We start from the raw sequence: 143,419 nt of genomic DNA, 5'->3' as shown, positions 1-143,419 counted from the left end.
CCGGCCCTGACAGGCACAGCGGCCGGTGGTAATACAAGTGTCACCTGCACCCAGTGCAGATAGACGGAAGCCTGGCTGCTAAGGAGACAGGCGGGGATGAGTATGGCACGGCGCGTGCTCCACTCTTAGGAAGGAGTCAGGGTAGCAAGCATGCCTGTCGTGAGCCTGTGGGAAAAGGAGACAGCAGCTCTTTGGCCACCTGTCCCTGGGGCAGACATGCTCTAGCAACCAGGGGCCTACGCAGAACTCGCAGAAACAGCTCCCTGAAATAACGGGGAGTCAGATGCCGACTTCCTCCAGGATGTGGAAGCTTGGAGAAGGCACGGGGTTTAAGGGGCAGGAGTGGGGACAGTCCCCCAAAGCTCCCTATTTAGTGCACGGGCCGTGTGCAGGGATCCTGTCACCTCTCCTTTCCTCTGGGGAAAGCACTGGCCTAGTCCGCGAGTCCGCCTGAGCGCCAGAGTAAAAGGCCAAGCGATGCCTACACTGGGAGATGGTAGTGTGCCTAGAGTGCCATACTAGGCTACGCACGCTCCAACAGGGTTGTGGCTGCGTCTGCTTAGTTCGGCCTGGCATGGTGAACCAAGGACGCGAACATGGAGCCCGGGAAAGCAAGGCCCAAGAGGCACAAGCTCTCCCGCAGCTCTTCTTCCCTGACGCGACTGAAGCCTTGCTGAGGAAGCAGCAGCGAAGTGCTGTTCACGACAAGCCAAAGCCTCTGCGAAAGCACAGCATTCGCTGAGAAATGTTCTGCGGGCTGCTGCAGTTTGCATGAGCCCAGTCTCGCGGTGGGAGAAACCCGCATACAGCGAAAGCCTCTTTGCCTGGGCATCTCCCCTGGGAAAGCACAGCGTTCCTTGGGAAATCAGAAATCAGATGCTGCTGCTGCTTGCCTGAGCTAGTCACCGCAGCTCAGTGGAAGATACCCGCATGGAGCTAAATACACTTTGCCCTAGCATCACCACTGCCTGAGAGAGAAGCCAAGTGTGGAGATCCAGCAGCATGCCGGCCCTGGAGAACAGAAGGAAAGGTTGGCCTTGGGGTCGGGAAACGCTCGCGTCGCAGGATAGCCTGCGGTGGCACGAAGAGCAGCCCGGTGGCAAGAAAAGTGTCACCCGCTTCCTGTGCCGAGAGAGGGTAGCCTGGCTGCTAAGGAGACATGAGGGGACTACTAGGGCAGAGGCGCTTGCTCCACTCTGAGGAAGGAGTCTGGGCAGAAGGCAGGCCTGTCCTGTGCCTCTGGTCCCAAGGGGACAGCATCTCCTTGGCGACCTGTCCCAAGGGCAGACTTGGCTTGCCACCAGGTGCCATAGCCGTAACTCGGAGAACAACCCCATGTAGAAACGGGCAGTCAGATGCCGTCTATCACCAAGATGTGGCAGCGATGTGGGTGCAGGGGGTGTGCCGGGGAAGGAATGGAGACAGTCCCCCACAGTTACCCATCCCTGTGCACGGGCCGTGTACAGGGATCTTGTCGCCTACCCTCTCCTGTGGTGAAGGCACTGGCCTAGACCCCGAGACTGCCTGAGCACCGGAGCAAAAGGCAAAGCCTTACCTACACCAGGAGATGGCAATAGGCATAGAGTGCCATGCTAAGACACACACGCTCCTGCAGGGTTGTGACTGTCTGCTGAATTCGGCATAGCAAGGTGAACGCCGGGCGTGAACTTGGAGCCCGGGAAAGCAAGTCCCAAGAGACACCAACTCTCCCGCGGCTCTTCTTCCCAGCCGCGACTGAGTGAACCCCCAAAGCCTTTCTGAGGAAGCAGCAGCGAATTGCGGTTCGTGCCAAGCTGAATACCTCTGCGAAAGCATAGCAGTCGCTGGGAAATCAGAGTCGGTTCTCTGGGCTGTTTTTGTTGCTTGCCTTACCCTAGTATGCGCAGCACTATGGGAGAATGCCGCATAGAGCGAAAGCCTCTTTGCCCTGGCATCCCCTCTGGGAAAGCACAGCATTCTTTGGGAAATCAGAGTCGGGTCTGAGGGATTCTCTGTTTCCTGTGCTGGTCTCCTAAGCACGGTGTAATAAACCCGCATGGAGCGAAATCCTCTATGCCTGGGCAACCCCTCTGCCTGAGTGAGAAGCGCGCTTGCGCCTGTGGAATTAGCCTTCAGGAATGGGAAAGGTATTTCACTGCGGGCCCCAGGATCATGTCTGTGGGAGAGCGTGCTGCGCGTTGGGAAGAGCAGGAGCCGTTGGCCTTCTGGTCTGGAAACTGTTGCGAAGCAGGGGAGCCGGCCCTGACAGGCACAGCGGCCGGTGATAATACAAGTGTCACCTGCCCCCAGTGCAGATAGACGGAAGCCTGGCTGCTAAGGAGACAGGCGGGGATGAGTATGGCAGGGCGCGTGCTCCACTCTTAGGAAGGAGTCAGGGTAGCAAGCATGCCTGTCCTGAGCCTGTGGGAAAAGGAGACAGCAGCTCTTTGGCCACCTGTCCCTGGGGCAGACATGCTCTAGCAACCAGGGGCCTACGCAGAACTCGCAGAAACAGCTCCCTGAAATAACAGGGAGTCAGATGCCGACTTCCTCCAGGATGTGGAAGTTTGGAGAAGGCACTGGGTTTAAGGGGCAGGAGTGGGGACAGTCCCCCAAAGCTCCCTATTCAGTGCACGGGCCGTGTGCAGGGATCCTGTCACCTCTCCTTTCCTCTGGGGAAAGCACTGGCCTAGTCCGCGAGTCCGCCTGAGCGCCAGAGTAAAAGGCCAAGCGATGCCTACAACGGGAGATGGTAGTGTGCCTAGAGTGCCATACTAGGCTACGCACGCTCCAACAGGGTTGTGGCTGCGTCTGCTTAGTTCGGCCTGGCAGGGTGAACCAAGGACGCGAACATGGAGCCCGGGAAAGCAAGGCCCAAGAGGCACAAGCTCTCCCGCAGCTCTTCTTCCCTGACGCGACTGAAGCCTTGCTGAGGAAGCAGCCGCGAAGTGCTGTTCACGCCAAGCCAAAGCCTCTGAGAAAGCAAAGCATTTGCTGAGAAATGTTCTGCGGGCTGCTGCAGTTTGCATGAGCCCAGTCTCGCGGTGGGAGAAACCCGCATACAGCGAAAGCCTCTTTGCCTGGGCATCTCCCCTGGGAAAGCACAGCGTTCCTTGGGAAATCAGAGTTGGGTTTGGGGATGCTGCTGCCGCTTGCCTGAGCTAGTCACCTCAGCTCAGTGGAAGATACCCGCATGGAGCTAAATACCCTTTGCCCTAGCATCCCCTCTGCCTGAGAGAGAAGCCAAGTTTGGGGATCCAGCAGCACGCCGCCCCAGGAGAAGAGAAGGAGAGGTTGACCTTGGGTTCGGGAAACGCTCGCGTCGCAGGATAGCCTGCCGTGGCACGAAGAGCAGCCCGGTGGCAAGAAAAGTGTCACCCGCTTCCTGTGCGGAGAGAGGGTAGCCTGGCTGCTAAGGAGACATGAGGGGACTACTAGGGCAGAGGCGCTTGCTCCACTCTGAGGAAGGAGTCTGGGCAGAAGGCAGGCCTGTCCTGTGCCTCTGGTCCCAAGGGGACAGCATCTCCTTGGCGACCTGTCCCAAGGGCAGACTTGGCTTGCCACCAGGTGCCATAGCAGTAACTCGGAGAACAACCCCATGTAGAAACGGGCAGTCAGATGCCGTCTATCACCAAGATGTGGCAGCGATGTGGGTGGCAGGGGGTGTGCCGGGGAAGGAATGGAGACAGTCCCCCACAGTTCCCCATCCCTGTGCACGGGCCGTGTACAGGGATCTTGTCGCCTACCCTCTCCTGTGGTGAAGGCACCGGCCTAGACCCCGAGACTGCCTGAGCACCGGAGCAAAAGGCAAAGCCTTACGTACACCAGGAGATGGCAATAGGCATAGAGTGCCATGCTAAGACACACACGCTCCTGCAGGGTTGTGACTGTGTTTGCTGAATTCGGCATAGCAAGGTGAACGCCGGTCGTGAACTTGGAGCCCGGGAAACCAAGTCCCAAGAGACAACAACTCTCCCGCGGCTCTTCTTCCCAGCCGCGACAGAGTGAACACCCAAAGCCTTTCTGAGGAAGCAGCAGCGAATTGCGGTTCGTGCCAAGCTGAATACCTCTGCGAAAGCATAGCAGTCGCTGGGAAATCAGAGTCGGTTCTCTGGGCTGTTTTTGTTGCTTGCCTTACCCTAGTATGCGCAGCACTATGGGAGAATCCCGCATAGAGCGAAAGCCTCTTTGCCCTGGCATCCCCTCTGGGAAAGCACAGCATTCTTTGGGAAATCAGAGTCGGGTCTGAGGGATTCTCTGTTTCCTGAGCTTGTCTCCTCAGCACGGTGTAATAAACCCCCATGGAGCGAAATCCTCTATGCCTGGGCATCCCCTCTGCCTGAGTGAGAAGCGCGCTTGCGCCTGTGGAATTAGCCTTAAGGAATGGGACAGGTGTTTCACTGCGGGCCCCAGGAGCATGTCCGTGGGAGAGCGTGCTGCCCGTTGGGAAGAGCAGGAGCCGTTGGCCTTCTGGTCTGGAAACTGTTGCGAAGCAGGAGAGCCGGCCCTGACAGGCACAGCGGCCGGTGGTAATACAAGTGTCACCTGCACCCAGTGCAGATAGATGGAAGCCTGGCTGCTAAGGAGACAGGCGGGGATGAGTATGGCAGGGCGCGTGCTCCACTCTTAGGAAGGAGTCAGGGTAGCAAGCATGCCTGTCGTGAGCCTGTGGGAAAAGGAGACAGCAGCTCTTTGGCCACCTGTCCCTGGGGCAGACATGCTCTAGCAACCAGGGGCCTACGCAGAACTCGCAGAAACAGCTCCCTGAAATAACGGGGAGTCAGATGCCGACTTCCTCCAGGATGTGGAAGCTTGGAGAAGGCACGGGGTTTAAGGGGCAGGAGTGGGGACAGTCCCCCAAAGCTCCCTATTTAGTGCACGGGCCGTGTGCAGGGATCCTGTCACCTCTCCTTTCCTCTGGGGAAAGCACTGGCCTAGTCCGCGAGTCCGCCTGAGCGCCAGAGTAAAAGGCCAAGCGATGCCTACACTGGGAGATGGTAGTGTGCCTAGAGTGCCATACTAGGCTACGCACGCTCCAACAGGGTTGTGGCTGCGTCTGCTTAGTTCGGCCTGGCAGGGTGAACCAAGGACGCGAACATGGAGCCCGGGAAAGCAAGGCCCAAGAGGCACAAGCTCTCCCGCAGCTCTTCTTCCCTGACGCGACTGAAGCCTTGCTGAGGAAGCAGCAGCGAAGTGCTGTTCACGACAAGCCAAAGCCTCTGCGAAAGCACAGCATTCGCTGAGAAATGTTCTGCGGGCTGCTGCAGTTTGCATGAGCCCAGTCTCGCGGTGGGAGAAACCCGCATACAGCGAAAGCCTCTTTGCCTGGGCATCTCCCCTGGGAAAGCACAGCGTTCCTTGGGAAATCAGAAATCAGATGCTGCTGCTGCTTGCCTGAGCTAGTCACCGCAGCTCAGTGGAAGATACCCGCATGGAGCTAAATACACTTTGCCCTAGCATCACCACTGCCTGAGAGAGAAGCCAAGTGTGGAGATCCAGCAGCACGCCGCCCCTGGAGAACAGAAGGAAAGGTTGGCCTTGGGGTCGGGAAACGCTCGCGTCGCAGGATAGCCTGCGGTGGCACGAAGAGCAGCCCGGTGGCAAGAAAAGTGTCACCCGCTTCCTGTGCGGAGAGAGGGTAGCCTGGCTGCTAAGGAGACATGAGGGGACTACTAGGGCAGAGGCGCTTGCTCCACTCTGAGGAAGGAGTCTGGGCAGAAGGCAGGCCTGTCCTGTGCCTCTGGTCCCAAGGGGACAGCATCTCCTTGGCGACCTGTCCCAAGGGCAGACTTGGCTTGCCACCAGGTGCCATAGCCGTAACTCGGAGAACAACCCCATGTAGAAACGGGCAGTCAGATGCCGTCTATCACCAAGATGTGGCAGCGATGTGGGTGGGAGGCGGTGTGCCGGGGAAGGAATGGAGACAGTCCTCCACAGATCCCCATCCCTTTGCACGGGTCGTGTACAGGGATCTTGTTGCCTCCTCTCTCCTGTGGTGAAGGCACTGGCCTAGACCCCGAGACTGCCTGAGCACCGGAGCAAAAGGCAAAGCCTTACCTACCCCAGGAGATGGCAATAGGCATAGAGTGCCATGCTATGACACACACGCTCCTGCAGGGTTGTGACTGTGTCTGCTGAATTCGGCATAGCAAGTTGAACGCCGGGCGTGAACTTGGAGCCCGGGAAAGCAAGTCCCAAGAGACACCAGCTCTCCCGCGGCTCTTCTTCCCAGCCGCGACAGAGTGAACACCAAAAGCCTTTCTGAGGAAGCAGCAGCGAATTGCGGTTCGTGCCAAGCTGAATACCTCTGCGAAAGCATAGCAGTCGCTGGGAAATCAGAGTCGGTTCTCTGGGCTGTTTTTGTTGCTTGCCTTACCCTAGTATGCGCAGCACTATGGGAGAATCCCGCATAGAGCGAAAGCCTCTTTGCCCTGGCATCCCCTCTGGGAAAGCACAGCATTCTTTGGGAAATCAGAGTCGGGTCTGAGGGATTCTCTGTTTCCTGAGCTTGTCTCCTCAGCACGGTGTAATAAACCCGCATGGAGCGAAATCCTCTATGCCTGGGCATCCCCTCTGCCTGAGTGAGAAGCGTGCTTGCGCCTGTGGAATTAGCCTTAAGGAATGGGACAGGTGTTTCACTGCGGGCCCCAGGAGCATGTCCGTGGGAGAGCGTGCTGCGCGTTGGGAAGAGCAGGAGCCGGTGGCCTTCTGGTCTGGAAACTGTTGCGAAGCAGGAGAGCCGGCCCTGACAGGCACAGCGGCCGGTGGTAATACAAGTGTCACCTGCACCCAGTGCAGATAGACGGAAGCCTGGCTGCTAAGGAGACAGGCGGGGATGAGTATGGCACGGCGCGTGCTCCACTCTTAGGAAGGAGTCAGGGTAGCAAGCATGCCTGTCGTGAGCCTGTGGGAAAAGGAGACAGCAGCTCTTTGGCCACCTGTCCCTGGGGCAGACATGCTCTAGCAACCAGGGGCCTACGCAGAACTCGCAGAAACAGCTCCCTGAAATAACGGGGAGTCAGATGCCGACTTCCTCCAGGATGTGGAAGCTTGGAGAAGGCACGGGGTTTAAGGGGCAGGAGTGGGGACAGTCCCCCAAAGCTCCCTATTTAGTGCACGGGCCGTGTGCAGGGATCCTGTCACCTCTCCTTTCCTCTGGGGAAAGCACTGGCCTAGTCCGCGAGTCCGCCTGAGCGCCAGAGTAAAAGGCCAAGCGATGCCTACACTGGGAGATGGTAGTGTGCCTAGAGTGCCATACTAGGCTACGCACGCTCCAACAGGGTTGTGGCTGCGTCTGCTTAGTTCGGCCTGGCATGGTGAACCAAGGACGCGAACATGGAGCCCGGGAAAGCAAGGCCCAAGAGGCACAAGCTCTCCCGCAGCTCTTCTTCCCTGACGCGACTGAAGCCTTGCTGAGGAAGCAGCAGCGAAGTGCTGTTCACGACAAGCCAAAGCCTCTGCGAAAGCACAGCATTCGCTGAGAAATGTTCTGCGGGCTGCTGCAGTTTGCATGAGCCCAGTCTCGCGGTGGGAGAAACCCGCATACAGCGAAAGCCTCTTTGCCTGGGCATCTCCCCTGGGAAAGCACAGCGTTCCTTGGGAAATCAGAAATCAGATGCTGCTGCTGCTTGCCTGAGCTAGTCACCGCAGCTCAGTGGAAGATACCCGCATGGAGCTAAATACACTTTGCCCTAGCATCACCACTGCCTGAGAGAGAAGCCAAGTGTGGAGATCCAGCAGCATGCCGGCCCTGGAGAACAGAAGGAAAGGTTGGCCTTGGGGTCGGGAAACGCTCGCGTCGCAGGATAGCCTGCGGTGGCACGAAGAGCAGCCCGGTGGCAAGAAAAGTGTCACCCGCTTCCTGTGCCGAGAGAGGGTAGCCTGGCTGCTAAGGAGACATGAGGGGACTACTAGGGCAGAGGCGCTTGCTCCACTCTGAGGAAGGAGTCTGGGCAGAAGGCAGGCCTGTCCTGTGCCTCTGGTCCCAAGGGGACAGCATCTCCTTGGCGACCTGTCCCAAGGGCAGACTTGGCTTGCCACCAGGTGCCATAGCCGTAACTCGGAGAACAACCCCATGTAGAAACGGGCAGTCAGATGCCGTCTATCACCAAGATGTGGCAGCGATGTGGGTGGCAGGGGGTGTGCCGGGGAAGGAATGGAGACAGTCCCCCACAGTTACCCATCCCTGTGCACGGGCCGTGTACAGGGATCTTGTCGCCTACCCTCTCCTGTGGTGAAGGCACTGGCCTAGACCCCGAGACTGCCTGAGCACCGGAGCAAAAGGCAAAGCCTTACCTACACCAGGAGATGGCAATAGGCATAGAGTGCCATGCTAAGACACACACGCTCCTGCAGGGTTGTGACTGTCTGCTGAATTCGGCATAGCAAGGTGAACGCCGGGCGTGAACTTGTAGCCCGGGAAAGCAAGTCCCAAGAGACACCAACTCTCCCGCGGCTCTTCTTCCCAGCCGCGACTGAGTGAACCCCCAAAGCCTTTCTGAGGAAGCAGCAGCGAATTGCGGTTCGTGCCAAGCTGAATACCTCTGCGAAAGCATAGCAGTCGCTGGGAAATCAGAGTCGGTTCTCTGGGCTGTTTTTGTTGCTTGCCTTACCCTAGTATGCGCAGCACTATGGGAGAATGCCGCATAGAGCGAAAGCCTCTTTGCCCTGGCATCCCCTCTGGGAAAGCACAGCATTCTTTGGGAAATCAGAGTCGGGTCTGAGGGATTCTCTGTTTCCTGTGCTGGTCTCCTAAGCACGGTGTAATAAACCCGCATGGAGCGAAATCCTCTATGCCTGGGCAACCCCTCTGCCTGAGTGAGAAGCGCGCTTGCGCCTGTGGAATTAGCCTTCAGGAATGGGAAAGGTATTTCACTGCGGGCCCCAGGATCATGTCTGTGGGAGAGCGTGCTGCGCGTTGGGAAGAGCAGGAGCCGTTGGCCTTCTGGTCTGGAAACTGTTGCGAAGCAGGGGAGCCGGCCCTGACAGGCACAGCGGCCGGTGATAATACAAGTGTCACCTGCCCCCAGTGCAGATAGACGGAAGCCTGGCTGCTAAGGAGACAGGCGGGGATGAGTATGGCAGGGCGCGTGCTCCACTCTTAGGAAGGAGTCAGGGTAGCAAGCATGCCTGTCCTGAGCCTGTGGGAAAAGGAGACAGCAGCTCTTTGGCCACCTGTCCCTGGGGCAGACATGCTCTAGCAACCAGGGGCCTACGCAGAACTCGCAGAAACAGCTCCCTGAAATAACAGGGAGTCAGATGCCGACTTCCTCCAGGATGTGGAAGTTTGGAGAAGGCACTGGGTTTAAGGGGCAGGAGTGGGGACAGTCCCCCAAAGCTCCCTATTCAGTGCACGGGCCGTGTGCAGGGATCCTGTCACCTCTCCTTTCCTCTGGGGAAAGCACTGGCCTAGTCCGCGAGTCCGCCTGAGCGCCAGAGTAAAAGGCCAAGCGATGCCTACAACGGGAGATGGTAGTGTGCCTAGAGTGCCATACTAGGCTACGCACGCTCCAACAGGGTTGTGGCTGCGTCTGCTTAGTTCGGCCTGGCAGGGTGAACCAAGGACGCGAACATGGAGCCCGGGAAAGCAAGGCCCAAGAGGCACAAGCTCTCCCGCAGCTCTTCTTCCCTGACGCGACTGAAGCCTTGCTGAGGAAGCAGCCGCGAAGTGCTGTTCACGCCAAGCCAAAGCCTCTGAGAAAGCAAAGCATTTGCTGAGAAATGTTCTGCGGGCTGCTGCAGTTTGCATGAGCCCAGTCTCGCGGTGGGAGAAACCCGCATACAGCGAAAGCCTCTTTGCCTGGGCATCTCCCCTGGGAAAGCACAGCGTTCCTTGGGAAATCAGAGTTGGGTTTGGGGATGCTGCTGCCGCTTGCCTGAGCTAGTCACCTCAGCTCAGTGGAAGATACCCGCATGGAGCTAAATACCCTTTGCCCTAGCATCCCCTCTGCCTGAGAGAGAAGCTAAGATTGGGGATCCAGCAGCACGCCGCCCCAGGAGAAGAGAAGGAGAGGTTGACCTTGGGTTCGGGAAACGCTCGCGTCGCAGGATAGCCTGCCGTGGCACGAAGAGCAGCCCGGTGGCAAGAAAAGTGTCACCCGCTTCCTGTGCGGAGAGAGGGTAGCCTGGCTGCTAAGGAGACATGAGGGGACTACTAGGGCAGAGGCGCTTGCTCCACTCTGAGGAAGGAGTCTGGGCAGAAGGCAGGCCTGTCCTGTGCCTCTGGTCCCAAGGGGACAGCATCTCCTTGGCGACCTGTCCCAAGGGCAGACTTGGCTTGCCACCAGGTGCCATAGCAGTAACTCGGAGAACAACCCCATGTAGAAACGGGCAGTCAGATGCCGTCTATCACCAAGATGTGGCAGCGATGTGGGTGGCAGGGGGTGTGCCGGGGAAGGAATGGAGACAGTCCCCCACAGTTCCCCATCCCTGTGCACGGGCCGTGTACAGGGATCTTGTCGCCTACCCTCTCCTGTGGTGAAGGCACCGGCCTAGACCCCGAGACTGCCTGAGCACCGGAGCAAAAGGCAAAGCCTTACGTACACCAGGAGATGGCAATAGGCATAGAGTGCCATGCTAAGACACACACGCTCCTGCAGGGTTGTGACTGTGTTTGCTGAATTCGGCATAGCAAGGTGAACGCCGGTCGTGAACTTGGAGCCCGGGAAACCAAGTCCCAAGAGACAACAACTCTCCCGCGGCTCTTCTTCCCAGCCGCGACAGAGTGAACACCCAAAGCCTTTCTGAGGAAGCAGCAGCGAATTGCGGTTCGTGCCAAGCTGAATACCTCTGCGAAAGCATAGCAGTCGCTGGGAAATCAGAGTCGGTTCTCTGGGCTGTTTTTGTTGCTTGCCTTACCCTAGTATGCGCAGCACTATGGGAGAATCCCGCATAGAGCGAAAGCCTCTTTGCCCTGGCATCCCCTCTGGGAAAGCACAGCATTCTTTGGGAAATCAGAGTCGGGTCTGAGGGATTCTCTGTTTCCTGAGCTTGTCTCCTCAGCACGGTGTAATAAACCCCCATGGAGCGAAATCCTCTATGCCTGGGCATCCCCTCTGCCTGAGTGAGAAGCGCGCTTGCGCCTGTGGAATTAGCCTTAAGGAATGGGACAGGTGTTTCACTGCGGGCCCCAGGAGCATGTCCGTGGGAGAGCGTGCTGCCCGTTGGGAAGAGCAGGAGCCGTTGGCCTTCTGGTCTGGAAACTGTTGCGAAGCAGGAGAGCCGGCCCTGACAGGCACAGCGGCCGGTGGTAATACAAGTGTCACCTGCACCCAGTGCAGATAGATGGAAGCCTGGCTGCTAAGGAGACAGGCGGGGATGAGTATGGCAGGGCGCGTGCTCCACTCTTAGGAAGGAGTCAGGGTAGCAAGCATGCCTGTTGTGAGCCTGTGGGAAAAGGAGACAGCAGCTCTTTGGCCACCTGTCCCTGGGGCAGACATGCTCTAGCAACCAGGGGCCTACGCAGAACTCGCAGAAACAGCTCCCTGAAATAACGGGGAGTCAGATGCCGACTTCCTCCAGGATGTGGAAGCTTGGAGAAGGCACGGGGTTTAAGGGGCAGGAGTGGGGACAGTCCCCCAAAGCTCCCTATTTAGTGCACGGGCCGTGTGCAGGGATCCTGTCACCTCTCCTTTCCTCTGGGGAAAGCACTGGCCTAGTCCGCGAGTCCGCCTGAGCGCCAGAGTAAAAGGCCAAGCGATGCCTACACTGGGAGATGGTAGTGTGCCTAGAGTGCCATACTAGGCTACGCACGCTCCAACAGGGTTGTGGCTGCGTCTGCTTAGTTCGGCCTGGCAGGGTGAACCAAGGACGCGAACATGGAGCCCGGGAAAGCAAGGCCCAAGAGGCACAAGCTCTCCCGCAGCTCTTCTTCCCTGACGCGACTGAAGCCTTGCTGAGGAAGCAGCAGCGAAGTGCTGTTCACGACAAGCCAAAGCCTCTGCGAAAGCACAGCATTCGCTGAGAAATGTTCTGCGGGCTGCTGCAGTTTGCATGAGCCCAGTCTCGCGGTGGGAGAAACCCGCATACAGCGAAAGCCTCTTTGCCTGGGCATCTCCCCTGGGAAAGCACAGCGTTCCTTGGGAAATCAGAAATCAGATGCTGCTGCTGCTTGCCTGAGCTAGTCACCGCAGCTCAGTGGAAGATACCCGCATGGAGCTAAATACACTTTGCCCTAGCATCACCACTGCCTGAGAGAGAAGCCAAGTGTGGAGATCCAGCAGCACGCCGCCCCTGGAGAACAGAAGGAAAGGTTGGCCTTGGGGTCGGGAAACGCTCGCGTCGCAGGATAGCCTGCGGTGGCACGAAGAGCAGCCCGGTGGCAAGAAAAGTGTCACCCGCTTCCTGTGCGGAGAGAGGGTAGCCTGGCTGCTAAGGAGACATGAGGGGACTACTAGGGCAGAGGCGCTTGCTCCACTCTGAGGAAGGAGTCTGGGCAGAAGGCAGGCCTGTCCTGTGCCTCTGGTCCCAAGGGGACAGCATCTCCTTGGCGACCTGTCCCAAGGGCAGACTTGGCTTGCCACCAGGTGCCATAGCCGTAACTCGGAGAACAACCCCATGTAGAAACGGGCAGTCAGATGCCGTCTATCACCAAGATGTGGCAGCGATGTGGGTGGGAGGCGGTGTGCCGGGGAAGGAATGGAGACAGTCCTCCACAGATCCCCATCCCTTTGCACGGGTCGTGTACAGGGATCTTGTTGCCTCCTCTCTCCTGTGGTGAAGGCACTGGCCTAGACCCCGAGACTGCCTGAGCACCGGAGCAAAAGGCAAAGCCTTACCTACCCCAGGAGATGGCAATAGGCATAGAGTGCCATGCTATGACACACACGCTCCTGCAGGGTTGTGACTGTGTCTGCTGAATTCGGCATAGCAAGTTGAACGCCGGGCGTGAACTTGGAGCCCGGGAAAGCAAGTCCCAAGAGACACCAGCTCTCCCGCGGCTCTTCTTCCCAGCCGCGACAGAGTGAACACCAAAAGCCTTTCTGAGGAAGCAGCAGCGAATTGCGGTTCGTGCCAAGCTGAATACCTCTGCGAAAACATAGCAGTCGCTGGGAAATCAGAGTCGGTTCTCTGGGCTGTTTTTGTTGCTTGCCTTACCCTAGTATGCGCAGCACTATGGGAGAATCCCGCATAGAGCGAAAGCCTCTTTGCCCTGGCATCCCCTCTGGGAAAGCACAGCATTCTTTGGGAAATCAGAGTCGGGTCTGAGGGATTCTCTGTTTCCTGAGCTTGTCTCCTCAGCACGGTGTAATAAACCCGCATGGAGCGAAATCCTCTATGCCTGGGCATCCCCTCTGCCTGAGTGAGAAGCGTGCTTGCGCCTGTGGAATTAGCCTTAAGGAATGGGACAGGTGTTTCACTGCGGGCCCCAGGAGCATGTCCGTGGGAGAGCGTGCTGCGCGTTGGGAAGAGCAGGAGCCGGTGGCCTTCTGGTCTGGAAACTGTTGCGAAGCAGGAGAGCCGGCCCTGACAGGCACAGCGGCCGGTGGTAATACAAGTGTCACCTGCACCCAGTGCAGATAGACGGAAGCCTGGCTGCTAAGGAGACAGGCGGGGATGAGTATGGCACGGCGCGTGCTCCACTCTTAGGAAGGAGTCAGGGTAGCAAGCATGCCTGTCGTGAGCCTGTGGGAAAAGGAGACAGCAGCTCTTTGGCCACCTGTCCCTGGGGCAGACATGCTCTAGCAACCAGGGGCCTACGCAGAACTCGCAGAAACAGCTCCCTGAAATAACGGGGAGTCAGATGCCGACTTCCTCCAGGATGTGGAAGCTTGGAGAAGGCACGGGGTTTAAGGGGCAGGAGTGGGGACAGTCCCCCAAAGCTCCCTATTTAGTGCACGGGCCGTGTGCAGGGATCCTGTCACCTCTCCTTTCCTCTGGGGAAAGCACTGGCCTAGTCCGCGAGTCCGCCTGAGCGCCAGAGTAAAAGGCCAAGCGATGCCTACACTGGGAGATGGTAGTGTGCCTAGAGTGCCATACTAGGCTACGCACGCTCCAACAGGGTTGTGGCTGCGTCTGCTTAGTTCGGCCTGGCATGGTGAACCAAGGACGCGAACATGGAGCCCGGGAAAGCAAGGCCCAAGAGGCACAAGCTCTCCCGCAGCTCTTCTTCCCTGACGCGACTGAAGCCTTGCTGAGGAAGCAGCAGCGAAGTGCTGTTCACGACAAGCCAAAGCCTCTGCGAAAGCACAGCATTCGCTGAGAAATGTTCTGCGGGCTGCTGCAGTTTGCATGAGCCCAGTCTCGCGGTGGGAGAAACCCGCATACAGCGAAAGCCTCTTTGCCTGGGCATCTCCCCTGGGAAAGCACAGCGTTCCTTGGGAAATCAGAAATCAGATGCTGCTGCTGCTTGCCTGAGCTAGTCACCGCAGCTCAGTGGAAGATACCCGCATGGAGCTAAATACACTTTGCCCTAGCATCACCACTGCCTGAGAGAGAAGCCAAGTGTGGAGATCCAGCAGCATGCCGGCCCTGGAGAACAGAAGGAAAGGTTGGCCTTGGGGTCGGGAAACGCTCGCGTCGCAGGATAGCCTGCGGTGGCACGAAGAGCAGCCCGGTGGCAAGAAAAGTGTCACCCGCTTCCTGTGCCGAGAGAGGGTAGCCTGGCTGCTAAGGAGACATGAGGGGACTACTAGGGCAGAGGCGCTTGCTCCACTCTGAGGAAGGAGTCTGGGCAGAAGGCAGGCCTGTCCTGTGCCTCTGGTCCCAAGGGGACAGCATCTCCTTGGCGACCTGTCCCAAGGGCAGACTTGGCTTGCCACCAGGTGCCATAGCCGTAACTCGGAGAACAACCCCATGTAGAAACGGGCAGTCAGATGCCGTCTATCACCAAGATGTGGCAGCGATGTGGGTGGCAGGGGGTGTGCCGGGGAAGGAATGGAGACAGTCCCCCACAGTTACCCATCCCTGTGCACGGGCCGTGTACAGGGATCTTGTCGCCTACCCTCTCCTGTGGTGAAGGCACTGGCCTAGACCCCGAGACTGCCTGAGCACCGGAGCAAAAGGCAAAGCCTTACCTACACCAGGAGATGGCAATAGGCATAGAGTGCCATGCTAAGACACACACGCTCCTGCAGGGTTGTGACTGTCTGCTGAATTCGGCATAGCAAGGTGAACGCCGGGCGTGAACTTGTAGCCCGGGAAAGCAAGTCCCAAGAGACACCAACTCTCCCGCGGCTCTTCTTCCCAGCCGCGACTGAGTGAACCCCCAAAGCCTTTCTGAGGAAGCAGCAGCGAATTGCGGTTCGTGCCAAGCTGAATACCTCTGCGAAAGCATAGCAGTCGCTGGGAAATCAGAGTCGGTTCTCTGGGCTGTTTTTGTTGCTTGCCTTACCCTAGTATGCGCAGCACTATGGGAGAATGCCGCATAGAGCGAAAGCCTCTTTGCCCTGGCATCCCCTCTGGGAAAGCACAGCATTCTTTGGGAAATCAGAGTCGGGTCTGAGGGATTCTCTGTTTCCTGTGCTGGTCTCCTAAGCACGGTGTAATAAACCCGCATGGAGCGAAATCCTCTATGCCTGGGCAACCCCTCTGCCTGAGTGAGAAGCGCGCTTGCGCCTGTGGAATTAGCCTTCAGGAATGGGAAAGGTATTTCACTGCGGGCCCCAGGATCATGTCTGTGGGAGAGCGTGCTGCGCGTTGGGAAGAGCAGGAGCCGTTGGCCTTCTGGTCTGGAAACTGTTGCGAAGCAGGGGAGCCGGCCCTGACAGGCACAGCGGCCGGTGATAATACAAGTGTCACCTGCCCCCAGTGCAGATAGACGGAAGCCTGGCTGCTAAGGAGACAGGCGGGGATGAGTATGGCAGGGCGCGTGCTCCACTCTTAGGAAGGAGTCAGGGTAGCAAGCATGCCTGTCCTGAGCCTGTGGGAAAAGGAGACAGCAGCTCTTTGGCCACCTGTCCCTGGGGCAGACATGCTCTAGCAACCAGGGGCCTACGCAGAACTCGCAGAAACAGCTCCCTGAAATAACAGGGAGTCAGATGCCGACTTCCTCCAGGATGTGGAAGTTTGGAGAAGGCACTGGGTTTAAGGGGCAGGAGTGGGGACAGTCCCCCAAAGCTCCCTATTCAGTGCACGGGCCGTGTGCAGGGATCCTGTCACCTCTCCTTTCCTCTGGGGAAAGCACTGGCCTAGTCCGCGAGTCCGCCTGAGCGCCAGAGTAAAAGGCCAAGCGATGCCTACAACGGGAGATGGTAGTGTGCCTAGAGTGCCATACTAGGCTACGCACGCTCCAACAGGGTTGTGGCTGCGTCTGCTTAGTTCGGCCTGGCAGGGTGAACCAAGGACGCGAACATGGAGCCCGGGAAAGCAAGGCCCAAGAGGCACAAGCTCTCCCGCAGCTCTTCTTCCCTGACGCGACTGAAGCCTTGCTGAGGAAGCAGCCGCGAAGTGCTGTTCACGCCAAGCCAAAGCCTCTGAGAAAGCAAAGCATTTGCTGAGAAATGTTCTGCGGGCTGCTGCAGTTTGCATGAGCCCAGTCTCGCGGTGGGAGAAACCCGCATACAGCGAAAGCCTCTTTGCCTGGGCATCTCCCCTGGGAAAGCACAGCGTTCCTTGGGAAATCAGAGTTGGGTTTGGGGATGCTGCTGCCGCTTGCCTGAGCTAGTCACCTCAGCTCAGTGGAAGATACCCGCATGGAGCTAAATACCCTTTGCCCTAGCATCCCCTCTGCCTGAGAGAGAAGCCAAGATTGGGGGATCCAGCAGACGCCGCCCCAGGAGAAGAGAGGAGAGGTAGACTGGGTTGGGACCGTGAGAGCTGGTCGGGACACGCTGCGTAGTCGCCAGAAGAATGTCCCTTGCCTTGGTGGCGAAGAAGAGGCAGCCCGGCTGGCAAGAAAGTGTCACCCGCTTCCTGTGCGGAGAGAGGGTAGCCTGGCTGCTAAGGAGACATGAGGGGACTACTAGGGCAGAGGCGCTTGCTCCACTCTGAGGAAGGAGTCTGGGCAGAAGGCAGGCCTGTCCTGTGCCTCTGGTCCCAAGGGGACAGCATCTCCTTGGCGACCTGTCCCAAGGGCAGACTTGGCTTGCCACCAGGTGCCATAGCAGTAACTCGGAGAACAACCCCATGTAGAAACGGGCAGTCAGATGCCGTCTATCACCAAGATGTGGCAGCGATGTGGGTGGCAGGGGGTGTGCCGGGGAAGGAATGGAGACAGTCCCCCACAGTTCCCCATCCCTGTGCACGGGCCGTGTACAGGGATCTTGTCGCCTACCCTCTCCTGTGGTGAAGGCACCGGCCTAGACCCCGAGACTGCCTGAGCACCGGAGCAAAAGGCAACGCCTTACCTACACCAGGAGATGGCAATAGGCATAGAGTGCCATGCTAAGACACACACGCTCCTGCAGGGTTGTGACTGTGTTTGCTGAATTCGGCATAGCAAGGTGAACGCCGGTCGTGAACTTGGAGCCCGGGAAACCAAGTCCCAAGAGACAACAACTCTCCCGCGGCTCTTCTTCCCAGCCGCGACAGAGTGAACACCCAAAGCCTTTCTGAGGAAGCAGCAGCGAATTGCGGTTCGTGCCAAGCTGAATACCTCTGCGAAAGCATAGCAGTCGCTGGGAAATCAGAGTCGGTTCTCTGGGCTGTTTTTGTTGCTTGCCTTACCCTAGTATGCGCAGCACTATGGGAGAATCCCGCATAGAGCGAAAGCCTCTTTGCCCTGGCATCCCCTCTGGGAAAGCACAGCATTCTTTGGGAAATCAGAGTCGGGTCTGAGGGATTCTCTGTTTCCTGAGCTTGTCTCCTCAGCACGGTGTAATAAACCCGCATGGAGCGAAATCCTCTATGCCTGGGCATCCCCTCTGCCTGAGTGAGAAGCGCGCTTGCGCCTGTGGAATTAGCCTTAAGGAATGGGACAGGTGTTTCACTGCGGGCCCCAGGAGCATGTCCGTGGGAGAGCGTGCTGCCCGTTGGGAAGAGCAGGAGCCGTTGGCCTTCTGGTCTGGAAACTGTTGCGAAGCAGGGGAGCCGGCCCTGACAGGCACAGCGGCCGGTGATAATACAAGTGTCACCTGCCCCCAGTGCAGATAGACGGAAGCCTGGCTGCTAAGGAGACAGGCGGGGATGAGTATGGCAGGGCGCGTGCTCCACTCTTAGGATGGAGTCAGGGTAGCAAGCATGCCTGTCCTGAGCCTGTGGGAAAAGGAGACAGCAGCTCTTTGGCCACCTGTCCCTGGGGCAGACATGCTCTAGCAACCAGGGGCCTACGCAGAACTCGCAGAAACAGCTCCCTGAAATAACAGGGAGTCAGATGCCAACTTCCTCCAGGATGTGGAAGCTTGGAGAAGGCACGGGGTTTAAGGGGCAGGAGTGGGGACAGTCCCCCAAAGCTCCCTATTCAGTGCACGGGCCGTGTGCAAGTATCCTGTCACCTCTCCTTTCCTCTGGGGAAAGCACTGGCCTAGTCCGCGAGTCCGCCTGAGCGCCAGAGTAAAAGGCCAAGCGATGCCTACAACGGGAGATGGTAGTGTGCCTAGAGTGCCATACTAGGCTACGCACGCTCCAACAGGGTTGTGGCTGCGTCTGCTTAGTTCGGCCTGGCAGGGTGAACCAAGGACGCGAACATGGAGCCCGGGAAAGCAAGGCCCAAGAGGCACAAGCTCTCCCGCAGCTCTTCTTCCCTGACGCGACTGAAGCCTTGCTGAGGAAGCAGCCGCGAAGTGCTGTTCACGACAAGCCAAAGCCTCTGAGAAAGCAAAGCATTTGCTGAGAAATGTTCTGCGGGCTGCTGCAGTTTGCATGAGCCCAGTATCGCGGTGGGAGAAACCCGCATACAGCGAAAGCCTCTTTGCCTGGGCATCTCCCCTGGGAAAGCACAGTGTTCCTTGGGAAATCAGAGTTGGGTTTGGGGATGCTGCTGCCGCTTGCCTTAGCTAGTCACCTCAGCTCAGTGGAAGATACCCGCATGGAGCTAAATACCCTTTGCCCTAGCATCCCCTCTGCCTGAGAGAGAAGCCAAGTTTGGGGATCCAGCAGCACGCCGCCCCAGGAGAAGAGAAGGAGAGGTTGGCCTTGGGTTCGGGAAACGCTCGCGTTGCAGGATAGCCTGCCGTGGCACGAAGAGCAGCCCGGTGGCAAGAAAAGTGTCACCCGCTTCCTGTGCGGAGAGAGGGTAGCCTGGCTGCTAAGGAGACATGAGGGGACTACTAGGGCAGAGGCGCTTGCTCCACTCTGAGGAAGGAGTCTGGGCAGAAGGCAGGCCTGTCCTGTGCCTCTGGTCCCAAGGGGACAGCATCTCCTTAGCGACCTGTCCCAAGGGCAGACTTGGCTTGCCACCAGGTGCCATAGCCGTAACTCGGAGAACAACCCCATGTAGAAACGGGCAGTCAGATGCCGTCTATCACCAAGATGTGGCAGCGATGTGGGTGGCAGGGGGTGTGCCGGGGAAGGAATGGAGACAGTCCCCCACAGTTACCCATCCCTGTGCACGGGCCGTGTACAGGGATCTTGTCGCCTACCCTCTCCTGTGGTGAAGGCACCGGCCTAGACCCCGAGACTGCCTGAGCACCGGAGCAAAAGGCAAAGCCTTACCTACACCAGGAGATGGCAATAGGCATAGAGTGCCATGCTAAGACACACACGCTCCTGCAGGGTTGTGACTGTGTTTGCTGAATTCGGCATAGCAAGGTGAACGCCGGGCGTGAACTTGGAGCCCGGGAAAGCAAGTCCCAAGAGACACCAACTCTCCCGCGTCTCTTCTTCCCAGCCGCGACAGAGTGAACACCCAAAGCCTTTCTGAGGAAGCAGCAGCGAATTGCGGTTCGTGCCAAGCTGAATACCTCTGCGAAAGCATAGCAGTCGCTGGGAAATCAGAGTCGGTTCTCTGGGCTGTTTTTGTTGCTTGCCTTACCCTAGTATGCGCAGCACTATGGGAGAATCCCGCATAGAGCGAAAGCCTCTTTGCCCTGGCATCCCCTCTGAGAAAGCACAGCATTCTTTGGGAAATCAGAGTCGGGTCTGAGGGATTCTCTGTTTCCTGAGCTTGTCTCCTCAGCACGGTGTAATAAACCCGCATGGAGCGAAATCCTCTATGCCTGGGCATCCCCTCTGCCTGAGTGAGAAGCGCGCTTGCGCCTGTGGAATGAGCCTTAAGGAATGGGACAGGTGTTTCACTGCGGGCCCCAGGAGCATGTCCGTGGGAGAGCGTGCTGCCCGTTGGGAAGAGCAGGAGCCGTTGGCCTTCTGGTCTGGAAACTGTTGCGAAGCAGGAGAGCCGGCCCTGACAGGCACAGCGGCCGGTGGTAATACAAGTGTCACCTGCACCCAGTGCAGATAGACGGAAGCCTGGCTGCTAAGGAGACAGGCGGGGATGAATATGGCACGGCGCGTGCTCCACTCTTAGGAAGGAGTCAGGGTAGCAAGCATGCCTGTCGTTAGCCTGTGGGAAAAGGAGACAGGAGCTCTTTGGCCACCTGTCCCTGGGGCAGACATGCTCTAGCAACCAGGGGCCTACGCAGAACTCGCAGAAACAGCTCCCTGAAATAACGGGGAGTCAGATGCCACTTCCTCCAGGATGTGGAAGCTTGGAGAAGGCACGGGGTTTAAGGGGCAGGAGTGGGGACAGTCCCCCAAAGCTCCCTATTTAGTGCACGGGCCGTGTGCAGGGATCCTGTCACTTCTCCTTTCCTCTGGGGAAAGCACTGGCCTAGTCCGCGAGTCCGCCTGAGCGCCAGAGTAAAAGGCCAAGCGATGCCTACACTGGGAGATGGTAGTGTGCCTAGAGTGCCATACTAGGCTACGCACGCTCCAACAGGGTTGTGGCTGCGTCTGCTTAGTTCGGCCTGGCAGGGTGAACCAAGGACGCGAACATGGAGCCCGGGAAAGCAAGGCCCAAGAGGCACAAGCTCTCCCGCAGCTCTTCTTCCCTGACGCGACTGAAGCCTTGCTGAGGAAGCAGCAGCGAAGTGCTGTTCACGACAAGCCAAAGCCTCTGCGAAAGCACAGCATTCGCTGAGAAATGTTCTGCGGGCTGCTGCAGTTTGCATGAGCCCAGTCTCGCGGTGGGAGAAACCCGCATACAGCGAAAGCCTCTTTGCCTGGGCATCTCCCCTGGGAATGCACAGCGTTCCTTGGGAAATCAGAAATCAGATGCTGCTGCTGCTTGCCTGAGCTAGTCACCGCAGCTCAGTGGAAGATACCCGCATGGAGCTAAATACACTTTGCCCTAGCATCACCACTGCTTGAGAGAGAAGCCAAGTGTGGAGATCCAGCAGCACGCCGCCCCTGGAGAACAGAAGGAAAGGTTGGCCTTGGGGTCGGGAAACGCTCGCGTCGCAGGATAGCCTGCGGTGGCACGAAGAGCAGCCCGGTGGCAAGAAAAGTGTCACCCGCTTCCTGTGCGGAGAGAGGGTAGCCTGGCTGCTAAGGAGACATGAGGGGACTACTAGGGCAGAGGCGCTTGCTCCACTCTGAGGAAGGAGTCTGGGCAGAAGGCAGGCCTGTCCTGTGCCTCTGGTCCCAAGGGGACAGCATCTCCTTGGCGACCTGTCCCAAGGGCAGACTTGGCTTGCCACCAGGTGCCATAGCCGTAACTCGGAGAACAACCCCATGTAGAAACGGGCAGTCAGATGCCGTCTATCACCAAGATGTGGCAGCGATGTGGGTGGCAGGGGGTGTGCCGGGGAAGGAATGGAGACAGTCCCCCACAGTTACCCATCCCTGTGCACGGGCCGTGTACAGGGATCTTGTCGCCTACCCTCTCCTGTGGTGAAGGCACTGGCCTAGACCCCGAGACTGCCTGAGCACCGGAGCAAAAGGCAAAGCCTTACCTAACCAGGAGATGGCAATAGGCATAGAGTGCCATGCTAAGACACACACGCTCCTGCAGGGTTGTGACTGTCTGCTGAATTCGGCATAGCAAGGTGAACGCCGGGCGTGAACTTGGAGCCCGGGAAAGCAAGTCCCAAGAGACACCAACTCTCCCGCGGCTCTTCTTCCCAGCCGCGACTGAGTGAACACCCAAAGCCTTTCTGAGGAAGCAGCAGCGAATTGCGGTTCGTGCCAAGCTGAATACCTCTGCGAAAGCATAGCAGTCGCTGGGAAATCAGAGTCGGTTCTCTGGGCTGTTTTTGTTGCTTGCCTTACCCTAGTATGCGCAGCACTTTGGGAGAATCCCGCATAGAGCGAAAGCCTCTTTGCCCTGGCATCCCCTCTGGGAAAGCACAGCATTCATTGGGAAATCAGAGTCGGGTCTGAGGGTTTCTCTGTTTCCTGCGCTGGTCTCCTCAGCACGATGTAATAAACCCGCATGGAGCGAAATCCTCTATGCCTGGGCATCCCCTCTGCCTGAGAGAGAAGCGCGCTTGCGCCTGTGGAATGAGCCTTAAGGAATGGGACAGGTGTTTCACTGCGGTCCCCAGGAGCATGTCCGTGGAAGGGGCAGCACGCTGCCCGTTGGGAGGAGCAAGAGCCGTTGGCCTTCTGGTCTGGAAACTGTTGCGAAGCAGGGGAGCCAGCCCTGACAGGCACAGCGGCCGGTGGTAATACAAGTGTCACCTGCACCCAGTGCAGATAGACGGAAGCCTGGCTGCTAAGGAGACAGGCGGGGATGAATATGGCAGGGCGCGTGCTCCACTCTTAGGATGGAGTCAGGGTAGCAAGCATGCCTGTCCTGAGCCTGTGGGAAAAGGAGACAGCAGCTCTTTGGCCACCTGTCCCTGGGGCAGACATGCTCTAGCAACCAGGGGCCTACGCAGAACTCGCAGAAACAGCTCCCTGAAATAACGGGGAGTCAGATGCCGACTTCCTCCAGGATGTGGAAGCCTGGAGAAGGCACGGGGTTTAAGGGGCAGGAGTAGGGACAATCCCCCAAAGCTCCCTATTCAGTGCACGGGCCGTGTGCAGGGATCCTGTCACCTCTCCTTTCCTCTGGGGAAAGCACTGGCCTAGTCCGCGAGTCCTCCTGAGCGCCAGAGTAAAAGGCCAAGCGATGCCTACACTAGGAGATGGTAGTGTGCCTAGAGTGCCATACTAGGCTACGCACGCTCCAGCAGGGTTGTGGCTGCGTCTGCTTAGTTCGGCCTGGCATGGTGAACCAAGGACGCGAACATGGAGCCCGGGAAAGCAAGGCCCAAGAGGCACCAGCTCTGCAGCAGCTCTTCTTCCCTGACGCGACTGAAGCCTTGCTGAGGAAGCAGCAGCGAAGTGCTGTTCGCTCCAAGCCAAAGCCTATGCGAAAGCACAGCATTCGCTGAGAAATGTTCTGCGGGCTGCTGCAGTTTGCATGAGCCCAGTCTCGCGGTGGGAGAAACCCGCATACAGCGAAAGCCTCTTTGCCTGGGCATCTCCCCTGGGAAAGCACAGCGTTCCTTGGGAAATCAGAGTTGGGTTTGGGGATGCTGCTGCTGCTTGCCTGAGCTAGTCACCTCAGCTCAGTGGAAGATACCCGCATGGAGCTAAATACTCTTTGCCCTAGCATCCCCTCTGCCTGAGATAGAAGCCAATTGTGGGGATCCCGCAGCACGCCGCACCTGGAGAAGAGAAGGAGAGGTTGGCCTTGGGGTCGGGAAACGCTCGCGTCACAGGATAGCCTGCCGTGGCACGAATAGCAGCCCGGTGGCAAGAAAAGTGTCACCCGCTTCCTGTGCGGAGAGAGGGTAGCCTGGCTGCTAAGGAGAGATGAGAGGACTACTAGAGCAGAGGCGCTTGCTCCACTCTGAGGAAGGAGTCTGGGCAGAAGGCAGGCTTGTCCTGTGCCTCTGGTCCCAAGGGGACAGCATCTCCTTGGCCACCTGTCCCAAGGGCAGACTTGGCTTGCCACCAGGTGCCATAGCCGTAACTCGGAGAACAACCCCATGTAGAAACGGGCAGTCAGATGCCGTCTATCACCAAGATGTGGCAGCGATGTGGGTGGCAGGGGGTGTGCCGGGGAAGGAATGGAGACAGTCCCCCACAGTTACCCATCCCTGTGCACGGGCCGTGTACAGGGATCTTGTCGCCTACCCTCTCCTGTGGTGAAGGCACTGGCCTAGACCCCGAGACTGCCTGAGCACCGGAGCAAAAGGCAAAGCCTTACCTACACCAGGAGATGGCAATAGGCATAGAGTGCCATGCTAAGGCACACACGCTCCTGCAGGGTTGTGACTGTGTCTGCTGAATTCGGCATAGCAAGGTGAACGCCGGGCGTGAACTTGGAGCCGGGAAAGCAAGTCCCAAGAGACACCAGCTCTCCCGCGGCTCTTCTTCCCAGCCGCGACAGAGTGAACACCCAAAGCCTTTCTGAGGGAGCAGCAGCGAATTGCGGTTCGTGCCAAGCTGAATACCTCTGCGAAAGCATAGCAGTCGCTGGGAAATCAGAGTCGGTTCTCTGGGCTGTTTTTGTTGCTTGCCTTACCCTAGTATGCGCAGCACTATGGGAGAATCCCGCATAGAGCGAAAGCCTCTTTGCCCTGGCATCCCCTCTGGGAAAGCACAGCATTCATTGGGAAATCAGAGTCGGGTCTGAGGGATTCTCTGTTTCCTGCGCTGGTCTCCTCAGCACGGTGTAATAAACCAGCATGGAGCGAAATCCTCTATGCCTGGGCATCCCCTCTGCCTGAGTGAGAAGCGCGCTTGCGCCTGTGGAATTAGCCTTAAGAAATGGACAGGAGTTTCACTGCGGCCCCCAGGATCATGTCCGTGGGAGAGCGTGCTGCCCGTTGGGAAGAGCAGGAGCCGTTGGCCTTCTGGTCTGGAAACTGTTGCGAAGCAGGAGAGCCGGCCCTGACAGGCACAGCGGCCGGTGGTAATACAAGTGTCACCTGCCCCCAGTGCAGATAGACGGAAGCCTGGCTGCTAAGGAGACAGGCGGGAATGAGTATGGCAGGGCGCGTGCTCCACTCTTAGGAAGGAGTCAGGGTGGCAAGCATGCCTGTCCTGAGCCTGTGGAAAAGGAGACAGCAGCTCTTTGGCCACCTGTCCCTGGGGCAGACATGCTCTAGCAACCAGGGGCCTACGCAGAACTCGCAGAAACAGCTCCCTGAAATAACGGGGAGTCAGATGCCGACTTCCTCCAGGATGTGGAAGCTTGGAGAAGGCACGGGGTTTAAGGGGCAGGAGTGGGGACAGTCCCCCAAAGCTCCCTATTCAGTGCACGGGCCGTGTGCAGGGATCCTGTCACCTCTCCTTTCCTCTGGGGAAAGCACTGGCCTAGTCCGCGAGTCCGCCTGAGCGCCAGAGTAACAGGCCAAGCGATGCCTACACTGGGAGATGGTAGTGTGCCTAGAGTGCCATACTAGGCTACGCACGCTCCAACAGGGTTGTGGCTGCGTCTGCTTAGTTCGGCCTGGCAGGGTGAACCAAGGACGCGAACATGGAGCCCGGGAAAGCAAGGCCCAAGAGGCACAAGCTCTCCCGCAGCTCTTCTTCCCTGACGCGACTGAAGCCTTGCTGAGGAAGCAGTCGCGAAGTGCTGTTCACGCCAAGCCAAAGCCTCTGCGAAAGCACAGCATTTGCTGAGAAATGTTCTGCGGGCTGCTGCAGTTTGCATGAGCCCAGTCTCGCGGTGGGAGAAACCCGCATACAGCGAAAGCCTCTTTGCCTGGTCATCTCCCCTGGGAAAGCACAGCGTTTCTTGGGAAATCAGAGTTGGGTTTGGGGATGCTGCTGCTGCTTGCCTGAGCTAGTCACCTCAGCTCAGTGGAAGATACCCGCATGGAGCTAAATACCCTTTGCCCTAGCATCCCCTCTGCCTGAGAGAGAAGCGCGCTTGCGCCTGTGGAATGAGCCTTAAGGAATGGGACAGGTGTTTCACTGCGGTCCCCAGGAGCATGTCCGTGGAAGGGGCAGCACGCTGCCCGTTGGGAGGAGCAAGAGCCGTTGGCCTTCTGGTCTGGAAACTGTTGCGAAGCAGGGGAGCCGGCCCTGACAGGCACAGCGGCCGGTGGTAATACAAGTGTCACCTGCACCCAGTGCAGATAGACGGAAGCCTGGCTGCTAAGGAGACAGGCGGGGATGAATATGGCAGGGCGCGTGCTCCACTCTTAGGATGGAGTCAGGGTAGCAAGCATGCCTGTCCTGAGCCTGTGGGAAAAGGAGACAGCAGCTCTTTGGCCACCTGTCCCTGTGGCAGACATGCTCTAGCAACCAAGGGCCTACGCAGAACTCGCAGAAACAGCTCCCTGAAATAACAGGGAGTCAGATGCCGACTTCCTCCAGGATGTGGAAGCTTGGAGAAGGCACGGGGTTTAAGGGGCAGGAGTGGGGACAATCACCCAAAGCTCCCTATTCAGTGCACGGGCCGTGTGCAGGGATCCTGTCACCTCTCCTTTCCTCTGGGGAAAGCACTGGCCTAGTCTGCGAGTCCGCCTGAGCGCCAGAGTAAAAGGCCAAGCGATGCCTACACTAGGAGATGGTAGTGTGCCTAGAGTGCCATACTAGGCTACGCACGCTCCAACAGGGTTGTGGCTGCGTCTGCTTAGTTCGGCTTGGCATGGTGAACCAAGGACGCGAACATGGAGCCCGGGAAAGCAAGGCCCAAGAGGCACCAGCTCTGCAGCAGCTCTTCTTCCCTGACGCGACTGAAGCCTTGCTGAGGAAGCAGCAGCGAAGTGCTGTTCGCTCCAAGCCAAAGCCTATGCGAAAGCACAGCATTCGCTGAGAAATGTTCTGCGGGCTGCTGCAGTTTGCATGAGCCCAGTCTCGCGGTGGGAGAAACCCGCATACAGCGAAAGCCTCTTTGCCTGGGCATCTCCCCTGGGAAAGCACAGCGTTTCTTGGGAAATCAGAGTTGGGTTTGGGGATGCTGCTGCTGCTTGCCTGAGCTAGTCACCTCAGCTCAGTGGAAGATACCCGCATGGAGCTAAATACCCTTTGCCCTAGCATCCCCTCTGCCTGAGAGAGAAGCCAAGTGTGGGGATCCCGCAGCACGCCGCCCCTGGAGAAGAGAAGGAGAGGTTGGCCTTGGGGTCGGGAAACGCTCGCGTCACAGGATAGCCTGCCGTGGCACGAAGAGCAGCCCGGTGGCAAGAAAAGTGTCACCCGCTTCCTGTGCGGAGAGAGGGTAGCCTGGCTGCTAAGGAGACATGAGGGGACTCCTAGGGCAGAGGCACTTGCTCCACTCTGAGGAAGGAGTCTGGGCAGAAGGCAGGCCTGTCCTGTGCCTCTGGTCCCAAGGGGACAGCATCTCCTTGTCCACCTGTCCCAAGGGCAGACTTGGCTTGCCACCAGGTGCCATAGCCGTAACTCGGAGAACAACCCTATGTAGAAACGGGCAGTCAGATGCCGTCTATCACCAAGATGTGGCAGCGATGTGGGTGGCAGGGGGTGTGCCGGGGAAGGAATGGAGACAGTCCTCCACAGTTCCCCATCCCTGTGCACGGGCCGTGTACAGGGATCTTGTCGCCTCCTCTCTCCTGAGGTGAAGGCACTGGCCTAGACCCCGTGTCTGCCTGAGCACCGGAGCAAAAGGCAAAGCCTTACCTACCCCAGGAGATGGCAATAGGCATAGAGTGCCATGCTAAGGCACACACGCTCCTGCAGGGTTGTGACTGTGTCTGCTGAATTCGGCATAGCAAGGTGAACGCCGGGCGTGAACTTGGAGCCGGGAAAGCAAGTCCCAAGAGACACCAGCTCTCCCGCGGCTCTTCTTCCCAGCCGCGACAGAGTGAACACCCAAAGCCTTTCTGAGGGAGCAGCAGCGAATTGCGGTTCGTGCCAAGCTGAATACCTCTGCGAAAGCATAGCAGTCGCTGGGAAATCAGAGTCGGTTCTCTGGGCTGTTTTTGTTGCTTGCCTTACCCTAGTATGCGCAGCACTATGGGAGAATCCCGCATAGAGCGAAAGCCTCTTTGCCCTGGCATCCCCTCTGGGAAAGCACAGCATTCTTTGGGAAATCAGAGTCGGGTCTGAGGGATTCTCTGTTTCCTGAGCTGGTCTCCTCAGCACGGTGTAATAAACCCGCATGGAGCGAAATCCTCTATGCCTGGGCATCCCCTCTGCCTGAGTGAGAAGCGCGCTTGCGCCTGTGGAATTAGCCTTAAGAAATGGACAGGAGTTTCACTGCGGCCCCCAGGATCATGTCCGTGGGAGAGCGTGCTGCCCGTTGGGAAGAGCAGGAGCCGTTGGCCTTCTGGTCTGGAAACTGTTGCGAAGTAGGGGAGCCGGCCCTGACAGGCACAGCGGCCGGTGGTAATACAAGTGTCACCTGCCCCCAGTGCAGATAGACGGAAGCCTGGCTGCTAAGGAGACAGGCGGGGATGAATATGGCAGGGCGCGTGCTCCACTCTTAGGAAGGAGTCAGGGTAGCAAGCGTGTCTGTCGTGAGCCTGTGGGAAAAGGAGACAGCAGCTCTTTGGCCACCTGTCCCTGGGGCAGACATGCTCTAGCAACCAGGGGCCTACGCAGAACTCGCAGAAACAGCTCCCTGAAATAACAGGGAGTCAGATGCCAACTTCCTCCAGGATGTGGAAGCTTGGAGAAGGCACGGGGTTTAAGGGGCAGGAGTGGGGACAGTCCCCCAAAGCTCCCTATTCAGTGCACGGGCCGTGTGCAGGTATCCTGTCACCTCTCCTTTCCTCTGGGGAAAGCACTGGCCTAGTCCGCGAGTCCGCCTGAGCGCCAGAGTAAAAGGCCAAGCGATGCCTACAACGGGAGATGGTAGTGTGCCTAGAGTGCCATACTAGGCTACGCACGCTCCAACAGGGTTGTGGCTGCGTCTGCTTAGTTCGGCCTGGCAGGGTGAACCAAGGACGCGAACATGGAGCCCGGGAAAGCAAGGCCCAAGAGGCACAAGCTCTCCCGCAGCTCTTCTTCCCTGACGCGACTGAAGCCTTGCTGAGGAAGCAGCCGCGAAGTGCTGTTCACGCCAAGCCAAAGCCTCTGAGAAAGCAAAGCATTTGCTGAGAAATGTTCTGCGGGCTGCTGCAGTTTGCATGAGCCCAGTCTCGCGGTGGGAGAAACCCGCATACAGCGAAAGCCTCTTTGCCTGGGCATCTCCCCTGGGAAAGCACAGCGTTCCTTGGGAAATCAGAGTTGGGTTTGGGGATGCTGCTGCCGCTTGCCTGAGCTAGTCACCTCAGCTCAGTGGAAGATACCCGCATGGAGCTAAATACCCTTTGCCCTAGCATCCCCTCTGCCTGAGAGAGAAGCCAAGATTGGGGATCCAGCAGCACGCCGCCCCAGGAGAAGAGAAGGAGAGGTTGACCTTGGGTTCGGGACACGCTCGCGTCGCAGGATAGCCTGCCGTGGCACGAAGAGCAGCCCGGTGGCAAGAAAAGTGTCACCCGCTTCCTGTGCGGAGAGAGGGTAGCCTGGCTGCTAAGGAGACATGAGGGGACTACTAGGGCAGAGGCGCTTGCTCCACTCTGAGGAAGGAGTCTGGGCAGAAGGCAGGCCTGTCCTGTGCCTCTGGTCCCAAGGGGACAGCATCTCCTTGGCGACCTGTCCCAAGGGCAGACTTGGCTTGCCACCAGGTGCCATAGCAGTAACTCGGAGAACAACCCCATGTAGAAACGGGCAGTCAGATGCCGTCTATCACCAAGATGTGGCAGCGATGTGGGTGGCAGGGGGTGTGCCGGGGAAGGAATGGAGACAGTCCCCCACAGTTCCCCATCCCTGTGCACGGGCCGTGTACAGGGATCTTGTCGCCTACCCTCTCCTGTGGTGAAGGCACCGGCCTAGACCCCGAGACTGCCTGAGCACCGGAGCAAAAGGCAACGCCTTACCTACACCAGGAGATGGCAATAGGCATAGAGTGCCATGCTAAGACACACACGCTCCTGCAGGGTTGTGACTGTGTTTGCTGAATTCGGCATAGCAAGGTGAACGCCGGTCGTGAACTTGGAGCCCGGGAAACCAAGTCCCAAGAGACAACAACTCTCCCGCGGCTCTTCTTCCCAGCCGCGACAGAGTGAACACCCAAAGCCTTTCTGAGGAAGCAGCAGCGAATTGCGGTTCGTGCCAAGCTGAATACCTCTGCGAAAGCATAGCAGTCGCTGGGAAATCAGAGTCGGTTCTCTGGGCTGTTTTTGTTGCTTGCCTTACCCTAGTATGCGCAGCACTATGGGAGAATCCCGCATAGAGCGAAAGCCTCTTTGCCCTGGCATCCCCTCTGGGAAAGCACAGCATTCTTTGGGAAATCAGAGTCGGGTCTGAGGGATTCTCTGTTTCCTGAGCTTGTCTCCTCAGCACGGTGTAATAAACCCGCATGGAGCGAAATCCTCTATGCCTGGGCATCCCCTCTGCCTGAGTGAGAAGCGCGCTTGCGCCTGTGGAATTAGCCTTAAGGAATGGGACAGGTGTTTCACTGCGGGCCCCAGGAGCATGTCCGTGGGAGAGCGTGCTGCCCGTTGGGAAGAGCAGGAGCCGTTGGCCTTCTGGTCTGGAAACTGTTGCGAAGCAGAGGAGCCGGCCCTGACAGGCACAGCGGCCGGTGATAATACAAGTGTCACCTGCCCCCAGTGCAGATAGACGGAAGCCTGGCTGCTAAGGAGACAGGCGGGGATGAGTATGGCAGGGCGCGTGCTCCACTCTTAGGATGGAGTCAGGGTAGCAAGCATGCCTGTCCTGAGCCTGTGGGAAAAGGAGACAGCAGCTCTTTGGCCACCTGTCCCTGGGGCAGACATGCTCTAGCAACCAGGGGCCTACGCAGAACTCGCAGAAACAGCTCCCTGAAATAACAGGGAGTCAGATGCCAACTTCCTCCAGGATGTGGAAGCTTGGAGAAGGCACGGGGTTTAAGGGGCAGGAGTGGGGACAGTCCCCCAAAGCTCCCTATTCAGTGCACGGGCCGTGTGCAGGTATCCTGTCACCTCTCCTTTCCTCTGGGGAAAGCACTGGCCTAGTCCGCGAGTCCGCCTGAGCGCCAGAGTAAAAGGCCAAGCGATGCCTACAACGGGAGATGGTAGTGTGCCTAGAGTGCCATACTAGGCTACGCACGCTCCAACAGGGTTGTGGCTGCGTCTGCTTAGTTCGGCCTGGCAGGGTGAACCAAGGACGCGAACATGGAGCCCGGGAAAGCAAGGCCCAAGAGGCACAAGCTCTCCCGCAGCTCTTCTTCCCTGACGCGACTGAAGCCTTGCTGAGGAAGCAGCCGCGAAGTGCTGTTCACGACAAGCCAAAGCCTCTGAGAAAGCAAAGCATTTGCTGAGAAATGTTCTGCGGGCTGCTGCAGTTTGCATGAGCCCAGTATCGCGGTGGGAGAAACCCGCATACAGCGAAAGCCTCTTTGCCTGGGCATCTCCCCTGGGAAAGCACAGTGTTCCTTGGGAAATCAGAGTTGGGTTTGGGGATGCTGCTGCCGCTTGCCTTAGCTAGTCACCTCAGCTCAGTGGAAGATACCCGCATGGAGCTAAATACCCTTTGCCCTAGCATCCCCTCTGCCTGAGAGAGAAGCCAAGTTTGGGGATCCAGCAGCACGCCGCCCCAGGAGAAGAGAAGGAGAGGTTGGCCTTGGGTTCGGGAAACGCTCGCGTTGCAGGATAGCCTGCCGTGGCACGAAGAGCAGCCCGGTGGCAAGAAAAGTGTCACCCGCTTCCTGTGCGGAGAGAGGGTAGCCTGGCTGCTAAGGAGACATGAGGGGACTACTAGGGCAGAGGCGCTTGCTCCACTCTGAGGAAGGAGTCTGGGCAGAAGGCAGGCCTGTCCTGTGCCTCTGGTCCCAAGGGGACAGCATCTCCTTAGCGACCTGTCCCAAGGGCAGACTTGGCTTGCCACCAGGTGCCATAGCCGTAACTCGGAGAACAACCCCATGTAGAAACGGGCAGTCAGATGCCGTCTATCACCAAGATGTGGCAGCGATGTGGGTGGCAGGGGGTGTGCCGGGGAAGGAATGGAGACAGTCCCCCACAGTTACCCATCCCTGTGCACGGGCCGTGTACAGGGATCTTGTCGCCTACCCTCTCCTGTGGTGAAGGCACCGGCCTAGACCCCGAGACTGCCTGAGCACCGGAGCAAAAGGCAAAGCCTTACCTACACCAGGAGATGGCAATAGGCATAGAGTGCCATGCTAAGACACACACGCTCCTGCAGGGTTGTGACTGTGTTTGCTGAATTCGGCATAGCAAGGTGAACGCCGGGCGTGAACTTGGAGCCCGGGAAAGCAAGTCCCAAGAGACACCAACTCTCCCGCGTCTCTTCTTCCCAGCCGCGACAGAGTGAACACCCAAAGCCTTTCTGAGGAAGCAGCAGCGAATTGCGGTTCGTGCCAAGCTGAATACCTCTGCGAAAGCATAGCAGTCGCTGGGAAATCAGAGTCGGTTCTCTGGGCTGTTTTTGTTGCTTGCCTTACCCTAGTATGCGCAGCACTATGGGAGAATCCCGCATAGAGCGAAAGCCTCTTTGCCCTGGCATCCCCTCTGAGAAAGCACAGCATTCTTTGGGAAATCAGAGTCGGGTCTGAGGGATTCTCTGTTTCCTGAGCTTGTCTCCTCAGCACGGTGTAATAAACCCGCATGGAGCGAAATCCTCTATGCCTGGGCATCCCCTCTGCCTGAGTGAGAAGCGCGCTTGCGCCTGTGGAATTAGCCTTAAGGAATGGGACAGGTGTTTCACTGCGGGCCCCAGGAGCATGTCCGTGGGAGAGCGTGCTGCCCGTTGGGAAGAGCAGGAGCCGTTGGCCTTCTGGTCTGGAAACTGTTGCGAAGCAGGAGAGCCGGCCCTGACAGGCACAGCGGCCGGTGGTAATACAAGTGTCACCTGCACCCAGTGCAGATAGACGGAAGCCTGGCTGCTAAGGAGACAGGCGGGGATGAATATGGCACGGCGCGTGCTCCACTCTTAGGAAGGAGTCAGGGTAGCAAGCATGCCTGTCGTTAGCCTGTGGGAAAAGGAGACAGGAGCTCTTTGGCCACCTGTCCCTGGGGCAGACATGCTCTAGCAACCAGGGGCCTACGCAGAACTCGCAGAAACAGCTCCCTGAAATAACGGGGAGTCAGATGCCACTTCCTCCAGGATGTGGAAGCTTGGAGAAGGCACGGGGTTTAAGGGGCAGGAGTGGGGACAGTCCCCCAAAGCTCCCTATTTAGTGCACGGGCCGTGTGCAGGGATCCTGTCACTTCTCCTTTCCTCTGGGGAAAGCACTGGCCTAGTCCGCGAGTCCGCCTGAGCGCCAGAGTAAAAGGCCAAGCGATGCCTACACTGGGAGATGGTAGTGTGCCTAGAGTGCCATACTAGGCTACGCACGCTCCAACAGGGTTGTGGCTGCGTCTGCTTAGTTCGGCCTGGCAGGGTGAACCAAGGACGCGAACATGGAGCCCGGGAAAGCAAGGCCCAAGAGGCACAAGCTCTCCCGCAGCTCTTCTTCCCTGACGCGACTGAAGCCTTGCTGAGGAAGCAGCAGCGAAGTGCTGTTCACGACAAGCCAAAGCCTCTGCGAAAGCACAGCATTCGCTGAGAAATGTTCTGCGGGCTGCTGCAGTTTGCATGAGCCCAGTCTCGCGGTGGGAGAAACCCGCATACAGCGAAAGCCTCTTTGCCTGGGCATCTCCCCTGGGAATGCACAGCGTTCCTTGGGAAATCAGAAATCAGATGCTGCTGCTGCTTGCCTGAGCTAGTCACCGCAGCTCAGTGGAAGATACCCGCATGGAGCTAAATACACTTTGCCCTAGCATCACCACTGCTTGAGAGAGAAGCCAAGTGTGGAGATCCAGCAGCACGCCGCCCCTGGAGAACAGAAGGAAAGGTTGGCCTTGGGGTCGGGAAACGCTCGCGTCGCAGGATAGCCTGCGGTGGCACGAAGAGCAGCCCGGTGGCAAGAAAAGTGTCACCCGCTTCCTGTGCGGAGAGAGGGTAGCCTGGCTGCTAAGGAGACATGAGGGGACTACTAGGGCAGAGGCGCTTGCTCCACTCTGAGGAAGGAGTCTGGGCAGAAGGCAGGCCTGTCCTGTGCCTCTGGTCCCAAGGGGACAGCATCTCCTTGGCGACCTGTCCCAAGGGCAGACTTGGCTTGCCACCAGGTGCCATAGCCGTAACTCGGAGAACAACCCCATGTAGAAACGGGCAGTCAGATGCCGTCTATCACCAAGATGTGGCAGCGATGTGGGTGGCAGGGGGTGTGCCGGGGAAGGAATGGAGACAGTCCCCCACAGTTACCCATCCCTGTGCACGGGCCGTGTACAGGGATCTTGTCGCCTACCCTCTCCTGTGGTGAAGGCACTGGCCTAGACCCCGAGACTGCCTGAGCACCGGAGCAAAAGGCAAAGCCTTACCTAACCAGGAGATGGCAATAGGCATAGAGTGCCATGCTAAGACACACACGCTCCTGCAGGGTTGTGACTGTCTGCTGAATTCGGCATAGCAAGGTGAACGCCGGGCGTGAACTTGGAGCCCGGGAAAGCAAGTCCCAAGAGACACCAACTCTCCCGCGGCTCTTCTTCCCAGCCGCGACTGAGTGAACACCCAAAGCCTTTCTGAGGAAGCAGCAGCGAATTGCGGTTCGTGCCAAGCTGAATACCTCTGCGAAAGCATAGCAGTCGCTGGGAAATCAGAGTCGGTTCTCTGGGCTGTTTTTGTTGCTTGCCTTACCCTAGTATGCGCAGCACTTTGGGAGAATCCCGCATAGAGCGAAAGCCTCTTTGCCCTGGCATCCCCTCTGGGAAAGCACAGCATTCATTGGGAAATCAGAGTCGGGTCTGAGGGATTCTCTGTTTCCTGCGCTGGTCTCCTCAGCACGATGTAATAAACCCGCATGGAGCGAAATCCTCTATGCCTGGGCATCCCCTCTGCCTGAGAGAGAAGCGCGCTTGCGCCTGTGGAATGAGCCTTAAGGAATGGGACAGGTGTTTCACTGCGGTCCCCAGGAGCATGTCCGTGGAAGGGGCAGCACGCTGCCCGTTGGGAGGAGCAAGAGCCGTTGGCCTTCTGGTCTGGAAACTGTTGCGAAGCAGGGGAGCCAGCCCTGACAGGCACAGCGGCCGGTGGTAATACAAGTGTCACCTGCACCCAGTGCAGATAGACGGAAGCCTGGCTGCTAAGGAGACAGGCGGGGATGAATATGGCAGGGCGCGTGCTCCACTCTTAGGATGGAGTCAGGGTAGCAAGCATGCCTGTCCTGAGCCTGTGGGAAAAGGAGACAGCAGCTCTTTGGCCACCTGTCCCTGGGGCAGACATGCTCTAGCAACCAGGGGCCTACGCAGAACTCGCAGAAACAGCTCCCTGAAATAACGGGGAGTCAGATGCCGACTTCCTCCAGGATGTGGAAGCCTGGAGAAGGCACGGGGTTTAAGGGGCAGGAGTAGGGACAATCCCCCAAAGCTCCCTATTCAGTGCACGGGCCGTGTGCAGGGATCCTGTCACCTCTCCTTTCCTCTGGGGAAAGCACTGGCCTAGTCCGCGAGTCCTCCTGAGCGCCAGAGTAAAAGGCCAAGCGATGCCTACACTAGGAGATGGTAGTGTGCCTAGAGTGCCATACTAGGCTACGCACGCTCCAGCAGGGTTGTGGCTGCGTCTGCTTAGTTCGGCCTGGCATGGTGAACCAAGGACGCGAACATGGAGCCCGGGAAAGCAAGGCCCAAGAGGCACCAGCTCTGCAGCAGCTCTTCTTCCCTGACGCGACTGAAGCCTTGCTGAGGAAGCAGCAGCGAAGTGCTGTTCGCTCCAAGCCAAAGCCTATGCGAAAGCACAGCATTCGCTGAGAAATGTTCTGCGGGCTGCTGCAGTTTGCATGAGCCCAGTCTCGCGGTGGGAGAAACCCGCATACAGCGAAAGCCTCTTTGCCTGGGCATCTCCCCTGGGAAAGCACAGCGTTCCTTGGGAAATCAGAGTTGGGTTTGGGGATGCTGCTGCTGCTTGCCTGAGCTAGTCACCTCAGCTCAGTGGAAGATACCCGCATGGAGCTAAATACTCTTTGCCCTAGCATCCCCTCTGCCTGAGATAGAAGCCAATTGTGGGGATCCCGCAGCACGCCGCACCTGGAGAAGAGAAGGAGAGGTTGGCCTTGGGGTCGGGAAACGCTCGCGTCACAGGATAGCCTGCCGTGGCACGAATAGCAGCCCGGTGGCAAGAAAAGTGTCACCCGCTTCCTGTGCGGAGAGAGGGTAGCCTGGCTGCTAAGGAGAGATGAGAGGACTACTAGAGCAGAGGCGCTTGCTCCACTCTGAGGAAGGAGTCTGGGCAGAAGGCAGGCTTGTCCTGTGCCTCTGGTCCCAAGGGGACAGCATCTCCTTGGCCACCTGTCCCAAGGGCAGACTTGGCTTGCCACCAGGTGCCATAGCCGTAACTCGGAGAACAACCCCATGTAGAAACGGGCAGTCAGATGCCGTCTATCACCAAGATGTGGCAGCGATGTGGGTGGCAGGGGGTGTGCCGGGGAAGGAATGGAGACAGTCCCCCACAGTTACCCATCCCTGTGCACGGGCCGTGTACAGGGATCTTGTCGCCTACCCTCTCCTGTGGTGAAGGCACTGGCCTAGACCCCGAGACTGCCTGAGCACCGGAGCAAAAGGCAAAGCCTTACCTACACCAGGAGATGGCAATAGGCATAGAGTGCCATGCTAAGGCACACACGCTCCTGCAGGGTTGTGACTGTGTCTGCTGAATTCGGCATAGCAAGGTGAACGCCGGGCGTGAACTTGGAGCCGGGAAAGCAAGTCCCAAGAGACACCAGCTCTCCCGCGGCTCTTCTTCCCAGCCGCGACAGAGTGAACACCCAAAGCCTTTCTGAGGGAGCAGCAGCGAATTGCGGTTCGTGCCAAGCTGAATACCTCTGCGAAAGCATAGCAGTCGCTGGGAAATCAGAGTCGGTTCTCTGGGCTGTTTTTGTTGCTTGCCTTACCCTAGTATGCGCAGCACTATGGGAGAATCCCGCATAGAGCGAAAGCCTCTTTGCCCTGGCATCCCCTCTGGGAAAGCACAGCATTCATTGGGAAATCAGAGTCGGGTCTGAGGGATTCTCTGTTTCCTGCGCTGGTCTCCTCAGCACGGTGTAATAAACCAGCATGGAGCGAAATCCTCTATGCCTGGGCATCCCCTCTGCCTGAGTGAGAAGCGCGCTTGCGCCTGTGGAATTAGCCTTAAGAAATGGACAGGAGTTTCACTGCGGCCCCCAGGATCATGTCCGTGGGAGAGCGTGCTGCCCGTTGGGAAGAGCAGGAGCCGTTGGCCTTCTGGTCTGGAAACTGTTGCGAAGCAGGAGAGCCGGCCCTGACAGGCACAGCGGCCGGTGGTAATACAAGTGTCACCTGCCCCCAGTGCAGATAGACGGAAGCCTGGCTGCTAAGGAGACAGGCGGGAATGAGTATGGCAGGGCGCGTGCTCCACTCTTAGGAAGGAGTCAGGGTGGCAAGCATGCCTGTCCTGAGCCTGTGGAAAAGGAGACAGCAGCTCTTTGGCCACCTGTCCCTGGGGCAGACATGCTCTAGCAACCAGGGGCCTACGCAGAACTCGCAGAAACAGCTCCCTGAAATAACGGGGAGTCAGATGCCGACTTCCTCCAGGATGTGGAAGCTTGGAGAAGGCACGGGGTTTAAGGGGCAGGAGTGGGGACAGTCCCCCAAAGCTCCCTATTCAGTGCACGGGCCGTGTGCAGGGATCCTGTCACCTCTCCTTTCCTCTGGGGAAAGCACTGGCCTAGTCCGCGAGTCCGCCTGAGCGCCAGAGTAACAGGCCAAGCGATGCCTACACTGGGAGATGGTAGTGTGCCTAGAGTGCCATACTAGGCTACGCACGCTCCAACAGGTTTGTGGCTGCGTCTGCTTAGTTCGGCCTGGCAGGGTGAACCAAGGACGCGAACATGGAGCCCGGGAAAGCAAGGCCCAAGAGGCACAAGCTCTCCCGCAGCTCTTCTTCCCTGACGCGACTGAAGCCTTGCTGAGGAAGCAGTCGCGAAGTGCTGTTCACGCCAAGCCAAAGCCTCTGCGAAAGCACAGCATTTGCTGAGAAATGTTCTGCGGGCTGCTGCAGTTTGCATGAGCCCAGTCTCGCGGTGGGAGAAACCCGCATACAGCGAAAGCCTCTTTGCCTGGTCATCTCCCCTGGGAAAGCACAGCGTTTCTTGGGAAATCAGAGTTGGGTTTGGGGATGCTGCTGCTGCTTGCCTGAGCTAGTCACCTCAGCTCAGTGGAAGATACCCGCATGGAGCTAAATACCCTTTGCCCTAGCATCCCCTCTGCCTGAGAGAGAAGCGCGCTTGCGCCTGTGGAATGAGCCTTAAGGAATGGGACAGGTGTTTCACTGCGGTCCCCAGGAGCATGTCCGTGGAAGGGGCAGCACGCTGCCCGTTGGGAGGAGCAAGAGCCGTTGGCCTTCTGGTCTGGAAACTGTTGCGAAGCAGGGGAGCCGGCCCTGACAGGCACAGCGGCCGGTGGTAATACAAGTGTCACCTGCACCCAGTGCAGATAGACGGAAGCCTGGCTGCTAAGGAGACAGGCGGGGATGAATATGGCAGGGCGCGTGCTCCACTCTTAGGATGGAGTCAGGGTAGCAAGCATGCCTGTCCTGAGCCTGTGGGAAAAGGAGACAGCAGCTCTTTGGCCACCTGTCCCTGTGGCAGACATGCTCTAGCAACCAAGGGCCTACGCAGAACTCGCAGAAACAGCTCCCTGAAATAACAGGGAGTCAGATGCCGACTTCCTCCAGGATGTGGAAGCTTGGAGAAGGCACGGGGTTTAAGGGGCAGGAGTGGGGACAATCACCCAAAGCTCCCTATTCAGTGCACGGGCCGTGTGCAGGGATCCTGTCACCTCTCCTTTCCTCTGGGGAAAGCACTGGCCTAGTCTGCGAGTCCGCCTGAGCGCCAGAGTAAAAGGCCAAGCGATGCCTACACTAGGAGATGGTAGTGTGCCTAGAGTGCCATACTAGGCTACGCACGCTCCAACAGGGTTGTGGCTGCGTCTGCTTAGTTCGGCTTGGCATGGTGAACCAAGGACGCGAACATGGAGCCCGGGAAAGCAAGGCCCAAGAGGCACCAGCTCTGCAGCAGCTCTTCTTCCCTGACGCGACTGAAGCCTTGCTGAGGAAGCAGCAGCGAAGTGCTGTTCGCTCCAAGCCAAAGCCTATGCGAAAGCACAGCATTCGCTGAGAAATGTTCTGCGGGCTGCTGCAGTTTGCATGAGCCCAGTCTCGCGGTGGGAGAAACCCGCATACAGCGAAAGCCTCTTTGCCTGGGCATCTCCCCTGGGAAAGCACAGCGTTTCTTGGGAAATCAGAGTTGGGTTTGGGGATGCTGCTGCTGCTTGCCTGAGCTAGTCACCTCAGCTCAGTGGAAGATACCCGCATGGAGCTAAATACCCTTTGCCCTAGCATCCCCTCTGCCTGAGAGAGAAGCCAAGTGTGGGGATCCCGCAGCACGCCGCCCCTGGAGAAGAGAAGGAGAGGTTGGCCTTGGGGTCGGGAAACGCTCGCGTCACAGGATAGCCTGCCGTGGCACGAAGAGCAGCCCGGTGGCAAGAAAAGTGTCACCCGCTTCCTGTGCGGAGAGAGGGTAGCCTGGCTGCTAAGGAGACATGAGGGGACTCCTAGGGCAGAGGCACTTGCTCCACTCTGAGGAAGGAGTCTGGGCAGAAGGCAGGCCTGTCCTGTGCCTCTGGTCCCAAGGGGACAGCATCTCCTTGTCCACCTGTCCCAAGGGCAGACTTGGCTTGCCACCAGGTGCCATAGCCGTAACTCGGAGAACAACCCTATGTAGAAACGGGCAGTCAGATGCCGTCTATCACCAAGATGTGGCAGCGATGTGGGTGGCAGGGGGTGTGCCGGGGAAGGAATGGAGACAGTCCTCCACAGTTCCCCATCCCTGTGCACGGGCCGTGTACAGGGATCTTGTCGCCTCCTCTCTCCTGAGGTGAAGGCACTGGCCTAGACCCCGTGTCTGCCTGAGCACCGGAGCAAAAGGCAAAGCCTTACCTACCCCAGGAGATGGCAATAGGCATAGAGTGCCATGCTAAGGCACACACGCTCCTGCAGGGTTGTGACTGTGTCTGCTGAATTCGGCATAGCAAGGTGAACGCCGGGCGTGAACTTGGAGCCGGGAAAGCAAGTCCCAAGAGACACCAGCTCTCCCGCGGCTCTTCTTCCCAGCCGCGACAGAGTGAACACCCAAAGCCTTTCTGAGGGAGCAGCAGCGAATTGCGGTTCGTGCCAAGCTGAATACCTCTGCGAAAGCATAGCAGTCGCTGGGAAATCAGAGTCGGTTCTCTGGGCTGTTTTTGTTGCTTGCCTTACCCTAGTATGCGCAGCACTATGGGAGAATCCCGCATAGAGCGAAAGCCTCTTTGCCCTGGCATCCCCTCTGGGAAAGCACAGCATTCTTTGGGAAATCAGAGTCGGGTCTGAGGGATTCTCTGTTTCCTGAGCTGGTCTCCTCAGCACGGTGTAATAAACCCGCATGGAGCGAAATCCTCTATGCCTGGGCATCCCCTCTGCCTGAGTGAGAAGCGCGCTTGCGCCTGTGGAATTAGCCTTAAGAAATGGACAGGAGTTTCACTGCGGCCCCCAGGATCATGTCCGTGGGAGAGCGTGCTGCCCGTTGGGAAGAGCAGGAGCCGTTGGCCTTCTGGTCTGGAAACTGTTGCGAAGTAGGGGAGCCGGCCCTGACAGGCACAGCGGCCGGTGGTAATACAAGTGTCACCTGCCCCCAGTGCAGATAGACGGAAGCCTGGCTGCTAAGGAGACAGGCGGGGATGAATATGGCAGGGCGCGTGCTCCACTCTTAGGAAGGAGTCAGGGTAGCAAGCGTGTCTGTCGTGAGCCTGTGGGAAAAGGAGACAGCAGCTCTTTGGCCACCTGTCCCTGGGGCAGACATGCTCTAGCAACCAGGGGCCTACGCAGAACTCGCAGAAACAGCTCCCTGAAATAACGGGGAGTCAGATGCCGACTTCCTCCAGGATGTGGAAGCCTGGAGAAGGCACGGGGTTTAAGGGGCAGGAGTGGGGACAGTCCCCCAAAGCTCCCTATTCAGTGCACGGGCCGTGTGCAGGGATCCTGTCACCTCTCCTTTCCTCTGGGGAAAGCACTGGCCTAGTCCGCGAGTCCGCCTGAGCGCCAGAGTAAAAGGCCAAGCGATGCGTACACTGGGAGATGGTAGTGTGCCTAGAGTGCCATCCTAGGCTACGCACGCTACTGCAGGGTTGTGGCTGTGTCTGCTTAGTTCGGCCTGGCAGGGTGAACCAAGGACGCGAACATGGAGCCCGGGAAAGCAAGGCCCAAGAGACACCAGCTCTCCCGCAGCTCTTCTTCCCTGACGCGACTGAAGCCTTGCTGAGGAGGCAGCAGCGAAGTGCTGTTCGCTCCAAACCAAAGCCTCTGCGAAAGCACAGCATTCACTGAGAAATGTTCTGCGGGCTGCTGCAGTTTGCATGAGCCCAGTCTCGCGGTGGGAGAAACCCGCATACATTGAAAGCCTCTTTTCCTGGGCATCTCCCCTGGGAAAGCACAGCGTTCCTTGGGAAATCAGAGTTGGGTTTGGGGATGCTGCTGCTGTTTGCCTGAGCTAGTCTCCGCAGCTCGGTGGAAGATACCCGCATGGAGCGAAATACCCTTTGCAGTAGCATCCCCTCTGCCTGAGAGAGAAGCCAAGTGTGGGGAAGGCGCAGCACGCCGCCCCTGGAGAAGAGAAGGAGAGTTTGGCCTTGGGGTCTGGAAACGCTCGGGAAGCAGGATAGCCTGCCGTGGCTCGAACAGGAGTCCGGTGGCATGACAAGTGTCAACCGCTCCCTGTGTGGAGAGATGGAAGCCTGGCCGCTAAGGGGACATGAGGGGACGACTAGGGCAGGGTCGTGTGCTGCATCTGAGGAAGGAGTCTGGGCAGAAGGCAGGCCTGTCCTGTGCCTCGGGTCCCAAGTGGACAGCATCTCCTTGGCCACCTGTCCCAAGGGCAGACGTGGGCTTGCCACCAGGTGACATACCCGGAACTCGCAAAAACAGCCCCAAGGAGACACGGGCAGTCTGATGCCGTCTTCCACCAAGATGTGGCAGCGAATTGGGTGGTTGGGAGTGTGCCGGGGAAGGAGTGGAGACAGTCCCCCACAGTTCCCCATCCCAGTGTACGGGCCGTGTGCAGTGATCCTGTGGCCTCCTCTCTCCTGTGGTGAAGGCACTGGCCTAGACCCCGTGTCTGCCTGAGCGCCAGAGCAAAAGGCAAAGCCTTACTTACCCCAGGAGATGGTAATAGGCTTAGAGTGCCATGCTAAGACACGCACGCTGCTGCAGGGTTGTGTCTGTGTCTGCTTAGTTCGGCATTGCAAGGTGAATCCCGGGCGTGAACTTGGAGCCCGGGAAAGCAAGTCCCAAGAGGCACCAGCTCTCCCGGGGCTCTTCCTCCCTGCCGCGACAGAGTGAACACCCAAAGCCTTTCTGAGGAAGCAGCAGCGAAGTGCGGTTCGTGCCAAGCTGAAAACCTCTGCGAAAGCATAGCAGTCGCTGGGAAATCAGAGTCGGTTCTGTGGCCTGCTTTTGTTGCTTGCCTTGGCCTAGTATTCGCAGCACTATGGGAGAATCCCGCATAGAGCGAAAGCCTTTTTGCCCTGGCATTCCCTCTGGCAAAGCACAGCATTATTTGGGAAATCAGTGTCGGGTCTGAGGGATCTCCTGTTGCCTGAGCTGGTCTCCTCAGAACGGTGTAATAAACCCGCATGGAGCAAAATCCTCTTTGCCTGGGCATCCCTTCTGCCTGAGAGGGAATCGTGCTTGCGCCCGTGGAAAGAGCCTTAAGGAATGGGACACGTTTTTCACTGCGCTCCTCAGGAGCATATCTGTGGAAGGTGCAGCACGCTGCCCGGGGAGAAGTGCAGGAGCCATTGGCTTTCTGGTCTGGAAACGGTTGCAAATCAGGAGAGACGGCACTGACAGGCATAGCGGCCGGTGGTCATACAAGTGTCACCCGCTCCCAGTGCAGAGAGACAGAAGCCTGGCTGCTAAGGAGACAGGAGAGGGTGAGTAGGACACGGCGCGTGCTCCACTCTTAGGAAGGAGTCTGAGCAGAAAGCATGCCTGTCCTGAGCCTGTGGACAAGGAGACAGCAGGGCCTTGGCCAATTGTCCCTGGGGCACACATGCTCTAGCCACCAGGGAACTACGCTGAAGCGCAAAAACAGCTCCCTGAAATAACGGGGAGTCAGATACCGACTTCCTCCAGGATGTGGAAGCTTGGATGAGGCACGGGGTTTAAGGGGATGGTGTGGGTACAGTCTCCCAAAGCTACCTATTCAGTGTACGGGCTGTGTGCAGGGATCCTGTCACCTCTCCTTTCCTGTGGGGAAAGCACTGGCCTAGTCGGAGAATCCACCTGAGCGCCAGAGTAAAAGGCCAAGCGATGCGTACAGTGGGAGATGGTAGTGTGCATAGAGTGCCATCCTAGGCTACGCACGCGACTGAAGGGTTGTGGCTGTGTCTGCTTAGTTCGGCCTGGCAGGGTGAACCCAGGAACCGAACATGGAGCCCGGGAAAGCAAGGCCCAAGAGCCATCAGCTCTCCCGCAGCTCTTCTTCCCTGATGCGACTGAAGCCTTGCTGAGGAAGAAGCAGCGACGTGCTGTTCGCTCCAAGCCAAAGCCTCTGCAAAAGCACAGCATTCGCTGAGAAATGTTCTGCGGGCTGCTGCTGCTCTTCTGAGCCCAGTCTGGCAGTCGGAGAAACCCGCATACAGCAAAAGCCTCTTGCCTGGGCATCTCCCCTGGGAAAGCACAGGGTTCCTTGGGAAATCATAGTTTGGTTTGGGGATGCTGCTGCTGCTTGCCTGAGCTAGTCTCTGCAACTCGGTGAAAGATACCCGCATGGAGCGAAATACCCTTTGCCCTAGCATCCCCTCTGGCTGAGAGGGAAGCCAAGTGTGGGGAAGGCGCAGCACGCCGCCCCCAGAGAAGAGAAGGAGCCGTTTGCCTTGGGGTCAGGAAACGCTCGGGAAGTAGGATAGCCTGCCATGGCACGAACAGCAGGCCGGTGGCAAAACAAGTGTCACTCGCTCCCTGTACGGAGAGATGGAAGCCAGGCTGCTAAAGGGACATGAGGGGACGACTAGGGCAGGGTCGCGTGCTCCACTCTGAGGAAGGAGTCTGGGCAGAAGGCAGGCCTGTCCTGTGCTTCTGGTCCCAAGGGGACAGCATCTCCTTGGCCACCTGTCCCTAGGGCAGACATGGGCTTGCCACCAGGTGACATACCCGGAACTCGCAGAAACAGCCCCATGGAGAAACGGGCAGTCAGATGCCGTCTTCCACCAGGATGTGGCAGCGAATAGGGAGGTTGGGCACGTGCCGGGGAAGGAGTGGAGACAGTCCCCCACAGTTCCCCATCCCAGTGTACGGGCCGTGTGCAGTGATCCTGTCACCTCCTCTCTCATGTTGTGAAGGCACTGGCCTAGACCCTTGTCTGCCTGAGCGCCAGAGCAAAAGGCAAAGCCTTACCTACCCCAGGAGATGGTAATAGGCATAGAGTGTCATGCTTAGACACGCACGCAGCTGCAGGTTTGTGACTGTGTCTGATTAGTTCGGCATAGCAAGGTGAACCCGGGGCGTGCACTTGGAGCCCAGGAAAGCAAGTCCCAAGAGGCAACAGCTCTCCCGCGGCTCTTCCTCCCTGTCGCGACAGAGTGAACACCCAAAGCCATTCTGAGGAAGCAGAAGCGAAGTCCGGTTTGTGCCAAGCTTAAAACCTCTGCGAAATTATAGCATTCGCTGGGAAATCAGAGTCGGTTCTCTGGGCTGCTTTTGTTGCTTGCCTTAGCCTAGTATTCGCAGCTCTATTGGAGAATCCCGCATAGAGCCAAAGCCTCTTTGCCCTGAAATCCTCTCTGGGAAAGCACAGCATTCTTTGGGAAATCAGAGTCGGGTCTGAGGGATTCTCCTGTTGCCTGAGCTGGTCTCCTCAGCACGGTGTAATAAACCCGCATGGAGCGAAATATTCTATGACTGGGCATCCCCTCTGCCTGAGAGAGAACTGCGCTTGCCGCCGTGGAAAGAGCCTTAAGGAAAGGGACACGTTTTTCACTGCGCTCCCCCGGAGCATATCTGTGGAAGGTGCAGCACGCTGCCCGGGGAGAAGAGCGGGATCATTGGCCTTCTGATCTGGAAACGGTTGCAAAGCAGGAGTGCCGGCCGTGACAGGCACAGCGGTAGGTGGTAATACAAGTGTCACCCGCTCCCAGTGCAGAGAGACCGAAGCCTGGCTGCTAAGGAGACAGGAGGGGATGAGTATGGCAGGGCGCGTGCTCCACTCTTAGGAAGGAGTCTGGGTAGAAAGCATGCCTGTCCTGAGCCTGTGGGCCAAGGAGACAGCCTCTCCTTGGCCACCTGTCCTGGGGCAGACATGCTCTAGCCACCAGGGGCCTACGCTGAAGCGCAAAAACAGCTCCCTGAAATAACGGCTAGTCAGATGCCGACTTCCTCCATGAATTGGAAGCTGGTGGAGGCACGGGGTTTAAGGGAAGACGTGGGGACAGTCTCCCAAAGCTCCCTATTCAGTGCAAGGGCTGTGTGCAGGGATCCTGTCACCTCTCCTTTCCTGTGGGGAAAGCACTGGCCTAGTCCGAGAATCCGCCTGAGCGCCAGAGTAAAAGGCCAAGCGATGCCTACACTGGGAGATGGTAGTGTGCAATGAGTGCCATCCTAGGCTCTGCATGCTACTGCAGGGTTGTGGCTGTGTCTGCTTAGTTCGGCCTGGAAGGGTGAACCCAGGACGCGAACATGGAGCCCGGGAAAGTAAGGGTCAAGAGGCACCAGCTCTCCCGCAGCTCTTCATCCCTGACACTACAGAGAGAATGACCAAAGCCTTGCTGAGGAAGCAGCAGTGAAGTGCGGTTCGTGGCAAGCTGAAAACCTCTGCGAAAGCATAGCAGTCGCTGGGAAATCAGTGTCGATTCTGTGGGCTGCATTTGCTGCTTGCCTTAGCCCAGTATTCGTAGTAGGATGGGAGAAAACCATATAGAGCGAAATCCTCTTTGCTCGGGCATCCACTCTGGAAAGCACAGCATTTTTTGGAAATCAGAGAGTGGTCTGTGGAAGGCTCATGTTTGCCTAAGCTGGTCTCCTCAGCACAGTGGAATAAACCCGCATGGAGCGAAATCCTCTTTGCCTGGGCATCCCCTCTGCCTGAGAGAGAAGCGCGGTTGCGCCTGTGGAAAGAGCCTTAAAGAAAGGGACACGACTTTCACTGGGCTCCCCAGGAGCATGTCTGTGGAAGGTGCAGCACACTGCTCAGGGAGAAGAGCAGGAGCCGTTGGCCTTCTGGTCTGGAAACGGTTGCGAGCAGGAGAGCTGGCCGTGACAGGCACAGCGGTAGGTGGCAATACAAGTGTCTCGCGCTCCCTGTGCAGAGAGATGGAAGCCTGGCTGCTAAGGAGACAGGAGGGGATGAGTAGGGCAGGGTCGCATGCTCCACTCTGAGGAAGGAGTCTGGGCAGAAGGCAGGCCTGTCCTGTGCCTCTGGTCCCAAGGGGACAGCATCTCATTGACCGCCTCTCCCAAGGGCAGACGTGGGCTTGCCACCAGGTGACATACACGGAACTCGCAGAAAGAGCCCCATGGAGAAACGGGCAGTCAGATGCTGTCTTCCACCAAGATGTGGCAGCGAATTGGTTGGTTGGGCGTGTGCCAGGGAAGGAGTGGAGACAGTCCCACACAGTTCCCCAACCCAGTGCATGGACCATGTGCAGTGATCCTGTCGCCCCCTCTCTCCTGTGCTGAAGGCACTGGCTTAGACCCCGAGTCTGCCTGAGCGCCAGAGCTAAAGGCAAAGCCTTACCTACCCCAGGAGATGGTAATAGGCATAGAGTGCCATGCTAAGAAACACACGCTGCTGCAGGGTTGTGACTGTGTCTGCTTATTTCGGCATAGCAATGTGAACCTCGGGCGGGAACTTGGAGCCCGGGAAAGCAAGTCCCAAGAAGAACCAGCTCTCCCGTAGCTCTTCCACCGTGTCGTGACAGAGTGAACACCCAAAGCCTTTCTGAGGAAGCAGCAGCGAAGTGCGGTTCATGCCAAGCTGAAAACCTCTGTGAAACGATAGCAGTCGCTGGGAAATCAGAGTCGGTTCTCTGGGCTGCTTTTGTTGCTTGCCTTAGCCTAGTATTCGCAGCGATATGGGAGAATCGCCATAGAGCTAAAGCCTCTTTGCATGGCGCATGCTCCACTCTTCGGAAGGAGCTGAACCTAACCCTAACACTAACCCCTAACCCTACCTCGGACCCTGACCCTAACGAGGTCTAACCCTTACCCTCAACCTAACGCTAACCCTAACACTAATCGTAAACTTTAAGAATAACCCTGACCCTATACCTGACTATGATCATAAACCTAACCCTGACTTAGCCTATACCAGACCCTGACCCTAAACCTGACCCTGGCCCTGACCCTAAACCTAACCATGACCCTAACAATGACCACTACATAACCCTGTCCCTGACCCGAATGTGGACTTTAAACCAATAGCTGATCCTGACCGTAAAACTGACACTGGTCCTAGACTTCACTCTGACCGTGAGCCAGGCAAAGACCGTAAAGCTAACCCTGACCCTAACAGTGACCCTGACCCTGACCCTACCACCCACCCTGACACTGAATGAGAGCCTGACCCCAACTCTAACCCTAAGTGTAACCTTGACCCTGAACTAACACGGGCCCTGACCCGAAACTTAACGCTGAACCTAACCCTAAAACTAACACCTAACATTATCCCTGACACTGACCCTGGCGGTCTAAACCTAACCCTCAACCTAACTCTTACCCTAAACCTAACCCCAAACTTTATCCTTGACCTTATCCCTGACCCTGATCATAACCCTAACTCGGAACTTTGCCTATACCAGACCCTGACCCTAAAGCTGACGCTGGCCCTGACTCTAACCCTGACCCTGGCCCTGACCATATCCCTGACCATAACACTGACCCTGACCCTGACTGTCAAACTAACTCTGACCCATTTCCTGATGCTGAACAGAATCGTAACTCTATAGCTAACACTGATCCTGAACCTCATCCTAAACAGAACGTAAACGTAAAGCTGACCTTACCATAACCATGACCCTAACCCTGAACCTGAAGCTGACTCTGACCGTAACACTGAACTTGACCCTTATCCTAGCCCTGACTCTGACCCTTAATCTGACACTAACCCCAACTCTGACCCCTACCCTAACTCTAATGCTATCCAGACGGTAAAACATCTCACCCTAAACCTGACCCTAACTCTAACCCTAACCATATCCCTAACCCTAACACTAACCCATAACCCTGACCCTGTCCTTGACTGTGAGCCTGACCCAAACACCATCCTAGCCCCGACACAGACCCTGACCCTGACCGAGAGCCTGACCCGTACCCACACAGTAAATCTCAGTCTGACACTGACCCTGATTCGGACCCTGAACCTAAACCTAACCCTGACTAAGACCCTAACTGTGACTCTGACCGTGAACCTGTCTTAAACCTGACCCTAATCCTAAGAGTAGCCCTGTCGTGACAGTGAGCCTGACCCAACCCTACCCCTAAAGGTAACCTTAACGCTGACCCTAATTCTGACAGAGAACCTAACCTAAAGGGGACCCTAACCCTAACACTAACCCCTACCCTAACCAAACCCTAACGCTGACCTGATGCTGTCTAGCCCTAACCCTAACACTAACCATAACCCGACTTCGAACCCTAACACGAACCCGAAACCCAAACCTTTCCCCTGAACCTAACCCTGAACCAGCCCCGAACCCTAACACTAAACCTGTCCCAAACCTAACCCTGACCCTGACATGAATCTTGCCCCTCAACCAAAATTTGAACTGACCCTAAATCTGACCATGACCCTGAACCTGACCCTGAAACTAACCGTCACCCTAACACTGACCCTGACCCTGACTCTGACCGTAACACTAACTGTGACACTACTGTGAGCTTGACCCTAAACGTAACCCTGAACCTAACCCTCACCCTGACCTCTACCCTAACCCTAACGCTAACCCTGACCCCAACGACGTCTCAGCCTAACCCTGACCCTAAGTCTCTCGCTAACACTAACCCTAACCCTAACCCTAAGTCGGTCTGAACCAATCTCTGTTCCCACAAGCGGGGACAACAGTTGCATCCAGGACTCCCAGGGGCTGGGGTTGGCTGTGTGGGGGTCACTGGATGGACAGGGCATGGGGTGGTGGGTGATCCTTGAGCAGCTTGGGGATAGGCGCACTCAGGGAGCTCTGGTGGGAGCAGGAAGTTCGGTAAGGAGCCCCCAGGCAGCGGTGACCTCACTTCCCTGAAGACAGAGCCCAACGGATTTGGAACCCACGTATCCAGGCACCCCATTGCAGAGAAAAGCCCCATGCCTAGCTAATTTCTAGGCACATACTAAAGGAAGCGACATGTTCTTCTGCTGTACTGAAGCCCAGAGGATGCAGGGAGAAGAGAGCTCGCCCGCCCTACATGTCCCCTCACTGGCAGGTCAAATCAGAATTCCCCAACGCCTCAGGCCCTTTGGCAAATAAAATCAAAAGGTGACACCAGGGGGCTCAGAGTCAGAGAGTCCCACACCTTCTGATCGACTGGTGTAGCCCTAGGTCTCCTCCGTATCTCTGTGTGTGTGTGTGTGTGTGTGTGTGTGTGTGTGTGTGTGTAAAGATGACCTGGCCATGCCATCATGGGTGGAGATGTCCAGATCAGGAGCAGGCTGATGAGGAGATAGATGCCTGGTGGGCAAGTCATGTTCACACCCCAGTTTAAGTGTGGTTAAGTGGGATCGGGGGTAGGGTCTACCCCCTTCTTCCCAGGGTTTATCCTGAGACCCTGAAGGGACGGGTCAATGACCCAGGAGCGTGGCTAACCCTAACAGTAACCACTAACCTTGACCCTGACACTGACTGTGAGCCTGCCCCAAACCCTAACCCGAGCCCTGACCCTGACCGTGATCCCGACCTGAACCCTAACCCTAAACCTAAGCCTGACGCTGACCTTGATCTGGACCTCAGAACCTAAACCTAACTCTGAGATTACCGAAACTATGACTCATCCCTAACCGTAACCCTGACCCTGACCCTAATCCTAACCCTGACGGTGACCTCACCCTGACCCTAAACATAACCCTGACCATGACTGTTTGCCTGACCCTAAAACAACCCTAAATGTAACCCTAACCATGACACTAATACGGACCCTGAACCTATACCGAACGATGACCCAAACCCTAACACTACCACCTAGCCTAAAAAAAACCCTCACCCTGACCTTACACTGTCTAACTCTAACCCTAATCATAACACTACTTCTAACCCTAACCCCATCCCAAACTTTTCCCCTAAAGCTAACTGTGACCCTGAACCGAACATAAAGCAAAGCCTGAACCTAAACCTGACCCTGGCCCTGACCTTCACCCGACCCTGACCCAGACCCTAATCCTAACCATGACCCTAACACTGAGCACTACATAACCCTGTCCTTAACCCGATAATGGACTTTAAACCAATACCTGATCCTGATGCTAAACCGAACACTGGCCCTAGACTTCACCCTGAACCTGACCCAAACCATTACCACCAACCTAACCGTGACCCCGACCCAGACCTGAACACTAATCCAGAATTTGTCTGTGAACCTGATCCATACAGTAACCCTAAACGTAACCGTGAACCTGACACTAACACTGGCCGTCCCCTAAATCCTATTGCTTAATGTAACCCTAACACTAACCCCTAACCCTACCTCGGACCCTGACCCTAACGAGGTCTAATCCTTACCCTCAACCTAAATCTAATCCTAACACTAAACCTAAACTTTAAAAATAACCTTTACCCTATACCTGACTATGATCATAACCCTAACCCTGAACTCTGCCTATACCAGAACCTGACCCTAAACCTGATCCTGGCCCTGACCCTAAACCTAACCATGACCCTAACAATGACCACTAAATAATCCTGTCCCTGTCCCGAATGTGGACGTTCAACCAATACCTGATCCTGACCCTAAACCTGACACTGGCCCTAAACTTCACCCGGACTCTGACCCAGGCCGAGACCATAAACTTAACCCTGACCCTAACTTTGAACCTGACCCTGAACCTAACACTAACCCTGACACTGAATGTGAGCCTGACTCTAACTCTAATCCTAAAGTAACCCTGACCCTGACACTAACATGGGCGCTGCCCTGACACCTAATGCTGAATCTAACCCTAACACTATCCCCTAACATTATCCCTCACACTGACCCTAACCCGGTCTAACCATAACCCTCAACCTATCTCTAACCCTAATCCTAACCCCACTTTAAAATAATCCTGACCCTCTCCCTGACCTTCTCCCTGACCCTGTTCCTAACCCTAACTCTGAACTTTGCCTATGTCCGACCATAACCTTAAACCTGACTCTGGCGTTGACCTTAACACTGACCCTGACCCTGACTGTAAACCTAACTCAGACCCAATCCTTGATCCTGAACAGAATTGTAACCCTAAATCTAACCGTGATCCTGAACCTACTCATAAAACAGAACCTAAACATAAAGCTGACCTTACCATAACCATGAACCTAACCCTGACCCTGACCCTAACACTGACACTAAACCTGTCCCAAACCTAACCCTGACCCTGACATGAAACTTGCCCCAACACCAAAACTTGAACCTAACCCTAAATCTGATCATGACGCTGAAACTGACCCTAACCTAACCGTCACCCTAACACTGGCCCTGATCCTGACTCTGACCCTAAACCTAACCCTGACCCCTACCCTAAGCCTTACGCTAACCCTGACCACAATGACGTCTAACCATCACCCTGACCCTAAGTCATTCTTAACCCTAACCCTAACCTATTCTAAACCCAGCACTCTTCCCTCCAGATGGGACATCAGCTGCACCCAGGCCTCCCAGGCGCAGGGAGGAGGCTGTGTGGGGGTCACTGGATGTGCACTTCATTGAGTGGAGTGTGAGCCTTGAGCAGCTTGGGGACCGGCGGCTCAGGGAGCTCTGGTGCAGCAGGAAGTTCGGTAAGGTGCACCCAGGCAGTGGTGATCTCACTTCCCTGACGACAGAGTCAAACGGAATTGGACCCACGTATCCAGGCACCCCATTACAGAGAAAACCCCATGCCCAGCTCATTTCTAGGCACATCCTAAAGGAAGCGACATGTTCTTCTGCTGTACTGAAGCCCAGAGGATGCAGGGAGAAGAGAGCTCGCCCCCCAGACACGTCCCATCCCTGGCAGGTCATATCAGGTTTCCCCAATGCGTCAGGCCCTTTGGCTAATAAAATCAAAAGGTGACACCAGGGGGCTCAGAGTCAGAGTCCCACACCTTCTAATCAACCAGTATAGCTCTAGGTCTCCTCCCCATCTGTGTGTGTGTGTGTGTGTGTGTGTGTGTGTGTTTGTGTGTGTGTGCCTCTGGGTGTCTCTGTTTCTGTCTGTACAGAAGACCTGGCCATGCCTTTGAGGGTGGAGATGCCCCAAACAGGATCAGGCTGATGAGGCGTTAGATGTCTGGTGGTCAAGTCATGTTCACACCCCAGTTTAAGGCTGCTTAAGTGGGATCGGGTGTAGGGTCTACACCCTTCTGCCCAGGGTTTATCCTGAGACCCTGAAGGGATGAGTCCATGACCCAGGGATGGGGCTAACCTTAACAGTAAATACTAACCCTAACCCTGACACTGACTGTGAGCCTGCCCCAAAGCCTAACTCAAGCCCTGACCCTGACCTGACCCTGACTGTGATTCTGACCAGAACACTAAACCTAAACCTTAGCCTGACACTAACCCTGATGTGGATCCTGAACCTAAACCTAACTCTGACATTACCGTAACCATGACTCATACCTAACCATGACCCCGACCCTACCCTAATACTAACCCTGACACTGACCTAACCCTGACTCTACTCGTAACCTTGACGGTGACTGGGAGCCTGACCCTAACCCTAAACCTAAAGGTAACTCTAACCATGACCCTAATACGGACCCTGAACCTAAACCTAAGGCTGACCCTGACCCTAACACTAACCCCTACTCTAAACCACACCCTAACCCTGACCTTACGCTGTCTAACCCTAACCCTAAACATAACCCTACTTCTAAATCAAATCATAACCCCAATCCCAAACCCTACCGCCAAAACCTAACTGTGACACTGAACAGAACATTGACCGTAAACCGAATCCTGACCCTAAACCTGACCCTGGCCCTGACCTTCACCTGACCCTGACCATGACCCTAATCCTAACCATGACACTAGCACTGACCACTACATAACCCTGTCCTTGTCCCGATGTGGACTTTAAACCAATACCTGAACCTGATCCTAACCTGACACTGGGGCTAAACTTCACCCTGACCCTGACCCAGACCATGACCATAAACCTAACCCTGACCCTATCAGTGATCCCTACCCTGACCCGAACACTAAACCTGAGCCTGACTGTGAGCCTGACCCTAACTCTAACCCTAAATGTAACCCTGACCCTGACACTCACACGGGCCCTACCCAGATCCTATCACTGAAACTGTCCCTATCCCTAACCCCTAACCTACCACGTATACTCACCCTTACAAGTTCTAAAACTAACCATCAACCTATATCTAACCCTAACCCTAACCCTAAACTTTAAGAATAAACCTAAACCTGACCCTGGCCCTACCGTAAACCTAACCACGACCCTAAGAAAGACCACTACATAACCCTGTCTCTGACACGAATGTGGACTTTAAAGCAATACCTGATCTAGAACGTACCTGACACTGGTCCTAGACTTCACCGTGAACCTTCCCAGGCAAAGACCATAAACATAACCCAGACCCAAACAGTGTCCCTGAAACTGACCAAAACACTAAACCTGACACTGAATGTGAGCCTGACCCTAACTCTAACCCTAAACGTAACCCTGACACTGACACTAACACGGGCCCTGACCCGAAACCTAACGCTGAACCTAACCCTAAAACTAACCCCTAACATTATCCCTGACACTGACACTAACCCGGTCTAACCCTAATCCTCAAGCTACCTCTAACCCTAACCCTAACCCCACTTTAACAATAATCCTGACCCCCCTCCTGACCCTGATCATAACCCTTACTCTGAACTTTGCCTATGTCAGACCTTAACCTTAAGCCTGACCCTGGCAGTGACCTTAACACTGACCCTAAGCCTGACTGTAAACCTAACTCTGACCCAATCCGTGATCCTGAACAGAGTCATAACCCTAAGGCTAACCCTGATCCGGAACCTACTCATAAAACAGAACCTAAACATAAAGCTGACTTTGTCATAACCATGAACCTAACCCTGACCCTGACCCTAACTCTGACACTAAACCTGTCCCAAACCTAACCCTGACCCTGACATGAACCTTGCCCCCAAAGCAAAACTTGAACCAGACCCTATATCGGACCATGACCCTGAACCTGACCCTAAACCTAACCGTCACCCTAACACTGACCCTGACCCTGACTCCAACTGTAATGCTAACCCTGACCCTACTGTGAGCCTGACCCTAAACCTAACCATGAACGTAACCCTAACCCTGACCCCTACCCTAAGCCTTACGATAACCCTGACCCCAACGATGTCTAACCCTCACCCTGACCTTAAGTCTTTCTTAACCCTAACCCTACACCTAACCTGGTCTAAACCCAGCTCTGTTCCCTTCAGCGGGGAAAACAGCTGCAGCCAGGCCTCCCAGGGGCTGGGGGGAGGCTGTATGGGGGTCACTGGATGGGCACTGCATTGAGTGGAGTGTGAGCTTGAGCAGCTTGGGGACCGGCGGCTCAGGGTGCTCTGTGGAGCAGAAAGTTCGGTAAGGAGCCCCCAGGCAGTTGTGACCTCACTTCCCTGATGACAGAGCCCAACGGATTGGAACCCACGTATCCAGGCACCCCATTACAGAGAAAACCCCCTGCCCAGCCCATTTCTAGGCACATTCTAAAGGAAACGACATGTTCTTCTGCTGTCTGAAGCCGAGAGGATGCAGGGAGAAGAGAGCTCGCCTGCCAGACACCTCCCCTCCCTGGCAGGTCGTATCAGGTTTCCCCAACGCCTACAGCCCGTTGGCTAATAAAATCAAAAGGTGACACCAGGGGGCTTACAGTCAGAGAGACCCACACCTTCTGATCTATGGATGTAGCCCTAGGTCTTCTCCTCCTCTCTCTCTCTCTCTCTCTTACTGTGTGTGTGTGTGTGTGTGTGTGTGTGTGTGTGTATGTGTGAGACTCTGGGTGTCTGTGTCTCTGTGTGTAAAGAAGACCTGGCCATGCCATCGTGGTTGGAGATGACCCAAGAAGGATCAGAATGTTGAGGTGTTAGATGTCTGGTGGGGAATTCATGTTCACACCCAAGTTTAAGGCTGGTTAAGAGGGATTGGTTGTAGGGTCTACACCCTTCTGCCCAGGGTTTATCCTGATACCCTGAAGGGATGGGTCCTTGACCCAGGAGCGGGGCTAAGTCTAACAGTAACCACTAACCCTGACCCTGACTCTGACTGTGAGCCTGCCCTAAATGCTAACCCAAGCCCTGACCCTGCCCCTGAACCTGAAACTGACTGTGATCATGACCGGGACCCTAAACCTAAATCAAAGGCTGACACCTACCTTGATATGGAACCTGAACCTAAACCTAACTCTGACATTACCGTAACCATGACTCATACCTAACCCTGACCGTGACTGTGAGCCTGACCCTAACCCTAAACCTAAAGGTAATTCTAACAATGACCCTAAAACGGACCCTGAACCTAAACCTAACGCTGACCCTGACCCTAACACTAACCCCAGCCCTAATTCAAACCCTAACCCTGACCTTACGCTGTCTAACGCTAACCCTAACGATAACCCTACTTCTAACTCTAACCCTAACCCCAATCCCAAACCCTACCGCCAAAACCTAACTGTGACACTGAACAGAACATTGACCGTAAACCGAATCCTGACCCTAAACCTGACCCAGGCCCTGACCTTTACCTGACCCTGACCATGACCCTAATCCTAACCATGACACTAGCACTGAACACTACATAACCCTGTCCTTGTCCCGATGTGGACTTTAAACCAATACCTGAACCTGACCCTAACCTGACACTGGCGCTAAACTTCATCCTGACCATGACCCAGACCATGACCATAAACCTAACCCTGACCCTATCAGTGATCCCTACCCTGACCCGAACACTAAACCTGAGCCTGACTGTGAGCCTGACCCTAACTCTAACCCTAAATGTAACCCTGACCCTGACACTAACACGGGCCCTAATCAGATCCTATTTCTGAAATTGTCCCTAACCCTAACCCCTAACCTACCATGTACACTCACCCTAACAAGTTCTAAAACTAACCATCAACCTATCTCTCACCCTATCCCTAACCCTAAACTTTAAGAATAACCGTGATCCTATACCTGATTATGGTCATAACCCTAACCCTGAACTTTTCCTATACCAGACCCTGACCATAAACTGACCCTAGCCATGAACCTAAATAACCATGACCGTACAATGACCACTACACAGCCCTGTCCCTGACCCGAATGTGGACTTTAAACCAATACCTGAACCTGATCGTAAATCTTACCCTGGCCCTAGACTTCACCCTGAGCCTGACCAGGCGAAGACCATAAACCTAACCCTGACCCTAACAGTGCACCTGACCCTGACCCTAACACTAAACCTGACACTGAATGTGAGCCTGACCCTAACTCTAACCCTAAACATAACCCTGACCTTGAAACTAACACAGGCCCTGACCACAAAAGTAACGCTGAACCTAACCCTAAAACTAACCCCCCTAACATTATCCCTGAAACTGACCCTAACCCTGTCTAACCCTAACCCTCAACCTACCTCTAACCCTCACCCTAACCCCAATTTAACAATAATCCTGACCCTCTCCATGACCGTAATCCTAAACCGGACGCTGACCTAACCCTGACCCTAACACTAACCGTGACCGTGACTGTGAGCCTGACCTAACCCTAAATCTAAAGGTAACTCTAACCATGACCCTAATAAGGACCCTGAACCTAAACGTAATGCTGACCCTGACCCTAACACTAACCCCTACCCTAATTCAAACCCTAACCCTGACCTTACGCTGTCTAACCCTAACCCTAACCAGAACCCTACTTCTAACTCTAACCCTAACCCCAATCCCAAACACTACCGTCAAAACTTAACTGTGACACTGAACCGAACATTGATCCTAAACCAAAGCCTGACCCTAAACCTTACCCTGGCCCTGAACTTTACCTGACCCTGACCCTGATCCTAATCGTAACCATGACACTAACACTGCCCACTGAATAACCCTGTCCATGACCTGAATGTGGACTTCAAACCAATACATGAACCTGACCCTTAACCTGACTGGCACGAAACTTCACCCTTACCCTGACACAGACCATGACCATAAACCTAACCCTGAACCTAACAGTCCCAACGACCCTAACCTGACCACTAAACCTGACGCTGACTGTGAGCCTGACCCTAACTCTAAACCTAAATGTAACCCTTACCCTGACACTAACACGGGCCCTCCCCCGAATCCTATCGCTGAACCTAACCCTAACACTAACCCCTGAACCTACGACGGACCCTGACACTTACAAGTTCTAACCCTAACCGTCAACCTAACGCTAACTGTAACACTAACCCTAAACTTTAACAATAACCCTGACCCTATACGTGACTATGATCATAACCCTAACCCTGAACTTTGCCTATACCAGACCCTGACCCTAAACCTGACCCTGGCCCTGACCGTAAACGTAACCACGACCCTAACAATGACCACTACATAACCCTGTCTCTGACACGAATGTGGATTTTAAACCAATACCTGATCCAGACCGTACCTGACACTGGCCCTAGACTTCACCGTGACCCTTCCCAGGCAAATACCATAAACATAACCCTGACCCAAACAGTGACCCTGAAACTGACCCTAACACTAACCCTGACACTGAATTTGAGCCTGACCCTAACTCTAACCCTAAACGTAACCCTGACACTGACACTAACATGGGCCCTGACCTGAAACCTAACGCTGAACCTAACCCTAAAACTATCCCCTAACATTATCCCTCACACTGACCCTAACCCGGTCTAACCCTAACCCTCAACCTACCTCTTACCCTAACCCTAACCCCAATTTAACAATAATCCTGACCCTCTCCCTGACCCTGATCATAACCCAAATTCTGAACGTTGCCTAGTCAGACCTTAACCTTAAGCCTGACCCTGGCAGTGACCTTAACACTGACCCTAACCCTGACTGTAAACCTAACTCTGACCCAATCTGTTATCCTGAACAGAATCATAACCCTAAAGCTAACCCTGATCCGGAACCTACTCATAAAACAGAACCTAAACATAAAGCTGACCTTATCATAACCATGAACCTAACCCTGACCCTGACCCTAACCCTGACACTAAACCTGTCCCAAACCTAACCCTGACCCTGACATGAACCTTGCCCCCAAAGCAAAACTTGAACCTGACCCTATATCTGACCATGACCCTGAACCTGACCCTAAACCTAACCGTCACCCTAACACTGACCCTGACCCTGACTCCAACTGTAATGCTAACCCTGACCCTACTGTGAGCCTGACCCTAAACAAACCGTGAACGTAACCCTAACCCTGACCCCTACCCTAAGCCTTACGATAACCTTGACCCCAACGACGTCTAACCCTCACCCTGACCCTAAGTCTTTCTTAACCCTAACCCTACACCTAACCTGGTCTAAACCAAGCTCTGTTCCCTCCAGCGGGGACAAAAGCTGAACCCAGGCCACCCAGGGGCTGGGGGGAGGCTGTATGGGGGTCACTGGATGGGCACTGCATTGAGTGGAGTGTGAGCTTGAGTAGCTTGGGGACCGGCAGCTCAGGGTGCTCTGTGGAGCAGGAAGCTCGGTAAGGAGCCCCCAGGCAGTTGTGACCTCACTGCCCTGACGACAGAGCCCAACGGAATTGGAAACCACGTATCCAGGCACCCCAGTACAGAGAAAACCCCCATGCCCAGCTCATTTCTATGCACATCCTAAAGGAAGCGACATGTTCTTCTGCTGTACAAAAGCCGAGAGGATGCAGGGAGAAGAGAGCTCGCCCGCCAGATACCTCCCCTCCCTGGCAGGTCATATCAGGTTTCCCCAACACCTACAGTCCTTTGGCTAATAAAATGAAAAGGTGACACCAGGGGGCTCACACCTCTGTACAACGGATGTAGACCTAGGTCTCCTCCCCATCTCTGTGTGTGTGTGTGTGTGTGTTTGTGTGTGTGTGTGCCTCTGGGTGTCTGTTTCTCTGTGTGTAAAGAGGACCTGGCCATGCCATCGTGGTTGGAGATGACCCAAGAAGGATCAGAATGTTGAGGTGTTAGATGTCTGGTGGGCAAGTCATGTTCACTCTCCAGTTTAAGGCTGGATAAGTGGGATTGGTTTTAGGGTCTACACCCTTCTGCCCAGGGTTTATCCTGATACCCTGAAGGGATGGGTCCTTGACCCAGGAGCGGGGCTAACTCTAACAGTAACCACTAACCCTGACCCTGACTCTGACTGTGAGCCTGCCCCAAATCCTAACCCAAGCCCTGACCCTGACCCTGAAACTGACTGTGATCATGACCGGGACCCTAAACCTAAATCAAAGGCTGGCACTGACCCTAATATGGACCCTGAACCTAAACCTAAATCTGACATTACCATAACCAGGACTCCTATCTAACCCTGACCCTGACTGTAAGCCTGAACCTAACTCTAACCCTAAATGTAACCCTGACACTGACACTAACACGGGCCCTCCCCTGAATCCTATCACTGAACCTAACCCTAACACTAACCTCTAACCCAACCACGGACCCTGACCCTAACAAGTTCTAACCCTACCCGTCAATCTAGGGCTAAACCTAACACTAACCCTAAACATTAACAATAACCCTGACCCTATACCTGACTATGATCATAACCCTAACCCTGAACTTTGCCTATAACAGTCCCTGACCCTAAACCTGACCCTGGCCCTAACCCTAAAACTAACCATGACCCTAACACTGCCCACTACATAACCCTGTCCCTGACCTGAATGTGGACTTTAAACCAATACCTGAAGCTGACCATAAACCTGACACTGGAGCTAAACTTAACCCTGACCCTGACCCAGACCATAACCAGAAACGTACCCTGACCTTAACAGTGGTCCCGACCCTGACCTGAACACTAAACCTGACCCTGACTGTGAGCCTGACCCTAACTCTAACCCTAAATGTAACCCTTACCCTGACACGAACACAGGCCTCCCCCGAATCCTATTGCTGAAACTGATGAAGTCCCAGAACCTAAGTCAGGTTTGGTGGGGTGAGGAGGTTCGGAGCCGACGACTAAAGAAAGAATTCTTAAGACGTCGTTGGTGCAAAATGGTGGTTTATTAAAGCACGGGGACAGGGCCCGTGGGCAGGAAGAGCTGCTGCCCCGGGTTGTGAAGGTGGGAATGTTATATACCCCACGGTTGGGGGGAGGTGGTGAAGGAATGGGAGGTTTCAACAGAGTTCTCACATGTTAGGGAGGGTCTACAAGGTGCCGGGGGGGGGAGTCTTTGCCCTTATGGCCTGATCAATGTCGTCTTTAGGTCAGGCATTAACATCAAGATAATTGGGAGATTCTTGGTGGGGCATTATGATCCGGCTATCATTTACATTCCCTTCTACCCCAGTCTCCTCCAGCTTATGGTGGGAGGGGGACATTAGGGCTTCAGGAACCAAGAGTTATTTGCCTCTGGAAATTTGTGCTATTGATAAGGTAACCTCCCTGTTTAGGTCTCTAGGACATCTTGTAGGGCAAGGGAGATTCCTGTTCTGCAGGATTGTGATCCCTGCAAGTTAACTATTTATCATTTTATGGCAGTCAGGGGTGCCTGAGGAATGCTACACATATGGAGGGGAGCGGGTGAAGAGGGGGTGCAAGGCGCCAGCCTTTGCTCTGTCCTCAGCCAGCCTCCTCCTCCCTCATCATTCCCCCCTGAACAATTTTGACCCTTAAATCTTTAAGGTGGTTGAAGTTGGAAGGTCTCATCTTCTATAACTTCTTCGTGCTGAATAGGGGCGTAGAGCTGTCCCTACCTGCTCGGGTCAATATTGATCAGGGTAGGAACATATAAGGGAGTTACAAAGGTGGAGGCAGCTGAATCCAGCGCTGACAGTGAAGAGGCGTCCTCGCGCGTGACAAGGATCGTCTGCTGTGGTGTAGTCATTGTAGCAATGGAGTCTCGGCACCAAGTAGAGAAACATGGAACAAAGCAACATATTAATATTAATAAGGCGATAGAATAAGAAGCCCAAAAAGGAGATTTGGCCATAGTCCTCCTTCAAATTAGGAACTTAACCATTTACTGAGAGAGAGAGAAGGATCTTGTAGGGCCTTAATCTGGGTGTTCATATCCTTTATTATTCCTGTGACATTTTTGCAATAGTCTGGGATGTATATGCAACATTCTGTTTTGATGATTGCACATGTGCCACCCTGGGCTGCTGTCAGGACATCTAAGGCCATCCTATTTTGTAGGACTGCCTTGCATATCTGTGACACTTCGGTATTAAGCTGGGAGATGCTATTCAGTGAATCATTGAGTGCCTTTGTAGTATATATATTAAGCGCTTCTACATGCCACATGACATCCTCTAGTCCCGCAGATGGAACAAAAATGGATGCTAAGTTATCATACCATTTAAAAACAGATCGTGTCCATCTTTGTTTCAAGTTGGGGAGATTAGCTGGAGTTGTAATGGTTTTAGTAATGCGCCCATGAATCCAGGCAAATCCTAAAGTACAGCGTCCTATCCACCCTGGAGGAAGCCAGGGCCACAGGTTGGTTCCACATATCCAGTGGGTTCCGTTTGGAGCTGGCCATCTGATGCCAGGTCACCTTACCCAATCAGTAGCAAAACATTCAGTAGCCTGGAGTACTATTATTTGGGAACACATTTCTTATGATAGCCATCCTCGATACTGTGTGTTATTTGTCCAAGTATCCTACGTATGATTCTTTTGTTCCCAGCATAAAACTGCCTTTTAACTGAGCTGTCCAATCCTGGGTGTGAACCACAAATATATATCCCGGATCTGATATATGCCATCTTCAGTATAGCGATAAGGAGGGTTTTGGAACTTAGGCCCATATTTGATTGGGGAGTTATGGCTTGATAGCAATCCCCTTTCCTTCCAAATAGCTCCATGGGCATGTAGTACCAGGAAAGCATATTTGGAGTCAGTATAAATGTTAATTCTTAGACTTTGGCAATTGCAAAGTGCTAGTGAGCACTATGGCACACCTAGCTTTTCTTTATTTTTATTTTCTATGAAAACTACTGTCATCAGAAAACCAACTGTCATTCATATTTTTAACAGGGGCATCTTAAATCTGGCCAGATAGAGTAAGCAAGATCAATAACCTTTTTTGCTCTATAGAGAAAGAAGTACAGTGGTCAGGTTCAGGCATACAGGTAACTAGGTTTAAAGTTTGACAAGTTTTATTTCTGGCATATCTGTTAATGTAGCCCAGTATTTAATAAGTTGGCCTCCATCATCCATTGGTGGCCTTTGGCTTCTAAGACAAATCTGGACCTGATGTGAAGTCATTACAGTCAAGGACTGTCCCATAGTGAGCTTTGAGGCTCTTTTATAGGAGGGCTGTTCCATGCTTAGCTAAAGCATCTGTTTGCAATTGCACCTCAACAGAGGTGGCCTCTAGGATAAATATGACTAAGGGATGAAACCAATAAGACGACCTTTGAGTGGTCCAGCCTTAACAATATCCTGATTACAGAGGATCATTGTCAAGTGGGAGAAAACTTGTCAAGAGATAAGGGGAGTCCCCCATGGATCATCCCATCCACTCATAAAGAAAGTGGGGTCATCCATTATCTCCACAAGTCCATAGTTAATCCTATGGAGTGTGGTATGGTGGTTTTTAGGCAATTTCATTATCCCAGCCACACATAAGGTGTTAGTTAAGTTATACAATTGTAGGGGAATCAATCCCATTTTCCAGTTGTTTAATCATGTGCTGTGGGGTCTGCTAATATCCCCACAAAATAATAAGATCGACTAAAGAAGCTATTGTGCAACTTCTCTGAAGTTTACCTCAAATTGTTTAGCTTAGGTAAACAAACATTTAAAGACAATCAAATCTAGAATTTAACATCCATAAAGGTGTGTTACTAAAACAATTTTTCTCTCTAAAATAACCCTCATTTCCAGAGATAGCCAAATCAGGACTAATTCACTTGTGAAACAAGTCCAGTTTCAACAAACTTGGCCTAATTATTTACATAAGCTCAGCAAGAACAGTGACTGTGATCAATAGATCTTTTAGAATCTGCTTTGCTGGAACTTTGTATAAGGAATCTCTAGGTTGAACTTTTAGTAGCCTCTCCGGGCCAGAAGCCAAGCCCTGTACTTGCCACCAGGCATGCCTGCAATACCTGTTGATTTGGGCGAGTTCCTCTTCTGAGTCTCCACACCTACCAAGGAGTGACATTCTTTACTCACCTGGTGAGGCTGCTGGGAACTCTGTAAGCAAGGTATCAGGCCAACAGTCCCAAGGGGCTTTATGGCTCCAGGTTTCATAAAGTCAACCTTAGTTCCTTTAAACTGTATGGTCATATCTGAGTCTTTTCAAATATGACATCCCAGTCAAAGCCTTGGTAAAATAACCAGTTTCCAATGGTGTCCTGTTACAAGGAGAACAGATTCTTATTGAACTTATGCAAATGACTGATTGCCATGGAAGAATGAATACTTACTGAGACCTTTTGGTTTCAGAGGGTTCAGATAGAGAGAAAAGCTTGAATGCTTTGAGCACTTTTATAAATGAGCACTTTTACATCTCTATAAGTTACAGATAACTAGGAGGGAGTATCCCTAGTCTGTAAGAGCAAACAGTAGAGAGAACCAGCAATGTTTAAAGTAAGACAAAACATTAAGAGACACAACACTATAATCTTTTAGTTCATTTAGTCCCATGTTACTAATTCTGGTGAATGCAGCTTTAGTCAGTTTTGGAAATTCTTACCCATTTCAGTTTTAGGACTTTCAAGTATATCAAATATCTGTATTTGTCCTGAAAGTCCTTTATAGGAATCTACTTGAAGATAAAACTCATTTTACAAGAGAATTAAAAACAATTATAAATGACAAAAACTCAGAATGGATATGGTTAGAGCTAAAGAGACACGGGAGTTTACAATTTAGCTGCAAGGAAATCAGGTTATTTCTGTGATACATAACATTTCCATAATTACAGTATCAAGCGGTGATCTCTCAAAACATTAAAACTTTAGGAAGTGCGCAGAATCTCTGGAATAGTTATAGCATTTTCCCAAATGTAACCCAAGGTTTATCATTGGTTCAGTAGTACTTCATGAGCAACTTCACATACCAAGGAAAAGCCTGAGTTAAAGAGATTTACGATTTAAATCTTGTCAACATTTGCTAAAATCTTAGAAAGTTTTAAAGCACATGCCTAAATATAATTAGGGATGTTAAACACCTGATAAAACAAAACATAGAAACTCGTTTTTCTGGGCAGGCAAAGAGAAAACCATTTACATTTTCTTAACAGCAGATCAATTGATCTAAGAAAACATTGTCCTTTTGAACAGAGAATTTCAGTCTTGTACCAATGTACCTTTAAAACCCATTCATTTCAATCTTAATCCATTCTTGACCATAGCTAAAATTCCTTTTCTGAAGATTTCCCTTCACAAACCTTCTACAACTTTCCTTTGCATTCAGGTTTTGTCCCAAGCCATTTCCTTCTAAACAACCATCTCATTTAGGACAAAATTACCTTCCTTTACCTTCAACAAAATGTATTCCCATTCCTTAAATCTTTTTTACATATCTCCTACTTTCCTACATACAGAGTTTCCCTTTATTTCCATCAGTCTTAGTTACACTAAGCAGAACTTCGTATTCTTAGAAACACCTTTAGTTATTAACCAATTGTGAACTGTTACAACAGAATTCTTCAGGTGGCAATTTATGAATCAGTTAAGTAGAAAACAAGCTTACCAGCAGATTTAAATACTCTTAGTTTCTTTGCAGTAAGAAGTCAAAAGCACAAACCTACATTCAGTAATTAACGACTTAGCATTTTATCCTGTTTGGTTAAGACCTAGATGTCCACAATTTAATTCCATTTGTCATCCAAGCAAAACTTTAAAACTTTCAGGTTACCAAAGACTTTGAAAGCTACTGCAGCAATTACCCATTAGAAATTTGAGACAGACAATTAACCATCAGTTTAGTCATTTCTTTGCTAACAAATTTTAACAAGTAACACAAGCTTATTTGACCTTCAGTAAACTTTGATAGAATAAACGCTTCACATTTACTGCTGTTAACTTAAAAGACAGGTCTTATTTAAACCAACAAACTTAACTTAGTTCCAATAGTGATTTATGTTCCACCTGGGCCCACTCCACTTTGAATGTTTACCTGAGACATGCGTGGGAAGATCTGGAGTGGGGAGTGTTAGGTCCAGGGGTGCTCTTCTTGCTCCTTTACAGTGGAGAGAGAAGGAGCCGTGGTGCATGATCTAGAGGCCAGTCATGCAGGCTGCACACACGTTGGTACAGAAACACATAAGGGGGAAACAAAAGAAACAAAGTGCTGCCAGGAGGCAGAGAAAAGATTCCCGGTTTTAGAGCTCATAAGCCCCAACAGAGGAGCAGAGGCCATGCTTTCCCACCAGCAAGGGGGAAGGGGTTAGGCAGTTCAAGTCAGGCCAGAGAACACAGGGAAACTTCCTCAAAACAAAGAGTTTCGGCAGCTGCTTGGGAATATTCCTTATAGTCTCTGTCTCGAGTTAGACCAACCCCAGTTGGCTCAAGTTATAGCCATTAACACGGGAAGTGAGTGAGGGAGGAGCCCCCACATATATTAGGAGTAACAGAGAGAGATAAAGCCAGAATCCCCTTTGGTAGGGATGGCCCAGCAACCTGGGTTTACTAGAAGAAGGCTTACTTACGTAATTACCATCCAATATGTCAGGAGAAAGTTTACTAGCTGACTCATTTGGGCAAACACATTCCGCAAAAGCCCCTTATTCTGGGGTCCTGGTGCAGAGCAATGAAGGCCTAGGTATGAGCAATGCAGGCACCCTAGGTCCATTTGCCCTGCTTCCTGCAGAGGAGATCTAACTGATAGATCTCACTGAGGCCATGCAGTGTTACAGGAGCTCGGTCCTTTCCTAAGTTTTGCAATCCAAATTATTTCCAGTGGGTTAAAAGGCACCCCAAGTTAGAGTCCTTGGGAACTGAAGAAGTCTACTGAGGCCATGCTTCCAGAAAAGTAATGAAGGTCCATTACCAAATCCCCTGACTCCTGTGTGGCGTCCCGCACAGGGTATGTCAGAGGTTTCAGGTGTCAAAAGCGACCGGAGGCATCCCTCAACAAAAATCGCTATTGATCACCGTTTTGCCTTCCCTGAGAAGGCATTGGCCCTGGAGGGGTGCCGGCATCCCTCCACTTCCCCATCGCATCCTAGGCTACAGATGGGTGCCTGGTGAATGGACTAAAATGCTTGTGCCATGCTATCATATGTCCTGAAGACTGCATACTGTTTTGCCATATTAACCCATGGAAATACTAGAAAAGTTTGGCAAGGGGAAATTACCCAATTTCATAGCTAGGCGGTTTGCAGAAGACACTGACGAGAAACAGTAAAGATTGAAATCCATCATGGTCTATGCGACATTCCAACACATGTGGTCCTTACAGCCAACTTCCCTAGGAAACGGTCCCCAGTTGCGTTTTAATTCAATCGGGTACTGGTTTCGGCCGGCTCCCAGTGGAGTTCCCGCGGCCAGAAGTGGCTAGACCGGGCATGTGGAGGGGATCACATTAGATCAATCAGGAGGAAACCTCACACGGGAGTCTTAAGATTGGCAGCTGTCCTGGTGACTTAGGTGGCTGTCCCGTGCCCAAGAGAGACAACTTTCTATAAGAACAGGAATAGAGAGAGGCCATCAAGTTTCTGGGTCTTATTGCCATTCCGGCCAGGGTACTAGCTTACAGCCAAAAGACAGATGTTCTCCTCCCCATACAGTAGCCATGGGCTAGAGGATTACAGCCTGAGCAATTGACATGCAAGTGTTCCAATAAGACCATACTTCTTGAAAAAGCCCTGGAATGAGAGTAAAGGAAAAGGAGAGAAAGTACACACCAATTTGCACCGAAGCTCAGAGTCCAAATGTAAAGACTCACAAATCTCCTGGCTGGCTCACCAAAAATGATGAAGTCCCTGAACCTAAGTCAGGTTTGGTGGGGTGAGGAGGTTCGGAGCCGACGACTAAAGAAAGAATTCTTAAGACGTCGTTGGTGCAAAATGGTGGTTTATTAAAGCACGGGGACAGGGCCCGTGGGCAGGAAGAGCTGCTGCCCCGGGTTGTGAAGGTGGGAATGTTATATACCCCATGGTTGGGGGGAGGTGGTGAAGGAATGGGAGGTTTCAACAGAGTTCTCACATGTTAGGGAGGGTCTACAAGGTGCCGGGGGGGGGAGTCTTTGCCCTTATGGCCTGATCAATGTCGTCTTTAGGTCAGGCATTAACATCAAGATAATTGGGAGATTCTTGGTGGGGCATTATGATCTGGCTATCATTTACATTCCCTTCTACCCTAGTCTCCTCCAGTTTATGGTGGGAGGGGGACATTAGGGCTTCAGGAACCAAGAGTTATTTGCCTCTGGAAATTTGTGCTATTGATAAGGTAACCTCCCTGTTTAGGTCTCTAGGACATCTTGTAGGGCAAGGGAGATTCCTGTTCTGCAGGATTGTGATCCCTGCAAGTTAACTATTTATCATTTTATGGCAGTCAGGGGTGCCTGAGGAATGCTACACATATGGAGGGGAGCGGGTGAAGAGGGGGTGCAAGGCACCAGCTTTTGCTCTGTCCTCAGCCAGCCTCCTGCTCCCTCATCAAAACTAACACTAACACTAACTCCTAACCTACCATGGACCCGGACCCTAACAAGTTCTAGCCCTAACCATCAACCTAACGGTAAGCATAACACTCACCATGAACTTTAGCAATAACCCTGACCCTATACCTGACTATGATCATAACCCTAACCCTGAACTTTGCCTATACAGACCCTGACCCTAAACCTGACCCTGAACATTGCCTATACTAGACCCTGAAGGGATGGGTCCATGTCCCAGGAGCGGGGGTAACCATAACAGTAATCACTAACCCTGACCCTGACACTGACTGTGAGCCTGCCCCAAAACCTAACTCAAGCACTGACCCTGAACACGACCATGACCGTGACTGAGATCCTGACAAGAAGCCTAAAACTAAACAAAAGGCTGACACTGACGCTGATGTGGACCCTGAACCTAAAGCTAACTCTGACATTACCGTAACCATGACTCATACCTAACCATGACCCTGACCCTGACCCTAATACTAACCCAGACGCTGACCTAACCCTGACCCTAACCCTAACCCTGACCGTGACTGTGAGCCTGACCCTAACCCTAAATCAAAGGTAACTCTAACAATACCCTAATACAGACCCTGAGCCTAAACCTAACGCTGACCCTCACCCTAACACTAACCCCTACCCTAAACAAAACCCCAAGCCTGACCTTACGCTGTCGAACACTAACCCTAACTAAAACCCTACTTCTAACTCTAACCCTAACACCCATCCCAAACCCTACCGCCGAAACCTGTGACACTGAACCGAACATTGATCCTAAAGCAAAGCCTGAACCTCAACCTGACCCTGGCCCTGACCTTCACCTGACCCTGACTATGACCTTAATCCTAACCAAAACACTAACACTGACCACTACATAACCCTGTCCCTGACCGGAATGTGGACTCTAAAGCAATACCTGAACCTGACCCTAAACCTGAAACTGGCGCTACACTTCACCCAGACCCTGACCCAGACCATGACCATAACCTAACCCTGACCCTAACAGTGATGCTGACCCTTACCTGACCACTAAACCTGACGCTGACTGTGAGCCTGAACCTAACCCTAACCCTAAATGTAACCCTGACCCTGACACTAACACGGGCCCTCCCCTGAATCCTATCGCTGAAACTAACCCTAACACTAACCCCTAAACCTATCTCGGACCCTGACCCTAACAAGTTCTAACCCTAACCATCAACCTAACGCAAACCCTAACACTAACCCTAAACTTTAAAAATAACCCTGACCCTATGGCTGACTATGATCATAACCCTAACCCTGAACTTTGCCTATACCAGACCCTGACCCTAAACCTGAACCTGGCCCTGACCATAAACCTAACCATGACCCTAACACTGACCACTACATAATCCTGTCCCTGACCCGAATGTGGACTTTAAACCAATACCAGAACCTGAACCTAAACCTGAGACTGGCGCGAAACTTCAACCTGACCCTGTAACTGACCATGACCATAAGCCTAATCATGACCCTAACAGTGATCCCGACTCTGACCTGAACACTAAACCTGACCCTGACTGTGACACTGAACCTAACTCTAACCCAAAATGTAACCCTGACCCTGACACTAACACGAGCCCTACCCCGAATCCTATCGCTGCAACTATCCCTAACACTAACCCCTAACCTACCACGTACCCTCACCCTAACAAGTTCTAACCCTAACCATCAACCTAATGCTCACACTGAACAGAACACTGACCCTAAACCAAAGCCTGACCCTAAACCGGACCCTGGCCCTGAACTTATCTGAACCTGACCCTGACACTAACACGGGCCCTGACCAGAAACCTAACGCTTAACCTAACCCTAAAACTAACTCCTAACATTATCTCTGACACTGACCCTAACCCGGTCTAACCCCAACCCTCAACCTACCACTAACCCTAACCCTATTCCCACTTTAACAATAATCCTGACCCTCACCCTGACCCTGATCATAACCCTAACTCTACTTTGCCTATGTCCGACCTGAACCTTAAACATGACCTTGGCCTTGACCTTAACACTGACCCTAACCCTGACTGTAAACCTAACTCTGACCCAATCCGTAATCCTGAACAGAATCGTAACCCTAAAGCTAACCCTGATCCTGAACCTACTCATAAAACAGAACCTAAACATAAAGCTAACCATACCAGCTTAACATAACCAAGTACCATGAACCTAACCCTGACCGTAACCCTGACACTATACCTATCAAAACCTAACCCTGACCCTGACCACTACCCAGCCTTACACTAATCGTGACCCTAACGACGTCTATCCCTAACCCTGACCCTAAGTCTTACTTAACCCTAACCCTAACACTAACCTAGTTTAAACGCAGCTCTGTTCTTTCCAGCGGGGACAACAGCTGCACCTAGGACTCCCAGGGGATGGGGGGAGGCTGTATAGGGGTCACTGGATGGGCACTATATTGAGTGGAGTGTGAGCCTTGAGCAGCTTGGGGACCGGCGGCTCAGGGAGCTCTGGTGCAGCAGGAAGTTCGGTAAGGCGCCCCGAGGCAGTGGTGACCTCACTTCCCTGAAAACAGAGCCCTATGCAATTGGAACCCACGTATCCAGGCACCCCATTACAGAGAAAACCCCATGCCCAGCTCATTTCAAGGCACATCCTAAAGGAAGCGACATGTTCTTCTGCTGTACTGAAGCCGAGAGGATGCAGGGAGAAGAGAGCTGGCTTGCCAGACACGTCCTTCCCCGGCAGGTCATATCAGGTTTCCCCAATGCCTCAGGCCCTTTGGCTAATAAAATCAAAAGGTGACACCAGGGGGCTCAGAGTCAGAGAGTCGCACACCTTCTGAACGACCAGTGAAGCCCTAGGTTCCTCCCGTCTTTGTGTGTGTGTGTGTGTGTGTGTGTGTGTGTGTGTGTGTGTGTATGTGTGTGTGTGTACATCAAGGTGTCTGTGTCTCTGTGTGTAAAGAGAACCTGGCCATGCCAACGTGGTGGAGATGCCCCAAGCAGGATCAGGCTGATGAGGGGTTAGATGTCTGGTGGGCAAGTCATGTTCACACCCCAGTTTAAGGCTGGTTAAGTGGGATCAGGTGTAGGGTCTACACCCTTCTGCCCAGGGTTTATCCTGAAACCCTGAAGGGATAGTTCCATGATCCTGGAGCAGGGCTAACCCTAACAGTAACCACTAATCCTGACCCTGACACTGACTGTAAGCCTGCCCCAAACCCTAACCCAAGCCCTGACCATGACCCAGACCATAAAACTGACTGTGATCCTGATCTGAACCCTAAACCTAAACCAAAGGCTGACACTGACCCTGATGTGGACCCTGAACCTAAACCTAAGTCTGACATTACTGTAACCATCACTCATACCTAACCATGACCCTCACCCTGACCCTAATACTAACCCTGATGCTGACCTAACCTGAGTCTAACCCTAAACCTGTCCTTGACTGTGAGCCTGACCCTACACCTAAACCTAAAGGGAACTCTAACCAGGACCCTAATATGGACACTGAACCTAAACCTAACGCTGACCCTCACCCTAACACTAACCCCTACCCTAAAGCAAACCCTAACCCTGATCTTAGGATTGTCTAAGCCTAACCCTAATCATAACCCTACTTCTAACTCTAACCCTAACTCCAATCCCAAACACTACCGCCAAAACCTAACTGTGACACTGAACTGAACATTGACCCTAAACCTAAGCCTGACCCTAAACCTGACCCTGGCCCTGACCTTCACCTGTCCCTGAGCCTGAGCCTAATCCTAACCATGACACTAACACTGACCACTACATAACTCTGTCCCTGACGCGAATGTGGACTTTAAACCAACACCTGAACCTCACATTAAACCTGACACTGGCACTAAACTTCACCCTGACCCTGACCCAGACCATGACCATAAACCTAACCCGGCCCTAACAGTGACCCCAGCCCTGACCTGAACACTAAATCTGACCCTGACTGTGAGCCTGACCATAACTCTAACCCTAAATGTAACCTTGACCCTGACACTAACACAGGCCCTCCCTGGATCCTATAGCTGAACCTAACCCTAACACTAAACCCTAACCCTACCACGGATCCTGACCCTAACAAGTTCTAACCCTAACCGTCAACCTAACGCTAACCCTAACATTAACCCTTTAACAATAACCCTGACCCTATACCTGACTATGATCATAACCCTAACCCTGAAATTTGCCTATACCAGACACTGACCCTAAACCTGACCCTGGCCCTGACCATAAACCTAACCATGACCCTAACATTGACCACTACATAACCCTGTCCCTGACCCGAATGTGGACTTTAAACCAATACCAGAACCTGACCCTAAAACTGACAATGGCGCTAAACTTCAACCTGACCCTGTAACTGACCATGACCATAAGCCTAATCATGACCCTAACAGTGATCCCGACCCTGACCTGAACACTAAACCTGACCCTGACTGTGAGACTGAACCTAACTCTAACCCGAAATGTAACCCTGACCCTGACACTAACACGAGCCCTACCCCGAATCCTATCGCTGCAACTATCCCTAACACAAACCCCTAACCTACCACGTACCCTCACCCTAACAAGTTCTAACCCTAACCATCAACCTAACGCTCACCCTAACACTAATCCTAAACTTTACAATAACCGTGACCCTTTAGCTGACTTGATCATAACCCTAAACCTGAACTTTGCCTATACCAGACACTGACCCTAAACCTTACTCTGAACTTTTCCTATACCAGACCCTGACACTAAACCTGACCCTGGCCCTGACCATAAACCTAACCATGACCCTAACAATGACCACTACATGACCCTGTCCCTGACACGAATGTGGACTTCAAACCAATACCTGATCGTGACCGTAAACCTGACACTGGCCTTAGACTTCACACTGACCCTGACCCAGACAAAGACCAGAAACCAAAGCCTGACCCTAAACCTTACCCTGGCCCTGAACTTCACCTAACCCTGACCCTAATCCTAACCATGGAACTAAAACTGACCACTACATAACCCTGTCCCTGACCCTAATGTGGACTTTAAAGCAATACCTGAACCTGACCCTAAACATGACACTGGCGCTAAACTTCACCCAGACCCTGACCCAGACCATGACCATAAACCTAACCCTGAGCCTAACAGTGACCCCGACCCTGACAAGAACACTAAACCTGACCATGACTGTGAGCCTGACCCTAACTCTAACACCAAATATAACCCTGATCCTGACACTAACACGGACCCTCCCCCAAATACTTCCGCTGAACCTAAAACTAACACTAACCCCTAAACCTACCACGGACCCTGATCCTAACAAGTTCTAACCCTAACCATCAACCTAACGCAAACCCTAACACTAACCCTAAACTTTAACAATAACCCTGACCCTATACCTGACAAAGATCATAACTCTAACCCTGAACTTTGCCAATACCACTCCCTGACCCTAAACCTGACCTGACCCTCACCCTAAACCAAACCATGACCCTAACACTGACCACTAATTAACCCGGTCGCTGACCCTAATGTGGACTTTAAACCAATACCTGAACCTGACCGTTGCCTGACACTAGCCCAAGACTTCACACTGACCCTGACCCAGACAAAGACCAGAAATCTAACGCTGATCCTAACAGTGACCCTGACCCTGACCCTAACACTAACCCTGACACTGAATGTGAGCCTGACCCTAACTCTAACCCGAAACTTAACCCTGACCCTGACACTAACACGGGCCATGACACGAAACCTAATGCTGAACCTAACCCTAAAAGTAACCCCTAACATTATCTCTGACACTGACCCTAACCCGGTCTAACCCCAACCCTCAACCTACCTCTAACCCTAATCCAAACCGCACTTTAACAATAATCCTGACCTACTCCCTGACCCTAATCATAACCCTAACTCTGAACTTTGCCTATGTCCGACCTTAACCTTAAACCTGACCCTGGCCTTGACCTTACAACTGACCCTAAGCCTGAATGTAAACCTAACTCAGACACAATCTGTGATCCTGAACAGAATCGTAACCCTAAAGCTAACCCTGATCCTGAACCTACTCATAAAACAGAACCTAAACATAAAGCTGACCTTATCATAACTATGAACCTAACCCTGACCGTGACCCTAACCCTGACACTAAACCTGTCCCAAACATAAACCTGACCCTGACATGAACCTTGCCCCCAAAGCAAAACTTGAACCTCACCCTAAATCTGACCATTACCCTGAATCTGACCCTAAACCTAACAGTCACCCTAACACTGACCCTGACCCTGACTCTGACTGTAACACTAACCCTGATCCTACTGTGAGCCTGACCCTAAACCTAACCATGAACGTAACCCTGACCCTGACCCCTACCCTAAGCCTTATGATAACCCTGACCCAAACGACGTATAACCCTCACCCTGACCCTAAGTCTTTCTTAACCCTAACCCTACAACTAACCTGGCCTAAACTCAGCTCTGTTCCCTCCAGAGGGGAAAACAGCTGCACCCAGGCCTCCCAGAGGCTGGGGGGAGGCTGTATGGGGGTCACTGGATGGGCACTGCATTGAGTGGAGTGTGAGCTTTGAGCAGCTTGGGGACCGGTGGCTAAAGGTGCTCTGGTGGAGCAGGAAGTTCGGTAAGGAGCCCCCAGGCAGTGGTGACCTACCTCCCTGACGACAGAGCCCAACGGAATAGGAACCCACGTATCCCAGCACCCCATTACAGAGAAAACCCCCTGCCCAGCTCATTTCTAGGCACATCCTAAAGGAAGCGACATGTTCTTCTGCTGTACTGAAGCCAGGAGGATGCAGGGAGAAGAGAGCTCACCCGCCAGACACGTACCCTTCCTGGCAGGTCTTACCAGGATTCCCCAAAACCTTTGGCTAATAAAATCAAAAGGTGACACCAGGGGACTCAGAGTCAGAGAGTCCCACACATTCTTATTGACAGGTTTAGCCCTTGGTCTCCTCCCTGTCTGTGTGTGTGTGTGTGTGTGTGTGTGTGTGTGCCTCTGGGTGTCTATGTTTCTGTGTGTAAAGAGAAACTGGCAATGCCATAGTGGGTGGAGATGCCCCAAGCAGTGTCAGGCTGTTGAGGGGTTAGATGTCTGGTGGGCAAGTCATGTTCATACACCAGTTTAAGGCTGGTTAAGTGGGATCAGGTGTAGGGTCTACACCCTTCTGCCCAGGGTTTATCCTGAGACCCTGAAGGGATGGGTCCATGACCCATGAGCGGGGCTAACCTTAACAGTAACCAATAACGCTGACGCTAACCCTGACTGTGATCCTGACATGAACCCTAAACCTAAAGCTAAGCCCGACACCGACCCTCATGTCGACCCTGAACCTAAACCTAAATCTGACGTTACTGTAACCATGAATCATACCTAACCATGACCCTGACCCTGACCCTAATCCTGACCCTGGCCCTGACCTACACCTGACTCTGACCCCGAGGCTAATCCTAACCATGACACGAACACTGACCACTATATAACCCTGTCCCTGACCCGAATGTGGACTAAAACCAATACCTGATCCTGACCGTAAACCTGACACTGGCCCTAGACTTCACCCTGACCCTGACTCAGGCAAAGACCATAAACATAACCCTGACCCTAACAGTGACCCTGACCCTGACCCTAACACTAACGCTGACACTGAATGTGAGCCTGACCCTAACTCTAAGCCTAAACAAAACCTGACCCTGACACTAAGCGGGCCCTGACCAAAACCTAACACTGAAACTAACCCTAACCCTAACCTCTAACATTATCCCTGACACCGACCCTAACCCGGTCTAACCCTAACCCTCAACCTACCTCTAACCCTAACCCTAACCCCACGTTAACAATAATCCTGACCCTGTCCCTGACCCTGATCATAACCATAACTCTGAACTTTGCCTATGTCAGAACTCAACCTTAAACCAGAGCCTGGCTTTGACCTTAACACTGACCATAACCCTGATTGTAAACCTAATTCTGACCCAATCCGTGATCTTGAACAGAATCGTAATCCTAAAGGTAACCCTGATCCTGAGATGGACGCATAAAACAGAACCTGAACATAAAGCTAACCTTACCATAACCATGAACCTAACCCTGGCCCTGATCCTAACCCTGACACTAAACCTGTCCCAAACCTAACCCTGACCCTGACATGAACCTTGCCCCCATCCAAAACTTGAACCGGACCCCAAATCTGACCATGAGCCTGACCTTGACCCTAAACCTAACCATCACCCTAACACTGACCCTGACCCTGACTCTGACCATAACGCTAACCCTGACCCTACTGTGAGCTTGAACCTAAACTTAAGCATGAACCTAACCCTAAACCTGACCCCTACCCTAAGCCTTACGCTAACCCTGACCCCAATGACGTCTAGCCCTAACCCTGACCCTAGTCTTTCTTAACCCTAACCCTAACACTAACCTGGTCTAAACCAGCTCTGTTCCCTCTAGCGGGAAGAGCAGCTGCACCCAGGTCTCCCAGGGGCAGGGGGAGGCTGTATGGGGGTCACTGATGGGCACTGCATTGAGTGGTGTGTGAGCCTTGAGCACCTTGGGGCCCAGCGGCTCAGGGAGCTCTGGTGGAGCAGTAAGTTCGGTAAGGTGCCCCCAGGAAGTGGTGACCTCACTTCCCTGATGACAGAGCCCAACGGAATTGGAACCCACGTATCCAGGCACCCCGTTACATAGAAAACCCCCCTGCCCAGCTCATTACTAGGCACATCCTAAAGGAAGCGACATGCTCTTCTGCTGTACTGAAGCCGAGAGGATGCAGGGAGAGGAGAAAGCCGAGAGGATGCAGGGAGAAGAGAGCTCGCCCGCCAGACACGTCCCATTCCTGGAAGGTCTTATCAGGTTTCCCCAACGCCTCAGCACATTTGGCTAATAAAATCAAAGGTGCCACCAGGGACTCAGAGTCAGAGAGTCCCACACATTCTGATCAACAGTTGTCGCCCGTGGTCTCCTCCCCGTCTCTCTGTGTGTGTGTGTGTGTGTGTGTGTGTGTGTGTATGTGCCTCAGGGTGTCTGTGTGTAATGAGGACCTAGCCATGCCATCGTGGGTGGAGATGCCCCAAACAGGATCAGGCTGATGAAGGGTTAGATGTCTGGTGAGCAGTCATGTTCACACCCCAGTTTAAGGCTGGTTAAGAGGCATCAGGTGGAGAGTCTACACCCTTCTGCCCAGGGTTTATCCTGAGACCCTGAAACGATGAGTCCATGACCCAGTATCGGGGCTAACCCAACAGTAACAAATGACCCTGACCATGACAATGACTGTGAGCCTGCCCCAAACCATAACCCAACCCCTGACACTGACCCTGACCCTGCCTGTGATCCTGACCTGAACCCTAAACCTAAACCTAAGCCTGACACTGACATTCATGTGGACCCTGAACCTAAACCTAACTCTGACATTACCGTAAACATGAATCATACCTAAGCATGACCCTGACCCTGACCCTTATCCTAACCCTGACACTGACCTAACCCTGAGTCTAACCCTAACCCTGACCGTGACTGTGAGCCTGGCCCTAACCCTAAACCTAAATTTAACTCTAACCATGACCCTAATACGGAACTTGAACCTAAACCTAACGCTGACCCTGACCCTAAGACTAACCCCTACCCTCAACCAAACCCTAACACTGACCTTACGCTGTCTAACCCTAACCCTAACCAGAACCCTACTTCTAACTCTAACCCTAACCCCAATCCCAAACCCTACCACCAAAACCTAACTGTGACACTGAACAGAACATTGGCCCTAAACCGAAGCCTGACCCTAACCCTGACCCTGGCCCTGACCTTCACCTGACCCTGACCCCGAGCCTAATCCTAACCATGAATTAACACTGAGAACTATATAACCCTGTCCCGGACCCGAATGTGAATTTTAAAGCAATACCTGATCCTGACCGTAAACCTGACACTAGCCCTAGACTTCACCCTGAGCCTGACCCAGGCAAAGACCATAAACCTAAAACTGACCCCAACAGTGACCTTGACCCTGACCCTAACACTAACCCTGACACTGAAAGTGAGCCTGACACTAAATCTAACCCTAAACCTAACCCTGACCCTGAAATTGACATGGGCCCTGACCTGAAACCTAACACTGAACCTATTCTAAAACTAACCCCTAACATTATCCCTGACACTGAACCTAAACCAGTCTAAACCTAACCCTCAACATACTTCTAACCCTAACCCTAAACCCACTTTAACAATAATCCTGACCCTCTCCCTGACCCTGATCATAAACCTAACTCTGAACTTTGCCCATGTCAGACCTTAACCTTAAACCTGACCCTGGCCTTGACCTTAACACTGACCCTACCGTGACTGTAAACCTTACTCTGACCCAATACGTGATCCTGAACAGAATCGTAACCCTAAAGCTAACCCTGATCCTGAACCGACTCATAAAAGAGAACCTGAACATAAAGCTAACCTTACCATAACCATGAACCTAACAGTGGCCCTGATCCTAACCCTGACACTAAACCTGTCCCAAACCTAACCCTGACCCTGACATGACCTTGCCACCATACAAAACTTGAACCGGACCCCAAATCTGACCATGACCCTGACCTTGACCCTAAAACTAACCATCACCCTAACAAGACCCTGACCCTCACTCTAACCATAACGCTAAGCCTGACCCTACTGTGAGCCTGACCCTAAACCTAACCATGAGCCTAACCCTAATCCTGACCCCTACCCTAAGCCTTATGCTAACCCTGACCCCAATGACGTCTAACCGTAACCCTGTCCCTAAGTCTTTCTTAACCCTAACCCTAACACTAACCTGTTCTAACCCAGCTCTGTTCCCTCCAGCGGGGACAGCAGCTGCACCCAGGCCTCCCAGGGGCTGGGGAAGGCTGTATGGGCGTCACTGGATGGGCACTGCATGAAGTGGAGTGTAAGCCCTGAGCCGCTTGGGGCCCTGTGGCTCAGGGAGCTCTGGTGGAGGAAAAAGTTTGGTAAGGTGCCCCCAGGCAGTGGTGATGTCAGTTCCCTGACAACAGAGCCCAATGGAATTGGAGACCATGTATCCAGGCACCCCATTAAAGAGAAAACTCCCCTGCCCAGCTCATTTCTAGGCACATCCTAAAGGAAGCGAAATGCTCTCCTCCTGTACTGAAGCCGAGAGGATGCAGGGAGAAGAGAGCTTGCCCGCCAGACACGTCCCCTCACTGGCAGGTCTTATCAGGGTTCTCCAACACTTTAGGAACTTTGGCTAATAAAATCAAAAGGTGACACCAGAGGACTCAGAGTCAGAGATTCCCAAACATTCTGATCGACAGCTGTAGCCCTTGGTCTCCTACCCTTCTGTGTGTGTGTGTGTGTGTGTGTGTGTGTGTGTGTGTTGTGTGTGTGTGTGTGTTCGTGTGCATCTTGGTGTCTGTGTGTCTGTGTGTAATGAGGACCTGGCCATGCCATCGTGGGTGGACATGCCACAAGCAGGATCAGGCAGATGTGGGGTAGATGTCTGGGGGGCATTCATGTTCACACCCCAGTTTAAGGCTGGTTAAGTGGCATCAGGTGTAGGGTCTACACCATTCTGTCCAGGGTTTATCCTGAGACACTAAAGGGATGGGTCCATGACCCAGGAACGGGGCTAACCCTAAGAGTAACCAATAACCCTGACCCTGACACTGAGTGTGAGCCTGCCCCAAACCCTAACCCAAGCCCTGACCCTGAACCTGACGCTAACTATGATCCTGACCTGAACCCTAAACCTAACCCTAAGCCTGACACTGAACTTGATGTGGACCCTGATCCTAAACCTAGTTCTTACATTACCGTAACCATGACTCATACCTAACCATGACCCTGACCCTGACACTAATCCTAACCCTGACATGACCTAAACCTGACCCTAACCCTAAACCTGACCGTGACTGTGAGCCTGTCCCTAACCCTAAACCTAAAGGTAACTCTAACCATGACCCTAATACGGACCTTGAACCTAAACCTAACCCTGAACCTGACCCCTCCCCTAAGCCTTACGCTAACCTGGACCCCAACAACGTCTTACCATAACAGACCCTAAGTCTTTCTTAACCCTAACCCTAACCCTAAACTGGTCTAAACCCAGCACTGTTTCTTCCAGCAGGGACAACAGCTGCACCCCGGGCTCCCAGGGGCTGGGGGGAGCCTGTATGGGGTCACTGGATGGGTACTGCATTCAGTGGAGTCTGAGCCTTGAGCAGTTTGGGGACCGGCAGCTCAGGGAGCTCTAGAGGAGCAGGAAGTTCGTTAAGGAGGCCCCAGGCAGTGGTGACCTTACTACCCTGACGACAGATACCAACGGAATTGGAACCCACGTATCCAGGCACCGCATTACAGAGAAAACCCCCCTGCCCAGCTCATTTCTAGGCACATCATAAAGGAAGCGACATGTTCTTCTGCTGTACTGAAGCCAAGGCGAAGCAGGAAGAGGAGACCTCAACCGCCAGACATGTCCCCTCCCTGGAGGGCATATCAGGATTCCCCAACGACTCAGGCCCTTTGGCTAATAAAATCAAAACCTTACACCAGGGGGCTCAGAGTCAGACAGTCCCACACTTTCTGATCGACTGGTGTAGCACTAGGTCTCCTCCCCATCTGTGTGTGTGTGTGTGTGTGTGTGTGTGTGTGTGTGTTTGCCTCTGGGTGTCTGTGTCTTTGTGTGTAAAGAGGACCTGGCCAGGCCATCGTGGGTGGAGATGCCTCAAGCAGGATCATGCTGATGAGGGGATAGATGTCTGGTAGGCAAGTCATGTTCACACACCAGGTTAATGCTGGTTACCTGGGATCCGTGTAGGGTCTACACCCTTCTGCCCAGGGTTTATCCAGAGCCCCTGAAGGGACAGGTCCATGACCCAGGGGCGGGGCTAACCCTAACAGTAACCACTAACCCTGACCCTGGCACTTACTGTGAGCCTGACCCAAACCCTAACACAAGCCCTGACCTGATCCTGACCCTGACCCTGACTGTGATCCTGACCTGAACACTAAACCTAACGTTAAGCCTGACACTGACCCTGATGTGGACCCTGAACCTAAACCTAACTCTGACATTGCTGTAACCATGACTCATACCTAACCATGACCCTGACTCTGACCCTAATCATAAACCTGACGTTGACCTAAACCTGACCCTAACCCTCACCCTGACCCTGACTGTGATACTGACCTGAACCCTAAACCTAAAGGGAACACTAACCATGACCCTAATACGGACCCTGACTTAAACCTAATGCTGACCCTGACCCTAACACTATCCTCTACCCTAAACCAAACCCTAACACTGACCTTACGCTGTCTAACCCTTACCCTAACCATAAACCGACTTCTAACTCTAACCATAACACCAATCCCAAACAAAACCGCCAAAACCTGTGACACTGAACCGAACATTGACCCTAAACCAAAGCCTGACCCTAAACCTGACCCTTGCCCTGACCTTCACCTGACCCTGAGCCTGAGCCTAATCCTAACCATGACACTAACACTGACCACTACATAACTCTGTCCCTGACGCGAATGTGGACTTTAAACCAACACCTGAACCTCACATTAAACCTGACACTGGCACTAAACTTCACCCTGACCCTGACCCAGACCATGACCATAAACCTAACCCGGCCCTAACAGTGACCCCAGCCCTGACCTGAACACTAAATCTGACCCTGACTGTGAGCCTGACCATAACTCTAACCCTAAATGTAACCCTGACCCTGACACTAACACGGGCCCTCCCCTGAATCCTATCGCTGAACCTAACCCTAATACTAACCCCAAACCCTACGGACCCTGACCTTAACAAGTACTAACCCTAACCGTCAACCTAACGCTAACCCTAACACTAACCCTAAACTTTAACAAAGCCTGACCCTATATCTGACTATGATCATAAGCCTAACCCTGAACTTTGCCTATACCAGACCCTGACCCTAAACCTGACCCTGAACTTTTCCTATAGCAGACCCCTACCCTAAACTGTCCCTGGACCTGACCATAAACCTAACCATGACCCTACAATGACCACTACATAACCCTGTCCCTGACGCAAATGTGGACTTTAAACCAATACATGAACCTGAGCGTAAACCTGACACTGGCCCTGACCCTGACCCAGGCAAACACCATAAACCTAACGCTGACCCTAAAAGAGACCCTGACCCTGACCCTGACCCTAACACTAACCCTGACACTGAACGTGTGCCTGACCAAAACTCTAACCCTAAACGTAACCCTGACCCTGACACTAACACGGACCCTGACCCGAAACCTAACGCTGAACCTAACCCTAAAACAAACCCCTAATATTATCCCTGAACTGACCCTAACCCGGTCTAACCCTAACCCTCAACTACCTCTAACCCTAACCCTAACCCCACTTTAACAATAATCCTGACCCTCTCCCTGACCCTGATCATAAACCTAACTCTGAACGTGGCCTAGGTCAGACCTTAACCTTAAACCTGACCCTGGCCTTGACCTTAACACTGACCCTAACCCTGACTGTAAACCTAACTCTGACCCAATCCTTTATCCTGAACAGAATCGTAACCCTAAAGCTAACCCTGATCCTGAACCTACTCATAAAACAGAACCTAACATAAAGCTGACCTTACCATAACCATGAACCTAACCCTGATCCTGACCCTCCCTTGACAATAAACCTGTCCCAAACCTAACCTTGACCCTGACATCAACCTTGCCCCCAACCCCAAAATTGAACCTGACCCTAAATCTGACCATGACCCTGAACCTAACCCTAAACCTAACCATCACCCTAACACTGATCCTGAACCTGACTCTGACCATAACCGTAATGCTAACACTGACCGAACTGTGAGCCTGACCCTAAACCTAACCATGAACCTAACACTAAACCTGACCCCTACCCTAAGCCTTACGCTAACCAGGACCCAAGGACGTCTTACCATAAACCTGACCCTAAGTCTTTCTTAACCCTAACCCTAAACTGGTCTAAACCCAACTCTGTTTCTTCCAGCGGGGACAACAGCTGCACCCAGGCCTCACAGGGGCTGGGGGAGGCTGTATGGGGGTCACTGGATGGACACTTCATTCAGAAGAGTGTGAGCCTTGAGCAGGTTGGGGACCAGCAGCTCAGGGAGCTCTAGAGGAGCAGGAAGTTCGGTAAGGAGCCCCCAGGCAGTGGTGACCTTACTACCCTGATGACAGAGCCCAACGGAATTGTAACCCACGTATCCAGGCACCCCATTACAGAGAAAAACCCCCTGCCCAGCTAATTTCTAGGCACATCCTAAAGGAAGCGAAATGTTCTTCTGCTGTACTGAAGCCAAGGGGATGCAAGGGAGAAGAGACCTCACCTGCCAGACACGTCCCCTCCCTGGCAGGTCATATCAGGTTTCCACAACGACTCAGGCCCTTTGGCTAATAAAATCAAAACATGATACCAGGGGCTCAGAGTCAAACAGTCCCACACCTTCTGATCGACAGGTGTAGCCCTAGGTCTTCTCCCCCTCTCTCTCTCTCTGTGTGTGTGTGTGTGTGTGTGTGTGTGTGTGTGTGTTTGCTTCTGGGTGTCTGTGTCTGTGTGTAAAGAGGACCTGGCCATGCCATCATGGGTGAAGATGCCCCAAGCAGGATCAGGCTGTTGCGGGGTTAGATGTCTGTTGGGCAAGTCACACCCCAGTTTAAGGCTAGACAAGTGGGAATGGTTGTAGGTTCTACAACATTCTGCCCAGGGTTTAACCTGAGACCCGGAAGGTTTGGGTCCATGACCCAGGAGCGGGGGTAACCCTAACAGTAACCACTAACCCTGACCCTGACACTGACTGTGAGCCTGCCCCAAACCATAACCCAAGCCCTGACCCTGACCCTGAACCTGACCTTACTGTGATCGTGACCTGAACCCTAAACCTAAACCTAAGCCTGACACTGACCCTGATATGGACCCTGAACCTAAACCTAACTCTGACATTACCGAAACCATGACTCATAACTAACCATGACACAGATGCTGACCCTAATCCTAACCCTGACGCTAACCTAACCCTGACACTAACCCTAACCCTGACCGTGACTGTGAGCCTGACACTAACCCTAAACCTAAAGGTAACTCTAAACATGACCCTAATACGGACCCTGAAAATAAACGTAACGCTGACCCTGACCCTAAGACTAACCACTACCCTAAACCAAACCCTATCCCTGATCTTACGCTGTCTAACCCTAACCCTAAACATAACCCAACTTCTAACTCTAACCCTAACCCCAATCCCAAACCCTACCGCCAAAACCAAACTGTGACACTGAACCGAACATTGACCCTAAGACAAAGACTGACCATAAGCTGACGCTACCTCTGACCTTCAGCTGACCTGACCCTGAACCTAATCCTAACAATGAAACTAACACTGACCACTACATAACCCTGTCCCTGACCCGAATGTGGACTTTAAAGAAATACCATGATTCATACCTAACCATGATCCTGACCCTGACCTTATTCCTAACCATAACGCTGACATAACCCTGACCCTAACCCTAACCCAGACCATGACTGTACGCCTGACCCTAACTCTAACGTTAAATGTAATCCTGACCCTGATACTAACACGAGCCCTCCCCCGAATCCTATCGCTGAACCTAACCCTAACACTAAAACCTAAACCTACAACAGACCCTGGCCCTAACAAGTTCTAACCCTAACCATAAGCCTAACGCTAACCCTAACACTAACCCTAAGCTTTAACAATAACCCTGACCCTATACCTGACTATGATCATAACCCTAACCCTGAACTTTGCGTATACCAGACCCTGACCCAAAACCTGACCGTGGACATGACCCTAAACCTAACCATGACCCTAACAATGACCACTACATAACCCTGTCCCTGAACCAAATGTGGACTTTAAATCTATATGTGATCCTGACCGCGAACCTGACACTGGCCCTAGACGTCACCCTGAACCTGAACCAGGCAAAGACCATAAACCTAACCCTGACCTTAACAGTGACCCTAACCCGGACCCTATAACTAAACCTGACACTGAATGTGAGCATGACCCTGACTCTAATCCTAAACGTAACCCTGACCCTGACACTAACACGGGCCCTGACCCGAAACCTAACGCTGAACCTAACCCTAAAAATAACCCCTAACCTTATCCCTGACACTGACGCTAACCCGATCTAACCCTAACCCTCAACCTACCTCTAACCCTAACCATAAACCCACTTTAATAATAATCCTGACCCTCTACCTGACCCTGATCATAACCCTAACTCAGAACGTTGCCTATGTCAGACCTTAACCTTAAACCTGACCCTGGCCTTGACCTTAACACTGACCCTAACCCTGACTGTAAACCTAACTCTGACCCAATGCGTGATCCAGAACAGAATCGTAACCCTAAAGCTAACCGTGATCCTGAACCTACTCATAAAACAGAACCTAAACATAAATCTGACCTTACCATAACCATGAACCTAATACTGACCCTGACCCTAACCCTGACACTAAACCTGTCCCAAACCTAACCCTGTCCTTGACATGAACCTTGCCCCAAACAAAAACTTGAATACGACCCTAAATCTGACCATGACCCTGAACCTGACCCTACACCTAACAATCACCCTAACACTGACCTGGACCCTGACTCTGACCGTAACGATAACCCTGACCCTACTGTGAGCCTGACCCTAATCCTAAACATAAACTAACCCTAACGCTGACCCCTACCCTAAGCCTTATGCTAACCCTGAACCCAAGGATGTCTAATCCTAACCCTGACCCTAAGTCTTTCTTAACCCTAACACTAAACTGGTCTAAAGCCAGCTCTGTACCCTCCAGCTGGGACAACAGCTGCACCCAGGCCTCCCAGGGGCTGGGAGGAAGCTGTATGGGGGTCACTGGCTGGGCACTGCATTGAGTGGAGTGTGAGCCTTGAGCAGCTTGGGGACCGGTCGCTCAGGGAGCTCTGGTGGAGCAGGAAGTTCGGTAGGGAGCCAAAGGCAGTGGTGACCTCACTTCCCTGACGACAGAGTACAACGGAATTGGAACCCACGTATCCAGCCACCCCATTACAGAGGATACGCCCCTGCCCAGCTCATTTCTTGGAACATCCTAAAGGAAGCGACATGTTCTTCTGCTATACTGAAGCAGAGAGAATGGAAGGAGAAGAGAGCTTGCCTGCCTGACAGTTTACCTCCCTGGCAGGTCATACCATGTTTCCCCAATGCCTCAGGTCCTTTGGCTAATAAAATCAAAAGGTGACACCAGGGGACTCAGAGTCAGAGAGTCCCAACCTTCTGATCCACAGGTGTAGCCCTAGGTCTCCTCCCCGTCTGGGTGTGTTTGTGTGTGTGTGCGAGCCTCAGGGTGTCTGTGTGTCTGTGTGTAAAGAGGGCCTGGCCATGTGATCGTGTGTGGATATGCCCCAAGCAGGATCAGGCTGATGAGGGGTTATATGTCTGGGCAAGACATGTTCACACCCCTTTTAAGGCTAGGTAAGTGGGATCAGGTGAAGGGTCTACACCCTTCTGCCCTGAGACCCTGAAGGGATGGGTCCATGACCCAGGAGCGGGGCTAACCCTAACAGTAACCACTAACCCTGACCATGACACTGAGTGTGAACCTGCCCCAAACCCACACCCAAGCACTGAAACTGACCCTGACCCTGAACCTGACTGTGATCCTGACCTGAACCCTAAACCTAAACCTAGCGTGACACTGACCCTGATGTGGACCCTTAACCTAAACCTAACTCTGACATTACCGTAACGATGACTCATACCTAACCATGACACTGACACTGACCCTAATTCTAACCCTGACGCTGACATAACCCTGACCCTAACCCTAACACTGCCTGTGACTGGGAGCCTGACTCTAACCCTAAACTTAAAGGTAACTCTAAGCATGACCCTAATTCCGACCCTGAACATAAACCTTATGCTGGCCCCGACCCTTCCACTAACCCCTACCCTAAACCAAACCCTATCCCTGACCTTACGCTGTCAAACCCTAACCCTAGCCATAACCCTACTTCTAACTCTAACCCTAACCCAAACGCAAATCTACCGCCAAAACCTAACTGTGACACTGAACCGAACAATTACCCAAACCAGAGCCTGACCCTAAACCTGACCCTTGCCCTGACCTTCACCTGACCGTGAACCTGACTCTAATCCTAACCATGACACTAACACTGACCACTCTAAAACCCTGTCCCTGACCCGAATGTGGACTTTAACGCAATACCTGAACCTGACCCTAAACCTGACACTGGCGCTAAACTTCACCGTGACCCTCACCCTAAACTTCACTGTGACCCTGATCCAGACCATGACCATACACCTAACCCAGACCCTAACAGTGACTCTGACACTGACCTGAGCACTAAACCTAACCCTGACTGTGATCCTGACCCTAACTCTAACCCTAAATGTAACCCTGAACCTGACACTAACACAGGCCCTCCCCTGAAACCTATTGCTGAACCTAACCCTAACACTAACCCCTAACCCTACTACTGACCCTGACCCTCAAAAGTTCTAAACCTAACCGTCAACCTAACGCTAACCCTAACACTAACCCTAAACTTTAACAATAACCCTGACCCTATACCTGACTATGATCATAACCCTAACCCTAAACTTTGCCTATACCAGAACCTGACACTAAACGTGACCCTGGCTCTGACCCTAAAGCTAACCATGACCCTAACAATGACTACTACATAAACCTGTCTGTGACCCGAATGTGGACTTTAAACCAATATGTGATCCTGACCGTAAACCTGATACTGGCACTGGACTTCACCCTGACCTTGACACAGCCAAAGACCATAAACCTAAGCCTGAGCCTAACAGTGAAGCTGATCCTGACCCTAACACTAACCTTGACACTGAATGTGAGCCTGACCATAACTCTAACCCTAAACGAAACCCTGACCCTGACACTAACACGGGCCCTGACACAAAACCTAACGCTGAACCTAACCCTAAAACTAACACCTAACATTATCCCTGACACTGAGCCTACCTGGTCTAACCCTAACCCTCAACCTACCTCTAACCCTAACCCCACTTTAACAATAATCCTGACCCTCTCCCTGACCCTGATCATAACCCTAACTCAGAACTTTGCCTATGTTTGACCTTAACCTTAATCTGACCCTGGCCTTGACCTTAACACTGACCCTAACCCTGACTGTAAACCTAACACTTACCCAATCCGTGATTCTGAACAGAATCGTAACCCTAAAGCTAACCCTGCTCCGGAACCTACTCATAAAACAGAACCTAAACAAAGCTGACCTTACCATAACCATGAACCTAACCCTGACCCTGACCATAACCCTGACACTAAACCTGTCCCAAACCTAACACTGACCCTGACATGAACCTTGCCCCCAATCCAAAACTTGAACCGGATCCCTAAATCAGAGCATGACCCTAAAACTGACCCTAAATCAAACTGTCACCCTAACAGTGACCCTGACTCTGACTCTAACCATAACGCTAAGCCTGGCCCTACTGTGAGCCTGACCCTAAACCTAAGCATGAACCTAACCCTAACCCTGACCCCTACCCTAAGCCCTACGCTAACCCTGACCCCAACCACGTCTAACGCTAACCCTGACACTAAGTCTTTCTTAACCCTAACCCTAACAGTAACCTGGTCTAAACCCAGCTCTGTTCCCTCCATCGGGGACAACAGCTGCACCTAGGCCTTCCAGGGGCTGGGGTGAGGCTGTATGGGGGTCACTGAATGGGCACTGAATTGAGTGGAGTGTGAGCCTTGAGCAGTTTGGGGAACAGCAGCTCTGGGAGCTCTGGTGGAGCAGGAAGTTCGGTAAGGAGCCCCCAGGCAGTCGTGACCTCACTTCCCTGATGACAGAGCCCAAAAGAATAGGAACCCACGTATCCAAGCACCCCATTTAGAGAAAACCCCCCTGCGCAACTCATTTCTAGGCACATCCTAAAGGAAGCGACATGTTCTTCTGCTGTTCTAAGGCGAGAGGATGCAGGGAGAAGAGAGCCCGCCAGACAGACAGGTCCCCTCTCTGGCAGGTCATATCAGGTTTCCCCAATGCCTCAAGCCCTTTGGCTAATAAAATCAAAAGGTGACACCAGGGGGCTCAGAGTCAGAGAGTCCCACACCTTCTGATCCACAGGTGTAGCCCTAGGTCTCCTCCCCGTCTCTGTGTTTGTGCGTGTGTGTGTGTGTGTGTGTGTCTGGGTGTCTGTGTGTTGGTGTGCAAAGAGGACCTGGCCATGCCATCGTGGGTGGAGATGCCCCAAGCAGGATCAGGCTGTTGAGGGGTTAGATGTCTGGTGGGCAAGTCATGTTTACACCCCAGTTTAAGGCTGCTAAGTGGGATCGGGTGTAGGGTCTACACCCTTCTGACCAGGGTTTATCCTGAGACCCTGAAGGGATGGGTCCATGATCCTAAAACGATCTTACCCTAAAAAATCACTAACCCTGACCATGACATGACTGTGAGCCTGCCAAAACCCTAACCCAAGCCAGGACCCTGACCCTGACCTTGACACTGACTATGATCCTTACCTGAACCCTAAACCTAAACCTATGCCTGACACTGAACCCGAAGTAGACCCTGGACATAAACAACACACTGACATTATCGGAACCATGACTCATACCTAAGCATGACCCTGACCCGAAACTAATCCTAACCCTGACGCTGACCTAACCATGACACTAACCCTAAACCTGAGCTTGACTGTGAGTCTGACCCTACGCCAAACCTAAAGGTAACTCTAACCATGACCCTAATATGGACCCTGAACCTAAACCTAAAACTGACCCTGACCCTAACACTAAACCCTACCCTAAACCAAACACTAACCCTGACCTTACGATGTCTAACCCTAACCCTAACCATAACCCTACTTCTAACTCTAACCCTAACCCCAATCCTAAATCCTACTGCCAAAACCTAACTGTGATACTGAACCGAACATTGACCCTAAACCAAAGCCTGACGGTAAACCTGACCCTGACCCTGACCTTCACCTGACCCTGACCCTGACCCTAAACCTAACCATGACACTAACACTGACCACTCTATAACCCTATCCCTGACCCGAATGTGGACGTTAAAGCAATACTGAACCTGACCCTAAACCTGACACTGGCGCTAAACATCACCGTGACCCTGACCCAGACCATGACCATAAACCTAACCCTGACCCTAACATTGACGCTGACCCTGACCCTAACACTAACCCTGACACTGAATGGGAGCCTGACCCTAACTCTAACCCTAAACGTAACCCTGACCCTGACACTAACACGGGCCCTGACCCAAAACCTAACGCTGAACCTAACCCTAAAACTAACCTCTAACATTATCCCTGACACTTACCCTCACCCGGTCTAACCCTAACCCTCAACCTACCTATCACCATAACCCTAACCCCACTTTAACAATAATCCTGACACTCGCCCTGTCCCTGATCATAACACTAACTCTGAACTTTGCCTATGTCAGACCTTCACATTAAACCTGAACCTGGCCATGACCTTAACACTGACGCTAACCCTGACTGTAAACCTAACTCTGACCCAATCCGTGATCCTAAACAGAATCGTAACCCTAAAGCTAAACCTCATCCGGAACCTACTCATAAAACAGAACTGAAACATAAAGCTGACCTTACCATAAACATGAACCTAACCCTGACCCTGACGCTAACCCAGAAACTAAACCTGTCCCAAACCTAACCCTGACCCTGATATGAACCTTGCCCCCAAACCAAAACTTGAATCGGACCCTAAATCTGAACGTGACCATGAACCTGACCCTAAACCTAATTGTCACCCTAACACTGACCCTGACCCTGACTCTGACCGTAATGCTAACCCTGACCCTACTGTGAGCCTGAACCTAAACCTAAGCATGAACCTAACCCTAACCCTGACCCCTACCCTAAGCCTTATGCTAACCCTGACCCCAACAACGTCTAACCCTCACCCTGACACTAAGTCTTTCTTAACACTAACCCTAACACTGACCTGGTCTAAACCCAGCTCTGTTCCCTCCAGCGGGGACAACAGCTGCACTCAGGCCTCACAGGGGCTGGGGGGAGGCTGTATGGGGGTCACTGGATGGGCACTTCATTGAGTGGAGTGTGAGCCTTGAGCAGTTTGGGGACGGGGGCTCAGGGAGCTCTGGTGGAGCAGGAAGTTCGGTAAGGAGCCCCAGGCAGTGGTGACTTCACTTCCCTGATGAGAGAGCCCAACAGAATTAGAACCCACGAATCCAGGCACCCCATGACAGAGAAAACCCCCCTGCCCAGCTCATTTCTAGGCACATACTAAAGGATGTGATATGATCTTCTGCTGTACTGAAGCCGAGAGGATGCAGGGAGAAGTGAGCTCGCGGGCCAAACACGTACCCTCACTGGCAGCTCATATCAAGTTTGCCCAACACCTCAGGCCCTTTGGCTAATAAAATCAAAAGGTGACACCAGGGGGCTCAGAGTCAGAGAGTCCCACACCTTCTGATCGAGGGGTGTAGCCCTAGGTCTCCTCCCTGTGTGTGTGTGTGTATGTGTGTGTGTGCGACTCTGGGAGTGTGTATGTCTGTGTGTAAAGAGGTTCTGGCCATGCCATCGTGGGTTGAGATGCCCCAAGAAGGATGAGAGGTTAGATGTCTGGTGGGCAAGTCATGTTCACATCCCTTTTAAGGCTGGTTAAGTGGGATCGGGTGTAGGGTCTACACCCTTCTGACCAGGTGTATCCTGAGACCCCAAAGTGATGAGTCCATCACCCAGGAACGGGGCTAACACTAACAGTAACTACTAACCCTGACCCTGACACTGACTGTGAGCCTGCCGCAACCCTAACCCAAGCCTTGACCCTGACCCTGACTGTGTTCCAGACCTGAACCCTAAAAATAAACCTAAGCCTGACACTAACCCTGATGTGGACCCTGAATCTAAACCTAACTCTGACATTACCCTAAGCATGACTCATACCTAACCATGATCCTGACCCTGACCCTAATCCTAAACCTGACGCTGACCTAAACCTGACCTTAACCTTAACCGTACCGTAACTGTGATCCTGACCCTAACCCTAAACCTAAAGGTAACTCAAATCATGACCCTAATACGGACCTTGAACCTAAATCTAACGCTGACCCTGACCCTAACACTATCCATTACCCTAAACCAAACTTTAACCCTGAACTTACACTGTCTAACCCTAACCCTAACCATAACCCTACTTCTAACTCTAACCCTAACCCGAATCCCAAATCCTACCGTCAAACCTAACTGTGACACTGAACCAAACATTGACCCTAAACCAAAGCCTGGCCCTAAACCTGACCTTGGCCCTGAAGTACACCTGACCCTGACCCTGACGCTATCCTAACCATGACACTAACACTGATCACTACATAACCCTGTCCCTGACCTGAATGTGCACTTTAAAGCAATACCTGAACCTGACCCTAAAGCTGACACTGGTGCTAAACTCCACCATGTCCTTGACACAGACCATGATCATAAACCTAACCCTGACACTAACAGTGACCCCGACCCTGACCTGAACACTAAACCTCACCCTGACTGTGAGCCTGACCCTAACTCTAACCCTAAATGTAACCCTGACCCTGACACAAACATGGGCCCTCCCCCGAATCCTAACGCTGAACCTAACCCAGAACTAACCTCTAACATTATCCCTGACACAGACCGTAACCCGGTCTAACCCTAACCCTCAACCTACCTCTAACCCTAACCCCAATTTAACAATAATCCTGACCCTCTCCCTGACCCTGATAATAGCCCTAACTCAGATATTACCTATGTTTGAACTTAACCTTAAACCTGACCCTGGCCTTGAACTTAACACTGACACTATCCCTGACTGTAAACCTAACTCTGAACCAATCCGTGATCCTGAACAGAATCGTAACCCTAAAGCTAACCCTGATCCTGACATGAACCTTGCCCCCAATCCAAAACTTGAACCAGACCCTAAATAAGACCAGGACGCTTTACCTCACCCTAAACCTAACCGACACCCTAACACTGACCCTGACCCTGACTCTGACCGTAACGCTAACCCTGACCCTACTGTGAGCCTGACCCTAAACCTAAGCATGAACCTAACCCTAACCCTGACCCCTACCCTAAGCCTTATGCTAAACCTGATCCCAACGATGTGTAATCCTAACCCTGACCCTACCCCTACAACTAACTTGGTCTAAACCTAGCTCTGTTTCCTCCAGCGAGGACAACAGCTGCACCTAGGCTACCCAGGGGCTGGGGTGAGGCAGGGGGACCATGTCGCTTCCATGTCCCTTCCTTTAGGATGTGCCTAGAAATGAGCTGGGCCGGGGGGTCTTGACTGTAATGGGGTGCCTGGATGCGTGGTTTCCAATTCCGTCGGGCTCTGTCGTCAGGAAGTGAGTTCACCACTGCCTGGGGGCTCCTTACTGAACTTGTGGCTCCACCAGAGATCCCTGAGCTGCCTGTTCCCATGCTGCTCAAGGCTCACACTCCACTCAAAGCAGTGCCCATCCAGTGACCCCCATACAGCCTCCCCCCAGCCCCTGGGATGCCTGGGTGCAGCTGTTGTCCCCGCTAGAGGGAATAGAGCTGGGTTTAGACAAGGTTAGTGTCAGGGTTAGTGTTAAGAAAGACTTAGTGTCAGGGTTAGGGTTAGACGTCATTGGGGTCAGGGTTAGCGTAAGGCTTAGGGTAGGGGTCAGGCTTAGGGTTAGGTTCATGCTTAGGTTTAGGGTCAGGCTCACAGTAGGGTCAGAGTTAGCGTTACGGTCAGAGTCTGGGTCAGGGTCAGTGTTAGGGTGATGGTTAGGTTTAAGGTCAGCTTCAGGGTCATGGTCAGATTTAGGGTCAGGTTCAAGTTTTGGTTAGGGGGCAAGGTTCATATCAGGGTCAGGGTTAGGTTTGGGACAGGTTTAATGTCAGGGTTAGGGTGGGTCAGGGTTAGGTTTGGGACAGATTTAGTGTCAGATTTAGGGTCTATATCAGGGTTGGTTTCATGGTTATGGTAAGGTCAGCTTTATGTTTAGGGTCTGTTTTATGAGTAGGTTTAGGATCAGGGTTAGCTTTAGGGTTACGATTCTGTTCAGGATCACGTATTGGGTCTGAGTTAGGTTACAGTCAGAGTTAGGGTCAGTGTTAAGGTCAAGGCCAGGGTCAGGTTTAAGGTTAAGGTCTGACATAGGCAAAGTTCAGAGTTAGGGTTATGATCAGGGTCAGGGAGAGGGTCAGGATTATTGTTAAAGTGGGGTTAGGGTTAGGGTTAGAGGTAGCTTGAGGATTAGGGTTAGACCGGGTTAGGGTCAGTGTCAGGGATAATGTTAGGGGTTAGTGTTAGGGTTAGGTTCAGCTATAGCATTCGGGGGAGGGCCCGTGTTAGTGTCAGTGTCAGGGTTACATTTAGGGTTAGAGTTAGGGTCAGGCTCACAATCAGGGTCAGGTTTAGTGTTCAGGTCAGGGTCGGGGTCACTGTTATGGTCAGGGTTAGGTTTATGGTCATGGTCTGGGTCAGGGTCAGGGTGAAGTTTAGTGCCAGTGTCAGGTTTAGGGTCAGGTGCAGGTATTGCTTTAAAGTCCACATTCGGGTCAGGGACAGGTTTATGTAGTCATCAGTGTTAGTGTCATGGTTAGGATTAGGGTCAGGGTCAGAGTCAGGTGAAGGTCAGGACCAGGGTCAGGTTTAGGGTCAGGCTTTGGTTTAGGGTCAATATTCGGTCAGTGTCACAGTTAGGTTTTGGCGGTAGGGTTTGGGATTGGGGTTAGGGTTAGAGTTAGATGTAGGGTTATGGTTAGGGTTAGAGTTAGACAGCGTAAGGTCAGGGATAGGGTTTGGTTTAGGGTAGGGTTAGGTGTAAGGGTCAGGGTCAGCGTTAGGTTTAGGTTCATGGTCCGTATTAGGGTCCTGTTTAGAATTACCTTTTGGTTTAGGGTTGCGTAAGGCTCACAGTCACGGTCAGGGCTAGGGTTAGGGTCAGGGTTAGGTCAGTTCAGGGTTAGGATTAGGGTCGGGGTCAGGGTCATGCTTAGGTATGAGTCATGGTTACGGGAATGTCAGAGTTATGTTTAGGTCCAGGGTCCACATCCGGGTCAGTGTCAGTCTTAGGTTTAGATTTAGGGTTCTGGTCAGGATCACAGTCAGGGTCAGTGTCAGGGTCAGGGTCAGGGTTTGGGTAAGGATTTGGGGCAGGCCACAGTCATTATCAGGTTCTGGGTTAGTGGATACTGTTAGGGTAAGCCCCGCTCCTGTGTCATGGACCCATCCCTTCAGGGTCTCAGGATAAACCCTGGTCTCAAGGGTGTAGACCCTACACCCGATCCCACTTAACCAGTCTTAAACTGGGGTGTGAACATGACTTGCCCACCAGACATCTAACCCCTCAACAGTCTGATCCTGCTTGGGGCATCTCCACCCAAGATGGCATGGCCAGGACCTCTTTACACACAGACACACAGACACCCAGAGGCACACTCCCCCCCCCCCCACAGAGATGGCGAGGAGACCTTTGGCTAAACCTATCGATCAGAATTTGTGGGACTCTCTGACTCTGAGCCCCCTCGTGTCACCTTTTGATTTTATTAGCCAAAGGTTCTGAGGCGTTGGGTAAACCTGGTGTGACCTCTCAGGGAGAGGACGTGTCTGGTGGGCGAGCTCTCTTCTCCCTACATCCTCTCGGCTTCTGTATAGCAGAGGACAATGTCGCTTTCTTTAGGATGTGCCTAGAAATGAGCTGGGCAGAGGGGTCTTGACTTTAATGGGGTGCCTGGATGCGTGGTTTCCAATTCCGTCGGGCTCTGTCATTAGGAAGTGAGTTCACCACTGCCTGGGGGCTCCTTTCTGAACTTCCGGCTCCACCAGAACTCCCTGACACGCCTGTCCCCATGCTGCTCAAGGCTCACACTTCACTCAAAGCAGTGCCCAACATGTGACCCCCATACAGCCTCCCCCCAGCCCCTGGGATGCCTGGGTGCAGCTGTTGTCCCTGCTGGAGGGAATAGAGCTGGGTTTAGACAAGGTTAGTGTTAGGGTTAGTGTTAAGAAAGACTTAGTGTCAGGGTTAGGGTTAGACGTCGTTGGGGTCAGGGTTACCGTAAGGCTTAGGTTAGGGGTCAGGCTTAGGGTTAGGCTCATGCTTAGGTTTAGGGTCAGGCTCACAGTACAGTCAGGGTTAGCGTTACGGTCAGAGTCTGAGTTAGGGTCAGTGTTAGGGTGATGGTTAGGTTTAAGGTCAGGTTCAGGGTCATGGTCAGATTTAGGGTCAGGTTCAAGTTTTGGTTTGGGGACAAGGTACATGTCACGGTCAGGGTTAGGTTTGGGACAGGTTTAGTGTCAGATTTAGGGTCTAGGTCAGGGTTGGGTTCATGGTTATGGTAAGGTCACCTTTATGTTTAGGTTCTGTTTTATGAGTAGGTTTAGGATCAGGGTTAGCTTTAGGGTTTCGATTCTGTTCAGAATCACGGATTGGGTCAGAGTTAGGTTTACAGTCAGAGTTAGGGTCAGTGTTAAGGTCAAGGCCAGGGTCAGGTTTAAGGTTAAGTTCTGACATAGGCAAAGTTCAGAGTAAGGGTTATGATCAGGGTCAGGGAGAGGGTCAGGATTATTGTTAAAGTGGGATTCGGGTTAGGGTTAGAGGTAGCTTGAGAATTAGGGTTAGACCGGGTTAGTGTCAGGGTTAATGATTTGGGTTAGTTTTAGGGTTAGGTTCAGCGATAGGTTTCGGGGGAGGGCCCTTGTTAGTGTCAGGGTCAGGGTTACATTTAGGGTTAGAGTTGAGGTCAGGCTCACAGTCAGGGTCAGGTTTACTGTTCAGGTCAGGGTCGGAGTCATTGTTAGGGTCAGGGTTAGGTTTATGGTCATGGTCTGGGTCAGGGTCAGGGTGAATTTTAGTGCCAGTGTCAGGTTGAGGTTGAGGTTCAGGTATTGCCTTAAAGTCCACATTTGGGCCAGGGACAGGGTTATGTAGTCATCAGTGTTAGTGTCATGGTTAGGATTAGGGTCATGGTCAGAGTCAGGTGAAGGTCAGGGCCAGGGTCAGATTTAGGGTCAGGCTTTGGTTTAGGGTCATTGTTCGGTTCAGTGTCACAGTTAGGTTTTGGCGGTAGGGTTTGGGATTGGGGTTAGCGTTAGAGTTAGAAGTAGGGTTATGATAGGGTTAGGGTTTGACAGCGTAAGGTCAGGGATAGGGTTTGGTTTAGTGTAGGGTTTAGTGTGCGGTCAGGGTCTGCGTTAGGTTTAGGTTCATGGTCTGTATTACGGTCCTGGTTCGAGTTACCTTTAGGTTTAGGGTTAGGATAAGGCTCACAGTCACGGTCAGGGCTAGGGTTAGGGTCACGCTTAGTTCGGCGTCAAGGTTAGGATAAGTATCTGGGTCATGGTCATGCTTAGGTATGAGTCATGGTTACAGTAATGTCAGAGTTAGGTTTAGGTCCAGGGTCCACATCAGGGTCAGTGTCAGTCTTAGGTTTAGATTTAGGGTTCAGGTCAGGATCACAGTCAGGGTCAGTGTCAGGTTCAGGGTAAGGGCTTGGTTTAGGGCTTGGGGCAGGGTCACAGTCACTGTCAGGTTCAGGGTTAGTGGATACTGTTAGGGTAAGCCCCGCTCCTGGATTATGGACACATCCCTCAGGGTCTCAGGATAAACCCTGTTCAGAAGGGTGTAGACCCTACACCCGATCCCACTTAACCAGTCTTAAACTGGGGTGTGAACATGCCTTGCCCACCAGACATCTAACCCCTCAACAGCCTGATCCTGCTTGGGGCATCTCCACCCACGATGGCATGGCCAGGTCCTCTTTACACACAGACACACAGACACCCAATGGCACACACACACACACGCACACACACACATGCACACACACACACACACACACACACACACAGAGTCAGGGATGAGTACTAGGGCTACACGCGTTGATCCGAAGGTGTGGAACTCTCTGACTCTGAGTCCCCTGGTGCCACCTTTTGATTTTATTAGCCAAAGGGCCCGAGGCGTTGGGGGACCTGATATGACCTGCCAGGGAGTGGACGTGTCTGGCGGGCGAGCTCTCTTCTCCCTGCATCCTCTCGGCTTCAGTACAGCAGAAGAACATGTCGCCTCCTTTAAGATGTCCTAGAAATGAGATGGGCAGGGGAGTTTTCTCTGTAATGGGGTGCCTGGATTCGTGGGTTCCAATTCCATTGGAATCTCTCGTCAGGGAAGTGAGCTTACCACTGCCTCGGGGCGCCTTACCGAACTTCCTGCTCCACCAGAGCTCCCTGAGACGCTGGTCCCCAAGCTGCTCAAGGCTCACATTCCACCAATGCAGTGCCCATCCAGTGACCCCCATACAGCCTCCCATCAGCCCCTGGGAGGCCTGGGTGCAGCTGTTGTTCCTGCTGGAGGGAAAGGAGCTGGGTTTAGACCAGGTTAGTGTTAGGGTTAGGGTTAAGAACAACTTAGAGTCAGGGTTAGGGTTAGACGTCGTTGGGATCAGGGATAGCGTAAGGCTTAGGGTAGGGGTCAGGGTTAGCGTTAGGTTCATGGTTAGGTATAGGGTCAGGCTCACAGTAGGGTTATGGTAGCGTTATGGTCAGAGTTAGGGTCAGGGTCAGTGTTAGGGTGATGGTTAGGATTAGGGTCAGGTTCAGGGTCATGGTCAGATTTAGGGTCCGGTTCAAGTTTTGGTTTGGGGGCAAGGTTCATGTCAGGGTCAGGGTTAGGTTTGGGACCGGTTTACTGTCAGGGTTAGGGTCACGGTCAGGTTTAGGCTCATGGTTATGGTAAGGTCAGCTTTATGTTTAGGTTCTGTTTTAGGAGTAGGTTCAGGATCAGGGTTAGCTTTAGGGATATGATACTGTTCAGGATCACGGATTGGGGCTCTGTTTGGTTTACAGTCATCGTGAAGTTCAGTGTTAAGGTCAAGGCCAGAGTCAGGTTTAAGGTTAAGGACTGACATAGGCATTGATCAGAGTTAGGGTTATGATCAGGGTCAGGGAGAGGGTCAGGATTATTGTTAAAGTGGGGTTAGGGTTAGGGTTTTAGGTAGGATGAGGGTTAGGGTTAGACCGGGTTAGGGTCAGTGTCAGGGATAATGTTAGGGGTTAGTTTTATGGTTAGGTTCAACGTTAGGTTTCGGGTCATGGCCCATGTTAGTGTCAGGGTCCGGGTTACGTTTAGGGTTAGAGTTATGGTCAGACTCACATTCAGTGTCAGGGTTAGTGTTAGGGTTAGGGTCAGGGTCACTGTTAGGGTCAGTGTTAGATTTATGGTCTTTGCCTGGATCAGGGCCTGGGTGAATCTAGGGCCAGTGTCAGGTTTGCAGTCAGGTTCATGTATTGGTTTAAAGTCCACATTCGGGTCAGGGACAGGGTTATGTAGTGGTCATTGTTAGGGTTCTGGTTAGGTTTAGGGTCAGAGCCAGGGTTAGGTTTAGGGTCAGGGTCGGGTATAGGCAAAGTTCACGGTTAGGGTTATGATCCTAGTCAGGTATAGGGTCAGGGTTATTGTTAATGTTTAGGGTTATTGTTAGGGTTAGCGTTAGGTTAGGGTCAGGGTCCGTTGTAGGTTTAGGGGTTAGTGTTAGGGTTAGGTTCAGCGATAGGTTCGGGGTATTGACGTGTTAGTGTCAGGGTCAGGGTTACATTTAGGGTTTGGTTTAGGGTCAGGCTCACAGTCTGAATCAGGTTTAGTGTTCAGATCAGGGTAGGGGTCACTATTAGTGTCAGGGTTAGGTTCATGGTCATGGTCTGTGTCAAGTCAGGGTGTAGTTTAGTGCCAGTGTCAGGTTTAGGGTCAGGTTCAGGTATTGCTTTAAAGTCCACACTCGGGTCAGGGACAGGGTTATGTAGTCGTCAGTGTTCGTGTTATGGTTAGGAATAGGGTCAGGGTCAGAGTCAGGTAAAGGTCAGGGCCAGGGTCAGATTTAGGGTCAGGCTTTGGTTTAGGGTCATTGTTCGGTTCATTGTCACAGTTAGGTTTTGGTGGTAGGGTTTGGGATTCGGGTTGGGATTAGAGTTCGAAGTAGGTTTATGGTTAGGGTTAGGGTTATACAGCGTAAGTTCAGGGATGATTTTTGGTTTAGGTTAGGGGATAGTGTTAGGGTCAGGGTCAGGGTTAGATTTAGATTCAGGGTCCGTATTAGGATCATGTTTAGATTTACCTTTAGGTTTAGGGTTAGGGTAAGGCTCACAACACAGTCAGGGTTAGGGTTAGGGTCAGGGTTAGGTCAGCGTCAGGGTTAGCTTTAGGGTCAGGGTCATGGTTAGGTATGAGTCATTGTTACGGTAATGTCAGAGTTAGGTTTAGGTTCAGGGTCCACATCAGGGTCAGTGTCAGGCTTAGGTTTATGTTTAGGGTTCAGGTCAGGATCACAGTCAGGGTCAGGGTCAGGGTCAGGGCTTGTGTTAAGTTTGGGGCAGGCTCACCGTCAGTGTCAGGGTCAGGGTTAGTGTTTACTGTTAAGGTTAGCCCCGCTCCTGTGTCATGGACCCATCCCTTCAGGGTCTCAGGAAAAACCCTGGGCAGGAGGGTGTAGACCCTACACTGGATCCCACTTTATCAGCCTTTAACTGTGGTGTGAACATGGCTCGCCACCAGACATCTAACCCCTCATCAGCCTGATCCTGCTTGGGGCTTCTCCACCCAAGATAGCTTGGCCAGGTCGTCTTTACACACAGACACACAGACACCCAGAGGCACACACACACACACACACACACACACACAAACTCACAGAGAGAGAGAGAGAAACGGAGAGGAGACCTAGGGCTACACCTGTAGATCAGAAGGTTTGGGACACTCTGACTCTGAGTCCCCTGGAGTCACCTTTGATTTTATTAGCCAAAGGGCCTGAGGCATTGGGGAATTCTGATATGACCTGTCATGGAGGGTACGGGTCTGGCGGGCAAGCTCTCTTCTCCCTGCATCCTCTTGGCTTCAGTCCAGGAGAAGAACATGTCGCTTTCTTTACGATGTACCTAGAAATGAGCAGGGCAGGCGGGTCTTCTCTGTTTTGCAGTGTCTGGATACTTGGGTTCCAATTCCGTCGGGCTCTGTCGTCTGGGAAATGAGGTCACCACTGCCTGGGGGCTCCTTACTGAACTTCTGGCTCCACCTGAGCTCCCTGAGCCGCCTGTACCCATGCAGCTCAAAGCTCACACTCCACTCAAAGCAGTGCCCATCCAGTGAACCCATGCAGCGTCCCCCCAGCACCTGGGAGGCCTGGGTGCAGTGTTCTCCCCGCTGGAGGGAACAGAGCTGGGTTTAGACCAGATCAGTTAGGGTTAGTGTTAAGAAAGACTTAGTGTCAGGGTTAGGGTTAGACGTCGTTGGGGTCAGGGTTAGCGTAAGGCTTACTGTAGGGGTCAAAGTTAGGGTTAGGTTCATGGTTAGGTTTAGGGTCAGGCTCACAGAAGGGTCAGGGTTAGCATTACACTCAGAGTCAGGGTCAGGGTCAGATTTAGGGTCTGGTTCAAGTTTTGGTTTGGGGGCAAGGTTCATGTCAGGGTCAGGGTTAGGTTTGGGACAGGTTTAGTGTCAGGGTTAGGGTCTGGGTCAGGATTAGGTTCATGGTTATGGTAAGGTCAGATTTATGTTTAGGTTCTGTTTTAGGAGTAGGTTCAGGATCAGGGTTAGCTTTAGGGTTACGATTCTGTTCAGTATCACATATTGGGTCAGAGTTAGGTTTACAGTCAGGGTTAGGTTCAGTGTTAAGGTCATGGCCAGGGTCAGGTTTAAGGCGAAGGTCTGACATAGGCAAAGTTCAGAGTTAGGGTAATGATCAGGGTCAGGGCGAATGTCAGGATTATTGCTAAAGTGGTGTTAGGGTTAGGGTTAGAGGTAAGTTGAGGGTTAGGGTTAGACTGGGTTAGGATCAGTGTCATAGATAATGTTAGGGGTTAGTTTTAGGGTTAGGTACAGCGTTAGGTTTCGGGTCAGGGCCCGTGTTAGTGTCAGGGTGAGGGTTAGGTTTAGCGTTAGAGTTAGGGTCAGGCTCACATTCAGTGTCAGGGTTAGTGTTACGGAGAGCGTCAGGGTCACTCTTAGGGACAGGGTTGGGTTTATGGTTATTACCTGGGTCAGGGTCAGGGTGAAGTCTAGGTCCAATGTCAAGTTTATGGTCAGAATCAGGTATTGCTTTAAAGTCCACATTTGTGTCTGGGCCAGGGTTATGTATTGGTCATTGTTAGGGTCATGGTTAGGTTTAGGGTCAGAGGCACGGTCAGGTTTAGGGTCAGGGTCTGGTATAGGCAAATTTCAGGGTTAGGGTTATGATTATAGTCAGGTATAGGGTCAGGGTTATTGTTAAAGTTTAGGGTTAGTGTTAGGGTTAGCGTTAGGTTGACGGTTAGGGTTAGAACTTTTTAGGGTCAGGGTCCGTATAGGGTTAGGGGTTAGTTTAGGGTTAGGTTCAGCGATAGTATTCGGGGTGGGCTCGTGTTAGTGTCAGGATCAGTGTTACATTTAGGGTTATAGTTAGGGTCAGGCTCACAGTCAGGGTCAGGTTTAGTGTTCAGATCAGGGTCGGGGTCACTCTTAGTGTTAGGGTTTGCTTTATTATCATGGTCTGTGTCAAGGTCATGGTGAAGTTTAGCGCCAGTGTCAGCTTTAGGGTCAGGTTCAGGTATTGCTTTAAAGTGCCCATTCGGGTCAGGGACAGGGTTATGTAGTGGTCAGTGTTAGTGTCATGGTTAGGATTAGCGTCAGGGTCAGGGTCAGGTGTAGGTCAGGGCCAAGGTCAGGTTTATGGTCCGGTTTTGGTTTAGGGTCAATGTGTGGTTCAGTGTCACAGTTAGGTTTTGGCAGTAGGGTTTAGGATTGGGGTTAGGGTTAAAGTTAGATGTAGTGTTATGTTTAGGGTTAGGGTTAGACTGCATAAGGTCAGGGTTTTGGTTTGGTTTAGGGTAGGGGTTAGTGTTAGGGTCAGGGTCAGCGTTAGGCTTAGGTTCAGGGTCCATATTAGGATCCTGGTTAGAGTTCCCTTTAGGTTTAGGGTTATGGTCAGGCTCACTGTCAAGGTCAGGGTTAGGGTTAGAGTCATGATTAGGTCAGCGTCAGGGTTAGGATTAGGTTTAGGTTTAGGGTTCAGGTCAGGATCACAGTCAGTGTCAAGTTCAGGGTCAGGGTCAGGGCCTGGGCTAGGGTTTGGGTCAGGCTCACAGTCAGTGTCAAGGTCAGGTTTAGTGGTTTTTTAGGGTAGGCCCCGCTCCTGTGTCATGGACCCATCCCTTCAGTGTCTCAGGATAAACCCAGGTCAGAAGGGTGTAGACCCTAAACCCGATCCCACTTAACCAGCCTTAAACTGGGATGTGAACATGACTTGCCCACCAGAAATCTAACCCCTCAACAATCTTATCCTTCTTGGGGCATCTCCACCCACGTTGGCATGGCCTGGTCCTCTTTGCACACAAACACACAGACACCCAAGACACACACACAGACACACAAACACAGAGACGGGGAGGAGACCTAGGACTACTCCTGTTGATCAGAATGTGTGGGACTCTCTGATTCTGAGCCCCCTGGTGTCACCTTTTGATTTTATTAGCCAAAGGGCCTGAGGCATTGGGGAAACCTGATATGACCTGCCAGGGAGGGGACCTGTCTTTCCGGCGAGCTATCTTTTCCCTGCATCCTCTCGGCTTCAGTACAGCAGAAGAACATGTCGCTTCCTTTAGTATGTGCCTAGAAATGAGTTGGGCAGGGTGTTTTCTCTAAATCCGGTGCCTGGATACGTGGGTTCCTATTCCGTTGGGCTCTGTTATTTGGAAAGTGAGGTCACCACTGCCTCGGGGCTCCTTACCGAACTTCCTGCTCCACCAGAGCTCCCAGAGCCGCCGGTCGCCAAGCTGCTCAAGGCTCACACTCCACTCAATGCAGTGCCCATTCAGTGACCCCCATGCAGCCTCACCCCAGCCCCTGGGAAGCCTAGGTGCAGCTGTTGTCCTCGCTGGAGGAAACAGAGCTGGGTTTAGACCAGGTTAGTTGTAGGGTTAGGGTTAAAAAGACTTAGGGTCAGGGTTAGGATTACTCTTCGGGGATCAGGTTTAGCATAAGGCTTAGGGTAGGGTTCAGGGTTAGGGTTAGGTTCATTCTTAGGTTTAGGGTCAGGCTCACAGTAGGGTCAGGGTTAGCGTTTCGGTCAGAGTCAGGGTCAGGGTCAGTGTTAGGGTGACGGTTATGTTTAGGGTCATGTAAAGCATCATGGTCTTATTTAGGGTCGGTTCAAGTTTTGGATTGGGGGCAAGGTTCATGTCAGGATCAGGGTTAGCTTTAGGGTTACGATTCTGTTCAGGATCACGGATTGGTTCAGAGTTAGGTTTACAGTCAGGGATAGTGTCAGTGTTAAGTTCATGGCCAGGGTCAGGTTTAAGGTTAAGTTCAAACGTAGGTAATGTTCTGAGTTAGGGCTATGATCAGGGTCAGGGAGAGGGTCAGGATTATTGTTAAATTGGGGTTAGGGTTAGAGGTAGGTTGAGGGTTAGGGTTAGACCGGGTTACGGTCTGTGTCAGGGATAATGTTAGAGGTTAGTTCTGGGTTAGGTTCAGCGTTAGGATTCGGGGGAGGGCCCATGTTAGTGTCAGGGTCAGGGTTACATTTAGGGTTAGAGTTAGTGTCAGGCTCACAGTCAGGGTGAGGTTTAGTGTTCAGGTCAGGGTCGGGGTCACTGTTAGTGTCAGGGTTAGGTTTATAATCATGGTCTGTGTCAAGGACATGGTGAAGTTTAGCGCCAGTGTCAGCTTTAGGGTCAGGTTCAGGTATTGCTTTAAAATCCACATTCGGGTCAGGGGCAGGGTTATGCAGTGGTCAGTGTTAGTGTCATGGTTAGGATTAGGGTCAGGGTCAGGGTCAGGTGATGGTCAGGGTCAGGGTCAGTTTTAGGGTCAGGCTTTGGTTTAGGGTCAATGTTCGGTTCAGTGTCACAGTTAGGTTTTGGCAGTAGGGTTTGGGATTGGGGTTAGGGTTAGAGTTAGAAGTAGGGTTATGGTTAGGGTTAGGGTTAGACAGCGTAAGGTCAGGGATAGGGTTTAGTTTAGGGTAGGGGTTAGTGTTACGGTCAGGGTCAGTGTTAAGTATAGGTTCAGGGTCCATATTAGGGTCATTGTTAGAGTTACCTTTAGGTTTACGGTTAGGGTCAGGCTCACAGTCACGGTCAGGTTAGGGTTAGGGTCAGGGTTAGGTCAGCGTCAGGGTTAGGATTAGGGTTCAGGTTAGGGACATGGTTAGGTATGAGTCATGGTTACCGAATGTCAGAGGTAGGTTTAGGTTCAGGGTCCTCATCAGGGTCCGTGTCAGGCTAGTTTTATGTTTAGTGTTCAGGTCAGGATCACAGTCAGTGTCAGGGTCAGGGTTAGTGGTTACTCTTAGGGTTATCCCCGCTCCTGGGTCATGTACCCATCCCTTCAGGGTCTCTGGAAAAACCCTGGCCAGGAGGGTGTAGACCCTACACCCGATCCCACTTAACCAGCCTTAAACTGGGGTGTGAACATGGCTCGCCACCAGACATCTAACCCCTCATCAGCCTGATCCTTCTTGGGGCTTCTCCACCCACGATGGCTTGGCCAGGTCCTCTTTACACACAGACACACAGACACCCAGAGGCACACACACACACACACACACACAGGCACACACACACACACACACACACACACACAGAGAGAGAGAGAAACAGGGAGGAGACCTAGGGCTACACCTGTAGATCAGAAGGTGTGGGACTCTCTGACTCTGTGCCCCCTGGTGTCACCTTTGATTTTATTAGTCAAAGGGCCTGAGGCGTTGGGGAAACCTGATATGACCTGCCATGGAGGGGACAGGTCTGGCGGGCGAGCTCTCTTCTCCCTGCATCCTCTCCACTACAGTCCAGGAGAAGAACATATCGCTTTCTTTACGATGTACCTAGAAATTAACAGGGCAGTGGGGTCTTCTCTGTAATGCAGTATCTGGATACGTGGGTTCCATTTCCGTCGGGCTCTGTCGTCTGGGAAATGAGGTCACCTCTGTCTGGGGTTCCTTACTGAACTTCCGGCTCCACCTGAGCTCCCTGAGCCGCCTGTACCCAGGCTGCTCAAGGCTCAGACTCCACTCAAAGCAGTGCCCATCCAGTGACCCCCATGCAGCGTCCCCCCAGCACCTGGGAGGCCTGGGTGTAGCTGTTCTCCCCGCTGGAGGGAAAGGAGCTGGGTTTAGACCAGGTCAGTTAGGGTTAGTGTTAAAAAAGACTTAGTGTCAGGGTGAGGGTTAGACGTCGTTGGGGTCAGGGTTAGCGTAAGGCTTAGGGTAGGGCTCAGGGTTAGTGTTAGGTTCATGCTTAGGTTTAGGGTCAGGCTCACAGTAGGGTCAGGGTAAGCGTTACGCTCAGAGTAGGGTCAGGGTCAGTGTTAGGGTGACAGTTAGGATTAAGGTCAGGTTCAGGGTCATGGTCAGATTTAGGGTACGGTTCAAGTTTTGGTTTTGGGGCAAGGTTCATGGCAGTGTCAGGGTTAGGTTTGGGACAGGTTTAGTGTCAGGGTTAGGTTCAGGGTCAGGATTAGGTTCATGGTTATGGTAAGGTCAGCTTTATGTTTAGGTTCTGTTTTAGGAGTAGGTTCAGGATCAGGGTTAGCTTTAGGGTTACGATTCTGTTCAGGATCACGGATTGGGTCAGAGTTAGGTTTACATTCAGGGTTAGGGTCAGTGTTAAGGTCATGGCCAGGTTCAGGTTTAATGTGAAGGTCTGACATAGGCAAAGTTCAGAGTTAGTGTTATGATCAGGGACAGGGCGAGTGTCAGGATTATTGTTAAAGTGGGGTTAGGGTTATAGTGAGAGTTAGGTTGAGGGTTAGGGTTAGACCGGGTGAGGGTCAGTGTCAGGGATAATGTTAGGGGTTAGCTTTAGGGTTAGGTTCAGCATGAGGTTTTGGGTCAGGGCCCGTGTTAGTGTCAGGGTCAGGGTTACGTTTAGCGTTAGAGTTAGGGTCATGCTCACATTCAGTGTCAGAGTTAGTGTTACGGACATGGTCAGGGTTACTGTTAGGGTCAGGGTTTGGTTTATGGTCATTCACTGGGTCAGGGTCAGGGTGAAGTCTAGGTCCAATGTCAGGTTTAGGGTCAGGTTCAGGTATTGCTTTAAAGTCCACATTCGTGTCAGGGTCAGGGTTATGTATTCGTCATTGTTAGTGTTGGTTAGGTTTAGGGTCAGGGCTACGGTCAGGTTTAGGGTCAGGTTCTGGTATAGGCAAAGTTCAGGGTTAGGGTTATGATAATAGGCATGTATAGGGTCAGGGTTATGGTTAAAGCTTAGGGTTAGTGTTAGGTTTAGCGTTAGGTTGACAGTTAGGGTTAGAACTTGTTAGGGTAAGGGTCCTTGGTAGGGTTAGGGGTTAGTTTAGGGTTAGGTTCAGTGATAGGATTCGGGGTGGGCCCGTGTTAGTGTCAGGGTCAGGGTTACATATAGGGTTGGAGTAAGGGTCAGGATCACAGTCAGGGTCAGGTTTAGTGTTCAGATCAGGGTCGGGGTCACTGTTAGGGTCAGGGTTAGGTTTATGGTCATGGTCTGGGTCAGGGTCACGGTGATGTTTAGCGCCAGTGTCAGGTTTAGGGTCAGGTTCAGGTATTGCTTTAAAGTCCACATTTGGGTCAGGGATAGGGTTATGTAGTGGTCAGTGTTAGTGTCATGGTAGGATTAGGGTCAGGGTCAGGGTCAGGTGAAGGTCAGGGCCAGGGTCAGTTTTACAGTCAGGCTTTGGTTTAGGGTCAATGTTCGGTTCAGTTTCATAGTTAGGTTTTTGCAGTAGGGTTTAGGATTGGGGTTAGGGTTAGAGTTAGAATTAGGGTTAGGGTTAGGGTTAGGGTTAGGGTTAGAATTAGTGTTAGGGTTAGGGTTAGACATTGTAAGTTCAGGGTTAGTGTTTGGTTTAGGGTAGGGTTTAGTGTTAGGGTCAGGGTCAGTGTTAGGTTTAGGTTCAGGGTCCATATTAGTGTCCTGGTTATAGTTACCTTTAGGTTTAGGGTTAGGGTCAGGCTCACAGTCAAGGTCAGGTTTAGGGTTAGTGTCATGATTAGGTCAGCGTCAGGGTTAGGATTAGTTTCGGGGTCAGGCTCATGCTTAGGTATGAGTCATGGTTCCGATAATGTCAGTGTTATGTTTAGGTCCAGGGTCCACATTGGGTTCAGTGTCAGGCATAGGTTTAGGTTTAGGGTTCAGGTCAGGATCACAGTCAGTGTCAAGGTCAGGGTCAGGGTCCCTGCTTGGGTTAGGGTTTGGGGCAGGCTCACAGTCAGTGTCAGGGTCTGGGTTAGTGATTTTTTAAGGTAAGCCCGTTCCAGGTTTATGGACCCATCCCTTCAGGGTCTCAGGATAAACCCTGGTCAGAAGGGTGTAGACCCTACACCCGATCCCACTTAACCAACCTTAAACTGGGGTATGAACATGACTTGCCCACCAGACATCTAACCCCTCAACCGCCTGATCCTGCTTGGGGGGCATCTCCACCCACGATGGCATGGCCAGGTCCTCTTTGCACATCAACACACAGACACCCAGACACCCAGACACACACACACACACACACACACACACACACACACACACACAAACACAGAGACGGGGAGGAGACCTAGGGTTACACCTGTTGATCAGAAGGTGTGGGACTCTCTGACTCTCAGCCCCCTGGTGTCACCTTTTGATTTTATTAGCCAAAGGGCCTGAGCATTGGGGAAACCTGATATGACCTGCTAGGGAGGGTACCTGTCTGTCTGGCAGGCTCTCTTCTCCCTGCATCCTCTCGGATGAACAGCAGAAGAACATGTCGCTTCCTTTAGGATGTGCCTAGAAATAGTTGGGCAGGGGGGTTTTCTCTAAATGGGGTGCTGGATACGTGGGTTCCTATTCCGTTGGGCTCTGTCGTCAGGGAAGTTAGGTAACCACTGCCTGGGGGCTCCTTACCGAACTTCCTGCTCCACCAGAGCTCCCAGAGCTGCCGGTCCCCAAACTGCTCAAGGCTCACACTCCACTCAATGCAGTGCCCATTCAGTGACCCCCATACAGCCTCACCCCAGCCCCTGGGAGGCCTAGGTGCAGCTGTTGTCCCCAATGGAGGGAACAGAGCTGGGTTTAGACCAGGTTACTGTTAGGGTTAGGGTTAAGAAAGACTTAGTGTCAGGGTTAGGGTTAGACGTGGTTGGGGTCAGGGTTAGCGTAAGGCTTAGGGTATGGGTCAGGGTTAGGGTTAGGTTTAGGGTTATGCTCACAGTAGGGTCAGGGTTAGCGTTACGGTCAGAGTCAGAGTCAGGGTCAGTGTTAGGGTGACAATTAGATTTAAGGTCATGTTCAGGGTCACGGTCAGATTTAGGGTCTGGTTCAAGTTTTGGATTGGGGGCAAGGTTCATGTCAGGGTCCGGGTTAGGTTTGGTACAGGTTTAGTGTCTGGGTTAGGGTCAGGTCAGGGTTAGGTTCATGGTTATGGTAAGGTCAGCTTTATGTTTAGGTTCTGTTTTATGAGTAGGTTTCAGTTGAGGTTTAGCTCTAGGGTTACGATTCTGTTCAGGATCACGGATTGGGTAAGAGTTAGGTTTACAGTCATGGTTAGGCTCAGTGTTAAGGTCAAGGCCAGGGTCAGGTTTAAGGTTAAGGAAAAACATAGGCAAAGTTCAGAGTTAGGGTTATGATCAGGGTCAGGGAGGGGGTCAGGATTATTGATAAAGTAGCGTTAGGGTTAGGGTTAGAGGTAGCTTGAGGGTTAGGGGTAGACGGGGTTATGGTCAGTGTCAGGGATAATGTTAGAGGTTAGTTTAATTTAGGTTCAGCAATAGGATTCGTGGGAGGGCCTGTGTTAGTGTCAGGGTCAGAGTTACATTTATGGTTAGAGTAGGGTCAGGCTCACAGTCAGGGTCTGGTTTAGTGTCAGGTCAGGCTCGGGGTCACTGTTAGGGTCAGTGTTAGGTTTAGGGCCATGGCCTGTGTCAGGGTCAGGGTGAAATTTAGCGACAAGTTCAGGTTTAGGGTCAGGTTCAGGTATTGCTTTAAAATCCACATTCGGGTCAGGGGCAGGGTTATGCAGTGGTCAGTGTTAGTGTCATGGTTAGGATTAGGGTCAGGGTCAGGGTCAGGTGATGGTCAGGGTCAGGGTCAGTTTTAGGGTCAGGCTTTGGTTTAGGGTCAATGTTCGGTTCAGTGTCACAGTTAGGTTTTGGCAGTAGGGTTTGGGATTGGGGTTAGGGTTAGAGTTAGAAGTAGGGTTATGGTTAGGGTTAGGGTTAGACAGCGTAAGGTCAGGGATAGGGTTTAGTTTAGGGTAGGGGTTAGTGTTACGGTCAGGGTCAGTGTTAAGTATAGGTTCAGGGTCCATATTAGGGTCATTGTTAGAGTTACCTTTAGGTTTACGGTTAGGGTCAGGCTCACAGTCACGGTCAGGTTAGGGTTAGGGTCAGGGTTAGGTCAGCGTCAGGGTTAGGATTAGGGTTCAGGTTAGGGACATGGTTAGGTATGAGTCATGGTTACCGAATGTCAGAGGTAGGTTTAGGTTCAGGGTCCTCATCAGGGTCCGTGTCAGGCTAGTTTTATGTTTAGTGTTCAGGTCAGGATCACAGTCAGTGTCAGGGTCAGGGTTAGTGGTTACTCTTAGGGTTATCCCCGCTCCTGGGTCATGTACCCATCCCTTCAGGGTCTCTGGAAAAACCCTGGCCAGGAGGGTGTAGACCCTACACCCGATCCCACTTAACCAGCCTTAAACTGGGGTGTGAACATGGCTCGCCACCAGACATCTAACCCCTCATCAGCCTGATCCTTCTTGGGGCTTCTCCACCCACGATGGCTTGGCCAGGTCCTCTTTACACACAGACACACAGACACCCAGAGGCACACACACACACACACACACACACACAGAGAGAGAGAGAAACAGGGAGGAGACCTAGGGCTACACCTGTAGATCAGAAGGTGTGGGACTCTCTGACTCTGTGCCCCCTGGTGTCACCTTTGATTTTATTAGTCAAAGGGCCTGAGGCGTTGGGGAAACCTGATATGACCTGCCATGGAGGGGACAGGTCTGGCGGGCGAGCTCTCTTCTCCCTGCATCCTCTCCACTACAGTCCAGGAGAAGAACATATCGCTTTCTTTACGATGTACCTAGAAATTAACAGGGCAGTGGGGTCTTCTCTGTAATGCAGTATCTGGATACGTGGGTTCCATTTCCGTCGGGCTCTGTCGTCTGGGAAATGAGGTCACCTCTGTCTGGGGTTCCTTACTGAACTTCCGGCTCCACCTGAGCTCCCTGAGCCGCCTGTACCCAGGCTGCTCAAGGCTCAGACTCCACTCAAAGCAGTGCCCATCCAGTGACCCCCATGCAGCGTCCCCCCAGCACCTGGGAGGCCTGGGTGTAGCTGTTCTCCCCGCTGGAGGGAAAGGAGCTGGGTTTAGACCAGGTCAGTTAGGGTTAGTGTTAAAAAAGACTTAGTGTCAGGGTGAGGGTTAGACGTCGTTGGGGTCAGGGTTAGCGTAAGGCTTAGGGTAGGGCTCAGGGTTAGTGTTAGGTTCATGCTTAGGTTTAGGGTCAGGCTCACAGTAGGGTCAGGGTAAGCGTTACGCTCAGAGTAGGGTCAGGGTCAGTGTTAGGGTGACAGTTAGGATTAAGGTCAGGTTCAGGGTCATGGTCAGATTTAGGGTACGGTTCAAGTTTTGGTTTTGGGGCAAGGTTCATGGCAGTGTCAGGGTTAGGTTTGGGACAGGTTTAGTGTCAGGGTTAGGTTCAGGGTCAGGATTAGGTTCATGGTTATGGTAAGGTCAGCTTTATGTTTAGGTTCTGTTTTAGGAGTAGGTTCAGGATCAGGGTTAGCTTTAGGGTTACGATTCTGTTCAGGATCACGGATTGGGTCAGAGTTAGGTTTACATTCAGGGTTAGGGTCAGTGTTAAGGTCATGGCCAGGTTCAGGTTTAATGTGAAGGTCTGACATAGGCAAAGTTCAGAGTTAGTGTTATGATCAGGGACAGGGCGAGTGTCAGGATTATTGTTAAAGTGGGGTTAGGGTTATAGTGAGAGTTAGGTTGAGGGTTAGGGTTAGACCGGGTGAGGGTCAGTGTCAGGGATAATGTTAGGGGTTAGCTTTAGGGTTAGGTTCAGCATGAGGTTTTGGGTCAGGGCCCGTGTTAGTGTCAGGGTCAGGGTTACGTTTAGCGTTAGAGTTAGGGTCATGCTCACATTCAGTGTCAGAGTTAGTGTTACGGACATGGTCAGGGTTACTGTTAGGGTCAGGGTTTGGTTTATGGTCATTCACTGGGTCAGGGTCAGGGTGAAGTCTAGGTCCAATGTCAGGTTTAGGGTCAGGTTCAGGTATTGCTTTAAAGTCCACATTCGTGTCAGGGTCAGGGTTATGTATTCGTCATTGTTAGTGTTGGTTAGGTTTAGGGTCAGGGCTACGGTCAGGTTTAGGGTCAGGTTCTGGTATAGGCAAAGTTCAGGGTTAGGGTTATGATAATAGGCATGTATAGGGTCAGGGTTATGGTTAAAGCTTAGGGTTAGTGTTAGGTTTAGCGTTAGGTTGACAGTTAGGGTTAGAACTTGTTAGGGTAAGGGTCCTTGGTAGGGTTAGGGGTTAGTTTAGGGTTAGGTTCAGTGATAGGATTCGGGGTGGGCCCGTGTTAGTGTCAGGGTCAGGGTTACATATAGGGTTGGAGTAAGGGTCAGGATCACAGTCAGGGTCAGGTTTAGTGTTCAGATCAGGGTCGGGGTCACTGTTAGGGTCAGGGTTAGGTTTATGGTCATGGTCTGGGTCAGGGTCACGGTGATGTTTAGCGCCAGTGTCAGGTTTAGGGTCAGGTTCAGGTATTGCTTTAAAGTCCACATTTGGGTCAGGGATAGGGTTATGTAGTGGTCAGTGTTAGTGTCATGGTAGGATTAGGGTCAGGGTCAGGGTCAGGTGAAGGTCAGGGCCAGGGTCAGTTTTACAGTCAGGCTTTGGTTTAGGGTCAATGTTCGGTTCAGTTTCATAGTTAGGTTTTTGCAGTAGGGTTTAGGATTGGGGTTAGGGTTAGAGTTAGAATTAGGGTTAGGGTTAGGGTTAGGGTTAGGGTTAGAATTAGTGTTAGGGTTAGGGTTAGACATTGTAAGTTCAGGGTTAGTGTTTGGTTTAGGGTAGGGTTTAGTGTTAGGGTCAGGGTCAGTGTTAGGTTTAGGTTCAGGGTCCATATTAGTGTCCTGGTTATAGTTACCTTTAGGTTTAGGGTTAGGGTCAGGCTCACAGTCAAGGTCAGGTTTAGGGTTAGTGTCATGATTAGGTCAGCGTCAGGGTTAGGATTAGTTTCGGGGTCAGGCTCATGCTTAGGTATGAGTCATGGTTCCGATAATGTCAGTGTTATGTTTAGGTCCAGGGTCCACATTGGGTTCAGTGTCAGGCATAGGTTTAGGTTTAGGGTTCAGGTCAGGATCACAGTCAGTGTCAAGGTCAGGGTCAGGGTCCCTGCTTGGGTTAGGGTTTGGGGCAGGCTCACAGTCAGTGTCAGGGTCTGGGTTAGTGATTTTTTAAGGTAAGCCCGTTCCAGGTTTATGGACCCATCCCTTCAGGGTCTCAGGATAAACCCTGGTCAGAAGGGTGTAGACCCTACACCCGATCCCACTTAACCAACCTTAAACTGGGGTATGAACATGACTTGCCCACCAGACATCTAACCCCTCAACCGCCTGATCCTGCTTGGGGGGCATCTCCACCCACGATGGCATGGCCAGGTCCTCTTTGCACATCAACACACAGACACCCAGACACCCAGACACACACACACACACACACACACACACACACACACACACACACAAACACAGAGACGGGGAGGAGACCTAGGGTTACACCTGTTGATCAGAAGGTGTGGGACTCTCTGACTCTCAGCCCCCTGGTGTCACCTTTTGATTTTATTAGCCAAAGGGCCTGAGCATTGGGGAAACCTGATATGACCTGCTAGGGAGGGTACCTGTCTGTCTGGCAGGCTCTCTTCTCCCTGCATCCTCTCGGATGAACAGCAGAAGAACATGTCGCTTCCTTTAGGATGTGCCTAGAAATAGTTGGGCAGGGGGGTTTTCTCTAAATGGGGTGCTGGATACGTGGGTTCCTATTCCGTTGGGCTCTGTCGTCAGGGAAGTTAGGTAACCACTGCCTGGGGGCTCCTTACCGAACTTCCTGCTCCACCAGAGCTCCCAGAGCTGCCGGTCCCCAAACTGCTCAAGGCTCACACTCCACTCAATGCAGTGCCCATTCAGTGACCCCCATACAGCCTCACCCCAGCCCCTGGGAGGCCTAGGTGCAGCTGTTGTCCCCAATGGAGGGAACAGAGCTGGGTTTAGACCAGGTTACTGTTAGGGTTAGGGTTAAGAAAGACTTAGTGTCAGGGTTAGGGTTAGACGTGGTTGGGGTCAGGGTTAGCGTAAGGCTTAGGGTATGGGTCAGGGTTAGGGTTAGGTTTAGGGTTATGCTCACAGTAGGGTCAGGGTTAGCGTTACGGTCAGAGTCAGAGTCAGGGTCAGTGTTAGGGTGACAATTAGATTTAAGGTCATGTTCAGGGTCACGGTCAGATTTAGGGTCTGGTTCAAGTTTTGGATTGGGGGCAAGGTTCATGTCAGGGTCCGGGTTAGGTTTGGTACAGGTTTAGTGTCTGGGTTAGGGTCAGGTCAGGGTTAGGTTCATGGTTATGGTAAGGTCAGCTTTATGTTTAGGTTCTGTTTTATGAGTAGGTTTCAGTTGAGGTTTAGCTCTAGGGTTACGATTCTGTTCAGGATCACGGATTGGGTAAGAGTTAGGTTTACAGTCATGGTTAGGCTCAGTGTTAAGGTCAAGGCCAGGGTCAGGTTTAAGGTTAAGGAAAAACATAGGCAAAGTTCAGAGTTAGGGTTATGATCAGGGTCAGGGAGGGGGTCAGGATTATTGATAAAGTAGCGTTAGGGTTAGGGTTAGAGGTAGCTTGAGGGTTAGGGGTAGACGGGGTTATGGTCAGTGTCAGGGATAATGTTAGAGGTTAGTTTAATTTAGGTTCAGCAATAGGATTCGTGGGAGGGCCTGTGTTAGTGTCAGGGTCAGAGTTACATTTATGGTTAGAGTAGGGTCAGGCTCACAGTCAGGGTCTGGTTTAGTGTCAGGTCAGGCTCGGGGTCACTGTTAGGGTCAGTGTTAGGTTTAGGGCCATGGCCTGTGTCAGGGTCAGGGTGAAATTTAGCGACAAGTTCAGGTTTAGGGTCAGGTTCAGGTATTGCTTTAAAATCCACATTCGGGTCAGGGGCAGGGTTATGCAGTGGTCAGTGTTAGTGTCATGGTTAGGATTAGGGTCAGGGTCAGGGTCAGGTGATGGTCAGGGTCAGGGTCAGTTTTAGGGTCAGGCTTTGGTTTAGGGTCAATGTTCGGTTCAGTGTCACAGTTAGGTTTTGGCAGTAGGGTTTGGGATTGGGGTTAGGGTTAGAGTTAGAAGTAGGGTTATGGTTAGGGTTAGGGTTAGACAGCGTAAGGTCAGGGATAGGGTTTAGTTTAGGGTAGGGGTTAGTGTTACGGTCAGGGTCAGTGTTAAGTATAGGTTCAGGGTCCATATTAGGGTCATTGTTAGAGTTACCTTTAGGTTTACGGTTAGGGTCAGGCTCACAGTCACGGTCAGGTTAGGGTTAGGGTCAGGGTTAGGTCAGCGTCAGGGTTAGGATTAGGGTTCAGGTTAGGGACATGGTTAGGTATGAGTCATGGTTACCGAATGTCAGAGGTAGGTTTAGGTTCAGGGTCCTCATCAGGGTCCGTGTCAGGCTAGTTTTATGTTTAGTGTTCAGGTCAGGATCACAGTCAGTGTCAGGGTCAGGGTTAGTGGTTACTCTTAGGGTTATCCCCGCTCCTGGGTCATGTACCCATCCCTTCAGGGTCTCTGGAAAAACCCTGGCCAGGAGGGTGTAGACCCTACACCCGATCCCACTTAACCAGCCTTAAACTGGGGTGTGAACATGGCTCGCCACCAGACATCTAACCCCTCATCAGCCTGATCCTTCTTGGGGCTTCTCCACCCACGATGGCTTGGCCAGGTCCTCTTTACACACAGACACACAGACACCCAGAGGCACACACACACACACACACACACAGGCACACACACACACACACACACACACACAGAGAGAGAGAGAAACAGGGAGGAGACCTAGGGCTACACCTGTAGATCAGAAGGTGTGGGACTCTCTGACTCTGTGCCCCCTGGTGTCACCTTTGATTTTATTAGTCAAAGGGCCTGAGGCGTTGGGGAAACCTGATATGACCTGCCATGGAGGGGACAGGTCTGGCGGGCGAGCTCTCTTCTCCCTGCATCCTCTCCACTACAGTCCAGGAGAAGAACATATCGCTTTCTTTACGATGTACCTAGAAATTAACAGGGCAGTGGGGTCTTCTCTGTAATGCAGTATCTGGATACGTGGGTTCCATTTCCGTCGGGCTCTGTCGTCTGGGAAATGAGGTCACCTCTGTCTGGGGTTCCTTACTGAACTTCCGGCTCCACCTGAGCTCCCTGAGCCGCCTGTACCCAGGCTGCTCAAGGCTCAGACTCCACTCAAAGCAGTGCCCATCCAGTGACCCCCATGCAGCGTCCCCCCAGCACCTGGGAGGCCTGGGTGTAGCTGTTCTCCCCGCTGGAGGGAAAGGAGCTGGGTTTAGACCAGGTCAGTTAGGGTTAGTGTTAAAAAAGACTTAGTGTCAGGGTGAGGGTTAGACGTCGTTGGGGTCAGGGTTAGCGTAAGGCTTAGGGTAGGGCTCAGGGTTAGTGTTAGGTTCATGCTTAGGTTTAGGGTCAGGCTCACAGTAGGGTCAGGGTAAGCGTTACGCTCAGAGTAGGGTCAGGGTCAGTGTTAGGGTGACAGTTAGGATTAAGGTCAGGTTCAGGGTCATGGTCAGATTTAGGGTACGGTTCAAGTTTTGGTTTTGGGGCAAGGTTCATGGCAGTGTCAGGGTTAGGTTTGGGACAGGTTTAGTGTCAGGGTTAGGTTCAGGGTCAGGATTAGGTTCATGGTTATGGTAAGGTCAGCTTTATGTTTAGGTTCTGTTTTAGGAGTAGGTTCAGGATCAGGGTTAGCTTTAGGGTTACGATTCTGTTCAGGATCACGGATTGGGTCAGAGTTAGGTTTACATTCAGGGTTAGGGTCAGTGTTAAGGTCATGGCCAGGTTCAGGTTTAATGTGAAGGTCTGACATAGGCAAAGTTCAGAGTTAGTGTTATGATCAGGGACAGGGCGAGTGTCAGGATTATTGTTAAAGTGGGGTTAGGGTTATAGTGAGAGTTAGGTTGAGGGTTAGGGTTAGACCGGGTGAGGGTCAGTGTCAGGGATAATGTTAGGGGTTAGTTTTAGGGTTAGGTTCAGCATGAGGTTTTGGGTCAGGGCCCGTGTTAGTGTCAGGGTCAGGGTTACGTTTAGCGTTAGAGTTAGGGTCATGCTCACATTCAGTGTCAGAGTTAGTGTTACGGACATGGTCAGGGTTACTGTTAGGGTCAGGGTTTGGTTTATGGTCATTCACTGGGTCAGGGTCAGGGTGAAGTCTAGGTCCAATGTCAGGTTTAGGGTCAGGTTCAGGTATTGCTTTAAAGTCCACATTCGTGTCAGGGTCAGGGTTATGTATTCGTCATTGTTAGTGTTGGTTAGGTTTAGGGTCAGGGCTACGGTCAGGTTTAGGGTCAGGTTCTGGTATAGGCAAAGTTCAGGGTTAGGGTTATGATAATAGGCATGTATAGGGTCAGGGTTATGGTTAAAGCTTAGGGTTAGTGTTAGGTTTAGCGTTAGGTTGACAGTTAGGGTTAGAACTTGTTAGGGTAAGGGTCCTTGGTAGGGTTAGGGGTTAGTTTAGGGTTAGGTTCAGTGATAGGATTCGGGGTGGGCCCGTGTTAGTGTCAGGGTCAGGGTTACATATAGGGTTGGAGTAAGGGTCAGGATCACAGTCAGGGTCAGGTTTAGTGTTCAGATCAGGGTCGGGGTCACTGTTAGGGTCAGGGTTAGGTTTATGGTCATGGTCTGGGTCAGGGTCACGGTGATGTTTAGCGCCAGTGTCAGGTTTAGGGTCAGGTTCAGGTATTGCTTTAAAGTCCACATTTGGGTCAGGGATAGGGTTATGTAGTGGTCAGTGTTAGTGTCATGGTAGGATTAGGGTCAGGGTCAGGGTCAGGTGAAGGTCAGGGCCAGGGTCAGTTTTACAGTCAGGCTTTGGTTTAGGGTCAATGTTCGGTTCAGTTTCATAGTTAGGTTTTTGCAGTAGGGTTTAGGATTGGGGTTAGGGTTAGAGTTAGAATTAGGGTTAGGGTTAGGGTTAGGGTTAGGGTTAGAATTAGTGTTAGGGTTAGGGTTAGACATTGTAAGTTCAGGGTTAGTGTTTGGTTTAGGGTAGGGTTTAGTGTTAGGGTCAGGGTCAGTGTTAGGTTTAGGTTCAGGGTCCATATTAGTGTCCTGGTTATAGTTACCTTTAGGTTTAGGGTTAGGGTCAGGCTCACAGTCAAGGTCAGGTTTAGGGTTAGTGTCATGATTAGGTCAGCGTCAGGGTTAGGATTAGTTTCGGGGTCAGGCTCATGCTTAGGTATGAGTCATGGTTCCGATAATGTCAGTGTTATGTTTAGGTCCAGGGTCCACATTGGGTTCAGTGTCAGGCATAGGTTTAGGTTTAGGGTTCAGGTCAGGATCACAGTCAGTGTCAAGGTCAGGGTCAGGGTCCCTGCTTGGGTTAGGGTTTGGGGCAGGCTCACAGTCAGTGTCAGGGTCTGGGTTAGTGATTTTTTAAGGTAAGCCCGTTCCAGGTTTATGGACCCATCCCTTCAGGGTCTCAGGATAAACCCTGGTCAGAAGGGTGTAGACCCTACACCCGATCCCACTTAACCAACCTTAAACTGGGGTATGAACATGACTTGCCCACCAGACATCTAACCCCTCAACCGCCTGATCCTGCTTGGGGGGCATCTCCACCCACGATGGCATGGCCAGGTCCTCTTTGCACATCAACACACAGACACCCAGACACCCAGACACACACACACACACACACACACACACACACACAAACACAGAGACGGGGAGGAGACCTAGGGTTACACCTGTTGATCAGAAGGTGTGGGACTCTCTGACTCTCAGCCCCCTGGTGTCACCTTTTGATTTTATTAGCCAAAGGGCCTGAGCATTGGGGAAACCTGATATGACCTGCTAGGGAGGGTACCTGTCTGTCTGGCAGGCTCTCTTCTCCCTGCATCCTCTCGGATGAACAGCAGAAGAACATGTCGCTTCCTTTAGGATGTGCCTAGAAATAGTTGGGCAGGGGGGTTTTCTCTAAATGGGGTGCTGGATACGTGGGTTCCTATTCCGTTGGGCTCTGTCGTCAGGGAAGTTAGGTAACCACTGCCTGGGGGCTCCTTACCGAACTTCCTGCTCCACCAGAGCTCCCAGAGCTGCCGGTCCCCAAACTGCTCAAGGCTCACACTCCACTCAATGCAGTGCCCATTCAGTGACCCCCATACAGCCTCACCCCAGCCCCTGGGAGGCCTAGGTGCAGCTGTTGTCCCCAATGGAGGGAACAGAGCTGGGTTTAGACCAGGTTACTGTTAGGGTTAGGGTTAAGAAAGACTTAGTGTCAGGGTTAGGGTTAGACGTGGTTGGGGTCAGGGTTAGCGTAAGGCTTAGGGTATGGGTCAGGGTTAGGGTTAGGTTTAGGGTTATGCTCACAGTAGGGTCAGGGTTAGCGTTACGGTCAGAGTCAGAGTCAGGGTCAGTGTTAGGGTGACAATTAGATTTAAGGTCATGTTCAGGGTCACGGTCAGATTTAGGGTCTGGTTCAAGTTTTGGATTGGGGGCAAGGTTCATGTCAGGGTCCGGGTTAGGTTTGGTACAGGTTTAGTGTCTGGGTTAGGGTCAGGTCAGGGTTAGGTTCATGGTTATGGTAAGGTCAGCTTTATGTTTAGGTTCTGTTTTATGAGTAGGTTTCAGTTGAGGTTTAGCTCTAGGGTTACGATTCTGTTCAGGATCACGGATTGGGTAAGAGTTAGGTTTACAGTCATGGTTAGGCTCAGTGTTAAGGTCAAGGCCAGGGTCAGGTTTAAGGTTAAGGAAAAACATAGGCAAAGTTCAGAGTTAGGGTTATGATCAGGGTCAGGGAGGGGGTCAGGATTATTGATAAAGTAGCGTTAGGGTTAGGGTTAGAGGTAGCTTGAGGGTTAGGGGTAGACGGGGTTATGGTCAGTGTCAGGGATAATGTTAGAGGTTAGTTTAATTTAGGTTCAGCAATAGGATTCGTGGGAGGGCCTGTGTTAGTGTCAGGGTCAGAGTTACATTTATGGTTAGAGTAGGGTCAGGCTCACAGTCAGGGTCTGGTTTAGTGTCAGGTCAGGCTCGGGGTCACTGTTAGGGTCAGTGTTAGGTTTAGGGCCATGGCCTGTGTCAGGGTCAGGGTGAAATTTAGCGACAAGTTCAGGTTTAGGGTCAGGTTCAGGTATTGCTTTAAAATCCACATTCGGGTCAGGGGCAGGGTTATGCAGTGGTCAGTGTTAGTGTCATGGTTAGGATTAGGGTCAGGGTCAGGGTCAGGTGATGGTCAGGGTCAGGGTCAGTTTTAGGGTCAGGCTTTGGTTTAGGGTCAATGTTCGGTTCAGTGTCACAGTTAGGTTTTGGCAGTAGGGTTTGGGATTGGGGTTAGGGTTAGAGTTAGAAGTAGGGTTATGGTTAGGGTTAGGGTTAGACAGCGTAAGGTCAGGGATAGGGTTTAGTTTAGGGTAGGGGTTAGTGTTACGGTCAGGGTCAGTGTTAAGTATAGGTTCAGGGTCCATATTAGGGTCATTGTTAGAGTTACCTTTAGGTTTACGGTTAGGGTCAGGCTCACAGTCACGGTCAGGTTAGGGTTAGGGTCAGGGTTAGGTCAGCGTCAGGGTTAGGATTAGGGTTCAGGTTAGGGACATGGTTAGGTATGAGTCATGGTTACCGAATGTCAGAGGTAGGTTTAGGTTCAGGGTCCTCATCAGGGTCCGTGTCAGGCTAGTTTTATGTTTAGTGTTCAGGTCAGGATCACAGTCAGTGTCAGGGTCAGGGTTAGTGGTTACTCTTAGGGTTATCCCCGCTCCTGGGTCATGTACCCATCCCTTCAGGGTCTCTGGAAAAACCCTGGCCAGGAGGGTGTAGACCCTACACCCGATCCCACTTAACCAGCCTTAAACTGGGGTGTGAACATGGCTCGCCACCAGACATCTAACCCCTCATCAGCCTGATCCTTCTTGGGGCTTCTCCACCCACGATGGCTTGGCCAGGTCCTCTTTACACACAGACACACAGACACCCAGAGGCACACACACACACACACACACACAGGCACACACACACACACACACACACACACACAGAGAGAGAGAGAAACAGGGAGGAGACCTAGGGCTACACCTGTAGATCAGAAGGTGTGGGACTCTCTGACTCTGTGCCCCCTGGTGTCACCTTTGATTTTATTAGTCAAAGGGCCTGAGGCGTTGGGGAAACCTGATATGACCTGCCATGGAGGGGACAGGTCTGGCGGGCGAGCTCTCTTCTCCCTGCATCCTCTCCACTACAGTCCAGGAGAAGAACATATCGCTTTCTTTACGATGTACCTAGAAATTAACAGGGCAGTGGGGTCTTCTCTGTAATGCAGTATCTGGATACGTGGGTTCCATTTCCGTCGGGCTCTGTCGTCTGGGAAATGAGGTCACCTCTGTCTGGGGTTCCTTACTGAACTTCCGGCTCCACCTGAGCTCCCTGAGCCGCCTGTACCCAGGCTGCTCAAGGCTCAGACTCCACTCAAAGCAGTGCCCATCCAGTGACCCCCATGCAGCGTCCCCCCAGCACCTGGGAGGCCTGGGTGTAGCTGTTCTCCCCGCTGGAGGGAAAGGAGCTGGGTTTAGACCAGGTCAGTTAGGGTTAGTGTTAAAAAAGACTTAGTGTCAGGGTGAGGGTTAGACGTCGTTGGGGTCAGGGTTAGCGTAAGGCTTAGGGTAGGGCTCAGGGTTAGTGTTAGGTTCATGCTTAGGTTTAGGGTCAGGCTCACAGTAGGGTCAGGGTAAGCGTTACGCTCAGAGTAGGGTCAGGGTCAGTGTTAGGGTGACAGTTAGGATTAAGGTCAGGTTCAGGGTCATGGTCAGATTTAGGGTACGGTTCAAGTTTTGGTTTTGGGGCAAGGTTCATGGCAGTGTCAGGGTTAGGTTTGGGACAGGTTTAGTGTCAGGGTTAGGTTCAGGGTCAGGATTAGGTTCATGGTTATGGTAAGGTCAGCTTTATGTTTAGGTTCTGTTTTAGGAGTAGGTTCAGGATCAGGGTTAGCTTTAGGGTTACGATTCTGTTCAGGATCACGGATTGGGTCAGAGTTAGGTTTACATTCAGGGTTAGGGTCAGTGTTAAGGTCATGGCCAGGTTCAGGTTTAATGTGAAGGTCTGACATAGGCAAAGTTCAGAGTTAGTGTTATGATCAGGGACAGGGCGAGTGTCAGGATTATTGTTAAAGTGGGGTTAGGGTTATAGTGAGAGTTAGGTTGAGGGTTAGGGTTAGACCGGGTGAGGGTCAGTGTCAGGGATAATGTTAGGGGTTAGTTTTAGGGTTAGGTTCAGCATGAGGTTTTGGGTCAGGGCCCGTGTTAGTGTCAGGGTCAGGGTTACGTTTAGCGTTAGAGTTAGGGTCATGCTCACATTCAGTGTCAGAGTTAGTGTTACGGACATGGTCAGGGTTACTGTTAGGGTCAGGGTTTGGTTTATGGTCATTCACTGGGTCAGGGTCAGGGTGAAGTCTAGGTCCAATGTCAGGTTTAGGGTCAGGTTCAGGTATTGCTTTAAAGTCCACATTCGTGTCAGGGTCAGGGTTATGTATTCGTCATTGTTAGTGTTGGTTAGGTTTAGGGTCAGGGCTACGGTCAGGTTTAGGGTCAGGTTCTGGTATAGGCAAAGTTCAGGGTTAGGGTTATGATAATAGGCATGTATAGGGTCAGGGTTATGGTTAAAGCTTAGGGTTAGTGTTAGGTTTAGCGTTAGGTTGACAGTTAGGGTTAGAACTTGTTAGGGTAAGGGTCCTTGGTAGGGTTAGGGGTTAGTTTAGGGTTAGGTTCAGTGATAGGATTCGGGGTGGGCCCGTGTTAGTGTCAGGGTCAGGGTTACATATAGGGTTGGAGTAAGGGTCAGGATCACAGTCAGGGTCAGGTTTAGTGTTCAGATCAGGGTCGGGGTCACTGTTAGGGTCAGGGTTAGGTTTATGGTCATGGTCTGGGTCAGGGTCACGGTGATGTTTAGCGCCAGTGTCAGGTTTAGGGTCAGGTTCAGGTATTGCTTTAAAGTCCACATTTGGGTCAGGGATAGGGTTATGTAGTGGTCAGTGTTAGTGTCATGGTAGGATTAGGGTCAGGGTCAGGGTCAGGTGAAGGTCAGGGCCAGGGTCAGTTTTACAGTCAGGCTTTGGTTTAGGGTCAATGTTCGGTTCAGTTTCATAGTTAGGTTTTTGCAGTAGGGTTTAGGATTGGGGTTAGGGTTAGAGTTAGAATTAGGGTTAGGGTTAGGGTTAGGGTTAGGGTTAGAATTAGTGTTAGGGTTAGGGTTAGACATTGTAAGTTCAGGGTTAGTGTTTGGTTTAGGGTAGGGTTTAGTGTTAGGGTCAGGGTCAGTGTTAGGTTTAGGTTCAGGGTCCATATTAGTGTCCTGGTTATAGTTACCTTTAGGTTTAGGGTTAGGGTCAGGCTCACAGTCAAGGTCAGGTTTAGGGTTAGTGTCATGATTAGGTCAGCGTCAGGGTTAGGATTAGTTTCGGGGTCAGGCTCATGCTTAGGTATGAGTCATGGTTCCGATAATGTCAGTGTTATGTTTAGGTCCAGGGTCCACATTGGGTTCAGTGTCAGGCATAGGTTTAGGTTTAGGGTTCAGGTCAGGATCACAGTCAGTGTCAAGGTCAGGGTCAGGGTCCCTGCTTGGGTTAGGGTTTGGGGCAGGCTCACAGTCAGTGTCAGGGTCTGGGTTAGTGATTTTTTAAGGTAAGCCCGTTCCAGGTTTATGGACCCATCCCTTCAGGGTCTCAGGATAAACCCTGGTCAGAAGGGTGTAGACCCTACACCCGATCCCACTTAACCAACCTTAAACTGGGGTATGAACATGACTTGCCCACCAGACATCTAACCCCTCAACCGCCTGATCCTGCTTGGGGGGCATCTCCACCCACGATGGCATGGCCAGGTCCTCTTTGCACATCAACACACAGACACCCAGACACCCAGACACACACACACACACACACACACACACACACACAAACACAGAGACGGGGAGGAGACCTAGGGTTACACCTGTTGATCAGAAGGTGTGGGACTCTCTGACTCTCAGCCCCCTGGTGTCACCTTTTGATTTTATTAGCCAAAGGGCCTGAGCATTGGGGAAACCTGATATGACCTGCTAGGGAGGGTACCTGTCTGTCTGGCAGGCTCTCTTCTCCCTGCATCCTCTCGGATGAACAGCAGAAGAACATGTCGCTTCCTTTAGGATGTGCCTAGAAATAGTTGGGCAGGGGGGTTTTCTCTAAATGGGGTGCTGGATACGTGGGTTCCTATTCCGTTGGGCTCTGTCGTCAGGGAAGTTAGGTAACCACTGCCTGGGGGCTCCTTACCGAACTTCCTGCTCCACCAGAGCTCCCAGAGCTGCCGGTCCCCAAACTGCTCAAGGCTCACACTCCACTCAATGCAGTGCCCATTCAGTGACCCCCATACAGCCTCACCCCAGCCCCTGGGAGGCCTAGGTGCAGCTGTTGTCCCCAATGGAGGGAACAGAGCTGGGTTTAGACCAGGTTACTGTTAGGGTTAGGGTTAAGAAAGACTTAGTGTCAGGGTTAGGGTTAGACGTGGTTGGGGTCAGGGTTAGCGTAAGGCTTAGGGTATGGGTCAGGGTTAGGGTTAGGTTTAGGGTTATGCTCACAGTAGGGTCAGGGTTAGCGTTACGGTCAGAGTCAGAGTCAGGGTCAGTGTTAGGGTGACAATTAGATTTAAGGTCATGTTCAGGGTCACGGTCAGATTTAGGGTCTGGTTCAAGTTTTGGATTGGGGGCAAGGTTCATGTCAGGGTCCGGGTTAGGTTTGGTACAGGTTTAGTGTCTGGGTTAGGGTCAGGTCAGGGTTAGGTTCATGGTTATGGTAAGGTCAGCTTTATGTTTAGGTTCTGTTTTATGAGTAGGTTTCAGTTGAGGTTTAGCTCTAGGGTTACGATTCTGTTCAGGATCACGGATTGGGTAAGAGTTAGGTTTACAGTCATGGTTAGGCTCAGTGTTAAGGTCAAGGCCAGGGTCAGGTTTAAGGTTAAGGAAAAACATAGGCAAAGTTCAGAGTTAGGGTTATGATCAGGGTCAGGGAGGGGGTCAGGATTATTGATAAAGTAGCGTTAGGGTTAGGGTTAGAGGTAGCTTGAGGGTTAGGGGTAGACGGGGTTATGGTCAGTGTCAGGGATAATGTTAGAGGTTAGTTTAATTTAGGTTCAGCAATAGGATTCGTGGGAGGGCCTGTGTTAGTGTCAGGGTCAGAGTTACATTTATGGTTAGAGTAGGGTCAGGCTCACAGTCAGGGTCTGGTTTAGTGTCAGGTCAGGCTCGGGGTCACTGTTAGGGTCAGTGTTAGGTTTAGGGCCATGGCCTGTGTCAGGGTCAGGGTGAAATTTAGCGACAAGTTCAGGTTTAGGGTCAGGTTCAGGTATTGCTTTAAAATCCACATTCGGGTCAGGGGCAGGGTTATGCAGTGGTCAGTGTTAGTGTCATGGTTAGGATTAGGGTCAGGGTCAGGGTCAGGTGATGGTCAGGGTCAGGGTCAGTTTTAGGGTCAGGCTTTGGTTTAGGGTCAATGTTCGGTTCAGTGTCACAGTTAGGTTTTGGCAGTAGGGTTTGGGATTGGGGTTAGGGTTAGAGTTAGAAGTAGGGTTATGGTTAGGGTTAGGGTTAGACAGCGTAAGGTCAGGGATAGGGTTTAGTTTAGGGTAGGGGTTAGTGTTACGGTCAGGGTCAGTGTTAAGTATAGGTTCAGGGTCCATATTAGGGTCATTGTTAGAGTTACCTTTAGGTTTACGGTTAGGGTCAGGCTCACAGTCACGGTCAGGTTAGGGTTAGGGTCAGGGTTAGGTCAGCGTCAGGGTTAGGATTAGGGTTCAGGTTAGGGACATGGTTAGGTATGAGTCATGGTTACCGAATGTCAGAGGTAGGTTTAGGTTCAGGGTCCTCATCAGGGTCCGTGTCAGGCTAGTTTTATGTTTAGTGTTCAGGTCAGGATCACAGTCAGTGTCAGGGTCAGGGTTAGTGGTTACTCTTAGGGTTATCCCCGCTCCTGGGTCATGTACCCATCCCTTCAGGGTCTCTGGAAAAACCCTGGCCAGGAGGGTGTAGACCCTACACCCGATCCCACTTAACCAGCCTTAAACTGGGGTGTGAACATGGCTCGCCACCAGACATCTAACCCCTCATCAGCCTGATCCTTCTTGGGGCTTCTCCACCCACGATGGCTTGGCCAGGTCCTCTTTACACACAGACACACAGACACCCAGAGGCACACACACACACACACACACACAGGCACACACACACACACACACACACACACACAGAGAGAGAGAAACAGGGAGGAGACCTAGGGCTACACCTGTAGATCAGAAGGTGTGGGACTCTCTGACTCTGTGCCCCCTGGTGTCACCTTTGATTTTATTAGTCAAAGGGCCTGAGGCGTTGGGGAAACCTGATATGACCTGCCATGGAGGGGACAGGTCTGGCGGGCGAGCTCTCTTCTCCCTGCATCCTCTCCACTACAGTCCAGGAGAAGAACATATCGCTTTCTTTACGATGTACCTAGAAATTAACAGGGCAGTGGGGTCTTCTCTGTAATGCAGTATCTGGATACGTGGGTTCCATTTCCGTCGGGCTCTGTCGTCTGGGAAATGAGGTCACCTCTGTCTGGGGTTCCTTACTGAACTTCCGGCTCCACCTGAGCTCCCTGAGCCGCCTGTACCCAGGCTGCTCAAGGCTCAGACTCCACTCAAAGCAGTGCCCATCCAGTGACCCCCATGCAGCGTCCCCCCAGCACCTGGGAGGCCTGGGTGTAGCTGTTCTCCCCGCTGGAGGGAAAGGAGCTGGGTTTAGACCAGGTCAGTTAGGGTTAGTGTTAAAAAAGACTTAGTGTCAGGGTGAGGGTTAGACGTCGTTGGGGTCAGGGTTAGCGTAAGGCTTAGGGTAGGGCTCAGGGTTAGTGTTAGGTTCATGCTTAGGTTTAGGGTCAGGCTCACAGTAGGGTCAGGGTAAGCGTTACGCTCAGAGTAGGGTCAGGGTCAGTGTTAGGGTGACAGTTAGGATTAAGGTCAGGTTCAGGGTCATGGTCAGATTTAGGGTACGGTTCAAGTTTTGGTTTTGGGGCAAGGTTCATGGCAGTGTCAGGGTTAGGTTTGGGACAGGTTTAGTGTCAGGGTTAGGTTCAGGGTCAGGATTAGGTTCATGGTTATGGTAAGGTCAGCTTTATGTTTAGGTTCTGTTTTAGGAGTAGGTTCAGGATCAGGGTTAGCTTTAGGGTTACGATTCTGTTCAGGATCACGGATTGGGTCAGAGTTAGGTTTACATTCAGGGTTAGGGTCAGTGTTAAGGTCATGGCCAGGTTCAGGTTTAATGTGAAGGTCTGACATAGGCAAAGTTCAGAGTTAGTGTTATGATCAGGGACAGGGCGAGTGTCAGGATTATTGTTAAAGTGGGGTTAGGGTTATAGTGAGAGTTAGGTTGAGGGTTAGGGTTAGACCGGGTGAGGGTCAGTGTCAGGGATAATGTTAGGGGTTAGTTTTAGGGTTAGGTTCAGCATGAGGTTTTGGGTCAGGGCCCGTGTTAGTGTCAGGGTCAGGGTTACGTTTAGCGTTAGAGTTAGGGTCATGCTCACATTCAGTGTCAGAGTTAGTGTTACGGACATGGTCAGGGTTACTGTTAGGGTCAGGGTTTGGTTTATGGTCATTCACTGGGTCAGGGTCAGGGTGAAGTCTAGGTCCAATGTCAGGTTTAGGGTCAGGTTCAGGTATTGCTTTAAAGTCCACATTCGTGTCAGGGTCAGGGTTATGTATTCGTCATTGTTAGTGTTGGTTAGGTTTAGGGTCAGGGCTACGGTCAGGTTTAGGGTCAGGTTCTGGTATAGGCAAAGTTCAGGGTTAGGGTTATGATAATAGGCATGTATAGGGTCAGGGTTATGGTTAAAGCTTAGGGTTAGTGTTAGGTTTAGCGTTAGGTTGACAGTTAGGGTTAGAACTTGTTAGGGTAAGGGTCCTTGGTAGGGTTAGGGGTTAGTTTAGGGTTAGGTTCAGTGATAGGATTCGGGGTGGGCCCGTGTTAGTGTCAGGGTCAGGGTTACATATAGGGTTGGAGTAAGGGTCAGGATCACAGTCAGGGTCAGGTTTAGTGTTCAGATCAGGGTCGGGGTCACTGTTAGGGTCAGGGTTAGGTTTATGGTCATGGTCTGGGTCAGGGTCACGGTGATGTTTAGCGCCAGTGTCAGGTTTAGGGTCAGGTTCAGGTATTGCTTTAAAGTCCACATTTGGGTCAGGGATAGGGTTATGTAGTGGTCAGTGTTAGTGTCATGGTAGGATTAGGGTCAGGGTCAGGGTCAGGTGAAGGTCAGGGCCAGGGTCAGTTTTACAGTCAGGCTTTGGTTTAGGGTCAATGTTCGGTTCAGTTTCATAGTTAGGTTTTTGCAGTAGGGTTTAGGATTGGGGTTAGGGTTAGAGTTAGAATTAGGGTTAGGGTTAGGGTTAGGGTTAGGGTTAGAATTAGTGTTAGGGTTAGGGTTAGACATTGTAAGTTCAGGGTTAGTGTTTGGTTTAGGGTAGGGTTTAGTGTTAGGGTCAGGGTCAGTGTTAGGTTTAGGTTCAGGGTCCATATTAGTGTCCTGGTTATAGTTACCTTTAGGTTTAGGGTTAGGGTCAGGCTCACAGTCAAGGTCAGGTTTAGGGTTAGTGTCATGATTAGGTCAGCGTCAGGGTTAGGATTAGTTTCGGGGTCAGGCTCATGCTTAGGTATGAGTCATGGTTCCGATAATGTCAGTGTTATGTTTAGGTCCAGGGTCCACATTGGGTTCAGTGTCAGGCATAGGTTTAGGTTTAGGGTTCAGGTCAGGATCACAGTCAGTGTCAAGGTCAGGGTCAGGGTCCCTGCTTGGGTTAGGGTTTGGGGCAGGCTCACAGTCAGTGTCAGGGTCTGGGTTAGTGATTTTTTAAGGTAAGCCCGTTCCAGGTTTATGGACCCATCCCTTCAGGGTCTCAGGATAAACCCTGGTCAGAAGGGTGTAGACCCTACACCCGATCCCACTTAACCAACCTTAAACTGGGGTATGAACATGACTTGCCCACCAGACATCTAACCCCTCAACCGCCTGATCCTGCTTGGGGGGCATCTCCACCCACGATGGCATGGCCAGGTCCTCTTTGCACATCAACACACAGACACCCAGACACCCAGACACACACACACACACACACACACACACACACACACACACAAACACAGAGACGGGGAGGAGACCTAGGGTTACACCTGTTGATCAGAAGGTGTGGGACTCTCTGACTCTCAGCCCCCTGGTGTCACCTTTTGATTTTATTAGCCAAAGGGCCTGAGCATTGGGGAAACCTGATATGACCTGCTAGGGAGGGTACCTGTCTGTCTGGCAGGCTCTCTTCTCCCTGCATCCTCTCGGATGAACAGCAGAAGAACATGTCGCTTCCTTTAGGATGTGCCTAGAAATAGTTGGGCAGGGGGGTTTTCTCTAAATGGGGTGCTGGATACGTGGGTTCCTATTCCGTTGGGCTCTGTCGTCAGGGAAGTTAGGTAACCACTGCCTGGGGGCTCCTTACCGAACTTCCTGCTCCACCAGAGCTCCCAGAGCTGCCGGTCCCCAAACTGCTCAAGGCTCACACTCCACTCAATGCAGTGCCCATTCAGTGACCCCCATACAGCCTCACCCCAGCCCCTGGGAGGCCTAGGTGCAGCTGTTGTCCCCAATGGAGGGAACAGAGCTGGGTTTAGACCAGGTTACTGTTAGGGTTAGGGTTAAGAAAGACTTAGTGTCAGGGTTAGGGTTAGACGTGGTTGGGGTCAGGGTTAGCGTAAGGCTTAGGGTATGGGTCAGGGTTAGGGTTAGGTTTAGGGTTATGCTCACAGTAGGGTCAGGGTTAGCGTTACGGTCAGAGTCAGAGTCAGGGTCAGTGTTAGGGTGACAATTAGATTTAAGGTCATGTTCAGGGTCACGGTCAGATTTAGGGTCTGGTTCAAGTTTTGGATTGGGGGCAAGGTTCATGTCAGGGTCCGGGTTAGGTTTGGTACAGGTTTAGTGTCTGGGTTAGGGTCAGGTCAGGGTTAGGTTCATGGTTATGGTAAGGTCAGCTTTATGTTTAGGTTCTGTTTTATGAGTAGGTTTCAGTTGAGGTTTAGCTCTAGGGTTACGATTCTGTTCAGGATCACGGATTGGGTAAGAGTTAGGTTTACAGTCATGGTTAGGCTCAGTGTTAAGGTCAAGGCCAGGGTCAGGTTTAAGGTTAAGGAAAAACATAGGCAAAGTTCAGAGTTAGGGTTATGATCAGGGTCAGGGAGGGGGTCAGGATTATTGATAAAGTAGCGTTAGGGTTAGGGTTAGAGGTAGCTTGAGGGTTAGGGGTAGACGGGGTTATGGTCAGTGTCAGGGATAATGTTAGAGGTTAGTTTAATTTAGGTTCAGCAATAGGATTCGTGGGAGGGCCTGTGTTAGTGTCAGGGTCAGAGTTACATTTATGGTTAGAGTAGGGTCAGGCTCACAGTCAGGGTCTGGTTTAGTGTCAGGTCAGGCTCGGGGTCACTGTTAGGGTCAGTGTTAGGTTTAGGGCCATGGCCTGTGTCAGGGTCAGGGTGAAATTTAGCGACAAGTTCAGGTTTAGGGTCAGGTTCAGGTATTGCTTTAAAATCCACATTCGGGTCAGGGGCAGGGTTATGCAGTGGTCAGTGTTAGTGTCATGGTTAGGATTAGGGTCAGGGTCAGGGTCAGGTGATGGTCAGGGTCAGGGTCAGTTTTAGGGTCAGGCTTTGGTTTAGGGTCAATGTTCGGTTCAGTGTCACAGTTAGGTTTTGGCAGTAGGGTTTGGGATTGGGGTTAGGGTTAGAGTTAGAAGTAGGGTTATGGTTAGGGTTAGGGTTAGACAGCGTAAGGTCAGGGATAGGGTTTAGTTTAGGGTAGGGGTTAGTGTTACGGTCAGGGTCAGTGTTAAGTATAGGTTCAGGGTCCATATTAGGGTCATTGTTAGAGTTACCTTTAGGTTTACGGTTAGGGTCAGGCTCACAGTCACGGTCAGGTTAGGGTTAGGGTCAGGGTTAGGTCAGCGTCAGGGTTAGGATTAGGGTTCAGGTTAGGGACATGGTTAGGTATGAGTCATGGTTACCGAATGTCAGAGGTAGGTTTAGGTTCAGGGTCCTCATCAGGGTCCGTGTCAGGCTAGTTTTATGTTTAGTGTTCAGGTCAGGATCACAGTCAGTGTCAGGGTCAGGGTTAGTGGTTACTCTTAGGGTTATCCCCGCTCCTGGGTCATGTACCCATCCCTTCAGGGTCTCTGGAAAAACCCTGGCCAGGAGGGTGTAGACCCTACACCCGATCCCACTTAACCAGCCTTAAACTGGGGTGTGAACATGGCTCGCCACCAGACATCTAACCCCTCATCAGCCTGATCCTTCTTGGGGCTTCTCCACCCACGATGGCTTGGCCAGGTCCTCTTTACACACAGACACACAGACACCCAGAGGCACACACACACACACACACACACAGGCACACACACACACACACACACACAGAGAGAGAGAGAAACAGGGAGGAGACCTAGGGCTACACCTGTAGATCAGAAGGTGTGGGACTCTCTGACTCTGTGCCCCCTGGTGTCACCTTTGATTTTATTAGTCAAAGGGCCTGAGGCGTTGGGGAAACCTGATATGACCTGCCATGGAGGGGACAGGTCTGGCGGGCGAGCTCTCTTCTCCCTGCATCCTCTCCACTACAGTCCAGGAGAAGAACATATCGCTTTCTTTACGATGTACCTAGAAATTAACAGGGCAGTGGGGTCTTCTCTGTAATGCAGTATCTGGATACGTGGGTTCCATTTCCGTCGGGCTCTGTCGTCTGGGAAATGAGGTCACCTCTGTCTGGGGTTCCTTACTGAACTTCCGGCTCCACCTGAGCTCCCTGAGCCGCCTGTACCCAGGCTGCTCAAGGCTCAGACTCCACTCAAAGCAGTGCCCATCCAGTGACCCCCATGCAGCGTCCCCCCAGCACCTGGGAGGCCTGGGTGTAGCTGTTCTCCCCGCTGGAGGGAAAGGAGCTGGGTTTAGACCAGGTCAGTTAGGGTTAGTGTTAAAAAAGACTTAGTGTCAGGGTGAGGGTTAGACGTCGTTGGGGTCAGGGTTAGTGTAAGGCTTAGGGTAGGGCTCAGGGTTAGTGTTAGGTTCATGCTTAGGTTTAGGGTCAGGCTCACAGTAGGGTCAGGGTAAGCGTTACGCTCAGAGTAGGGTCAGGGTCAGTGTTAGGGCGACAGTTAGGATTAAGGTCAGTTTTAGTGTCATGGTCTGATTTAGGGCCCGGTTCAAGTTTTGGATTGGGGGCATGGTTCATGTCAGGGTCAGCGTTAGGTTTGGACAGGTTTAGTGTCAGGGTTAGGGTCAGGGTCAGGGTTAGGTCATGGTTATGGTAAGGTCAGCTTTTTGTAGGTTCTGTTTTATGAGTAGGTTCAGGATCACGGTTAGGTTTAGGGTTACGATTCTGTTCAGAATCACGGATTGGGTCAGAGTTAGGTTTACAGTCAGGGTTAGGTTCAGTGTTAAGGTCCAGGCCAGGGTCAGGTTTAAGGTTAAGGTCTGACATAGGCAAAGTTCTGAGTTAGTGTTATGATCAGGGTCAGGGAGATGGTCAGGATTATTGTTAAAGTGGGGTTAGGGTTAGAGGTAGGTTGAGGGTTAGGGTTAGACTGGCTTAGACTTAGTGTCAGAGATAATGTTAGGTGTTAGTTTTAGGGTTAGGTTCAGCGTTAGGTTTTGTGTCAGGGCCCGTGTTAGTGTCAGTGTCAGGGTTACGTTTAGGGTTAGAGTTAGGGTCAGACTCACATTCAGTGTCAGGGTTAGTGTTAGGGTCAGGGTCAGTTTCACTGTTAGGCTCAGGGTTAGGTTTATGGTCTTTGGCTGGGTCAAGGTCAGGGTGAAGTCTAATGCCAGTATCAGGTTTACGATCAGGATCACATATTGGTTTAAAGTCCACATTCGCGTCAAGGACAGGTTTATGTAGTGGTCATTGTTAGGGTCATGGTTAGCTTTAGGGTCAGAGCCAGGGTCAGGTTTAGGGTCAGGGTTTGGTATAGGTAAAGTTCAGGGTTAGGGTTATGATCCTAGTCAGGTATAGGGTCAGGGTTATTGTTAAAATTTAGGGTTAGTGTTAGGGTTAGCGTTAGGTTGACGGTTAGGGTTAGAACTTTTGAGGGTCAGGGTCAGTAGTAGGGTTAGGGGTTAGTGTTAGGGTTAGGTTCAGCAAGGTTTCGGCGGAGGGTCCATGTTAGTGTCAGGTTCAGGGTTACATTTAGGGTTAGAGTTAGGGTCAGGATCACAGTCAGGTTCAGTTTAGTGTTCAGGTCAGGGTCAGAGTCACTGTTAGGGTCTGGGTTAGGTTTATGCTCATGGTCTGGGTCAGGGTCACGGTGAAATTTAGCGCCAGTGTCAGGTTTAGGGTCAGGTTCAGGTATTGCTTTAAAGTCCACATTCAGGTCAGGGACAGGGTTATAGAGTGGTCAGTGTTAGTGTCATGGTTAGGATTAGGGTCAGGCTCACGGTCAGGTGAAGGTCAGGACAAGGGTCAGGTTTAGGGTCAGGCTTTGGTTTGGGTCAATGTTCGGTTCAGTGTCACTGTTAGGTTTTGGCGGTAGGTTTGGGTTTGGGTTAGGGTTAGAGTTAGAAGTAGGGTTATGGCTCGGGTTAGGGTTTGACAGCGTAAGGTCAGGGATAGGGTTTGGTTTAGTGTAGGGGTTATTGGAAGGGTCAGGGCCAGCATTAGTTTTATGTTCAGGGTCCGAATTAGGGTCATGCTTAGAGTTACCTTTAAGTTTAGTATTAGGGTCAGGCTCCCAGTCACAGTCAGTGTTAGAGTTAGGATCAGGGTTATGTCAGCGTCAGGGTTAGAATTAGGGTCAGTGTCATTGTCATGGTTAGGTATGAGTCATCGTTACGGTAATGTCAGAGTTAGGTTTAGGTTCAGGGTCCACATCAGGGTCAGTGTCACGCTAGGTTTAGGTTTAGGGTTCAGGTCAGGATCACAGTCAGGTTCAGGGTCAGGGTCAGTTTCAGTGCTTGGTGAGTGTTTGGGGCAGGCTCACACTCAGTGTTACAGTCAGAGTTAGTGGTTACTGTTAGGTTTAGCCCCACTCCTGGGACATGGACCCATCCCTTCAGGGTCTCAGGATAAATCCTGGGCAGAAGGGTATAGACCCTTCACCTGATCCCACTTACCCAATTTTAAAAGGTGTGTGAACATGTCTTGCCCACCTGACATATAACCCCTCATCAGCCTGATCCTGCTTGGGGCATCTCCACCCACGATCACATGGCCAGGCCCTCTTTACACACAGACACACAGACACCCTGAGGCGCGCACACACACACACACACACACACACACACACAGACGGGGAGGAGACCTAGGGCTACACATGTGGATCGGAAGGTGTGGGATCAGAAAGTTGGGACTCTTTGACTCTGAGCCCCCTGGTGTCACCTTTTGATTTTATTAGCCAAAGGGTCTGCGGCATTGGTTGAAACCTGATATGACCTTTCAGGGAGGTAAACTGTCAGGCAGGCAAGCTCTCTTCTCCTTCCATTCTCTCTGCTTCAGTATAGCAGAAGAACATGTCGCTTCCTTTAGGATGTTCCAAGAAATGAGCTGGGCAGGGGCGTTTCCTCTGTAATGGGGTGACTGGATACGTGGGTTCCAATTCCGTTGTACTCTGTCGTCAGGGAAGTGAGGTCACCACTGCCTTTGGCTCCCTACCGAACTTCCTGCTCCACCAGAGCTCCCTGAGTGACCGGTCCCCAAGCTGCTCAAGGCTCACACTCCACTCAATGCAGTGCCCAGCCAGTGACCCCCATACAGCTTCCTCCCAGCCCCTGGGAGGCCTGGGTGCAGCTGCTGTCCCAGCTGGAGGGTACAGAGCTGGCTTTAGACCAGTTTAGTGTTAGAGTTAAGAAGGACTTAGGGTCAGGGTAAGGATTAGACATCCTTGTGTTCAGGGTTAGCATAAGGCTTAGGGTAGGGGTCAGCGTTAGGGTTATTTTATGGTTGGGATTGGGGTCAGGCTCACAGTAGGGTCAGGGTTAGCGTTACGGTCAGAGTCAGGGTCCAGGTCAGTGTTAGGGTGATTGTTAGGTGTAGGGTCAGGTTCAGGGTCATGGTCAGATTTAGGGTCGTGTTCAAGTTTTTGTTTGGGGGCAAGGTTCATGTCAAGGACAGGGTTAGGTTTGGGACAGGTTTAGTGTCAGGGTTAGGGTCAGGGTCAGTATTAGGTTCATGGTTATGGTAAGGTCAGATTTATGTTTAGGTTCTGTTTTATGAGTAGGTTCAGGATCACGGTTAACTTTAGGGTTACGATTCTGTTCTGGATCACGCATTGGGTCAGAGTTACGTTTACAGTCAGGGTTAGGGTCAGTGTTAAGGTCAAGGCCAGGGTCAGGTTTAAGGTTAAGGTCTGACATAGGCAAAGTTCTGAGTTAGGGTTATGATGAGGGTCAGGGAGAGGGTCAGGATTATTGTTAAAGTGGGGTTATGGTTAGGGTTAGAGGTAGGTTGAGGGTTAGGGTTAGACCGGGTTAGCGTCAGTGTCAGGGATAAGGTTAGGGGTTATTTTTAGGGTTAGGTTCAGCGTTAGGTTTCGGGTCAGAGCCCGTGTTAGTGTCAGGGTCAGGGTTACATTTAGGGTTAGAGTTAGGGTCATGCTCACATTCAGTGTCAGTGTTAGTTTTAGGGTCCGGGTTAGGGTCACTGTTAAGGTCAGGGTTAGGTTTATGGTCTTTGCCTGGTTCAGGTTCAGGGTGAAGTCTAGCGCCAGTGTCAGGTTCGCGGTCAGGATCATGTATTGGTTTAAAGTCCACATTTGGTTCAGGTACAGGGTTATGTAGTGGTCATTGTTAGGGTCATGGTTAGGTTTAGGGTCAGGGCCACAGTCAGGTTTTGGGTCAGGGAATGGTATACGCAAAGTTCAGGGTTAGGGTTATGATCATATTCAGGTATAGGGTCAGGGTTATTATTAACGTTTAGGGTAGTGTTAGGGTTAGCGTTAGGTTTATGGTTAGGGTTAGAATTTGTTAGGGCCAGGGTCCGTTGTAGGTTTAGGTTTTAGTGTTAGGGTTAGGTTCAGCGATAGGATTCGTGGGAGGGCTCGTGTTAGTATCAGGGTCAGGGTTACATTTAGGGTTAGAGTTAGGGTCAGGCTCACAGCCACGGTCTGCGTTAGGGTTAGGTTCAGGGTTAGGAAGAAGGTCAGGGTCAGGATCATGGTTAGGTATGAATCACGGTATTTCTTTAAAGTCCACATTCGGGTCAGGGACAGGGTTATGTAGTGGTCAGTGTTAGTTTCATTGTTAGGATTAGGTTCAGGGTCAGGTCAGCTGAAGGTCAGAGGTAGGGTCAGTTTAGGGTCAGTCATTGGCTTAGGGTCAATGTTCGCTTCAGTGTCATAGTTTGGTTTTGGCGGTAGGGTTTGGGATTGGGGTTAGGGTTAGAGTTAGAAGTTGGGTTATGTTTAGGATTAGGGTTAGACAGCGTAAGGTCAGGGATAGGGTTTGGTTTAGGGTAGGGGTTAGTCTTAGGGTCAGGGTCAGCGTTAGGTTTAGGTTCAGGGTCCATATTAGGGTCATGTTTAGAGTTACCTTTAGGTTTAGGGTTAGGGTCAGGCTCACAGTCACGGTCAGGGTTAGGGTTAGTGTCAGGGTTAGGTTAGCGTCAGGGTTAGGATTAGGGTAAGCATCAGTTCATGGTTAGTTATTAGTTATGGTTTCGGTAATGTCAGAGTTAGGTTTAGGTTCAGGGTCCACATCAGGGTCAGTGTCACGCTTAGGTTTAGGTTTAGGGTTCAGGTCAGGATCACAGTCAGTTCAGTGTAAGGGTCAGGGTCAGGGCTTGGGTTATGGTTTGGGGCAGGCTCTCAGTCAGTGTCAGGGTCAGGGTTAGTGGTTACTGTTAGGGTTTGCCCCGCTACTGGGTCATGGACCCAACCCTTCCTGGTCTCAGGTTAAACCCTGGGCAGAATGTTGTAGAACCTACAACCATTCCCACTTGTCTAGCCTTAAACTGGGGTGTGACTTGCCCACCAGACAACTAACCCCCCAACATCCAGATACTGCTTGGGGCATCTTCACCCACGATGGCATGGCCAGGTCCTCTTTACACACAGACACACAGACACCCAGAGGCAAACACACACACACACACACACACACACACACACACACACACACACACAGATGGGGAGGAGACCTAGTGCTACACCAGTCGATCAGAAGGTGTGGGACTGTCTGACTCTGAGCCCCCTGGTGTAAGGTTTTGATTTTATTAGCCAAAGGGCCTGAGTCGTTGTGGAAACCTGATATGACCTGCCAGGGATGGGACGTGTCTGGCAGGTGAGGTCTCTTCTCCCTGCATCCCCTTGGCTTCAGTACAGCAGAAGAACATTTCGCTTCCTTTAGGATGTGCCTAGAAATTAGCTGGGCAGGGGGTTTTTCTCTGTAATGGGGTGCCTGGATACATGGGTTACAATTCCGTTGGGCTCTGTCATCAGGGTAGTAAGGTCACCACTCTCTGGGGGCTCCTTACCGAACTTCCTGCTCCTCTAGAGCTCCCTGAGCTGCCGGTCCCCAACCAGCTCAAGGCTCACACTCCACTGAATGAAGTGTCCATCCAGTGACCCCCATACAGCCTCCCCCAGCCCCTGTGAGGCCTGGGTGCAGCTGTTGTCCCCGCTGGAAGAAACAGAGTTGGGTTTAGACCAGTTTAGGGTTAGGGTTAGGGTTAAGAAAGACTTAGGGTCAGGTTTATGGTAAGACGTCCTTGGGTCCTGGTTAGCGTAAGGCTTAGGGTAGGGGTCAGGTTTAGTGTTAGGTTCATGGTTAGGTTTAGGGTCAGGCTCACAGTTGGGTCAGTGTTACTGTTACGGTTACGGTCAGAGTCAGGTTCAGGATCAGTGTTAGGGTGATGGTTAGGTTTAGGGTCAGGTTCAGGGTCATGGTCAGATTTAGGGTCAGGTTCAATTTTGGGGTTGGGGGCAAGGTTGATGTCAGGGTCAAGGTTAGGTTTGGGACAGGTTTATTGTCAAGGTGAGGGTCAGGATCAGGGTTAGGTTCATGGTTATGGTAAGGTCAGCTTTATGTTAGGTTCTGTTTTATGAGTAGGTTCAGGATCAGGGTTAGCTTTAGGGTTACGATTCTGTTCAGGATAACGGATTGGGTCAGAGTTAGGTTTACAGTCAGGGTTAGGGTCATTGTTAAGGTCAAGGCCAGGGTCAGGTTTAAGGTTAAGGTCTGACCTAGGCCACGTTCAGAGTTAGGTTTATGATCAGGGTCAGGGAGAGGGTCGGGATTATTGTTAAAGTGGGGTTAGGGTTAGGGTTAGAGGTAGTTGAGGGTTAGGGTTAGACCGGGTTAGGGTCAGTTCAGGGATAATGTTACGGGTTTGTTTTAGGGTTAGGTTCAGCGTTAGGTGTCGGGTCAGGGTCCGTGTTAATGTCAGGGTCAGGGTTACGTTTAGGGTTAGAGTTTTGGTCAGGCACACGTTCCATGTCAGGGTTAGTGTTAGGGTCAGGGTCAGGGATTCTTTTAGGGTCAGCATTAGTTTTATGGTGTTTGCCTGGGTCAGGGTCAGGGTGAAGTCTAGGGCCAGTTTCAGGTTTACGCTCAGGTTCATATATTGGTTTAAATTCCACATTTGCGTCAGGGACAGAGTTATGTAGTGGTCAGTGTAGGGTCATGGTTAGGTTTATGGTCAGGTCCAGGGACAGTTTAGGGTAGGGGTCTGCTATAGGAAAAGTTCAGGGTCAGGTTTAGGGTCAGGGTCTGGTATAGGCAAAGTTCAGGGTTAGGGTTATGATCATAGTCAGATATAGGGTCAGGCTTTGTTAAAGTTTAGGGTTAGTGTTAGGGTTAGCGTTAGGTTGACGGTTAGGGTTAGTACTTGTTAAGGTCAGGGTCCGTAGGGTTAAGGGTTAGTATTAGGGTTAGGTTCAGCGATAGGATTCAGGGGAGGGCCCGTGTTAGTGTCAGGGTCAGGGTTACATTTAGGGTTAGTGTTATGGTCAGGCTCACAGTCAGGGTCAGGTTTAGTGTTCAGGTCAGGGTCGGGGTCACTGTTAGGGCCGGGTTAGGTTTATGGTCATGGTCTGGGTCAGGGTCAGGGTGAAGTTTAGTGCCAGTGTCAGGTTTAATGTGAGGTTCAGGTGTTGGTTTAAAGTCCACATTCGCGTCAGGGGCAGGGTTATGTAGTGGTCAGTGTTAGTGTCATGGTTAGGATTAGGCTCAGGCTCAGGGTCAGGTGAAGGTCAAGGCCAGGGTCAGGTTTAGGGTCAGGCTTTGGTTTAGGGTCAATGTTCGGTTCAATGTCACAGTTAGGTTTTGGCGGTATTGTTTAGGGTTCAGGTCAGGATCACAGTCAGGGTCAGGGTCAGGATCAGGTCAGGGCTTGTGTTAGGGTTTGGGTCAGGCTCACAGTATGTGCCAGGGTCAGGGTTAGTGGTTACTGTTAGGGTTAGCCCCGCTCCTGGGTCAATGACCTGTCCCTTCAGGGTCTCTGGATAAACCCTGGGCAGAAGGGTGTAGACCCTACGCGGATCCCAGGTAACCAGCATTAACCTGGTGTGTGAACATGACTTGCCAACCAGACATCTATCCCCTCATCAGCATGATCCTGCTTGAGGCATCTCCACCCATGATGGCATGGCCAGATCCTCTTTACACACAAAGACACAGACACCTCGAGGCAAACACACACACACACACACACACACACACACACACACACAGATGGGGAGGAGACCTAGTGCTATACCAGTCGATCAGAAGGTGTGGGACTGTCTGACTCTGAGCCCCCTGGTGTAAGGTTTTGATTTTATTAGCCAAAGGGCCTGAGTCGTTGGGGAAACCTGATATGCCCTCCAGGGAGGGGACATGTCTGGCGGTTGAGGTCTCCTCTTCCTGCTTCGCCTTGGCTTCAGTACAGCAGAAGAACATGTCGCTTCCTTTATGATGTGCCTAGAAATGAGCTGGGCAGGGGGGTTTTCTCTGTAATGGGGTGCCTGGATACGTGGGTTCCAATTCCATTGGTATCTGTCGTCAGGGTAGTAAGGTCACCACTGCCTGGGGGCTCCTTACCGAACTTCCTGCTCCTCTAGAGCTCCCTGAGCTGCCGGTCCCCAAACTGCTCAAGGCTCAGATTCCACTGAATGCAGTACCCATCCAGTGACCCCCATACAGCCTCCCCCAGCCCCTGAGAGGCCTGGGTGCAGCTGTTGTCCCTGCTGGAAGAAACAGAGCTGGTTTAGACCAGTTTAGGGTTAGGGTTAGGGTTAAGAAAGGCTTAGGGTCTGTTATGGTAAGATGTTGTTGGGGTCCAGGTTAGCGTAAGGCTTAGGGGAGGGGTCAGGGTCAGGGTTAGGTTTAGGTTCAAGGTCCGTATTAGGGTCATGGTTAGAGTTACCTTTAGGTTTAGGGTTAGGGACAGGCTCACAGTCACGGTCAGGTTTAGGGTTAGGGTCAGGTTTAGGTCATGTCAGGGTTAGGATTAGTGTCAGGGTCAGGGTCATGGTTAGGTATGAGTCATGGTTACGGTAATGTAAGAACTAGGTTTAGGATCAGGGTCCACATCAAGTTCAGTGTCAGGCTTAGGGTTAGGTTTAGGGTTCAGGTCAGGATCATAGTTAGCGTCAGGGTCAGGGTCAGGGCTTGGGTTAGGGTTTGGGGCAGGCTCACACTCAGTGTCAGGGTCAGGGTTATTGGTTACTCTTAGGGTTAGCCCCGTTCCTGGGTCATGGACCCATCCCTTTAGTGTCTCAGGATAAACCCTGGACAGAAGTGTGTAGAACCTACACCTGATGCCTCTTAATCAGCCTTACACTGGGGTTGTTAACATGAATGCCCCCCAGACATCTAACCCCACATCTGCCTGATCCTGCTTGTGGCATGTCCACCCACGATGGCATGGCCAGGTCCTCATTACACACAGACACACAGACACCAAGATGCACACGCAAACACACACACACACAACATAGACACACACACACACACACACACACACAGAAGGGTAGGAGACCAAGGGCTACAGCTGTCGATCAGAATGTTTGGGAATCTCTGACTCTGAGTCCTCTGGTGTCACCTTTTGATTTTATTAGCCAAAGTTCCTAAGGCGTTGGGGAACCCTGATAAGACCTGCCAGTGAGGGGACATGTCTGGCGGGCGAGCTCTCTTCTCCCTGCATCCTCTCGGCTTCAGTACAGGAGGAGAGCATTTCGCTTCCTTTAGGATGTGCCTAGAAATGAGCTGGGCAGGGGAGTTTTCTCTTTAATGGGGTGCCTGGATACGTGGGTTCCAATTCCATTGGGCTCTGTTGTCAGGGAACTGACGTCACCACTGCCTGGGGGCACCTTACCGAACTTTTTCCTCCACCAGAGCTCCCTGACCCGCAGGGCCCCAAGCGGCTCAGGGCTTACACTCCACTCCATGCAGTGCCCATCCAGTGATGCCCATACAGCCTTCCCCAGCCCCTGGGAGGCCTGGGTGTAGCTGCTGTTCCCGCTGGAGGGAACAGAGCTGGGTTAGGAAAGGTTAGTGTTAGCGTTAGGGTTAAGAAAGACCTAGGCTCAGGGTTACGGTTAGACGTCGTTGGGGTCAGGGTTAGCATAAAGCTTAGGGTAGGGGTCAGGTTTAGGGTTAGGCTCATGGTTAGGTTTCGGGTCAGGCTCACAGTAGGGTCAGGGTTAGCGTTACGGTCAGAGTCTGAGTCAGGGTCAGTGTTAGGGTGATGGTTAGTTTTAGGGTCAGGGTCAGGGTCATGGTCAGATTTGGGGTCCGGTTCAAGTTTTGGATTTGGGGCAAGGTTCATGTCAGGGTCAGGGTTAGGTTTGGGACAGGTTTAGTGTCAGGGTTAGGGTCAGGGCCAGGGTTAGGTTCATGGTTATGGTAAGGTTAGCTTTATGTTCAGGTTCTGTTTTATGAGTCGGTTCAGGATCAGGGTTTTCTTTAGGGTTACGATTCAGTTCAGGATCACATATTGGTTCAGAGTAAGGTTTACAGTCAGGGTTAGGGTCAGTGTTAAGGTCAAGGCCAGGGTCAGGTTTAAGGTTAAGGTCTGACATGGGCAAAGTTCAGAGTTAGGTTTATGATCAGGTTCAGGGAGAGGGTCAGGATTATTGTTAAAGTGGGTTTAGGGTTAGGGTTAGAGGTAGGTTGAGCGTTAGGGTTAGTTTGGTTTAGGTTCAGTGTCAGGGATAATGTTAGGAGTTAGTTTTAGAATAGGTTCAGTGTTAGGTTTCGGGTCAGGGCCCATGTCAGTGTCAGTGTCAGGGTTAGGTTTAGGGTTAGAGTTAGGGTCAGGCTCACTTTCAGTGTCAGGGTTAGTGTTAGGGTCAGGGTCAGGGTCACTGTTAGGGTCAGTTTTAGATTTATGGTCTTTGCCTGGGTCAGGCTCAGGGTGAAGTCTAGGGCTAGTGTCAGGTTTACGGTCAGGATCAGGTATTGCTTTAAAATTCACATTCGGGTCAGGAACAGGGTTATATAGTTCTCAGTGTTAGTGTCATGGTTAGGATTAGGCTCGGGTTCAGGGTCTGGTGAAGGTCAGGGCCAGGGTCAGGGTTAGGGTCAGGCTTTGGTTTAGGCCCAATGTTCGGTTCAGTGTCACAGTTAGGTTTTGGTGGTAGGGTTTGGGATTGGGGTTAGGGTTAGAGTTAGAAGTAGGGTTCTGGTTAGGGTTAGGGTTAGACAGCGTAAGGTCAGTGTTAGGGTTTGGTTGAGGGTAGGGGTTAGTCTTAGGGTCAGGGTTAGCGTTTGGTTTAGGTTCAAGGTCCGTATTAGGGTCATGGTTAGAGTTAAATTTAGGTTTAGGGTTAGGGCCAGGCTCACAGTCACGGTCAGGGTTATGGTTAGAGTCAGCGTTAGGTCAGTGTCAGGGTTAGGATTAGGGTCAGGGTCAGGGTGTAGACCCTCCACCTGATGCCACTTAACCAGCCTTAAACTGGGGTGTGAACATGATTGCTCACCAGACATCTAACCCTTCATCAGCCTGATCTTGCTTGGGGCATCTCCATCCACGATGGAATTGCCAGGTCCTCATTACACACAGACACACAGACACCCTGAGGCACATACACATACACATACACATACACACACACACACACACACACACACACACACAGACGGGAGGAGACCACGGGCTACACCTGTCGATCAGAATGTGTGGGACTCTCTGACTCTGAGTCCCCTGGTGGCACCTTTTGATTTTATTAGCCAAAGGTTCTGATGCGTTGGGGAAACCTAGTAAGACCTGCCAGGAAGGGGACATGTCTGGCGGGCGAGCTCTCTTCTCCCTGCACCCTCTCGGCTTCAGTACAGCAGAAGAGCATGTCGCTTCCTTTAGGATGTGC

Source organism: Mustela lutreola, chromosome 13 (genome assembly GCF_030435805.1).
Source record: "Mustela lutreola isolate mMusLut2 chromosome 13, mMusLut2.pri, whole genome shotgun sequence".
Lineage (NCBI taxonomy): Eukaryota > Metazoa > Chordata > Mammalia > Carnivora > Mustelidae > Mustela > Mustela lutreola.
The sequence above is the reverse complement of the archived record's forward strand: the minus strand, read 5'-3'. Positions refer to the sequence as shown.